The following is a 143,070-nucleotide window of genomic DNA, read 5'->3' on the forward strand; positions in this document are numbered from 1 at the left end:
CCTTTAACAGTTTTGCTGACCTAAGCAGTAGTGCTTCAGCACACTCTGCTGGTGATGGTTTTCACAGTTATAATCAGGCTTGTCTTTTTGAATTGCAGACTGTGGTAGCAGCTTTGCTTACACATCCCAAGCGTTTTTGCACCATCAATTGCTTAACCATTGACATAGTTACTTCACTCGGTTCATTGTAGGAAATCTGAGATATCAGTGATTGTTGTTTCTTCTGCTAATTTTCCCCTGTATGTGCCTATAAACTGGGAATGAAAAATTGAAGAGTGTGTTGATTTATACTAAATTAACTCCGTGTGTATGTGTGTGTGTGTGTGTGTGTGTGTGTGTGTGTGTGTGTGTGTGTTGTCTCCAGGGGATTTGTGTCCATAACCGGGGGCGTGTATAGTGGACAGCTTGCGGCTGGATTGATAGTGACGTCAGCGCTCCGCTACCTCTCCCCGAGGGCAGGATTAGTTGGGAGCAACAGAGACAGCGCTCCGGTAATCTCCCGGTAATAAATGGGGGAGACGGGCACGTTCGGATCTGCCGGTACCGAGTGACATCTGAGGTCCCCTGAGAATCCCAATAAAGACCCAGCGTTCGAAGCACGATGGGTCGCTTCGTAACGCCTCAACAAATCGACGCGCCCCGGACAGGTAAACGAAGCAGGTAAGCCGCGGAGACGAAGGGTGAACTCGTCTCAGGAGGATTTATCCTGGCAAGGTGTTCACAGGCTGCACTGGTCGTCTGTCTACAACTGCTTGTTTTATTTTTACCGCTCTTGTCCCGGTGTGGAAGATGCACTTGGGAGGTGCATGTCAACTTTTGCAAAATTAAGGAACAGACGCCAGGTTGCTGTAAATGATTATTAAATATTTTATATTCATGTTTCATTTTTTTTCTTGACTCTTTGAACTGTGTGTTGTGGCTTCATGCACACATGTAAAATGTAGAGGCAACTCTGCACTTCTAGGTGTCGGGATAGAGTGGAGGGTCATGAGCTCATACAAACTCATTTGTTTTTCGATCAAGTTGTTTGTGACAGATTAAAACATCATAGGTTCAGTCAATCAGTCATTACATCTATCTATCTAAATGTCTGTCTGTCTATCTATCTATCTATCTATCTATCTATCTATCTATCTATCTATCTATCTATCTATCTATCTATCTACATTGAATTGGTCACTAATTAAAGTGAAAATATAAATAAAATCAAGTATTATGTAGAGTGGTATGATGAGCTTTAACATTCCCATTGCTTTAACTATTTTGCTCCATGATGATCTTATTGCTGCCAGAAAACCCAACCAAGCCAAAGCCTTTTCTTGACTGCCATGGCTGTAAGGATTTCCAACATATGCCTCTGGGCATTTATGGTTTAGGTATCACCTACTTGGCACTTGCCTCTAAATAACCAAATAACAGCCATGCTAATTTGTGGTCACCATGTTACTTTTACCGCTACCGGTTTTATTCATGCAACTTCTCTTTATGGATCTGTGGAAATAACGGCCCATTAACCTGTAATAATCGGCGCGCTTCTTCCGATGTTGCTGTTCTAAGATCAGAGAAAAGCATCTTAAATTTGTTTAGGGCTGCAGAAGCATAGCGAATGAGGACAAAAGAAAAAGATAGTTTTGATTGTTCATCACTTGGATAGAAACGTGTAGGTATGTGGTGGTGTGTGTGCGCGCGCGGCGCGCGCGTGTGTGAGGGCGGTGCGCTGACATGGGCAGATAGAGATAGTAGGCCACCACTACCGGACACGGGAGAGAGAGGGAGAGACATCGGTGCTGGGTGGAAATATGCAAGACGGATGTTTCTTGTGTGAGCAGCAAAAACCCCGCCGTGCGTCTTTACGCTCAGACCACCCAGTCCCTGATCTCCTCACAGCCTCTCTCTCCTTTTTGTTCCACAGCAGCCTCACCTGCAAAACCACAGCAGAGGACAGCGGAGCTTCTCAGCGGACACTTTGCTGACTCCAAAGGACGAACACAGATGATACCTCAGTGTACTCACCCCATCAACGGGAGCCGGGCAGAGTAACTCACCGCAGTCCACTGCTGCTATCCACAACCAGACTGTCAGAGAAGACAGCAATCTTCACGATGATCCGATAAATTCCTGTCACCGTTTCTTCCTTCAGAAAAAGGACCATCTCCTGACAGCAAAGGAGTCGAACATAAAGGCCTTTATTTGTTTATTGTAGTCTTCAGATGGACCGAGTGTCCTCGGCACTGGCCGCTAAGATGCGCTGGATCACGCTGGTGCTTGCGGGCTTGACTTTTTGGAGCAAAGTTACTGTTTCCAACTGTTTCGACTACGAGGAGGCAGACTTTGATTATTATGAAGAGGAGAAAGTAGAGAGCATCGACTACAAAGACCCGTGCAAAGCTGGTGAGTCTTGTTTCAACTTCACTCTACAAATCGTTTCAGTATTACTGTTTTGCGTGTGTGGTCCCAGTGATCCTCTCCTGCATCTGCCTCTGATAAGGCACGTGTACGTGTGTATGAACGATGACAGCGCACATGTGTTTATGTGCGTGTGCACCAGGCCAGATTCCCCTTTCCCCCCACCCTCCATTAGGCTACCGATAAGTCAGTGTTCGTGGTGATCCCGCAGATGGATGCCACGTGCAGCCCGGGGACGGTTCCACTAAGCCGCGTTGCCCAGTCGAGATGCACTTTTTAGTGCACGCACGCACAGCGCGTGCATCACCTGAGTACAGTGTTGGGTTGATATGGCCAAGAACACCGAGTGTGAATGAGTGATTGCAGCTTTTAAATTAACCATCAATGAAGATGGAAAAACAGCTGGAATCATCTGAACCATCAAGGGCAGTGATGCTCTCTCTCTCTCTCTCTCTCTCTCTCTCATACACACACATATGAAATGATCAGGGGCGGATCTAGAAAAATGTTTATGGGTTAGCGAGAGAGGGGGGCATGAATTCTTCAGATCAGCATCCCAGGCTGCATTTATACAAAATAAGCAATTGAATAAGAACATACCAGTGCACCACAACAGCTTACTTATCATTAGTTTAATCATTTATTCAGAACAAGTTCATCCCTCTCTTTCCTCAGTAGTTTGAATAATTGAATGTATTTTTTAAAAGCAAAGGAATGTACACCACTTTTGCACACAGGCATGTATCAGGTTATCATTTTAGCAGCTTACCAATGAGAATAACTTACACTATTCACCAAATGTTAGAGGTATTAAACTTTCAGAAATGTAAAAAGCTGATTTTCCACTGATACACTTATGAGTGGAGCTTCTTTTATATTTTAAGTCGATCATATAATGGCTATTTCTCCATCTCAAACTATTTACTAAAACTAAATCTAACAACAGTGTTATATCACAACATAAAATGTCATTGTTTTAATGACTTGTCATGTGTTAGTGTTGTGTTGGTCTGATTGTGAAGAGGACTGTTTAGATACAAACTGTCATTGTACCAGAACATTTAGTGGTCCATTAATGGTTCCGGTACCCTTTTTCTTTTATTACATTTAGCAGTTAATCATCCCATTAGAGAACAGCATGTACAATAAATACTTAAACACTGAACAGTTGCACATTTATTCAGAAGTTTAGAAAAACGAAACTAAGTTCAGCTGTAAAAGTTGTAATGAATTTTAAGTTAATTCTGTCATCATATAAGAAGCAGAATATTCCTAACTTTTTGTGAGTAATGTACAGTCAGCGAGTACTCCAACCATGGATCAGATTTGTACCTCTTGCTGCAGAAGCTTCTCCTGGTTTCTCCTTGGACGGTCTCAAGGAAACTTTTCACTTGGATATGTTGAGAAGATGGAGAACAGGACAGATTTAAAATGAAAAAGAACTGAAATAGTCATACAATATAACAATTAGTAAAACTGAGGCTGTGTTAACACTCACAACACAACATAATTTAGCCTAGGATGGAATGTTTTGGCAAATTTGTTTAATTTTCGAATTGAACATGAGCAGTGGGTCTAAAACACATTGCACACAAAATACAAAAACTCTTCCCATCTCCTCTCACTAAAAAAATGCCCCAATTATTTATATTAAAGCAAAGATAATAATTAGGCTAAATAGAAATATATATTTTAAGAAGACTAAGCAATGTTCTTTTAAATGCACTATACAGAAAAATGATTATTTTTTATTTGTTGTTCTTATACAGATGTAACTTAGTATGTAATTCCTAAACCGTGTGGACCCGTTCGACCGTTCCAGATGGTAATGGATCAGACACTCTCCTTTCACTGTCAGAGCCCTGCATGTTGTCTTGTCTCTCATTTTCTCTTTCCTCATCTTGCAGATACTCCCACTGCTGTGGTCTCCTATAATAACAGAGTTGAAGCCACATTACAATCATGTTTGATGTAAAGCCACAAGAAACTTTTTTTTAGTGTGTGCAATTATTTTCTACAAAAGTTGGAACCTTTTAAAATCTGAAAAACTAAACAAAAAAATTTGAATCTATAGGCTGTTTGTTAATTCTTTGCGATGATTTTCTTTGTGAGGATATGCAAGAATAATCTAACAAAAGATTTTTTTCAATGCGTAGATTGAATTCCTTTATGTAATCTTTGACTTTAAAGATTGTTGATGCAAAATTGCAAAGAATGTTGATCTTTTAATGACCAATATAACCACATAGGGACTTGTACTCTAAAGTACTTTTTGGAAAACAACTTCCATTCAGTACAGTCCACCACCATATAGAGAAATTTAACTATAGCACAAGGAGGAAGCCGTATATTCTGTATGCAGAAATATTGCTAAGTTCCCTGTGCACAAATTCATCTTATTTACTGTATACAGAAAGAAAGTGATCATGTCTTTGGTGGTCAGATTAATCCAGATTTCAAATTGTTTTTAGTGTGCCAAAGTGCCAAAGTTATGAAGGTGATGTCTGGTCCCAGGAGTTTCATGATTATTGAAGTGGGAAAAAAGCCAGGCCTCATATGTGCAACTAGCATCTACACAGCTTCATTTAATGCAGTGCATATATGCATTTAATTGAAGTGAAGATTTATGGCACTTCACAAGGAGGAGAATTAAACATGATGAAGACGGACTGTTGAGCAGCCGAAACTTGTACTCAGCCAGAATGGACACAGATTCCTCTTATAAAACTGTAAATTTGCATCCTTACTTCCAAAATGATTAAAAAGTGTAATTTAAAAAAAAAGATGTCACAGTCCAGCTGGACTCTGATCCTCTGGAGACTCTTCTTCACCGCAACAGTCTTCCCAACACCATCAGTGTATTTTCCACTGTGATGGTCAGGGTAATCAGGGCTGCATTTGCATAGTCACAAGCTCAATAGCGTTAAAAGCTCAGCATAGGGCAGCCTAAGAAAACCATTGCTACAATGGAAGGTGATTTGGATTAAATAAATAAAAAAATCCTTGAATGCTCTGACAAGAGATATGTAAAAAATCTCAACTTAACAACAAACTGTGATGGACCTGGCTCGTGACGTTAAAGAGCTAAAGAGTTTTTTATGGCATGATACAATGAAGTATGTTTATTAAAGACACTGAAAATCATATCCTATATATATTTGATTGTTTATTAAAGGCTCAAATGGATTGATGAATAGCAGAATTAATTTTTTTAATCTCTTTTTAGAAAGTCGAACAACTTATCTGCAAATTGGGCATGTATGTAATATCAACAAAATCTGTTTTTTAATTCCTAGAATTGTTGTCACTCTGTAAAGAGGTTTTTACATGTTAAAGAAAGTAACGTTTTTCTAGTTGTATTGCAGTTCATTCATCGGCAGGTTTTTAAATATTCCACCCACAGCAGATCTCTTTTGGGAACACGGGACTAATTAAAGACTTTAGTCATTCTTCAAAAAAAAAAAAAAAAACAACGGGAGCCTCATTGGAGCCCTTTTTCTGCTTTGATGTAATTGTACCAAAGAAGTGTTACAAACTGTTTATTTGGAGATGCTAAATTTCTTATTTACTAATGAAGGTAATATCAAATTACTTCTTAAAATTAAGATAATGCATTTTGTTCCAAACTCTGGAATCATGGCATCACTGTGGATGTTTTTATTTATTATTATTATTATTATTTTATAAATAAAGCACAAAGAAAGAACCCAGTAACTTGCTGGAGTCACTTTTTGGGTTAGCAGCATAAAGATTAGGTCAAAAGCCCCAATAACATTAATCAAAATTTTACTCTTAAGATCCATCACAACTGAACATCTTCTCTCAGGGATAATAACATCTACATTATCCAGTTTAAGCATTTGTTTGAAAGGTTTTAAGGTAAAAATAAAGGACAGAGACACAATTCTTATTCACATCTTTCAATATTTATTGCCTATAAATGCCTCTTTTTCTTTGAAGTTGTATGGGTTTTATTAAATTATTACCAGGCTTTCAGTGTTGTTGTGATAGAAAATGATCAAGTCAGTTTGAATGTTGATCACAATTATTTGTTTAAGAATTAATCATCAACAAAGTTCCTGATTGTGACAGCTTTGCCTACAGTAAATTCTTGCCGGATGATGTGAACAGGAGTGTCTGCATAGTATTGTGCGGCTTTGATGTGTAACATTGTCTAAGATTACCATTTTTTTTGTCCAGACCAGCAAGCCCCAGTGTTTCACTCTCACTTGTTGGTTTTTCCTACTTCATATCAGTATGTTAGGAGGTTAGAAAAACCAATAATTATTTCTTAACACCTAGATTTTTGTTTGGATTACATCCCTTTTGACTTTGTGCTTAATTGCACAATATTATTGGTTTGTATTTGTGTTTAAGTGTTTTATAAGGTTGTCTGTGATGACACATCTGATTGATAAGAACTCCACCCAGAGGACTGACTGTCCACAAGCTGGCTGACATACATTCCTCACATACCAAATACACAAACCTGACAAACCTGACCTGTATGTGTGTGAGTGTGTGAAATGTATGTTTGTGCAAAATATACTGACTCTGTTTTATAAAGGTCATTTTATGTGGATACTTTACACTAGTAGATACTCTGTGGCTTTAGGTTCACTAAAAAGGAACTGTTTGTTTGTGTACATGTGTTTGGATGGAAGCCCAGCAGGTTACAAGGAGACAGTCAGTCTACATAAGTTTGACCATCTGAGTGAGTTTTGTAGGTTAAAATAGCTGAGTGAAAAAACATGGGCTGTGTTTTTATTTGCTGGAAATATGCATGCACATAAAGAATGCACTATGCTACCATGCTAGGACTTATTACAGCCTTTTGCACATGCACAAGTATCATATTTCACAGAGTTGAAAATCTGTTTGCGTTTTTGGTAACAGCAGATGCACATACATGCCTACATCGATTCATGATAGTGTTGCTATCACGAGATGAGTCATGAGTTTTTTTTTCTTTTGTTAACATCTGGGGAAAAAAAGGATTTCTTCAGATGAGAAAGATTTTTTTCTTGTGTTCCTTGGTTCATGTCGTCACAACTGATTTGAGCTTTAAAACCATTGTTTATGGTGATGATCCCAAACTGAACACAAAGGATGCAAAAATATGTGCGGCCTTGAAATTTTTCAAGCATATTACATTCCCTCTGGACTTCTTTAGAGATACCCTAACAAGAGTTGGTAATAACATGTGAATGTTTATAAATGATTAATGGCCAAATGGTTCAGGTGATCTTTTGGAGAATTTATGGAAAAATATTCTCTTCTGCTGACCTGTAGATTTTCCACTGACTCAGCAATATTATGTGGTTCCAACATAATCAACAAGGTGCCTCCTGCACTATTCTTGATGTGTGGCTAACAAATTACCCTGATTTCTGCAATATACTTGTAGTCATGTCTTACATTTTCTTCGTTCTTCAGTAACAGTCCCATAATAGATACTCTCTAATTGCACCACCGTCAGATTTCCTCTCTCATCTCCTTTTGTCCATATAGAGACGCAGCTTAGGCGAGGATGTATACATTCTGCACTTACCTTCATTCTCACAATGTGATAACTTCCATGTGTTGCTGCACAATGACAGGCTTCTCCTGCAATATATTACTATTTTATGTAAATGAAAGCACATGACAAACTGTTCATTTTTGTTACTTGTAAGATGGAGGTGATGTAGTAGATGGCACTCTACTGATTCACATACAAGGGATTGTTCCTTCTTCACCAAGTATTCCACTGAACATTCTCTCGTTTAGTACCCCTTCCATTTAAAGTATAAGGTTAGGATTAGTATGAAGGTTAAGATAATAACAAATATACAGTTAGGGTTTTGAAAGTACACATCGTTGTGGGTTATTTGATTCTCATTGGTTGCAGTTCTCATCAAGTGAAGCTGACACTTCCTTAATTAAAACCACAACCTAGTTACAAGATGGATTGCTCGGCTATGTCTAGATAAAAGCGAGTTTAGGTTTATATTCTAAAGTTTTAAGCGTTTGTACTTTTTGTCCTCATGCAACCAGCATGTGCATAATTCCATGAGATAACAATTTAGTTGGCAGTCAAAGGATTGGAATAAATATTCTTAATAAATGTACATTTTTATCATTTGTACACTCTTGTGGACTTAATAATGAAATAACTATGTTATAAAATGGTGCCTAATACTTCAGTTTTGTTACAGACTTGTGGTTGTGTTCCTGCTTTCCTTAAGTGATACCAGCTATTGTTAGTGAACCTTTCATTATGTGCTTCCTAAAAGTAAATCTGTGTGAAGGGAAATTATTAGATGCATTTGTTTATTTTATCATTTTAGTTTTAAAAAGATTATTTTTTATGATATGGTATTAGAGTTTTACATTTTGAGACACAAAGTGAGCACAGCAGCAATTTTGCTGCATGTGGGATTCAGAGGCCCACGATCCACAATCTTTTTCTGCTCTTAGAAGAAGACCGTGATCGCCTTTAAAATGATAACTGGCTGATACATTAACTGCCATTTCATCTCTGTTTAGGGTCTCTGCTAGACACTACTTTCTTCCACGAAGTTTCCATGCAGTTCTGTGAAGATTTTGTACATCATCTATAGTGAGGTTAAAACTTCACCAATTATACATATTATCAGTTAGCAGCTGCTCAGATACGTTCATAAAAATAATATAACAAAGGATACTTTTTCTTCTAAAACCTCGTTGTAATGTCTGACGATTCTGAATGTAGTGTGTGTAGGAATTAGTGACATCTAGTAGCAGAGTTGCAGACTGCTGCCAACACAATACCAAAATTCAGAAAACATGCAACAGTAAATGATTAGGCCTTTTTTTCTACTATGAAATATGGCAGACCTTGCGTCAAAGACCTTGTGTAAGCTCGCCTTAGATAAACTGTAAATAGTTTATTGTTAATAAAAAGACTTTACATGAGCAAAGGAAGAGACAATCACAGTTTTATGCAGATCCAGATTGTTTTAGAAGAAAATAAAAAAGTTAATTCAAATAGGTTTGGGTACTGATATGTGCATCATAGAAGAATTTAACTCTAGCATTGGAGGTCTGTGCTCTTCTCATTATTCTGCTCACATGGATCAAAAATTCATTTGTTTATGTGCTCCTGTGTACTACTTAACCCTCAGGATTCACAAAATACCTACCTCTTACATGTCCTTTGATGTTCTAACAACCTACACTACAGAGAAAAAAAAATAACAACAAAATCTCCATACTAATAACATTTATTGGAACACCTTTATCTTTAAATACAACATGCATTTGCAGGGACAGTGTTTTGATGAGTATGTGCAAGTCACAGCTTTCAGTGCTGTGGCCAAGATCCTTGTATTGATGATGGGGGAGTCGGACATGCATAAATTCTTTTCTAGCACAACCCAAAGTTTTTCAATGGAGTCAAGGTCTGTACTCTGTGGTGATCAATTCATGTGTGAAAACAATGTCTCATGCTCGCTGAACCTGGGTCACAGTTTGAGCCCAATGAATCCTGGCATTGTAATCTAGGAATATGCCTGTACCATCAAGGAGGGAAAAATCTGTGCATACATAATATTCAAATAAATTATCTAGCTGTTATTCTTCCCTTGTTGGTCAGTGTAGTTTTTATCTAACTGCCATTATATCTAGGTTGAATTAGGGAAAGGCTCCAGATTCCCCCTTTACCCTTAATTGGACAAAGCCGTACAGAAAATGAATAAATGAATGAATGAATATAAAAATATGAAGTCAGAAAATAGCAATCCCAACAGTAAGTAACAGCAAAATAAAAACAACAGTCTTCTGATATGAAGCAATTTAAAAAGTTGGTTTTAAATGACAAACACACATATTCTAATTGTCAAGGAGATTTTATTTCACAGTTGCAAAACTCTTAGTGTAAATGTTCTACTGCCCTCTGTCTTCGGGCTTGTCCTGAGGATGCAGGGCAAGAGCTGGTCTGCAGATCTGAGAGCATGATTGTAAGGGGCCAGCTCAGTTATTTAATAATAGAAAAAAGAGATTATAATATTAGCTCACAACACTGCCGGTAGCCAATCCATTGAAGCTGCGACAGGGAATATTTGTTGTTTTCATCATAGCACTTACTGCTGAATTTTGCATCAGTTTGAGGTCATTTTTAACCAAAGTTAATTCTCAAGCTGTGAAACATTGCTTAAACTATTTTTAAATAAACAAAAATTAATTAATAAAGAAAAAACATGAAACAAAAGCTAATATCACAGTGTCTCAGAAAACCTTTTTGGAATTTGCTATATACATTTACCTTTTTTTTGTAATGTATTTGGATTTTTTTATTACTATGTTGTTTTATATATTGATGCAGGTAGTCTGATTAAATGAATATGTGTGTGTAACATTTTCACAAATTAGCCGTTTTTTTTACCTTTTTATTTTCTTTATCAAACATTTAATCTCCATCTTTACAATCTGAATTCATAAATAGCCTAACTTGTATTTACAAGAAATACTATTTCTGCTTTATCTAACACCTACTTACTTGTACAGTACATGCCCAAATGCAAATTTGTGCTTATGAATTTGTGCAAAGATATGCACAGTCTGGCCCTGCAGAAAGACACACTACAAATTCCAACATGAATATAAGAATTTTCGATTTGGTGATTTCTTGATTTCACATATGAGTTGGATTTTCAGGACAAAATCAAGGATAGATGGATTTATCAACAATTTTGTTTTATTTTTTTGTTTGTGCGTGAAGAGCTGGTTGTTGTGCCTTTTTTTGTGCAGCTTGTAAGACCTGGAAGCACGACTCATTCCAGACCTGACCCTGTGGCATTGGTCTGAGTGGTTGGTATTCCGCCTCCTGTTTTTGCTGGGAAAACACACGGGGAATATTTGGCTGTCTGCTTATCTCCTTTGAGTCCCATACTGGCAGACAGGGGAACACACACTTCCAGGCCTTTGTGAAGTGATTTCCCCACACGAACACACAAATGTATGCCTACTCACACACTTCACACACACACATGCAAAGCTCCCTCCATTCACCCTCGCTTATCTCATCCTGGTTGTCTGCATCCTGCTGCTCAGCTGGAGATGACACACAGGCGTGCACACAAACACACACTTACACACATGCACATACTCTTACGTTCACTCAAGAGTCATTCATGCTTCCTTCCAAATCACTGTTCTCATAAAATTCTTACACACACGGAGTGAAAGCTAAACAAGTGTAAGTGTTTAAATGCTGTGAGTTATTTCTTCAGAAGAACAACTACCTTTCCTTTTTTTTTGTTTTTTCTTTAAAGAAAAAAAAAAAACAATGGCAGTGCATCACAGGGGTATGCAACGACAGAGCATGCAACCTAAAGGAGACATTATCTGCTGTTTGACAAGTTAAGAACCTCTACTGAGGTCTTGGTGATATAACTGTGACATGCTTTGGCACAAAACCACAGTATGACAGCACTCTCACACCCCCTGTCTTTAGAACCACCCCAGTAAACTCCACCTTCTCTTCTACAAGGTGTGCTTCTTTTGAGATCTGTGGCATACTTTGTGCTTTGATGTAGTTGTAAATTTGGACACACATTATTCATTTTATTTATTTATTTTATTTTTTTTTTTTTTTTAACTTGTCCTGTCCAGCATCATAGCAAGCAAAATGATAATCTGGTTGCTGTATCGTGCTGAACAAATTTGCTCTGCCAAGGGGAGGCCTATGGGTAAGGCTCCTCTTGATAATGTGATTAATTAATTAATTTATTTACTTTGAATCACGGAATCTATGTAATCTTGCTGGACCTGACCGGAGGGGACAGAAAAAGATGGAAAATAGCAAAAAAAAGAGCAAAAGGGAAAGAAGAAAGGAGACAAAAAGATCACAGACAGAAGGAAAACGACCCTATAATCCACACCATCACCAGACAACAAACTGTTACACCTGTACATGAACACACCAGAAAATTTCCTACAACTTTTACAAAAGCAGAAACACAGAAACACACACACAGAAAAAAAAAAAAAAACAGGGCTGCCAGTCATTAAGAGTTTTTAAGTAATAACCAAATCAAATCAAAAAGACATAACAGCAACCAGATACTAACTCACAGGAAAAATACAATTTTTTTTTTTTTTTTTCCTTTCTCCTCTTTTTCCTTTTTTAATAATTATCGCTTAATATTGAAAACCCACTAGACAACTCAGTGACTGTGTCAGCATGCAGAGCATGAGAAACAAGGAGTGATTAGTGATGAAGAGTGGTGAGTGAGATCATGCAAATGCGACCTCGCCTCCACAGAGGCCAGAGGCAGACCAGGGCCTGGGCCGGGCCCTCAGCAGCAGACCCGGAGCACCAACCCATGCCACCCCACGACAAAGACAACTCCAGCCCCACCCGAAGGGCAGCAGAGGAGAGCCCCAGCAAGAGCCCCCCACGGTCCCGGGGCACAGGCCCCAGTGGGCCAAGATCAGCAGCCGCCGGCCCCGCCAGGGACCGGCCCACCCAGGGCAGCCCAAGCGAAGGGCCCAGGACCCCGGGAGCCCAGAGGCGGCCGCCCCACCCCCCAAAGGCAGAGGGCCCGCAACATGCCCAGGAGGACCAGGCCCCCCCAGACAGCCACCCGGCGTAGGCCAGCACACACCCCAATGTTCCAGCCGCACACCCCGGGAACCAGGGTGCTATCGTGCCCCTCCCCCCACTCCCCATCTACTTCAACCTGCACCCCATATAACCCCACACTCACACCCTCCCCCGTGCCGCACCCACAATCGCTCACCACCACATAATCACGCCACACACAACCCTCCCACCATGCCCCGTGGGGGACACCCCAGGCGGACCAGCGGACAGCGGGCCCCAACCCCCATAGAGCCAGCAGCCCACCAGCGCAGCCATCCCGGGACCCGGCCCCGGGGCAACCCCCCCCCCCCGCCCGCCCCCAGCCACACAGGAGGAGCAGGGGCGCAAGAGGTCCCCAATACCCTCTCCCTCCCCGCTCCTGACTGTTTATGTAGTGTGTGTTGTGTGCAATTAAAATTGAGGGGCAGTGACTGCAATGAGCCGCGAGCCGGGCCACCTAAGTGGCCCTGCCCGCCATGCACCACATGCCATGCCCCCCAGGTGTTGTTGGACACACATTATTCAACATATGAGAAAGTACACAGCACCTATCCAGAGTACTAACATCAGTGCACATCAAACCAAGTCACACCACACAGCAAATTGATATAAAAATACTTGATTGGCAGTTTTGTTCTAAAATACTTAATTTTTCTCATCCTGTTTTACATCACAATTTGAACTGCTGTTACTGATCTTTCTTTTTGGCACAGTTTTGTTGTGAGTCATACTTTAAATTGGTCGATGTTTGTGAACCAATTTATTGTTTAATGAAAGACAAAGTATAAGTGAAGCATTGTTAGATCATTTACTTCTGAAGTTAAGCGAGCTATATAACTGATGTAAGTACTTGCTGTGTTTCTATTCTACAGTCATATAGCAGACGCTTTTTTCCAAAGCAACTTACATCTGAGAGTAAGAACAACACAAGCAAGAATTCAAACGAGATGGAATATCATAATTAAGTAGTAGTTAGACTGCTGTGAGTGCAGTTGGACCCAGGTGCTGTCATGTAGTGCTAGAGGCAGTGCATATATATATATATATATATATATATATATATATATATATATATATATATATAGTTGAGTGTCATCTGCATAGCAGTGGTAGGAGAATTTTCATGTACAGCAAAACGTAAGAGCAATGGAGCAATGGAGAACCTCCCACTTCAAAAAGTAAAAGCAGTATATAATTAGAGTGGGACTGCATTTAAAAAATCTAATTAAATAGAGGCTTTGTTATTAATTAATCTCTACTAACTGCATTTTAATCGCAAAACAATAGTTGCCCCAAAAAGCAACATTTTTTAATTTAAATAGGTTTTAGTGGATGACTGAATTAAATAATAGACACAGACATTAATATTGTAAACTCAAACTCTAGTAATGTCTGGAAAAATGCATTTAACTGCATTTCAATTCAAGACAGTTGAAAAAGAAATAGAAAATATCCCTGGCCAAAACTGAACAGACCTAAAATTAAAGTGCTATTTTAAGTACTTTAACTAACAGCTCTGGCTGGTATAAGTAAGACTCTACAACTTGTTACAGTACTTTTAACTTTTAAAATGTTTTTGTCCACACTAATAAGGATTAATATCTGATAGTAAGCCAGGGCAGGATCAGCTAGTGTCTGCATTGCGCGTTTCATTTTCAGTCTGGTCATGGAGCAGAGGTGAACGTCTCCTGCTCTGACTGCTTGGGGAGGAGACTGCTCATTGAGAAAAAGTAAACTATACATGCTTTCACGTCAGTAACTCCAATAACACCAAATAACGTTGCTAGATTTGTCACTGGTTGCTTTTTAAAAAAGAGTTGCTGAATGGGTCTAAAAACTTTTTATAATAACGCGCCAAAATAATTAAGTTGGCAACACTGATTTACAGGTGGATCAGTGTAATCGGTGTACCAGGAAATTGTGCACTGACTATCATTCCGAGTTGTTTGTAACACAAACTACGATCAAATGCATACATTTTTTGGTAAATATTTAATTGTAATTAAACTTTAAGTACACCCCCTACTTTTTGCCTAACTCCACCCACTACTAAATTTTGAAAAATACCTGTAACTGCAAGGGTTGGGGTTGGAGATGTCCGGTGATCAGGGGGCGGAGAGTGGGCGGGTCGGGATGCACAGGCAGAAATGATTGACAAACAGCAGCTCAGCGGCCATTAGCAAGAAGGAAAGTGAGATTCACAAAGCACTAACACCACAGAGCGGTCTTTGAGGTGGAAGATTATTCCCCTCCTGAATCTCCTTAGCTACACATGAAGAAGGTGGTCCTGAAGGTGGTCTGGTATTAATTTTACACCCCTCCAAAACACAAATCCGTCCCATTGCAGGAATATGATAGAATTTCTCATGATGTAGAGGAGCACCAATATGGCTCAAGTACGGCTCTACATCATGAAAAAAAAAACCTGGTTTCACCCTTAGGGGGCGTTATGAGCCATTTTTCCCACAAAATCCCGTTTTTTAAAGAAATGAAAAAAATACAAATTTTATCAACAGTATAGGTGTTTTTCCATCACAATTAAGTCATACTATGTTGATTATAGCTCACAAAACACATTTTAGGGTGCACTACCCCTTTAATGTGTTAAAGTCACAGTTACATAGTATAAAATTAAGTTGTTGGTTGGGGGATAAAGGTGGCTAGGCTCTGAGCTAGTGACCAAACAGCACTCAGCAAATCTGAATGCTGATTTAAATGCACAACATGTTAGCCTATAATTCCCTAAGTAAAAGGGAAAACTTTAACGGTCATCACATGACCTTTTGCAAACTTTTTAATAGACACAAATTTCTTAATGTTACAGCACATGACCTCCAGGTTTTGAGAATTTATTCTTATTTGCTGCATAAGTTAGATGAACTAGTTGTTTAAAAATGCATTTATAAATTGTAAGAAGTTTTTTGTTGTGTTCATCATATACATCTTACACAGTTTAAGAAGAATTAACAACTCATTTCTACAATATGCAAAGATCAAGAAAAAGCACTATAAATCAAGTTTGAGTTAAAGAACTGTTGAGCTGCATGAACAGCTAGATCACACTTTTTTATTGACTTAAGCTAGTCTATTAAATTTAAGCTTCCAAAGTAATCCTTAAAAAGGATTTCAGAAATGGTAGTAGCAAATCAAGCTTTGTCACACAATGAAATAAATCCACCAGAGAAATTACGGTTTGGGTAGTGAAGAAAAGAATTTGTGCAAGTTTAAGAGGATTTGCATTTGTGGAAAAAAGTGAAGTTACACAAAGGCATCAAGAAAATAGAAGTGGTTGCATGAACATCTGTTCCTAAATACAAAGCAGAAAACGTGCCTTCACAGAGTTTTCGCCATTTCTTCATACTTCATATGACTGACTGATGCAACTTATTTATCCAGCTGTTCAGAGGGCAGATAGTTTTGTAGCCTTTAACTACACTGCAGATCCTGGGAGTGATCTTCAAAAAATAGACTGGGACAGCGATATCAATGTCTCGAGTAAGGTAACTGAAAGCTATATGCACATTCAAGACATTATATTTGTTACCTTTGTTTCCACAATGTCATAAATTATAACATACCTGCATTAAAAGAATATTCATGTTTTTTTTTTTGCTTCAAAATATACTACTCACAGGACCGATATTGGAGTTGAAGACAACAATACCTTCTTTATATTAATTACATGGCTAATTATATGATATGTGAGTTACTGCTCAAGTTCAATGGGTATTTGTCTCCACATTTGCCAGACCTGGATGCTCAGTTACTAGTGCCAGCTTATCATCGATTGGATAGTAACTGCCATTGAAGAAGCCTTTAATGACTCATTATTTTAAACTAGGTGTTTTGAAACATACAGGGCAGTGATTGAGAAACTGGCTCCCAACCTGGCCTGACTAAAGAACATAGTGCATGGACATAATTGATTGGATGCACAATGAGGTCTACTAAGTTCTTAGGGATTCTCATCCTTAAGAAGGTTCCTACTAAAGCAATAAATGATCTGAGGCTTGGGGCCCTGAGCTCCTTGTGATGAAGACAATGAAGAGGATTGTCAAAGATTACATCAGTTTGTTGCGTCACTGATGGAGCCACTGCAGATCACATACATTGCCAGCATGGAACTGGATGACACACATTTGGAGACCCTGAACACCATTGCCAGGCTCTCTTCTGCCATAACCTACCACGCAGCGTCACACACTAAAAAAAATTAATTATCTCGCTTTAGTTTGGATCACCAACTCACTTTTTGGATTACTGACTTTTAACCAACTGCTCACAGACAGTTCTTGTTAATGGCTCCTACTCCGGCATCCTCCACACCTCCACCGGCTCCCTGCAGGGCTGTGTCCTGTTGCCCCTGCTTTACATCCTCTACACCAGGGGTCACCAACCTTTTTGAAACTGATAGCTACTTCAAGGACACTAAGCAGTGCAAAGGGCTTCTTGCTTGATCACACTTCTTGAATAAAGCAGGTTTCACCTGATAATATTTGATATTCACTTATTAAAAGCCCTGCTTGATCAGCTGTTAATGTAAACATTTCCTCAAAATAATTAATAAACTGATTTACAGTACTGGGAAACACGTATGTCAACATCAAATATTTTTGTAAATGATACAGTGATGAAAATGCATTTAAAATTAAAGGTTCAAATGAAATAAACTGTCAATTAACTTGTAGTTTATATCTAAATCTAAAACATTTTTCATTTTTTTTAACATCCTGTTTATTTACAAAACTTTTTTTCAAATGCTTTTTTTTTTGTTTTAACTTCCATGAGTGTTGGACGTTTGGCTGTTAGATGCTGCTCTAGTGTTGAAGGCTTCAGTGCTCCATACAGACCTCTCGGCTTTGCTTTATTTCCTCTTGTGATCCTCCACTTCCAGAATAAATGCCTCAACAACCATGATGAAAAAAAAAAAACAAAAAACAAAAGAGACACTGAGACACCCTGACCAATTAATGATGTAATGTTTACATGGTTCAGCGAGCGTCAATCTGCAGAGGGGCTTTTACTCTGAAAATTACCAGACTCTTTTACACTGCTACTGTGTCTGATTTCCTTTCTGTCCCTTTCTGAACTGCTGAATGTATACCGGGTGTGTGTGCACCACGTTCCGGCTGCGTCACGGCCTCTGCAGCTGTTCGTGGCCGTTTTAGTCAGTGGTTTGGTTCACACCGGACGCGCCTCAGTGTGTGTCAGAAGCGTCCCAGAAGCTCTCTGCTAAACATACGCACCAAGACTATTTTCGACAGAGCATGCATCCAGAACACGTCAAACTCCGCAGTTCAGATAGGGTAATCTGGTAATTTCACAACTGATGACACCATCTTGCTCTGCCTACTTTCTGCTCCCAACTTCCACCATAGTTCCTTTCTTAAGGACTTTGTCACCTGGTGTGTGGGCATCTGTCTTTGGTTGAATTCAGCTACGTTTACAGAGGTCTTTGATGGTGTTCTGAGGTTTTCCACAAACACAGAGAAGATCCTTAAGAACTGTCACCAGAGACTATTTCTTCTTCTAAAAAAAAGACATTCTCTTGACAGTTTATCATTTTATCACTACTATTTTTATCCTTTGGAGCCTATATATTTTTAAAAAGACTTCAAGATTTAATGGAGTTTATTACTTCCTTCATTCTTTTGTTTAGAAACGCCCAATAATTCAGCAAAGTTTCAAGCAAATTATTTTCCTTGTCATGAAGTTGAACTGACTTTAGACGCTTGTGCATTTTGTGGAATCGATTTATCTTCTTCTCCATGGATAATGTTATGTCCCTGTGTTATATTTTTGACATTAAAATCCCAGTTGAAAAGTTGTATTCATAATGAAGAAACCACAACCCTAAATTTTATTTCAAATTTGTAGTTTGAAAGTACTCTCTCAGGTGAAAAACACAATAACCATTTTAAATATGAGATTTTACTCACTTTTGTAGTCACAACTTTAGATGAATAAGCACACATTTACTTGTATCCACCCATCTTACTTTTCAGTTAGTTTAGCCCATAATTGCATGTCTGCATCATGGTTTTATATGGCATTCATAATCTCATTTATATTCTCATTTTCCTTTTTTCTTCAGTACTTCTTTAATTTAACTTTTAAAAGCTGCAGGTTTGAAATAATATAAAAATTTTCACTCATCTTCAACTCACCATAAAATTGACAAAATTCAGGCTAAAATTAAATTAAAACTTTTTTTTTACAGTGTACACAGTGTTCGGTTAAAATTTTTAAGCTGCAACATTGGATTGCAGCTACTACTCAACCCTTCCCCCATTCCTTAAGGAAACTAGAGCAATGTGTATGTGTGTGCTTGACACTGTGGCTAAGTTGTGTGTGTGTGTGTGTGTGTGTGTTAACGAGGGAGCAAGTAGGCTCATTCATATTATATTAAACAGGATTTTCCCGGGAAGAGTGGTCTTGCCACTGAGCTTCCAAAGTCTTCCTCAGGATTCCTGCCTCAGCTGGGTTGTGAGCCCACCGTTTGTTCTGGAGCGTCATTGTTCCTGACGTGCACAAGCCACAACTCAGCACATCCAGCCCTCCGCCCACCTGCCATGCATCGCTCAATTATTAAATATCCAGGTGCTTTTGTCATCTAGCATTTCCTGGAGGTATTTTTAGCAGCAACAATTCATTCACATAAACCCATTAAAGGCTGAGGAAGATCCACCTTCTCCCTGCAGTCAAACTCGTGGTTTTGAAGCTGCTCTGAGTGTTGAAGAAACACAACCCCATATTCTTTATGACACATGCAAGAAGAATGTTTTAGTCTGTAATGAGTAAGTATGTTAAGTGTACTACAGTTCTTGCCAGTCTTAAAAGTGTGTTTGGTTTTAATATCTTGCTGCATTAGGAATTCTTCTCCATGCAGATTTGAACCAGTAGGAGCAGCATATCTCTGAAGGATGGTTGATGGACTTTATTTGGTGCAGGTGTTTTGTTTTCCCTCTAGTAAAGAAGTTTAGAGATACTCCTCTCAGACCACTATAATCACACCATTTTTTGACACAATGATTAAAACTTGATATATGTTATTTGTAATGGTGTTACTTCTGACAAATATCTTCAACATAAACTAGATGTTGCATTACAAGTTATGCTATGCTAAGGTATAAATTCCCTTTTCTCAGTGTTGTTAACTTGTTTCTGTTGGACATAAGCTCATATAGATGTGCACTATAGCATTTTGTTAAAGAGCAAATATTGAAATTTACTTATATCTAGGTTATTTATTCCTTTTTTTTCATCATTTGCATTGTTTTCCATCTAATTATTGTTATGTATGGCATAATGAAGTTACATGTGTTAATGTGAGTGAAAGCAGCCCTTACTGACTTAAAAAAATTAATAATATTCAAAGAATGTCTAAAACATGTGTGACAAAAAACATCTTTTATGCATTCACAGGATTTATTCACTGTTATCTCCCTACTAATGTCATGATAACTGGACTAAGCTCTAAGTAAGATGTTTTTTTTGTTTTTTTTTTAAATTAGAATAAAATAAACAACCTAACAAAAATAACATTGTTCTCTGTTATATAACCCTCATGTGCCACATCATTTACAAAGAGGTCTGTTGGGTGTACACCTACGACACCCTGTTGGTAGACCGAGCTATCGCGTCTCATCATAATGTCAGCTCAAACCTATGACCTGCTGGAGAAAAATCTTAGCGTCACAGTAGACAGATAATAAGGCTACACCAGTTTGTCTCACAGGATATTAAGTTATTTTGCCTCATACCAAACATCTCTTTCCCTGTTATCTTTTCACTTTACTAGTTGCAGTGTTCCTTATGTGATTAGTTATTTTAAAGTCTCGAACTTTCCTTTTAGTTTGCACTAATATTAGAATATTTACACTTAAAGTCACTTACTGTAGTCCAGATGCTTCATTTATTTTTATGTTTTTGTTCATTTTTTAAAATCAGATATTTTTTTGTTGATCTTTTACATTGTAAGTCAAAATTGTGTCTGGTCTCTTTCACTCTCATGACCTAATAAAACCTGTGCTGCTTAATTCAGGATGAATAAATATGTGAAAAAAAATGAAAACGAAAGCTTCTTCTTGAGAACTGGTGAAAACCTGAGAGCACACCTGTGAAATGGATTTGTTTATGATCAGTCAAGGCTTTGTTTCTGGGTCATTTCAGATATCCAGTTGTGTGTCTGCAGTTCTACCATCTGTTTTTTTTTTTTTTTGTTTTGTTTTTTTTCATGCATGAAGAAACTGTGCCTATTTTAGTCTGTAGATGAACACACACCCATGCACACACACAAAGAAATACATTGTAGTATGTCAGTGGAGAGGTGTAAAGTGGACCTTTGTCAGTGTCTGGGACTACATTTTTAAGTCTATAAAAATAGACAGGATGTGTGTTTTGTGTGGGCCTGTAATATCAAAGTGTCTACTCTCAGCTTGTCTGTGTTTACTGTTTTTTGTAGTTATCATGGTTTCAGTTGAGTTTTCTACACAAAGACTCAGAAAACACGTGTGTAATCATATTTCATATCACAGATCAGTAGATTATTTCCTTGTCTCTCTGACTGCTTTTGCTCCTTACAAACATGCCAGCAGTGTGGGAGTGGGAACTTTTTTGCACTTAGACCAAAGCACATTTTTGACCAGTGACGATACAAACCCCACCATCTCTTCACATTCCAACATCTTACAAAGTGAAGTAGCTCATCGTTATTCCGTCCGAAGTAGTCACAAAGACAACTGAAAATGGCCATCTTAGTTTAAGTGCTGCCTGAAGTTTCAGTTTGCACCACAATGGACAAGGGAGAGGAGACAGTTTGGTTTAACAGTATTTCTTTTGGGTGAGAGTGAGAATAAAAGATCCAGTTTATTGTTCCAGCGTATTACAATGTGCTGTGTGAGACTTTCAGTTCTGTCCAGGCAGCTGCACATTACATCTAACTTTTATGTCAGAAAGTGAAAATAACACATGGTTACAGAACAGCAATAAACACTCAAGTTTTTATTGTGTATTTATTTCATTGTGTGTGAAAGGTTATGAACATTTTTTCATCCTTAGCCAAATATTGTAGTTGCCTAACTTTAGCCACATATACTAAAATGTGACTATGATTCTCCTTTTAACATGACAGTTGCAGGGGAGATATTTGTGAAATTTTACCATTCTTTTCCCATCAATGTTAATATATAATATACATTATATATATATATATATATATATATATATATATATAATGTTCTATCTACCTGCCCAGTATGTTTCAGATTTAGAGTTTTAGAAAGGCGATATAAATTATTTCCATCTGAATCTTCATGCACAATCTTTTGAGCATTGCTGCTGTATCCTTGCTCTTTCATTGGCCTGGTGCTGCAGTTTCCTGTTTAACAAAATGAGCCGACATCTGCTGCAAATTTAACTTCATACATGTATTAAATATAAAAAGATGTAAAGTAATAGCCAGCCAGGTGGGATGGTATTACCAAGGCTATGTCAAGGTTTTATTTTAAAAAAAAGAAAAAGGTTTGTTTTAACTGATAACTGAAGTGATATAGGATCAAGCAAATATTCAGCGTATCTTCATCAGGCTTGGCAAAGTGTGACAGAACATCACAAACATTAAATAAAGGAAACAAATATGTGACTGCTTGGACAAGACTGCTTCCACACCTGACATCGATACGTGTTGAGGAGATGGTATATTTAGCTAAACTGTGGGGAAAAAACAGTTTGTTTGAAGCACACTGCTCATGCAGGAGAGGCTTTAATGTCTGTTATGAATCCAAGTTAAACACAGCCTTTGTTCAGTGTAAACCGCACACTTTTTCCATTTGTTGGGTCTGAGCGTTTCATGGTGAAAAGATTCTTGGGTGGAGCTTTAACTTAATGGCCCATTCAGCTGGAAAGCATGCTATAATATACAGTTTCTGGGCCTACATTGTTGGAACCATGCCTCATCACTACTGTTTTCAACACTATCTGCAAGTGGTAAACTCTGACTGCAGCACATGATGTTGCTCCCAAAGAGTTAACGTGGGTCAGGCCAACACCACAGTGATTACTTTTTGGAGAAAATCCTCAAATAGAGCCAAAATATCTCATTTTGATAGTACAGTATGCTCAATGCCACCATTATATTGAAGGTGAGAATTTCACACAAGTGGAAGGGCACATGTACATGCACGTTTATGCACTTGCACACGCACATTAGCCCACCTACAATGTGACCTCATATTTGCTTAATGAGGAGCTTACTGAGGCATATGTGTGTATTCCCTGTGAGTATGTGTGTTTGTGTTAGATGCACCCCAGTGAGTACAGCATGAGTGTATAACCATCGATGCATAATTCTATACTGCATTGTACTGTAGTTTATAAAATGTCAAATGGAAGAGATAATGCCACTAGATTAAGATACAACAATGATATAGAAGAGAAAAAAACTGATTTGATGCTATATTGTTCTTGTAAAAATTAACATTCCAATATATTGTGTGTGTCAAGTGTGAGTCATTCAGTTTTTAAAGCTCTCATCAAGTTAACACACATCTCATCAAACTGGGCTGTCAGTTGACCTGTGTGACTCCAAGTTTTTGTTTAGTGCATTTCTTTGGACATGTACCTGGAGTGAGTGTGTGTGTGTGTTTGTTTGTGTGTCTGCTGCAGTGCCCCTGCTGAAGGTTGAACAATAAGGCCCTGGTCAGCATGATGTTGGTCTCATGGGGCATCTTGGGTGTTTTAGATCAATAGCTTTCCGCTGCAACTCCCTGCCTCACTGTCTTCACCCCTCCTCACACCTTGGCTTGACTTTAGGCTATTTATAATATCTCTATGGATAAAAAAAAAACATATCAGTGGGCAGAACTTACTATCACTCCCCCACCTCTCTTTGTTTTGCATATCTGCTTCTTGTTGTTGCTCATTTTTCTTGAAAAACTTTTAGGAAAATTTTTTTTCTGTCACCACTGTTTCACACAAATAGAAACAGAAGAAAGGGGACTCTTGTTTCCAGTAGAAGTACAAGATTATACAGTCTATGTTTATATGAGCACTCTCACAGTGATCACTTGTCCATGAGGTGGCTGCTTCTTTAGGTGTAAAAAACTCTGGCGTGCTTTTGTTTTTAGTTTCTTTTTGTTTTGGTCTCTTTCTTTGTGGCTTGTTATGGCATTATTCTGGGAGAGGACATATTAGAGGCAAGTGTCAGTAGATATTGTGTTGCTCACGTTGCAATTTGGTGTCAGAAATACCGTAATAGCTTAAACAGGCCTATTCAGACCACATCTTAAAATAAATGCTTGTGTAACAATGTTATTTCTGTTATTTAATAGTTCAGTCACACCCACATCACCCTTTTCAGAATCAAATAAACCTCTTTTATGTCAACTTTTATGATTGCTTGAACTTTTAGACAAACAAATGCCCAAATTACTCTGTTTTACATCTTTGAAGTAATAAAAGCACACAAGATATATGCTAATCATAACATCACCAAAGAAATCTGGTTTATTTTAGTCAAACCTACGTCTATGTCGTACCTGCTCATGTAATAACACAGAACCTGTTGGTGATTGTCAGGACATTTATTAGCACAAACCCATTTGAGCAAGTGTCAATAGATTTGGGCTAGCAATGTGTGGGAAAATTCAGTGGAATAATTATATTAACAACAATGTTGAAATTTGTGGCTCTGAGTTATAAAGTTTCAAGTCTTGCAGACTAAATGTTTTGAAAGGTTACTCTGTTAGCTGTAGAAAACAAGCTGCAGGAATGTCTCACTGTGATCTCTGGAAAAGAAATAGATTGCTTTTTCAGTTTCTTTTTTAAAAGAAGAGGCATAACATTTGGAAAGCCAGATGCTACCAGCTTAATTCAATTAGACTAGGTTTGAACAAGAATACCTGGGTTTATGTAAACATGACAAAATCTGCCCCTCAGCAACTCTAAAGTCCACTTTTTGCACATGGTTTATTTAATGTGCTTTAGAGTTAATACATGTTCCCATACAAATTTTTACTGTTCCCAGCTTTTTACATGTTTATGCTGAGCTCATCTTATCCCTTGCTGGCTGTTGACTCAGACTAAATGTTCATATTTATAAGTGGTATCACTTTTGTTTATTCTTATTTAGTTTAGCACCTAATCTTTAACATCTTCACAGTTGTATAACAAGCACATCACACACCGTCATACACAGCACACACTCCCATTATGAATCTGGTGTTATGTGTAAATCAGTGGTCACTGTGGTTTGCGCCTGTCTCCAACAATAGAATGGAGTTGAACACAATGGCCCCCTGACCCCCATTTCCTTTAGTGGCAATTCTGATTAGCTAAATGGCAAGCCTCTCTAGTGCCATTGTTAATGTATTAGTGTCTTAAATCCCTGCGGAGAGCAATAACTTTGCTCAGCTAATCATCTAGTGATGGTTATTGTTTAGTGGTTCATTGTTAGACGCTGAAGATATGCAACGCTGTAGATTCAGAGATGGATTAAAAAAAACAGCTGAGCGAATGAGGACAAGAGTGCTTTGTCTGATTAACGTGTGATAGAAACATGCTCGTTAGAAATGGTAGTTTTGTAATGTGTGAGTCACAAAATGAGGCATTTTTTGTTAAGTTCGATTACCAAATTAAGGAGGAGACGCATCTTTAACCGTAAGTCTAGCTCTTGTAGTATTCCACCAATGACATTTTGCAGCTTGCTCATAGACCTGACATTTAAATTGAGAAATTTGAAACACACGTTTCCCATACACAGCGAAAGCATTGTTTCCTTGTTGGCTTCTGGTCTGAGTGACCAAAACTCTTAATCAGCTGGTACTCACAGAAGTTTCACTTTGAGCACATGTGCAATTCCTGAAAAATGATGACAGACAAACAGATCTTTGGGCTGCTTTCTCAACTTTTGTAGAAATAAAAACAGAAACATTTAATGAGCATGAGTATTCCAACCCTGCACTTGGTATATGATCAAAGGAGGATTGTCAGCATAGGCTCCTTTAAGTGTTCTTGAAAATGATCATACAAGCTTGGCAAACATTTGTTTAGTTCTTGCGTGATTTGTTCAAGCTCAGCCGTTTGATGCACAGACCTTTTTAATATCTCTCAAGAGAAGCTGTACAGTTTTCAGGTACAAATTTGCACTGACTTCTTTTCTGAAACTGCTTTTATGTGTCCTGTGGACTATTTTTGGTTATTATGTTGTACTAAAGGAAACACTCACCCAAGCATGAGAGCCTTAACATTCAAGGATTTCACTCAAGGTTGCTCCAAAATCTAACTTGCTGGGTCAGCTTTAGCACAGAGGTGCTGCTTTTTAAAGCTGAATTGAGGCAGTAAAGGAAATTTATTTGTCTGATCAGGATGCATCTTGGGGAAGCTTGCCAAGCACAAGCAACTAAATAAAGATGCTAAAGGTAGACCCAGACCACACTGGATAGATTATATCTCTATAAACCCCTGACATCCTTTAGGAAGATTACTTTTAAAATGATTATTTTTACTCACACTGACTTCACTTTCTACCCATGATTGTTTCCAGTTTAATTGTAGGTTCAACACAAAGATCACAGGAGTTCTTTTTTCAAGAGTGCAAATAATTGAATTTGCTAATGTATATTACTTCATCTTGTTGCATAACGAGTTGCTGGTTTGTAGAAACATTGATGTTTGATGTTCAGGCAAATTTAGGCAGTATATGCAAAGCAACAAGGCTAAATTTCAGGCATACTCCAAAACACCAACAAGCTAACAGGTTAGCAAGCAGGCGTAGCAAGTCCTGCTTCAGACAAGCAAGATATTTTTTCAAATGCTTTGAAGAAGCATAGATAGAGCTGTCTAACAGTAAGACAAAGATCTAAAAATACTAAATAGCATACATATAAAGTGATATTTCTGTGTAGGACTTTTGCGTCTTCAAAATGGAATCATGTCAAGAACCAAGTCTCTTAGGTTGTCAATAATGCAGAACTGATTTATTCTCTTACTAATTTGTTGTCTGTGGTTACAAAGTGGATAATTAATGAAGTTAGATTAAAGATGCATCTCTAAACACAGAAAACAGCAGGGGCATTGTTCTGCTCTGGTGTGCACCATGTTTGTGTTTAGTCATGTACCCTTATCTGTGTGTGTGTGTGTGTGTGTGTGTGTGTGTGTGTGTGTGTGTGTGTGTGTGTGTGTGTGTGTGTGTGTGTGTGTGTGTGTGTGTGTGCGTGACACTCTCTGTAACTGATCATTTTCCCAGGAGTTTGTTTTGACTGGGCAGATTTGTAAGTTGATTTGATTCACTGTGCTGGAACATCATCCTCCAATCAGCTGTAGTTGTCTCTCAGTGCTTCCACATTTAAGTAATATTAAAATAGAGGTATATTACTATCTTTAATCAAGACTATAGATTTTTTTTCAGTTTCAGAGTATTAGACTTTTTTATATACTTTCAGATATAGTACCACTTTCCCTCAAAATCCTGTCAGGGACACTTAAAAGACCCTTTTTTATGCAGTTATGCTCTGTTGCATCTCAAAACTTTGTTTCTATGCTCATATTCACTGTTAAAAATGTTTTGCTTACCAGTATTAGTACATTTTCCATGCACTCAGGCTTCTTTTGTGTACTTGCAAAACCTCTGCTCTTGGATTTTCAGTTTTCAGTCTCAGATTATTGTGAAATAACCCAGTTGCAAAGATCCTAGTCACTTAGGTGCCAGACATGACACTGACATTAAGTCCTCTTTGTGGGTACACTCATTTTACCTCTCAGTGAAACATAAAAAACTAGAGATCCTGCTCTCAAATAATGTAAATAGACGCTTGTACTTCATCTTAATTTATTCTTAGCAAAAATAATTACTGGGTACTGGTCCTACATTTCTGAACTTGTAGTCTGGTTAAAAAGAGATCTTTTTACATCGAGGTTGACTAAATAACTATGAGCCCTGTTTAAATTTCCATTCTTATACAGAGAAGGGGAAATGTCAGAAGCTTGACCAGCCAGGGTTGTTTAAGAACTCTTAAAGGGGGAAAGAGGGGGCATCAGTGAGAGTGTTACTTTCAAAAACAGTCTTGCACACGGCATGATATCGGACCAAGAATGTGGGGGGCTGGTGGCTCTGTGTGTATGTGTGTCAGAGAGAAGCAGTGATTAATATCAAACAAAAGTTTATCTATGGCGCAATTTGACATCTTATTAGTAAATATGATGATCTTAAGGGGTATTTAATTTCTTTATGCAGACTTCCCGGCTGCAATGACAGTGTTGCTGTGAGTCAGCAAATTAACTACCAAAAGAATCAGTGAGGTTGTAATTTTTTAACTATATGATTTAGGCTATGTCCACACAGCACCGAAGATGTTTTAGATGTGAAAATGGTGGCAAAAAGTAGGAGAAAGGCTTTACCATCCCCATGAAACCACAGTAGTACATACTACAAGGCTGTGGGGAGCACTATGGTGATTAAAGAGGAAGGCAAGGCAAGGGAGATCATTACAGATATTTAGAAATAGTAAAAGGCATCAACACATAATCACAATAAAATAATACAATAAAATAATAAATTACATTAAAATGATTAAAAGCAAGATAAGTTAAAAAGTTTTCCACTTTCAACACTCCAGAGCTAGAACAAGACGTGGTGCCTGCACAGATAATGACAAGTCTGCTTGCTCCTGCTGTTGATGGTACAGTAGCGCATTACTGTGTTGTAAAATCAGTGCATTTTGGTGCTAAAGCTGTACACAAGCCAGGACTGTCTGGAGCAGCATCACAACACAGTTGGTCATGGACACCATTATTGTTGTTGTGTTTGGCGAATGTGACGTCATATCCTCCAGTTGTGCGGTTACGCTGTCCTCACAGGGCCACAGACGTTACAGGTTTCAAACCTATCCACCTTGGTACCTGGTTTCAAACTTGATTGGTTTCATGGAGGCTAATCAATGGTTTCGTGGGGATGAAAGGGTGGATTGTTAAAATCTTTTTGCAGTTTTACTGCAATTCGGCGCCATGGGGATGGCCCCTTAATTTAGCTACTTTCTGGTACTCTTGACACACTTAGTTTGTATGCTTCTCCCCACCAAACAAAAGTACATTACGCTTATCTAATCAGAAGAATCTTTGCACCAGATGTGTTAGTGGGTCAGTTTAGGTCAAAGCTCACATATCCAACCCTGAATGGCTTTTTTTGAGGAATCACCTGATAACACAGATAGAAACACAAATTCACACCTGGAGCACTCACATCCTAATTATCTGGGCTACTAAGTTGCTCCAGTTCAGTAGTTAGATGGTGAAAACCCCACTTAAGATAACAGTAAAAAGTAGATCAGTAAAAAAGACAAGTGCCACTTTTTGACTTATCCCACGTAGAGTCAACCTGCTGGTCAAATTAGTCTCTGTCTTGATATTTAGATGTGTTTTTTTTAACATATTTATATAATCATCATGGTTTACAAATCAATTGGGACATGAAAAGGACATTACATACAACAAATTGAGAAAACAGCCCTTGCATATTAATCAGCATGAACTGGCTAACATAGCTTGCTCCACTCGACTGCACTTCTTTTAAAATAAAAGATGCACCAAAGACATCTTTCCATTAGATCATATCAGCTGATTTCTTGAGTCATACTCATGTTAGAAAAAGTAATAAACACCAGACAGAAATACTTTATAGGGGGGATTTACAAATACATTGCAAAAAATGTGAGACAAGGAAATAAAATGGGAAGGGATCGTTGGCCCACAGCCCCTCCTTGTTTCTTGTTGTAAAAAAAAAAAGTTGTTAAAAAAGTTCAGTGAACTTAAAAAAAAGAAAGACAACTACCTGCAAAGCTTTTAAAAGTAAACTTAACAAAGGGTTTGGGTGCTGTGTGAACCTATGGGGGTAACTCAAAGTAAAATGCAACCAGGTTTAAAGAGTTTTTTTCAATAAACTAAAAAAATCTTTGGTGCCAACTTATTGTAAAGAGTGTAAATTTAAATCAAAATATTATGTTGGACAACCTTGAGAATTTTCCGATTTCCTCACTCATTAAGTTACAAGTTACCTTGATTTTTTTCATATAATTTCAACCTAACAGCATGAAATTTGTCAGCTCAAAGACAGATGTAGACCTGAATATCTATCCTAAATTTACGGTGGTCTGGAAGTGCAAAACAATATTTCATTGAGTGAAACACTTTTACATTGTTCTGATGAACAGTTACATCATAGAAACCATGTTTACATTTACAAACAAAAGTACAACACTGAAACACTTTTACCAAGGGCTTAACAACTTTACATTTCAGATAAAACAACTGTACAAAATGTGATACACTTTTTTAAGTTTAATATTTAAGACCACCCGAACCTCTTAGTTGACTTTACACAAAAAGCTTTGCAGCTGGATACTTCACTTTTTCAAGTTCTCTCTCTCTCTCTCTCTTTTTTTTTTTTTTTTTTTTTTTTTGACAGTGTTGACAGAATTTACTCAGTAACACTACATATGACATATGTACATGACAGGACATGACATATTTTTGAATCACCTTGTTGGATCTCAGCTACACAGCTGTGAAGCTTCATGACTGTATCTAGCATACTGGTGAATTTGTCTCCCTGTCATCAACTGCATGCAGAAAGACAGACACATAAACATCTGCCAGAGTGTTTCAAGCAGCCTTTGTCTCAACACAGGAGGTTTCACCAGGATCCATGCTTACCATATAGTGCAACACATATGAATACTTCTGAGATTTGTGAAATGAATTTCCAGTTTATGGCCAAAACACAAATGTTTGAATCAATCAATGAAAACTGCAGACAGATTTTAGGTGTATCAGATAGCAAAGGCAGCTCTTATTCATGGACTGAATCTTAAAAGTTTGAAGTCAACTAGTCTTTTCTTGGTTCTCAAGAATGTTTCACCCCTCGTCAACAAGGCTTCTTAAGTTCTAACTAGTCGGTGGGGAGTTCACTGACTGAATCTGCTTGTACTATTTTGTTTACTTGACTGGTTGAAGATAAGTTGCAATAGAAGGTAATAGAAAAATACACCATCTCCTCACCTTCCAAGCATTTTTTTTATATTACCTACCCTTTTCCAATCAAAACACTGAACCTCCTACTATAGATAGCTCTGTATAATAAACAGCCTGACACTTCAGGTTACCTGAAACCCAAAAATAAATAAATGGCTAAATACAAGAGTGTTTAAAGTTCTTATGTTTAACCTGAATGTAATGCAAGCAAATCACAATTTCTCCTGCTAAGCTTTTTTCCAGTCAGTTCCTTGACTGAATGCTATGTTTTTATTGTTGCAGTAATAATTATGTTGTTTCAAAGTATCTTGATTAGTCTCCACTGGGAGAAACTGGGAGAGGATATACTGTAGCTACATCAACAACATAAAGGCATACATACCCATATCACTGAACAATAAGCAATAAAAATTAATTAATGAATTAATTAATAATTAAGCTTTTTCCATTACATGGTTTCAAAGAAACATGTAATGACACAGCAGCTAAAAATGCTGTTGATTATTTTTATGATCATCTTTTTTTTCTCTTTTACTTCCAGCTGTATTTTGGGGTGACATTGCTTTAGATGAAGAGGACCTGAACATGTTCCAGATTGATAGAACAATAGATCTGAGACAACATGCACTTATGCATGCACACTCTCGGCAGGGTCACACATCAGGTGGGTGGACTCAACAAATCACTCACACTCTTTAAAAGTCAAGCTGTTTTTTTCTCAGCTGCAGTAAAACAGATTGAATAGGAAGGAAGTAGACAGAAAGCCCCTTGTGAGTACCAGAATTTATCATACATTGTTTGTGTTTTAATGTTTTGGCTCTATTTTATATCAGGTGGTGTGGGGGAACATGAAACTGTGAAGAGAGGATCGTTATACCTGCTGCTGGAAAGAATACGCAGATTTGGCTTTGGTAAGCAATCTAAAATGAACCACTTTTTAAATTTTGTTTAGAAAAAAAAATTGTACATTTTGTCAAAGACAGAAACTGCATGTATCTCCTTCATTACTGTAACTATACTGCATTGCAATGATTTGTGCATTGTGGGAAGATGGAGAACAAAACAGCTTTTCTAACATAATTTAGTTATAATTTATATAACTGAAATTACATGTTGACAGGAGAAAACATTCAGTCTTTAAACTTCTCAAACAGGATTTTTAATTAACTGATTTAAGTAACTCTTTACTTATGCAAGACATCTTTTATCTTTTAAGAATTTTATTATTTATTTGTTCACGTAATAGAAAATGATTATATTGCTTGTGTTTTTTTCAGATTTCTTTTTATAAAGACAAACAATTATTTAAAGGCAAATATATTCTATGTCGAAACGTTTATTGACCTTTAAAGGTGCATTTTTGTTTGTTTGTTTGTTTTAAACATTAAAACTACAACCAAGATTTTGTATATTGTGTGGAGTTTTGCTCCAGTCAATATTCTTTGCATAACATTCTGTGTTCGAAGTTCTGATGTCGTCGCCAGTCTGCCCTCAGTCTAAACATAATATTTATCAAAAGCAGTGTTTAAATATATATATTCAGTTAATTTAACACAATGCAACAAATGACTGTAGCTCTTGACAAGTGACCCTTGGAGAGGAAGATGGAGGTGAGGTGAGCTGGCCAACCAGTCCCATTCGTGAACTATTACTAATATGCTCCCTCACAAACCATCTTAAGCTTGCCTATAAAATCAGGTTTAGAAACAAACATTGCTTTGGAGAACTATTGACAGAAACTTTTACAACCCCTTACAGAAAAGTATAATGCTTTTATCATTTCTTTTTGTTTCATTTTGGGAATGTGTTTTAATAGTGACATACTCCTTTTCTCTTGGTGTTTGCAAAGTTATACCACCCACAACCCCTATTCTACTGAAGCACACTGATACTCACAAACCCTTTTCACCTTTCGTGTCATTCACAAATATGTTATTAACTTGTTTTAATTACATACTTGATTAAAATAAATAAATAAATAAAGTATACTGCACCATCACAGTGATTTCTGTTTGGACTTTATTAATCTACAACTTGAGAACAAAGTATAAAAGGTCGTATGTGATAGGATGTATTATTCATGTATGTTTTTTTTCACCACTCAGACTATAACCCAAAGAATGACAGTAAGGGTGCAACCAGTCCAAAAAGCCCAACTAGGAGAGGTGGGAATGCTGTTAAGACTGTAAAGAGTCGTATTCCTCGAGCAGCCACATCTCGAGCTGAGAGAATATGGCCTGGGGGAGTAATTCCTTATGTCATCGGAGGAAACTTCACTGGTAAGCAGCTCCACAGGACTGCTGCCCCTCACCCTGCAGCAGTGAAATACACACCAACGTGTGATTGTGTAAAAGTAGGATGTACACTGTGTTTGTTTCAGGTAGTCAGAGGGCCATGTTCAAGCAGGCCATGCGTCACTGGGAGAAACAAACATGTGTGACTTTCATTGAAAAGACAGATGAAGAGAGCTACATAGTCTTCACCTACAGACCCTGTGGGTGAGTGCAGCTGATTTCTTTGTATATCTTGAATTGTGTGCTTGATTGTGTGTGTACCTAGAGTTCACTAGTGACCTTGTCACAGTGAGAGACGATATGGTCTCTCAACAATGGCTCCACTTCCTTCCTGTCCTGCTCCTGTTTCCCCATCCCACCAATCACACTGCCTGGTTTAAGTGTTTGTATGTTCGTGCAGTTCTTTTGTTCATACTCTGCAGAAGCGCATTGTTCTGTCGAGTGGCAGCACGGTGGGGTCAGAGTGTGTTTGTACAGTGGTGACACTTAACTTACTGGATGTTCTAAGTTGTGAGGCTTTAGAGTGACTGGGATCAGGACGTTAGGGTTTATCGCTCTGAGACAATGTCATGCAGATGTGTGAAAGGATAAGATATCCAGCTGCGTGTGAGCGTGAGGTGTTAATGTTGCAGTTATAAGTTAGCCTAACAGAATAAACATGCAACAGAGAGTATATACTCTCCAGGTCCAGGTTTTGTTAGCATAAGTATTAAAAGTGAATTAGAATAATAACTCCAATAAGTTGCTGTATTTTTTGCTGCTCCACAAAACCAAACATTGAAGCTTTTCATCAGGACCTTGAAATGCTCCCATTTTCACAAAATTTAGACTTTATGTGTCCTGCATGTGTAATACAATGATAAAGCTTTAATTCAATCATATTTTATAAGATACTAGAGCATTGTTTGTCAATTTAGAAAAGGAAGATTTCACTCCATACTACTTAAACTGAATCACTGTAGTACATGCAGCACAACCAATACAGTACATATATGGCATCAAATGCAAACTTTTTCCAATTGTTTAGAGTCATATCTTTTACAAATAGTGTTGATGTGCTGAAAATATGTTTCAGACCTGGTGGAAAAAAAGCTACAGTAAATCTATGATAATTGGAGTCACCTGATGGTGATGGGGCTGTAACATGGTTAATTCAGCCTGGCTTATAGCTGGTAGCTAGCATTTATTGTTTGGATTAAAACTGCAGAGATGAAAAGGGCAGAAAGACAGTAGTCTAACTTTGTATCATCCAGGATTTTATCCGAACTTTTGAGACACTAAAAACCATTAAACTGTGAAACACTGAACAGTTATTTGAGCACTGGTGAAGTAATTAATGGGTGATGAAGAGTAATTTCACCAAGTTTTTCCTCATGCTTTTTTTTCCTCATTTGCTTTGTCTCTACTCGGTCATGTTCACTTCTATAAAGAGCTATGTGACAAGCAGTTTATATGCAATCACCACCTTCTTAAAGGGAAAAGATCAGCTTGTACTTATACATTTGTATGGACTAATTGTGTGGTAATTTTAAAATAGTTTGACATTTTTCAAAGCTAATATTACAAGCCATTTAGGTATTCAAAGATTTGCATGTTAACTAGTGATGTCATATGTCATGTGCTGTGATAGGTTGGCTGCATTACAGGTTTTTATTTATTTTTATTACTGCAATCTGATGAGTGGATATCCTGCACCTTGAACGTACACTGTTTCTTAAAGTAACAGACTGAATGAGACACAAAGTGAAGAAATGTGTATATAGAATATGTATGTGGGTGTGTGAAAGATGTAGAGCGAGGGAAGGAGAAAGAGAAGTTACTGATGCTGATGTAGCAAATTCTGCAAGAAAAGACTTCATCTCATTCAATGACTCTTGATCCTTTCCATGCAACCAGCTCTCTGGATAACTTTAATCAGATTTGTAAGCCTGGCACCGATGTCTCTGCTAACCAGAAAAGAGAATGAATGTGTGTGTGTGTGTGCGGTGTGATGTGAATTCTCACTGCTTATTCGTGCTGGGTTATGAAACCGCAGCATTATCATAGAGTTGTATGTAAATAAATCCAAGCTCTGTTCCTCTGGTGGATGTTGTACAGGGCAGGAAATCCTGGAAAAACTGTGTGTATGTGTGTATGTGTGTGTGTTAATTGGTTCTTCTATCACCTTCCTACTTTCCTCATTAGGTGCTGTTCCTATGTGGGTCGTCGTGGCAATGGACCCCAGGCCATCTCCATAGGAAAGAACTGTGACAAGTTTGGCATTGTGGTTCATGAACTGGGCCACGTCATAGGCTTCTGGCATGAACACACGCGACCTGACCGTGATGATCATGTGACCATAATCCGGGATAACATTCAGCCAGGTGAGACTCATTACTCAGGAGACACCTGGATACCTCTTAGAATCATTCAGGTTGCTTTCTATCTATAGACAGGTGATCACATTCGCACAGACTGTGTGCACACCTCCAATTTCTCACTCATGTCTGGGTTTGAGTAAGTGTGAATGGGATTTTTAATGACTGTGAAGTCACCTAAACGATTGTCTCTGCTGTATGTCGCTTCTCCTCAACACAGTTCTCTGCACCATGGTGCAGTTTGAATAGTGTTTCATCAAATTGCACTGCAGCATGTCAGAGATGAGCCATGTTTTTTTTAGAAGCAAATTAACCCTTTTAACCCTATTCAGCTTCTGCTACTTTGTCAATGCCCTTCAAATCCCAACTAAAAACTCACCATTTTTGCTCAGCTTTTATCACATAAACATTTTATTTAAACTTTGTTTGTGTTGATTACTTGGTGTGTCTTTTCTTTATCAAAGACACAATTTATTTGCTTCTTTTGTTCTCTTGTTTTATCTTGTTAACCATCTTTGAGTTCTTAAAAAGCACTATGTAAAAAAAAATGCATTACTATTATAATTGTCATTATTATTATCTGTAATGAAGCTAAATCCTAAAATACTGCTGTATCAGTTTAACTAAAAAAAATATGTGTGTGTTCATGCAATATCTGGTATCCAGGCCAGGAGTACAACTTCCTCAAGATGGAGCCAGGGGAGGTGAACTCACTTGGGGAGCCATATGATTTTGACAGCATCATGCACTACGCCAGGAACACCTTCTCACGGTAACCTGAGGCTACATCTTCTCTGCTGAACTTTCAAGGTCATCATGTGCTCAGAGGGATTTTTTTCAAACATAATTCTCTTCATCTGCTCTTCAGTGTTTGGAAACAGTGATGCTGAGTGTTCTATGCTGAAATTGTCATTTATCAGGTGTGGTTGGAACTGATGGCTATATCCATCTCTGACCGTCTTCATTCATTTTAACCTCCATGTTAAAACTCAATATTGCAATCTTCCTTTTTAAAGCAAATATTCTTATGTCAGGTGGATTCAGTTATGTTGAATATTGTTACTGAACTATGTTGTAAACACTCTTACAGTGTAACATGAGCTGTAGTGTTAAACAGAGTGGGTACTACTGCCAAGAGACAATGGGCCCTCACCCAGCAATAGAGAAATAAATCATGAATTATAACATCTTTAGACTTGGCAGATTGTGCATTTAATTTTTAGAGATATAAAATGCCTGACAACAGAATATAAGAAATGCTGAGCAGCTGTCACACTGAAGCAAGATTTGATAATGATGCTGTTGATATACATATATATATATATATATATATATACATTCATGCTTGCGATGCCTTATTGCCATTTATTGAGTCCTCCTCTAGACATAATTTTGGATCTAAACACAAAACAATACAAAACACAAGCTTAAGAAAGCAGGTATGGCATAGATTAAAACACTTTTTAAAATCTGAGCCATACCTGCTTTCTTAAGCTTGTGTTTTTGTACAGTTAGATCCAGTGGTGTTGGAGAAAACCAAATATTGATGAGGTGATTGGTATTTATAAAATGGTTCACTGTTTGAAATTCAGTCTTTTCTTTGAAAATAAGTTTTGTTGCACTTTTCTCCCTTAAGTGGGATGTTCCTCGATACCATCCTTCCATCCAGAGATGAAAACGGGGTCCGGCCTGCTATTGGCCAGCGCACTAGACTCAGCAAGGGAGACATTGCACAGGCAAGGAAGCTGTATAGATGTCCAGGTACTGAGATATTTACTATGGCGCCACTGTGTGTGGGTGTGTGTGTGTGTGGGTGTAAATGTGTGTGTGCTAGGAAACACCAAATGACCTCTGTTTATCTGCTTTCGCGTAATATTGGTCCATCCCTTCATTCTCTGAGGCACAGAGATGAAGTTAAGTCATTTGTTTTTCCATGTGTTGTTCCCTCTAAGTCTTTGAGTCGCACACACACAGACACGCTCCTACGTACAGCTCTTGTGCACACCCATGTTGATCTGGCGTTCCTCTGGTCCCGGGTGAGTTTTTCTGACGTGATCTGGATCTGCTCTCACTGAACTGTGCTGTAATGTCATAAAGGTTTATGACAGCAAATGGTGCTGACTCACAGACACACAATGTTACATCCCAAAGACGCTGAGACAGTATGACACAAACATATTAACCCTTTGATGCATGTGGACCACTACAGTGGACACATATTTAAAAGGATCATTTCTAGTCCATGCATGGGTGTGGATGATGCAAATTAGCCATTTCAGTGGACATTAGTGAGTCATCCGACTCTCTGAAGAAAAAATAGATTAATTATAGAATTTAATATTGTTCATACATTGTATTTACCAAGTTTGCCTCAGTGATAAACAAGACAAGTAAACTATAGTTATATTTTTATAGAATATTTATGTTATACAAATATGACAACATATTAAAATATTTTTTGTAGGAAAGATTAAAATAAACTGAATTAAAAGCCAGATGAGTTAAATAATAATAATATTAATCACTGTACATGTCTATAAAAGTAAAATATTGTAAGTAAACCATGTTTATAATTCATGTATCTGAGGGTTAAGTCACATGTAAGGAACAATACTAAGGCTATATTGAGGGTATATTTATTCTTTTTTGGCTAATATTGTTCTAGCAGAACATTGATGATAATTTTATTTGTTAATTTATCTGCTTGGCTTCTTGAAAATAATATTTTAAAATATCTATATATCCATATAGGTTTTGATTTTCTTAACTAAAACTACCTGAGAAAGATCAAGATTACAGTATTGAGCCCTGTCTAAAAATAGATACAATTTCAACTATATAAGGTCATATTGAAGCAATATCATATTCACTGACAGATGAACAGGACCCCCCAGGGCATTGTGGGGGGAAAACAGCATGCATGATGGGATAGAAGGGGCACGTTTGGCTAACCTCCTTTTGACAGAAAATAACAGCATTAAACTAATTAGAATAATAGGAGCAATATTATTTGATAATTTTCCATGAATACCCATTCAGCTGTTTTAATTTTGCCTGATGTTTTCAGAGTATGAATTAGAAGTCTGATACTTAAGTGTATTACTCTCCTACTTGGACAATCAGAAGTTACTACTCGGAAATGTTTGGTTCTGATAAATGGTGCGGTGGATATACTGGAAAATAAATTTGCATAATTGGTGTTGGTTTGTCTGCCTGTCTTTCTGTCTGTCTGCCTGTCTGATAGCAACATTATGAAAAAAAAGGAATGGGCAGATTTTGATTACATTTACAGGAAATTACAGAGATGGAATAAGAAACAAGTCATTAGATTTTGGAGGTGATCCGGATCACCGCCTGGATCCAGGATTTTTTTTTAAAGGCTTCTCTACTGTGGGGAGAAGCTAGAACTTCTAACTCAAAAATAATCCCCGCAATCGCTGGCAATAAATAAATAAATAAATTATGACTTGGCGGAGGTCTGCGCTCTCTTAGTGCTTCTAGCTACTTTCTGGATTAGTTTAACAGTTTCCATATGGAAACATCAAATAATACGAACATAAACTGTTCTTCAAAAAGAGAGTGTTTGAGGTTGTTGTTTTGATAAAGTAGAAAATGTTTAACCAAAACATTTTGTTTTGGTTAAATGGCTTTGTTTCAAAGTTAAAAATAATAATAGATATGAAATCCATGTGTTCATTACTAATGTGCCAGTTATGAATCATTGTACACAGCTGAAAGGACTGTAGACAAAAGCAGGACCTGCCACAAAATGTAACTCCATCTGTGTGTGTTTTTGTGTGTATTGCAGCGTGTGGAGAGACACTGCAAGAGTCGAATGGCAACTTTTCATCTCCTGGTTATCCCAATGGGTACCCTTCATATACTCACTGTGTCTGGAGAATATCGGTTACACCTGGAGAAAAGGTGCACACACACACACCCACACACAAACACACACACTCATCAGCCCTCTGCAGTGCAGTGAATGTGCATGTATAGGCAATAAAAATAACTGAGACTGCTGACAGAGTTACTGTATATTGACTAAGTCTTAACCCCACAGATACCACCCTCTTCCTCAACTCTGACTTCCCCTTGTGATGAACAAAAACCTGTGATAACTATATTGATTTTAAGTTTTTTGCTTTCTTTTTTTCTTTTTTTGCTTTTTTCAGATTGTTCTCAACTTCACTACTATGGACCTTTATAAAAGCAGTCTGTGCTGGTATGACTACATTGAGGTCCGGGATGGATACTGGAGGAAAGCGCCACTGCTTGGTAAATTTAGCACAACTTGAAGTGGCGTGACTGCAGTAAAAAGAACAGGCTGACCACTGTTTCTGCTCACCCATGCCTTCTGCTTGGTATTAGTCCCCTATTGTACTAATCTTAACTAAAACCTATGTGAAACATCACTTTTTCCCTGTTCTAAGCATGTTTTTAAATGAAAGAATAAGAATGATAATTCTCTCAATACATTAGCTAAACGCCTCCCTGCTAATTTGGATGTACGGAGCTTAAATATGACGGTGAAAAATAAAAATGACCTCCTTTTAAATTACTTTGAATTAGTGGAACAGCGATATATGTATGGCTTTGCTAAGATTTATGGTTGCACTATAAAGTATCTATATGAAGAAAGCACAATAAGCTGCACTGACACAATTCTGGTGCTACAAATGTCAGTGAGAAGATTAAGCTTAAGCCAGCAAATGCAGGTGAAGGCTGATGAGACGCCAAGATGCTCCACAGCTGTTTGTGCTCTGTCGAGGGAGGATTTTATATTTCTTGAAAATTGCTTCAGCTGAAGTATACTCAGCTCCTCTTGTCTCAGTGCTTCAATGATAAACAGTGAAATTATTACACAAAATTTAAGGTTTTCTACATAGAGCACGTTTGTGTTTATTTCAGTGGTGCTGCAAGTGTTGCCAGAAGACTTTGCCAGGGATCTTTTACGAAGATAACATTTTGGCCGTCTGCAGTACAGGAGTAAATTTATTAGACTCATGTGAAATATCAGTCTAAACTCGTAACTTGAAGTAGTATTGCCACATTTATGAAATGATGTTTCCACAACAATCACTGGACAGTTGGATGATGGGATTTATTGTGTTTCTTTTGGTGTGTGTATGTTTTACAGGCAGGTTTTGTGGAGACAAAATTCCTGATGTTTTGATTTCAACCGATAGCAGAATGTGGATCGAGTTCCGCAGCAGCAGCAACTGGGTGGGGAAAGGCTTCGCAGCTGTTTACGAAGGTAGTGCCTTCAATCAGTCCATCAGTCAAACAAATAGACCCTTTCAAGCAAAAATAAATAAATAAATAAACATGAATCCAGAAAATGTTGTCACTGTTTGATAAAAATAAGTCCAGACTCTGACTTTGAAGACCTTGTGACTTTTGTGCAAAGTTTTCATGGGACTTTCGTTATTCATAGTGTAGACAGAATGTGTTTCAGGTGTTTGTGGTCAGTGCATTTGATGCTAATTCATTCTGTCTGGTCTTTCACTTTATCTTATTTTGTGCAGCGATCTGTGGAGGGGAAATCACCAAGGACTCAGGCCAGATTCAATCTCCCAACTATCCTGACGACTACAGACCCTCCAAAGAGTGTGTGTGGAGGATCACTGTGTCTGAGGGTTACAACGTCGGACTCAGCTTCCAGGCCTTCGAGGTGACCTGTTCCTTCTTTCTGTGTGTGTGTGTGTGTGTGCATGCATCTCTCCCCCTCTGTGTGTGTGCCTAGGAATGTCTGGGTCAAATTTCACGCTTGTATAACTGCTTAGAAGTTAATAAAGGTAGTGGTGCGTGTTTATGTGTGTTTGTGGTTTGTGTAAGTGCACAGAGGCACAAAGCAGGCAGTTGAGGATTAATTCCATAGTTATAATGCTGTAAAATGTCAGATTGCTAAATAACCCAGGATGTCACACCTCTTGTATTAGTCAGGAACAGCATGCTTCCATCAGAACATGATGTAAGAAAAAACAGCATGCAACTGGACTTCCTTTGGTCAAATGATACAGGGTTTCTGTGTCTATGATGTTTGTGTCTGTGGAAAACTATAGTGTTGGTGCTATTTTTTTTTCTAACGCCCAAAAATCTCTGTTCATGTGTGGTGATAATTTATCAACTACAGCAACTAATGGCATTATAAATGTGTTTTTAACATCACAAGGTTACCTAAGGTTAGTTCCTTCTATTATTATTATAGCTAGATAAAACATAGACATACACAATAATGATTCAGTAATTTCAGGAATCATTGTGGCATTTGGTTTAGTCTAACTTTTAACAGAAAACTGAAAAGATTATAAACTTGACAAGAAATATATTATGGTTTTAATAAAAAGGCCAGACCTATTGTCAGTAAAATAGAAACATCTATTCATCTATGACGGAGTTTAGGACTCAGTTGGGGAACAACAAATTATGTAACTGTGTGTAAATGATCATACTGTAGGATTGTGATACTGTGTGTCTCGGTTCAATGCTTTGAGGTGTAGAAGTGTAGAAACTATAGCTACTTAAGAATCTGGGGACTAGGGAGCTCAAAACAAACGATACCTTTATGGGCTTCTTTTCACTTTCTTTCTAATTAGAAAATGGGCACACCCAATGTGGCTTTTGGTGTAATAATGAGATCAGTCTTAGCTTCACTCCTCCATTGCTCTGCACACGCTGACACCGTGAAAGAGATATCATGGGAAGGGAAAACACAGTAAAATTTTTAATTACCAATCCAGCTAACTGATTTTCCAAAAGCCACATGGCAGAGTGGACCAGTGCTGTATCTCCAACTGTGTGCAAGTTAAGCCTGATTTGTTTGAATTAATAGAGCAGAAAATGTAAAGGACACAAACATTGGTAAAAGGGTTATAAATCCTGTGTAACATCAAGTTATTTTGATTTATATATCTAAATACCATTTCAAAATACATCATTATTACAACAAAAGCTGAATTAGCCTTAAGAAAAAGTGATTATCTCAAGTCTGGGCAATGATGTGAACTGACACTCTCTGCGCTTACATAGTGTGTTGAAGACCTTTAAGTATTACACAGAGAAACCCAATAATTATCTTAGGACAGCACCTGGTGACCATGGGGAGGGAAAAATGACCCCAAAGCTGATCCAAACACAGGAAGAGTAGCCTGTTGGTTGAGCAGAGTTTCAGAAAGTTACAGAAAAGTTATAGAAATGCAGTAAGCCAGTTAGAGCTCCATGTAACTCTAAACATGTCACTACACTGAGACATTTGATGGGGAGAAGGATGATTTTGAAATTAATCAAAAATTTATGTATCTTAATGTACATTTTTTTGTGCTTACATAAATTATTATGTAGATCGAGAGGCATGACAGCTGTGCCTATGACTACCTTGAAGTCCGGGATGGACCACTTGAAACGAGCCCTCTCATTGGTCGATTCTGTGGCTATGACAAACCTGAGGATGTGCGCTCTACGTCACACACTCTTTGGATGAAGTTTGTGTCAGACGGGACGGTGAACAAGGCCGGCTTTGCTGCTAACTTTTTCAAAGGTGTGTTTGCTGATTCAGATTTGCTGTGTTTGTATGTTAGTGTGTGTGTGTGTGTGAGAGAGAGAGAGAGAGAGAGAAAGAGAGAGATTTTTAGCAAAGCATTTGTTATTTGTTTGGACTCTTGTGTTTTTCAGAGGAAGATGAGTGCGCCAAGCCAGACAATGGTGGATGTGAGCAGAGGTGTGTAAACACTCTCGGCAGCTTCAAGTGTGCCTGTGACCCAGGTTATGAACTGGCCCCTGACAAGAAAAGCTGTGAAGGTAACAGAGTGTGTACTTATGCATGTGTGGATATTTGTGTATGAATGGTATGTGGAATTCAAGCTCGTATGTGCATTGCTGAGTGTGGCAGTTTGTATTTCTGTAGGATGTGAGTCTGTCTCGCCATAAAAACAGATAAACAGATAAAAAAGAGAAACGGCCTTCATCAACAGGAAAAAAACACACAAAGCACAAAGCCACATGCCTTGTTGTTCCACAAAGGTCCTTTAATCCAACGAAATAGATTAACTACATCGAATGACCCACATACTAAAACAAATGAACAAACCACTTCTGAGGAAAAGAAAAAATAGAAACGCTGGTAAAGGGATTTTCTTTGGAAGACTGAAATTATACAAAATATATACAAGTCTACATAGAGCTACTCTTTGAAAGGGCAAGATTGTCATAGAAGCTTACATGTGGTAAAAGGGTTAAAGAAAGTCAAGCACAAAAAAGAAAAGCATGCATCTCTTTACCACCAAAATCCTATAAAAATAGGGTCATAAGAGGCTAAGAGAGAAACAGGTATTTTCTGAGTAATGTGCAATTATGTAAATAATATTTTTAATATGAGGGTATTTACATCTATGTTTGAAGGAGGTTAGCGTATATGGTTTTGATATCTAGAGGGCTCTTTTTTTAGCAGGCTCAAACATCAAATGCATACATTTTTACGTTGTCATGAGTTATTTACAGGAAATGACTGACTGAACCATGAAACCCATGATCATTACCAAAAAATGGTTTTTTTTGCAACATATTCAATTCTTTGCCTTAAAAAAATCCTTGGTGTGCTTTTGCAGCGTGTTAATGAGTGATTGGGAACTGTGCACTGCATGATAATAACGCAAAATGGGCTGTGGGAATGGTTTAACCCCTTGATGCCTGGTGTTGCAAATTTAGACAAACTACTTTTGGTCTTTATTCATTTTATTTCTTTTTGTCCAACTAATTTATTGTACATATTTATTTGCTTTTATTCACTCATATTTATTAATTTGTTAAAATATTATTGCTCTATTGATCCAGATTTCTGCCTGGATCTAGCTTCTAATTCAAAGCTCCCACAATAAATAGCAAAAAATAAATAAAAAATAAATAAATAAAAATAATGGCTTGGTAGAGTGCTTCTAGTTTCCATTTTTTTTATTTTGTTTTTATATAATTGCAAATAAATTCAGGCTTTAAGGGTTTAACAAGACACTTTAAAGTGGTTACTTTGTATGGTTAGTGTGCACCACCTACCATTTGTGTATGTATACTTTACAATTTTACTGCATTTGTCTGTTTCTGAGCAAACTGATTAATCCATTGAAGCTAAGAAGCTACCCACCTGTTTCTTTCTTCTGTCACATCCTCAGTAAACAGTCGTAAATACTAAATTGTGACCCATCAGAATTGGAGGCCATGTATGTCTGTGCCTCACTGCCTCCACACATGTTACAGATAATGTTGTATGCTTCAGATTGTGAGCTAATTAAAGCCTAATGCTTTTTTTTCCCCTCCCATAAGCCTGGTACTGAAACAAGAAATTATGTTCCAGAGCTGGTCTGTTTCTTTTTGATGGTTTTAGGCATAGTCTAATCTGACATCCAGACATTTTAATGCTGATCAGCAAACACCTGATGGTTCCTTCTGTGGGTTTGTTTTTGACCTGCTTCAATTGCATTGAGACCCTTTGACCATGTGGGTTTTTTCACAGTTTCCAAATGCAGCCGCCACACTTGTACTCAATTCCTGACTTATTTGTTTCAGTAATGACAAAACAATGAGGACGTAACCCTTCCTCATTACATTCAGTCTAGGTGTTTTTAGTTTGTTTCATTTGTCAAATATTTCTTGTTTTTGTGTCTGTGTCTGATTTAATTGTATCTGTGTGTTGGCAGCGGCATGTGGTGGACTCCTCTCAAAGTTAAATGGGACAATTAGTACTCCTGGCTGGCCAAAGGAATATCCACCCAACAAGAACTGCGTGTGGCAGGTGGTGGCTCCCAACCAGTACCGCATCTCCATGCAGTTTGAGGCCTTCGAGCTGGAGGGCAATGAGGTGAGTTGCAGATATGATATTCCATTCATGGTCCTGATTGCAGGTTAAAGAGCATAGTAATGCCCACCTTACATCAGCAATCAATGTTTTCACCAATCCAAAATCTTAAACATATTTATAACTTTTAAAGCCAGATCATTAACTTTATTGGTTTTTTCCACTTTAATAGTGTGTCTTCTTTTTGTTGCAGCCTTAATAAATAAATCAATAAACGAGAACATGCATGTCTTACAATTGTGAAGCCTAGAGCATTGTGGTAAAGCAGTAGTGTCTGTTTCAAGAAGCTATGAAATCTCTATGTACGTTGGCATGCCACACATATCTTATTTTCATTATTACTCTGGATATGACCTCATTCTGGTAATCAGAAAATTCTGTTCACATTGCAGTGTCTTATTCAGAGTAAGGTCTTAGTTCGGTTAATGTTAGAATATTGCTGTGCATGTAAATATAGGTCACCTGGTTGCATATCGTTTAACATAGCAGACACCTTCTGGATGAGGGTTGCAAGAGCCTTACAGTATTTGTGTGTTTAGGTTTGTAAATACGATTATGTTGAGGTGCGGAGCGGCCTCTCATCCGACTCAAAGCTGCATGGTAAATACTGCGGTACTGAAGTCCCTGAGGTCATCACCTCTCAATACAACAACATGAGGATCGAGTTCAAGTCAGACAACACTGTCTCCAAGAAAGGCTTCAAAGCTCACTTCTTCTCAGGTGAGATTCACGCATATGTGTGTTTTTGGCAGAGCTGTGTATTTAAGTGGTTTTTAACCAAAATTAGTGTTTAGAAAACCCAAAGTATACAGACAGACATGGGAGCAGTGAAATATGGTGCAGGAGTGGTTTGTGATGCTTGACACCACTGGAATCCACTGAAACTGCCAGACTTGGAAGCTGAGCTCAGCGTCTGTCCTCCTTAAGACATTGTAAATTTTGAAGCTGAGAGGTGTTTAAATGTTTTCAGCTATTAGGCACATTTTTCTAAGACTATCACTCTTAATACAAGATGCATTCATGATAAATAACAGCCCACCCAGTGCTTTTTCTGTCTAGGATGAACCAGTCAATAAATGTGTTTTTATTAGAATAGTTATTAATTATTTAGCAATTTCTTGTCATCTCACCACAAGAATTAGATTTGTGGTTTTCTGTAGTTCAGGCATCTTAGTCATACACTTTTATTGACTTCATCACTGTGACTTTCTGCATTTTTATTTGATATGAAAAATGGACAATAACGATGTTATTAAGAGACATAGTTGAATACATCTCTCAGCGATGCAAGCATTTCTTTACTTAGCAATTGTAAAAATAGAGTTTTTCAATACCAGAAAGGCTTAAGGAGGCATTACCATTCCTTCAAACCACCACCTGGTGATATCTGATCTCATGCCTCCTGTCCACCCCTACTCTATGCTTAGCTGTAGCTGCCTGGGAAGCTAAGTGCATATTCATGTATAAGTGTAGCTGTTTGTGTGTCTTCTTGTCATGCTATTTCCTGAGCCTCCACCTGAACTAAGGCCTCCTACATCCATCCATTGCATTTCCTTCTCACCCCTCAGACAGACTGGTACTGTGTCAGGAGCGTATGTTTGTGTTTGAGTCATGCCAGGACATAAAGCGCGACCGTAACCCAACTCGTGGTCGTGTCAACAACATGCTGGCAGCCTCATCAAAGGTCAGAGGTAACATGACCTCACAATCGGGATGTCCGATTGGCTCTGGTCCACTATCTGATATGAGGGAATGGATTGATCCTGTAGTAGTGATATGGATCACATTTAATGCATTCTCCTCCAGAGAGACACATGCTGTGGCCCATTTTCCTACTTTTACTACTAAACATCAGCCAAGCCTGGTCTACAACTCAAAAATCTTGTTTCACTGGAATCACATCATGATGCTATGATGTTACCATGGCGTCATTTCACACATTTATGTTGTTTAAATTAACGATTCCATCCAAACTTCAACTAAAAACTTATTCCATTTTCTTATTGTGTTGTGTTGTGAGACAAAAATGTCCCACAACACAAAACTCAAATACTAACATACAAATCTAATGTAGTGAACTCACTGACTAGTTAAGGTAAGTGTCAGTTATATTTACAGTCTATACTTTTCTTTTTAATACATCCCTGTTTAACTTCTCTGCCCTCTATTGACAAACTTTATCCAACAGATCAGTGAAATAATGTAATAATGATCATGTGTGTGCACTGCCTCAACCATGTGCATGTATGCATGCATGCACATGTCATTGCACAACTAGACTGTGTTCCAAATTATTGTACATAGGACGTTTGTCACCTAAATAACCAATGCAAATGACAGTTAACATGACTTCTTATTAATCAAAACTTACATTGGATTATGTAATAATTTGGATTTTACTGAACCAAAATACTAATGATGAAAACAGCTTTTTTTCCTTGCTTTGAAAAAATTCCTTGATGCCATGCGGTGATCCCCTAAATCCCCAAAATCTAATGTCTTTATTCCATTTCTGAAATTTCTTGAAAATTAATTAAAAAAATCCGTTCATAACCGTTTAAACTGTTGCTAACAGACAGACAATCAAATCAACGCCACTGAAAAGATGACCTATGCCTTGGCGGAGGTAATTATTATTAAATAAACTGGTAAAACAAATCACAAAATAATATTTATCATAAGAGACTAAGATACAAAAATGTAAAGATATAAATAAAAAGATATTCAAGCAAACGTTTTTCTAAAAAGCTGTCTTATAAAAAGAAACTAAATGCATAATAATTTGGAACACAAAGAAAAGAGAAAATTCTTTTATTTTGTTGCCTTTATTAGGTTAGTTTTTTATATTTCTAAGATTGCAAAGACACTTTAGGGGAAATTATGACAACTGAATGAGGTTGAGTCTAAATGTATAGTTAGAGTAACTCTCTTCTCCTTTGTAAGATGTAGACCTATTAATTGGATTAGATTGTCAAACCTCAGCTACCTGCAGCGCTCATGGAACTCCCAGCACAGCGGTGCATGGGTCAACAGAAATCACTCAGATGCTGATAATGTGCTCATTTTTGTGTGGTTAAAGTTGCTGTGTGGCTCAGCTGTTGACAGAAGCTTTCAGGGATAGCTTTTGATGGCAAAAAGCCAGCAGCTTTAGGGAGGTCCCTTCAGCTTCCCACATACTACTAATCCATGTGAGTGTGTGCATGCGCCTGTGAGTGCATGTGGACATTTTGTGCTTGACCTGAAGACAGCTACAATGAACGCTTTGCAGTATCGACTGTAAAGCTTCTTAGCCAGTGATAGGGTGAGACTGAGCCCACAATAGCACCATAATACCACATCAGACTCAGACACACAAACACACACACATAAATGAAGAGAGAGACGAGGATTTGGTGGTTTCATTAAAATCAGATCTAGCTGTGCTGAGGTGAGAGTCAGCGTCTGTGTCTAATCTCACACCTCTTTATAGGAATCTGTTTCTCGCTCCCAGGCACAAACACACAACACTCGGCTCTGTCTCTCACACTCTCCCCTTTGCATTATCTTCTTTGCGGTCATCGGTCCATCCCCACCTCTTCCGCCTCTCTCAATATCTCAACGTGGCAACGCCACATAGTGAGTCCTTCCTGCTCCTTCCACCTCCACCCTGTCATCTGCTCTGCTGGTGCAGTAACATCCAGCCTCGCTAAATGGCCTTGTTGTCAGCCAGCCACCCAGAGGTGAAGCCAAGTGGTTAAAGGAAAGTGAAAATTGAAGGATGAGGGAAAGAAAATTTCAGAGAAGAGGCAAGCAAACACTTTTGTCTTTAAACTCCTGTTTTAGAATCCAGTCTACTGCTGAATCAATCTAAAAGTTTTCAAAGACACCAAATATTCTAGAAAAATATGCATAAAATTATTAAAATATATTAACTTTTTAGATAATAGATGACTTGACTGCCCACTACATTTATTTTGCTTAATATAATTACTTCAATAAAGGAAACTGGGGGAACAAACACATCACTCTAAAAAACACTAATGAATCTGATATTTTAGGCAATTTGTTTTTTAAAAGGAGAAAGTTGTTGCTATGAGTGGGTTTGTTTTGCACATGACTTTCTGATGTCTTGTTTTCATGTGTGAAGAAGTTCTGATAAGAGGATTTTGTTATCTTTACAAAGCAAAGCTAACAGTGTTTCCCTGTTTTCAGCCTTTTTGCTCAACAAAGCTTACAGGCTTCTGGTTGTAAGGTCATATCCAGTGTACAGATGTGAATGTGGAATGTGAGCTTTATATCTAAATTTCAGCTAGAAAATTAAGCACTCTTGTGAATATTTAAATCATGTTTAGTAAACCAAGGAGGTAAATTTTTGAGCTGAAGCAGGTATTGGATATTCCATGTACTGCATCTTACAACATAAGAAGGAATACATGTTTTTGGTTTGGTTTATTTTTCTAAATCTGAGACCGGGGGAGTAAAGGGATGAAAGTCTAGTTTCATCATGTTTCAGAACTGGCTGATCCCGTGTCTCTGGCTGATACAACAGTGATAGTCTGACCTGAGGAGAGCACAGCGGATCTGAACGGGGCTGTTATGGTGTCAGGGATGGAGATGTTTCAGTGCCAGGGTTAAGTGTGGCAACACAGCTGCTATGACTTTGACCATAAACAGCCAACATCACCAGTTTTACACAGACTAACAAGCTATTTACGCTGATTCTAAAATCTTTATAACATTTCTTTTAGAAATATTTAGATGTTTCTTTGGTAAAAGTTTGGACTGCAGGCAGTGTTGTCTATTTTTTTGACCATCTCCTTCAGCTTTAACTCAGCCTTATAATTAAATAACCTGACAGTTGAATGATGTTTTTGTTTGAGCATGTTAATGTCTTCACTTCACTTCACTTTCCCTTATTTCACTGACCTGCCTAGTTTCATTTTCTCCTCATCTTGTCCCCCCCCCACCCCACTTTTTTTGGCCTCATCCCACTGTCTGTCGTCTTTCCCTCCACCTCATCTCCGTTGTTTCCACATGAGTGATGTGTCGCATGTGTATCTCTCACAGACAAAGATGAGTGCAGCAAGGACAACGGTGGCTGCCAGCACGAGTGCATCAACACAGTGGGCTCTTACGTTTGTCAGTGTCGCCATGGCTTTGTCCTGCATGAGAACAAACATGACTGTAAGGAAGGTGGGTTCCACGTGCACTCAATCCCACAATCACTTTGAAAAACACACCAGAGAGCACACGCATGTTGTGAACACATTCACACAAGCATGTACTAAATCACAAAACAGTTCTTGGCTACTATACAGTCCATACCCATCTACTCATATCAAAATAACAGACTGGTGGATTACATTTAAAGGAAGCTTTCTTTTTTCATGTATTTCTTCATTTCAATGTTGCAATCATACCTGTTGACTGAAGTTAAGTTTATGTTTTCTATTTTTTTTATTTTATTCTGTATGAAGACTGAAGCAACCACACCAGTATAAACAGGAAAATTCTGTGAATTGTGCTTATGCTCATGCAGTGATTGATATATCAAGTACTATCAGTCCTTAGGACTCCCAGTCCCAGTTTTCTACCCTCTTTTAGCCACTGCCCCTTCAATGCAAGAGCTTAAAACTATTATTTCTTTAGACTTGTGAGATGACTTTCGACATGATCTGTGTTTTTTTAAATGACTGGTTAAAAAAGGTAAGTAGTTGGATTAACTTGCCCTTTTGTACTCAGATGTGTCTGAGAGTCTTCTAAGTACGCACAAAGATGGGAATTGTTCAAACAGTTTTTTTCCTATTTAGTCCTCCCAAAAGCTCATATCCACACAGCTGCATTTACAAAGAAAATAAAGACTACATGAAAAGACATACTGTGAATGCAACTTTTTTGACAGGATATGCAGATGATCTCAAAACAGTTCCTTGGCCTTCAAAGTACATGCGAAGCAGTCAACTGCAACAGTGATGTCCTGACAAACCACATTAATGCTGTTCCATCAATTTGAAATCCAGCTGCTTCTGGTCCAAAACCAGCAGTAATGGCATAGAAATTTGTGTTGTTGGAGAATTTTTCAGTGTGCTCTATAAAACATTCTGATGCCTCCGTTATTTAATATAATCAACTTGTAACTGTAAATTTATGTGTAAAGGTCTTTAATGTCCTGTTAGCAGTGCCTGTTTTCAGTCTGCTATTGCCATAAAAGCAAAATCTGACATTGTAAGTTAAAACCTCCTGCTTTCCACACTTGGTCTACCCTGGAAATGCTTGGTTTCTGTACCCAAAAACTGTTTGCATTTTCTTTTCCTGACTTAAATAATTATCTAATTTAAAGAAGCAAAAAGCAGCATAGAGAGGCTGCACCAGGTTTAGGTTAATTATAGCAGAAATATCCATTTGGATTTTAACATTAACTCCAAAGCACACTGGTTTCATGGTAGTAGTACTGTTGGATTTACTATAATTTCCAAACAACTGCAGATTGTTGTTGGACTTGACGTTGTCTTAAATAAGTAGAAGCTCTACTTAAACCCGTCTCAAAACACTTATCACAGCCTGGAGGTCACTAAAACTCTGCTTACTATGATGTGTGGGCATGTTACGAACAGACGCACACAGAGTTGAAAAGGTTTCAGGTTGACAGAAAACATTATTCATTTAAAACAACACATCCATTCCCATGCACAAACACATATACACAATTTTTTAATTAACATGGTATACTAAGCTCTTTGAAGTTGAACTTCTTTAACAAACACATATAGAAATCCTACATCAATGCTCACATGCACACTTCCCTATAGGCTCCCTGTGTTGCTCATAAAAAGACTCATGTTTCAAACATCTGGGAGCTTAAAAGCTTTGCATGTAGTGCTGTCTTCCTGTGTGTATGTATGTGTGTTTATATGTGCATGAGACTGGCTTGACCCACTAACCCTGCAGAGTTATGCAAATTCATATTCCCAGGACAAGGCCTGTGTCTGTGTTGTTGTGTACACATATACAGAACGTGTGTGAGAGTTTTGACACGTCATGTTTAGCTGTCCATTAATCATGCGATTTTGGTATAGGGTAGTGTGTAATATCATAAGACACCCACAGTGGAAAAGAAAAGGAGGTAAATCAGTACCTTTTCTGCTTTCTGAAGTCATTTAATAACTCTTCTTTACATCCGTGCATGCTCTTTTTCAATTTTATTCTGTGCATGGTTTTGATATGTTAGAAAAATGACACTCTCACACACATGGCCCTTTGCCTTGAGTAAACCTTCAGCTACGCACCACCTTCACAAAGCTATGGCATTCATTTAACTCGCACCATATGTGCCCAAGTGCCACATGTGACCACCATAGGTGCTTTTTAGCTGCCTTTTCACTGAAGCAAGCTTTCAAAGCAACTGATGAGACTCCACCGTCAACCAGAGAAAAAGATCCCGTATTCTGATTGCCCAGAAGTTCCCTCTAAAAGAAGTTCTCTGTTGAGGGGAGTGGTAGCCCAGTGGTTGCAGAGGTGAGCTTAGCTTGGAGAAACTCATTTTGAATCCCTAGCATATCAACAGAAGTGAACAACTGTGGGCCCACTAGCACAGCAGTTCCCAACCTATTTTCCTTGGGGATCCCCCTCATGCCAATACTAAAAAGCCATAGATCCCATGCTCCACCTTGTGCTGAAACCATGCTTGGTTTTATGCTTTCAAAAGATTCTAAAGAGATTCTCACCATAAATAATGTATTCTGGTTGAGTCCTGTCCTTTGATAAAGCCAGAGTTAAATAAACAACATGTCACGTTACTTTTTTTTCATAAAATAGGGTCAGTGTGTGGACATTGGTGGTTTCGGTTCCCAGGTTGGGAACCACTGCTCTAGCACACCTAGAGATGGGTTAATTAATGGAGTATAATTCATTAATATATAGTAGAATAGTATAGATAACTACTTAGTATAGTACTACTACTACTACTTGTAGTACAGTAGAATAATGCATTATTGCAAAAAATACCCATTCAACATTGAACTGAGCTGACTGGCAAACATTTTGGCCCTTGCCACGACAAAGGCCTTTTTGGTTGACACACATTGGCATGCTTTTATTAGACCAGCCATGTTATAATGAAGGCTTTTTAATCTTCACCCTCTTTAGTGCCTTTAGATTTCTTTTTATAAGTAATGCATTATTCTAATAATATAATGGATAATAAAATGGCATTTAGCATCCCCTGGCATGCCCAGAAACATTGTTGTGACAAAGAAATAATTGACCAAACACAAATTTCCTTGCGTTTTTTCTTTAGTTTCAGTTTTGTCAGCCAGTCACATGATGACATGTTCCTATCCAAATGTGACTGCTGTCAGTGGAAATCTACAGTAGACAAAGCATTACATATCTATATTTTATTTACAATTAATATTTGCGAAGGATAAATAATTTAGGATAGCCACTTTTCATTTTATGAGCTGTTTAGGAAATATGTGTTAATCATACATTTGTAATTTCTCAAAAAAATGTATTTTCATACTTACTTGAGCACTGAATAATTAATTTGTGATACCTTCAAAGTATTCAGGACAGTCCTACAGGTAATTCCTTTTAAACACTGTTTTCAGATAAATTATGTATATTTTTGTGCCGTGAAAAAAACAAAAACAAAACAAACAAACAAACAAAAAAACAAACAGTAAACTTAAGTTTTTGTATTTATTTATTTATTCTTCCAAATTCATAAATGTACAATATGATATTAGAACTGTAGAACAGGAATGTAGTGTACAAATGTCCTCTTGCAGCAGGGTGGTTGTGCAGCAAATGCGTACATGCTTTCATGTGAAATTAACACTGAACTTGTGACCAGGAGGCCTTTCTTTGAAATCATTTCTCTCTCCTTTGGTTCTCTTGTTTTCTCTTCTTCCTGTTCCCTTTCCATTTCCTCTGACCTTTTCCTGTACAGCCACGATATTAACTTCCTTCCTGTGTGTGTGCTTTTTTGACTCTGTGTGTGTGTCCAGCTGAGTGTGAGCATAAGATCCACAGCCCTAGTGGAACCCTGAGCAGCCCTAACTGGCCGGACAAGTATCCCAGCCGTAAGGAGTGCACCTGGGACATCACTGCCACGCCGGGACACAGAGTCAAGATTGTAAGTGCGCAATGAAATGAAGCATGAAGCCCCCCCCCCCCCCCCCCCCCCGTAACAATAAAGTGTTCTGTCTGCAGGGCTAGACATCATGTAACAGCCTCAGGCAGCTCTTCCACCTCTTTATAAGATGATCTCTCTTTTCATGTTCCACTTATAAACTCAAATTTGAATGGGGGAGAAAGTGCATGTTGGGATTTTCGGGTTAACTGCAAGCATGTGCTCATGCGTTAGTAAGAGGCCTTGGGCAGTGACCATCTGTGTCCTCCATGCACAAACACATAAATAGTTGTCTCTGCATTTTCTAAGCTGAAGATCATGTAGGAACTGATTAGTAAATTGTATTATTGAAAACAGCCAGGATTGAGGTTCTTAAACATTTTAGTTTTCAGTTTTGCTTCTGCTGTGAATAAATTAACATGTGTATGATGTAGAGAGTAATGTGAGAGCAAATTAGCCCAGACAGATGGTGTTTGGCCAAGAGTTAGCTTTGATAAAAAAAAAAAGGAGGTAGATTCTCCTGTGTGTTCACAGGAAATGATTAGTGCAGTTTTCACACTCAAGTTTTCAGGTGATGGAGTGATCCAGACATAAACACATCTGTAACATGGGAGGAACACTATGAGAATATGTTCCTTATGTCTAACCTAAATCATCTTAACCTTATTAAACCTTTACTACTCCACCAAAGCTGGAGGTAAGGCGGATGACTGAGATGACAAGCACTGCTTTCTGTTCTTCTTTCTGTCTGCAAGATTACATGGAAACTACTAAGTTGAATTTAATGAAATCTGGGGAAGAAAATGTTGAAAAACAGACAAACATAAATATGATCATGTATAAGCTTAGAGTAAGAAGCAGTAGTGATCTTGAACTTAAGCTGCATATTAACCAAAAGTACCCAATACTTTTAGCCTTTATGCCATTTTCAGGAACGCAATTACGGGAGTTTAATGAAATACAAAAATTAGGCAAATAAGTTCTCGATAGAAACTCAATTATCTTTTCTTCATTTTAGGACTGTTCTTAACAAGCATAGAGCTCAAATTGGCTCTCACAAAGATAGAAGTAAAAAAAAATGAGCATGGGTGTCACATTCACTTCAGATAATTCTGCTAAAGTCCAATCATACTTCAGTGCGGGTACTGTAACACATACACACAGCATAAACACACATTCCTAGTCTATACACACACATACTGAGTGTACTGAGTCCTCACCTCACTTCCACTCTGCAGCAACATACTAGGCTTACTGCATGTTATCAAAATTAACATCAACTGTCATTTAGTTTTTTTTTATCTCCTGCCACTGGTTATGTAACTGGGCACACATTACGTCATCAGCTATGATCGCATTTTTGCAAGTTTTTGCACCTGTTCTGGACTGTGTGATGATGTACCCACCAATTTACGAATTACAAATTAATTAGGTGTGCTTAGTGTTTCTTTTTGTTAATTGCACTTGATGTGTGTTTGTCTATGCAAAGTTTTAGTTTTTTGTGTGAAGGCATTTTTGCAAAGGGAAGATAGACCCCAAAAGTTAAATTTGACTCATAAAGACAAGGTAATCAGTAATGATGGTGCTCTGGAATACATTGTGTCAAAAAGAGTCCTCACAAATATAGGAATATGATTGTGTGTATGAGATAAGTAGGGGCAGTAATGACATTACAGCAGGATAAATTTAATACCAGAAATCTGAACACAGATGTGAAGGTCATTCTCGTATTGCTGATTACCTCGCGCACACACACACCCACACACACACACGCACGCACACTTCTTTTTGAATGTAGTAAACAGAAACACCAACTAAAAAGTGCCTCACCAGAGCTTTTGAAACACCTGGAAACCATCACAACCCCCATGATCAAAAACTAAAGCTCTCTGTAATGACATGCCCACATCAGCCCATCTTCATCCTGAATTCTCCCACAACCCGCCTGCCCTGTAAAATGATCATTGGATTGCGGTGGCTGTGTTGATGTTACAGTCAGAGAGCTATGTGAGAGAAGGAGGCCTGCAAGGTGTTCTGACTCATCTTCTTTTCACTAGATTGGATTGTGAATAGTGGGACTTCGCAAATAAATGTAAGCATTTAAGCAATGTGGTGGCAGAGAAGAGGTAGTACAGCTGATTTTAAAGTCCACAACATTTTCAAAGAATTGTTTTTTTTAACACAAAAGTATACTACTAAAAACAGAAACAACAAAAAAGAAGTACTTGATTTATATAAAAGCTTATTAAATTAATTAAGAAATGTGTCACCAAAGCTACCAAAAACAGCATATCAAAGTAAAATCCATAGCAGGCAGATATATAACACATAACACAAGGGAACTCTTTCAGAGGACAATGGGGATGGAGACTCAGTAACTGCGATGCAGACATGCCCCTTAACCAGAATAAAATCATCTGTTGTTAACAAGTGCTCTAATCCCTCCTCCTTTACTCTTGCCGCTCACTCTGCAGTCTCACTCTGCCTGTATCATCTGACAACTGTATTGAGAAGTTTGCAGACTGGGAACATGTTTTTGCAGCAATGAGTTGCATAGGCAACTTCATTCGTACACTCAAAAACATCAGTAGTTACTATAAAAAGTGATTATTTATTTATTATTATTATTTTTAAATAATGCCTGATTAGTGGAAATATTTGAAACTGCACAATATCCAAATCAGAAAGGAAATACTAATTCATATGAATTCTTCTTTTTCTTTTTCTTCAACACAGATTTTTTTTTTAAGTTGCCACACTTTTTTACTATTTGCCTAACTTCAGAGATGGAAAGAGAAAAAGACTGAAAAGGTTGATGTGAGATTCTCAGGGTTTCTATCCTTTAATTACAACTAGTAGGACTACTGGTGGTAGAATTTAGAAATTTCAGCTTAATTTTGCAATTTAATACAGTAACATTTGATAAATTATTCCTCTAAATAATTCTCAACTCTTTAGTCTGTGACTCAGCTTTATTTGTTGTAATTTTGAATTATCAGATGCCAAGTCAGTGATGTTTTATGAAGAAAATTATTTAGAGGAGATAATATAGTGAAGAATATATACAATCTGGCTTCTCTGTTACCTCTGCTTTACCATGAGCATGTCAGCTTTGAGTTGTTTTGTGGTTTGCATGTATCTTAGATCATACTTAATATAATCATCTCTGGCTTTTTTCACTCGCTGTGAAAATATTTTGTGTACAAGCTTGATGGTGTGTACTGCACTGATTTTACATCATGCCCAGACTTGCCTTGCAATACAAAACTGGATTTGTTGATAAAGCAAAAATGCAGGTGTTGGATTAAGGAGTGAGATGAAAAATCTTCTTAAAGGACTCTTTTTTTCCCAACAAACTGAGCCCAGGATGCAAAGTTTGGAGACTCAGAGTTTGTTTCCAGAATTATTGGTTTCTGCTAAAATGTAAAATGTATTTTCTTGTAATCATCTTCATCATTCCAAAATAAGTATATTTCTTTTGACAGACTCTACATTCTTAATGCATTCTTGTCTTACATAGTTTTAGAAGGAGTGGCTGGAAATGTGAGGGAGCCAGTTTAAATTCTCTAGAAATATTTTCTGCTTAAAAAATTAGATTCACAAAATAAAGCTGAGAGTAGACTAAAAGTTCAACAATAACAAAAAATAATTTAGACATCATTAAAAGTGTTTCTGTTGGCATCTAATCACTTTACTGAAGAAAAAAAAACATGTTTTAATTATGTTATTTAGACATGTAACAATTTTTATAGTACTGCACCTGTAGTGCAGTTGCTTCACCTGCACCCGCTGGATCCACTCATAGGTGTTTATGCCTAGAACAAATTTGGCCACTATGGCCACCATCTTTTCACAACTGTGTTTGGTATTTGAAGTCATTTCTATGGGTATTTTTATACTTAGATGTCAATAATTCTGTGCTGTATCTTTAATGTGGTAAACTTTTAGTGATGATCTTTAAGTGACATTGGGGTAGTGGAGGTGGTAAATGTATCAGGTTCACATGAAAACTAGTTTTATTACTGAACAGTCTGTCTCCGTCAGTCTGTATTAGACAGAATTTGTCTCTTGTGTCATGTATTGTATGGTTCTCTTGCTGTGTAAGCATTTCTTGTTTCTGTTTTATTTAATTTGAATGGACCATTATGTATTTCATGCTGAGTTTTCTTTTACTTCAAGGCTGATCTGGTACACTGCAGATTAGCTAAGACTATAAATGCTACAATGTGATGTTGGTTAATGATAAAGACTCTTACCTGTTTAAAATAATGAATGAATCAAAGGAGTAAAAAAATAAATCTGCTTTCACTTCTGCAGACTTTCAGTGAGTTTGAGATAGAGCAGCATCAGGAATGTGCTTACGACCACCTAGAAGCTTTTGACGGGGACAGTGATACAGCAGCCATCTTAAGCCGACTGTGTGGCAGTAAGACACCGGAGCCGCTCGTCTCCACCAGTAACAAGATGTATCTCCGCTTCATTTCTGATGCCTCAGTACAAAGGAAGGGGTTTCAGGCCACACACTCGACAGGTGTGTTTTTAAGTCTACATGAGCAGTTCTGTATTAGTTTGTGTGTTTACAATGAGCATCATTCACAGTCACAGTCAAGTTCAGACGTGAATAATTTTAGAAGTAATACCCCCCTCTAGTGGTTCATCACAGCAAGCGCATAATGCAAATCATTGTTTCAATTATTCCAGCTCATCGGGAAATCAAATTTCCACATCACAATATCTTTTCTCTCATCTGTATGCTTTACAGAGTGTGGGGGTCGTCTGAAAGCTGAAGCACGTCAAAAGAACCTCTACTCCCATGCCCAATTTGGTGACAACAATTACCCGGGCCACACCGACTGCGAGTGGCTGCTGACAGCTGAGCAGGGCTATGGCATAGAGCTCAGCTTCATAACATTTGAGGTGGAGGAGGAAGCTGACTGTGGTTATGATTACATTGAGCTGTATAATGGATATGATGCCAATGCACATCGGTTGGGTCGCTTCTGTGGTTCTGGGGTAAGCCTTCATGGGCTCATTTCCATCTTTGAATATGTGAACTTAATGGAATTCTACAAGAAGGACAGTGTGTTGTTTGGTTTAAATTTGAACAGCTTTTGTTTTTGATATGTGTAATGCTTCTTCCAACCATTAATTTCTATTAAATTTGTTTCCACTTTCTCAGAGATATGGATTATACTGTAAAATATGTCTCTTAAACATCTTAAACAGGTATTCCAATAATAACAGTGACTAAAACTTCCTCATTATCCTTTGAGGAGCTTGAATAGGCCTCAAGATCTAAACAGACTCTAAACAAGACCAAAGAAAAACTTTAATTAGTCATCAAGGATCACCAAGGGTGCATTCACACCAGGATAGTCCGCTAGTCTCGGTCCGATTGGAGGGGTGCGTGCAGTAAAATTACTGAGAAGACGAGACACACAAAGAAGAAAAGTTGTTCAACTATTGGTTAATGAAGAACAACTTCAGTTTCTAGTGCATAACATCTAAATGTGAAGCTGCATCAGATCCCAACAATGCACTTTGTTTTGTAGTCCGCTTCCTGTGTTTGGTCCGCTTTGTTTGCACATTCACAATACCCCAAAAGAAGCTGTCTTTCTGAGCAAACAGACTCGGATTCAAATCAAAAATGCCAGTTTGATCTTAATGAGGATCTCGAGGATCAAAAGAATCCAGGAGTCAGGAGTTCCCCCCAAACTTAAAAACACGTAGTGTTATTTTGTGTTTTATTTGTGCATTCAATTAAACATTTCAAACAGCCAACATCCTTAAAATGTCTCTGTCTCTCTTCCTGTCCTCAGCCCAGAGAGGGGATTTACTCGCCTGGAGACGCTATGCTGATCCGTTTCCATAGTGATGACACAATCAGCAAGAAGGGCTTCCACATCCGCTATACAAGCACCAAGTTCCAGGAGAACCTTCATGCCAGGAAGTGACTTTAGACCCAACCTGTGACCTTTGTCCTCTGTGCAGCCTCAACCATTGTGCGTCACCATGGTAATAAGAAAAGTACAGACCGTCCCCTCATCTTTGATCCACAGAGAGATGTGAACATGAGCCAGGCAGCAGAGAAGGAAGATTCTGACATGAATATTTGTCTCCCTCTGTGGCTCCACATGGGTCATTGCACTCTGAGATGAGACAGTTAAGACGATGAGAAGTGTGGGGAAATTTAACAGAACAATGCATGAGCCATGTTCACACAGGAGACTGTTTTATGACTGCATATCAAGTGTCAGTACGGCAAGAAGGTCGTGGAAGATCCAATTCAGTTTATGGAGATACTCATGGTTGCACAAATTCTTAAAAAGATGACAAGCATACACCTACACTAAAATAATATTCATACTTATAAACTATGGATGCTAAAAAGAAAACAACTGAAAAACTAAAGAATGCACCTAAAAAGGGAGTTCAGAGCCTTTTGTGACTCCTTGATCCTTGAACTGTGCAACTTACTGTTATCACATGACTGCTTAAACCACAATAACTCAAAAGAAACTGCTGACGGACGTTTTTATTGCCTTTGATGCCTGGGAACTGGCTTCTTCAGTCCAGCTCAGAATGGCTGCAGATTATTTTATTTGTTTGTATTGTAAAAAAAAAAAAAAAAAAAAAAAAACCCGCTGTGTTTACTGTATGTATGTGTATGCGTGTGTGCGTGCGCGCAGAGAAAAGAACAAACAAAAGGCTCAAGCCTGTCCTTTGCCCTTTTTTGCTTAAAGCTTATGTGGAACAGAAAGAACAAATGAAAAACTGAGAATCTCTAAATGATCTGTGATGTTGATGTTAAGCCTTGCATCATGTTGTGTGTTTTAGTTTGCATCGTCCTGTAACAAAAATGTTTCTTTGATGTTTCAAGTTCCCTCTCCTTCACAGTATTTTTTTTTAAGTGGATGTCAGAAGGGAATATTTTTCACAGCTGTTTCTTTGGAGGTAAGTGATTGAAGGAGAGACTCTCATGGTGCTAAAATAAAACTCAATGAAGGTTTTCAAATGGAGAGAAAACCAGTGTGCAAACAGTACATTCTGGTAAACAGTTCTAGTCCTGTGGAACTACAATATTGCCTTAGAACCAAATGGATGCTATCACAAGTTGCTCCTTTGCTTTTGCACAGGTGACTTCTTGTATCAGTGGGTGTTTTCAAGGTTTTCTGGCTGCATATGTCCTTTGTTTTTTTTTTTTGTTTGTTTTTTTTTTGAAGATACAGAATGGTTTTATTGTAAAAAATACTTGGGAATTGTAGTCTGTGTGTGAGATAGTGTCTACAGTGCATGAGTGTTTGTCTCAATTTTTGTAGCTGCTTCCAGAGATAAATGCACACACACCTACACAGCCTCTTAGTGTTTTTGTGTATTTACCAAACCACATCTGAACGTTTCCTCTCTGTATATTTGGAGCATGAAGAGGAAGAAATGGAGAAATTTAAGGACTATCAGCTGCATTTTTTTTAGCTAAATATAGAGAATAATGTGTGTATGTCTGTAAGTTGTGTTTAAGTTGAATCTTTTATTCCTGTATGTGCCAAGCTCCAGCTGACTCTGATCCACTCTAGTTTTTTGTTTTATCGCTCCACCTCTGTGTCTGTAGTTCAGAAACAGACAATACGTCCTCTGCATCACTTATTAAAATACACACAGGTTCAAACCTCTCGTGTGCTCACTGTTTATTTGGATGGGACAGTGCATACTAATGAACGTACAATGTTTTGTTGTAAATATGCAAGATGTTAATTTTTTATAGTAATGTTTTTTTATTTTTTTATTTTCCTCTTAACACTTTTACATCACAATGGATTTCAGGCAAGTATAAGGCAAGTTAGACCATTAACTATTTAAAAATTATTTAGAAAACAATCTGAAACTCAAATCTTCAAAGTAATTGGACAACTTGATTCTTCTACATATATATATATATATATATATATATATATATATATATATATATATATATATATATATATATATATTCTAATTAGTGAAATACTTGTGGGGTTTAAGTGAGGTCATTCACTGCCATTAAAGAGGCGGTCATTAGTTTGTCTTATGAGACTCTTCCCTTAACAGACACTTTCTATTGTACTGCCCCATTTAATTTCTCAGGATTTTAATTAAATCTGAGCTGCTCTTTAAATTCTTGAAAATTCATCTACCTACAGTAGATAGTATGTCAGCTATCATGTTACCCAGTTTCATTGGCAGCCATAATCATGAATTCCATCACATTGTTTCTATTGTGTTTGCAAGATGATGCAGTGGGCTTTTGATATCAATAATTTCCTTTTTTAATTTTACATACTCTTCCCTCTCTAATTGTTGCACAATATTCTCTTGGTTTAATCTGTCCAGAGAAGGTGCTAAGCCAAGGAGGGGCCAGGTGTGGCCATAACCACCACCCACTTAAGCCTGCACTTCTCTGGTTACCCCACACAACCAATACTGAAGTCCATCAGAGGACTACTTGTGTACTCGTAGAATGTTTTTAGAAATCAAAATCAAACTGACTATTTGTATAGCCGTGTGTCAGAAAAACAATAATGAGACATAATTTTCTGTGCCATCCAAACGGAAGTGATGGTCTCAGCTTGACCATTGCTACATAAATTTCCAGCTCTGCCACTGGTTTAAAGACTCCTGTTTCAGTACTTATCTGGTTTTATTCTTTATTTTTGTCTAGCAAAACTAATCTGGACTCTGGTAAAAATTTAGTCATACAGGTACATCTTAATAGTAGACTTAGCCAGTGATAGACATATGTGACAGGTTCTTCTTGAAGAAAATAATGATTTTCTATAATTACAAGAATATTTTGCAGTTTGTTGATTTAAGTACTCATATAGTTTCTACTCCCTGACAGGTCTTTTCTGTGTTTTTCTTCAGATTCATCAACACTTTGTACTTTATAGTGAGACCTCCCAAATACAACTTCCAAGTGAAAACTCAGCACATGAAAGCAACTGTAAACCTTAAAACAAGCATGGTAAAAAGCCACAGATTACCATCATACTGCTTTATCAGCAGGGGCCCTCTTGTTACTGCCTCTGATCCTTGGAGGGGGCGTGCTTGTATTTGCATGATCACTCAACAGTAAGAGTTCACTTCTTACTGTTATGTCTGACACCTCAAACAGCACTACATTATGAACCATCGTTCCACATGGACGACTTCCTGCATGAAACTTTTGCCGTGCACTACCTTACAGAGTTACATTAACAAATACCTCTTAAAACTTTGCTGTGCGAACAAGAAGCCTTATGTTAACCTTGTCCAGATGTGGCATCAACTTCCCTGATCTTGGACCCATCTGGAATGGACTATCCCACAATAGAAAAATATATTATGGTCAGACCTAGCAGTCCAAAATCCCTGCTTTGGAAAAAGAAATTGACATTGTATGTTCTGGATCAAAGTTAAAAAAAAAAAAAAAGTCTCCTATCAGTAACCAGGCCCAAAGGTCCATGCTCTGTTATGGTGTACTGTTGTATCAGTGCCCTATGCAAAACTAAATTTCACTTTTGTGATGGCTGCATCATTTTTCAAACGTTAATGGAGATCTTTTTCATTGACATCCATGTATTTTCCAACAATCCCATTCTGCATTACAAAGGCATGGTTTGGCCTGCCAGCAGTCCTGGATGTACCCAACAGAGAATGTGTGCAAGATTTTAGCACCAAAAGATGTGACAGAGCCGAGTCTATACAATCACGCACACGCTGGCAGTAAAAAAATAAAGTTACAAAGTGGTAAAACCTTTTAGATTCCAACTTTTTTTTAGGGGGGGTAAATTTGAATTAATTAAATGACTTGCAAATGATTTGAATAGCATAATCAAAATAAAGACAATATATTAAAATTAGGAAATGGTATTGTTTTGTTTGTTTTTAAAGATGATGAAAAAATTCCACTTTAAAAAGCTACATGTCATTTAATACTATTTTTCAACATAAGATTTTAACTGAGGTACATAACTTCATTAAAAGATTCAGAGAACTCACAAGAAACTACTCATGGAACAGACAGAAAACTAATACTGTCTTCAGATCCCCATGTGGCACTACATTAAAAACTAGCCAGATCCTGTAGTGGAAATGGCTGCATGGGCTCAGCAACATTTCTAAAAAAAAAAAACCCCATCAGTCAACACAATTAATCCTTTCATTAAGAAAAGATTTAAGTTCCTTAACTTCCATACAAAGAAAAAAGATCCAGGATTGCTGCTGCCTTTGCTGCTTATTTTAGAAGAATGGAGGAAGTGGGAAACTATACTGTGCTCCGGTGGTCTGACTCTGAACAGCATGATGCCACATTCTTGGCAGTTGGAAACCAGAATCTACTTGACATCTCTCAGTGCTGTTAGTTTATTTTTCTACTTAGATTTTTTTTTTATTTGTGATCTGTTACCATTTCTCATCATTGTTTAGTGCCTAGCTCTAACATTACATTTCAGCTCTCAATTCAAGAATAGTTTGTTGCAATTTGGGTCACAGTGTAATATCCGGTCACCACACATAAATCCTGCCACAGATCTGTCCACCATGGAACGGCTGTCCAATCAGATCTGTTGTTGTTCCACTGCCATTCCCAATGTAAACTTACATAATTTATGTATAACTCCTTTAGAAAAACACACTGCTTTCTTATGATGAGTGCTAAATGTGGCAATGAATGTTTTATATGGCCAATTTTTAAATGGGTCAAAAAAACCACTTACCTTTATAGGGTCAGTTTGTTGAGCTGCACTTGTTACTGTGCTGGTTGTTGTTGCTGTTATACCTTCTACAAACCACAAGAGGGCGAAAGGTCTGAGCAGATCAGTTCTCTGAAATGAAGATTTTTCCATTTAAGAAGTCTTTTATTTAATGAATGAATAAATGAATGAATGACTAGATGCAATAATTAATTAGAAGAATACTGATTAAATGTTGCATGTACAGAACTCCAATATGTGTTCAAAGGTAAAATGATCCTGTTAATGTAGGCTTTGTAATAAGGACAAAGCTTTGTGATGTTGTGTTGTGTAAGATGTTTTTCACTCTCACGAGGAACTTAAACCATACAGTGTAAGGCTGGGTCAAATCGTAGTGCCCTGGCATGGTGATTTCACAATGTTGCAACGTTGTTGCAGCAGCGTCTTAAAACTCAACTAGTTCACTGTTTGTCTCCACCTACCGTTCACCCAAAGAACTGCAGTCCGGCTGGCGCTCACGTTGTTAAAGGGACAGCTCAACTTACCAACCACTAAACATTAAAAATGACATCTGAAAAAATGTGTTTATCTGTACATACCAGAAAAATGTAGAATTTATAATCAAAAAGCACTTTTAACACAGAGAAAAGACCCCCACTTTTGTTATTTATATGTTGCATAAAGGAAGCTTGTCACAAATTTCTCTCTTACATTTACGCATATTTGGATTTTGTTGGAAGATTTCAACCATTAAAGGGCAACAGCCCCAACAGCACATTTTGTCTTAAACAGTGTTTGATTTGCTGAAACCAAGAGTTTATAAATCTACACATGACTTTTAACAAAGGAGCTTGATTACATGTTTAGGATACAAGCTGACGTTTTTGAACGTTCTTCCTCCATCTACTGGGGAATATTTGAAAGCTGCAAAACTGCTACTAAAGTCATGAAAGGGATTAGCTCATTTCTGTTACCACATCAGCAACAAACTCTAAACATCATCTTTTTATCCTACACGGAGATGAAGTTTCCTAAAGCATCCCAGATTGAGAGAAATTATTGTGATATGGCCAAAAGCTTCCGATCAGAAAATATACAGATCCTGCGCTCTGTAATGTGTCCATGCAGGTAGTGAGGTGCAGCTCATTTCACCCAAACATCATTTTGGTCACATAGCATCTTTAATACCACCATTATAATAATTAGGATATCAAAAGTATCGAGTATACATACATAATTTGCATTGCGGTACACAAATCTGAGCTGATTTATGTTTTATATCTTTCATTCATTGTTCACAGGATCAATTTTTATTATCTTGACATTGTGCTGATACATTTAACCGTCCTGAAGAACTCAACGCTATTTCAGGAAGGAGAACATTTAATTGGACATGTATTGTTAAGCAATATAAAAAGTTTTTTTGATATTTCCAAATGTAACTTGAATCCTATAGTCTACTACTTTCCAATACCAGTAATCAAGAATCTTGATATAAGCCAAACTAGAGTCCATGTCACCAAAATCAAAGTACTTCACGTAGGTTTCTGCACCTACGGTGGCCTTGATATTCTTCTTTCTGTTCTTCTCTTTTTTGCAGTGAAGTTCTTGATGCTGTAGGAACAGTCTCTTGAAGCCATGCCTGTTTTTATAACAGTCCCAGTAAATGGATCCTCAGGAGTCTGAAGATGAGTGAGTGTCTGTGTGTGTGTGTGTGAGAGAGAGAGAGAGAGAAAGAGAATAGGTATGTGTTGGGTGAGGAAAGCAAAGGACAAAAATTGGTGAGACACTTCGCTTCCTCTCTCCTCCACCACCTTCACCATCTCAGTCTGCGCTGCCTGTCAGACGCTGGTGATGGAGGCCAGGCAGTTTGATGACTTCTGGAGTTTCTCAGGCTGTGTGGTGGGCGGCTCCGGGATAGCGCGAAAGCTGAATGGCAGTCCAATACTGCTAGTGCCAATGTGGCCTGGGCTCAGCGCCGGATTCTGCCGTCTATTGCTTTCCACAATGCTGGATGTGTTGGATGCAAGGCTTTCACGTGTTCTGCACAACACAGAAAACAAGTTGTTAGTTTAAAAATGCACCATGCAACCCTGTCTGTAACATTTTATAGTTAGAGAAGAATCCTACTAAAATACAATTAACAAAATATTTAAAATGACCACTTTTGTTTTCTATCAAAAAAGTAAAAAAAAAAAAACAAACAAAAAAACAAAGTAAATAAAATAAAATGCAAATTAATAAAGACAATTGCTTTTTTCTTTAAAGTTTACACATCAGTGCAGCAATACTAAGAAGCCTATACTTTGTATATTATATATACAATATACAATCTGTTATACTCGACAACTGTATGATGTAACATGCACTGGATTCTGACAAAAGTAATTAAAAAAATTTAAAGTTAAAAAAAGTCTATATCCATAAACCACATTATAACCTAAAAATGCATGAAAAACTTCCATAAATAAAATACAAAACTTTCTACGTCAAAGTTAAAAGTCTAATATTCAAAAATCAATGGCATATGTCGAGTTTATATCAAATACCTCTATTTATTCCTTATAACTAAATAATCTTTAACTTAAGTATCTATTTCCACAGGGTAAAATGACACTTTCTCAGGAGCCAACACATGCATCATTTCAAGAATATTTATTTCAAGCTAATACATGAAAATCAGACTGTAAAAACAGATATAAAAGTAAATTACAAGAGCTTTAGGAGGCTGTTACTGCAGTACATTATAGAATGTACAGGACAAAGCCTTTTATGGAGTTTGACCCATATTTGGCCATACAAGTTAAGATAAATCAGTCAGTGCTGCTTTGCTGTTGACTTTCATTGTTTTGTTTTTGTTTTATTTTTGTTTTGTTTTCATTTCTAACAAGCCACAACTTTCTGAGGATAAAGGTTAAATTAAATTAAATTAAATTAAATTAAATTAAATTAAATTAAATTAAATTAGATTAAATGAGAAGAAATGGTCTTTCTGTTGACTCAATACTAAACTGAATAGATAAATGTTTCACTCAAGTAGAGGAAACACTGTTCTACATAATCAGAGGTTTGGAATCTTTACAGTACAGTCAAAGCTATTTATCATGTACTGTATGAGCAGGGGAGACTGGAAGATGTTGAGGACTTTCTACATTTTCTTACATATATACAGACTACTTCATGAAAAGAGGAAAATTTAAACCCCTGAGAATAATATTAATTCCATTCTAACATTATATTATAATATCACAAATAAAAGCACTCTTGCAACCAGACATATTACTGCTGATAATGCAAGGCACACATTATTCTAAAACGGTATGTTTATTAATAAGCCGCTATTCTTGAACAAATATCTCTTTTATTCCATATTTTTTAATTATAATTAAATTTAGGGAAATATTGAGGTTTTTTTAGGTTGGTGGTACAGTGGTAAGCAGTGTCACCTGACAGCAGTGAGGGGTCCTGGCATGAACACAATCTTTGGCCTTTCCATGCTTAAAAAGCGCATAGTTGACAAGATAAGCTACAATAATCTACAGATACAATGGATTTAAGTTTAAGCTTGCAGGTTACTGCACTTTGAGTACTTTATAACCACTTTCTGTCATTCTCTCTTTTTTAATGTCTGCTATTTTGTCTCTTTTTCAGAGGCAGAGAAAACCTAACAGAGCTCATGCAGAGCTGGTGTCATCACCCCAGCTTGTTCTCAACCGGATTAGTTGCCTTAAAGTTGCATCTGGTATCATGCGTTTTACAAGAATTGAAAAATAACTTCTCAAAATCATTGCATTAATGAGACCTAAGATAAAAAAGTCATATCTTGAGGTTAAATAATGCATTTGAATGATAAAATATAGCAACCGCATTGTGTCAGAGAGCAAGATGATGTACTTGGGAGTGCATTATGAAAACCTTTGCCAAATTTGTCTAAAAAACAGTTTGCATGCAGACATGTTGTTTTGCATAAAAATATTCTAACAGTGAACTGAACAATTCATTTGTTGCAATCCATCTTTCAAAGACAAGATTCAACGATTCAGTTCCACAAACAATAAAAGCAAAACCTACAAACCTCCACCCTTCACTGTTGTCAAACTTGAGGACCTGACTTCTCAGCAACTAGATGTATACATAAAACATTTTGCTTTCACAACTAATGCTATATTACTTTCAACATGGATGGAAAACAATGTCCAGGAATAGATGGGGCATTATAACATGAAACATGTATAGTATGAACAATCTTCTTTTGTCACTGTTGGAAAAGTCATCACACTTTGGGAGCATCACCATCAACAGCTAAGAAAAGGCAGGTAAATAAAATAAACTAAATGTTAGGAACTTTTAAAAACTACTATAGGGTTTTCATAGTTAGGTTTATTACTTTCATGTAGTTTTGGGTGCAAATAGGATTAGTTCATTTCACTTAACTTTGAGTTGCTTTGCATGTGCTTCACAATAAAATCAAAACCTGCTACATCAGCATCCAAGTCACACTCTCAGTTAGCAGTTTGTTGTTTACAGCTCATTTTAGCTCTTACCTGGGGGAGTTGAACCCGCTGTCCACTGTGACACTACTGCTGTCCATGCTGTCCAAACGGGCAGAGTGGGCTGACTTCTGGCTGCTGCTGTTCTCCGTCTCCTTGGGGCTGAGTAAGGTCAGATTGGTCTCCAGTTTACGCTGCAGATCGTGCTCCTTCTCCCGTTCAAGGAGCCACTGCATGGTTCCCTCCCCACCACCACCACTGCCTCCACCGTTACCACCCCCGTCCCCGTGGTCTTTGTTGTCCTCTGCCGTTGCCAACTCTTTGTGCGAGTCCTCCTCTGCCTCTTCCTCCTCCTCATCGTCTGATACATTATAATAGTCAAAGGAGGCAGAGGGGACTGTTGGCTCTAAGCAGCTCTGTAAAACTGCAGGTGACGCTGAGGAAGTGGCTGAATTGGAAGGCTGCTGGGGCTCAGGATTGTCTAGGGCCTCTGTTGATTTGGCATGTGAGGCTTTCCGCAATGTGCCGGACTTGGTGTAGCTGCTGTCCACGTAGCCAGTGGACAAGGCATTATGTGGAGGTTTGAACAAAGTGTCTTTGCTGAAGATCTCTTTCCTCTTAATCGCTATACTGCCTCCTCCCCCTCCAGGATCTACATTGTGTTGATGTGGCGTCAAACGGGCATTTTGTGCCGGCTCTGGCGTCTGGCTTGGCGTCAGACGCGCTGAGCCGCTCTGTCCCTTTGCTGCCGACAAGTCCTCTTTGTATTCCATCGTATGAGGAGAGGTGAGGTGAGGCGTTTGCCGGTCAGCTGGAGAGCCCTTTCGGAGTCCCCCTGATGAGGTTAATGTGTCATATTCTGATTTTGCCTGAGGCGAAGGGGCAGTAAGGATTGTTTCATTTGATGTATTGCACTGGAAGTACTCATCTGTTGAGGGCTTAGGAGAAAGTCCCATCAGCTCATTGTATGTTGGCAAGCTGTCTCTGCTTTTGTTCCTCTCCATCGTACTCCGGATCCTTGACTCGTCCAAACTCCCCTTCCCCAAATCAGGCACATTAAAATCAGAGTGGAACTTAGCAGCAGAGAACATGATCCTTGAGTAATGGGAGGACTTCTGTGTGGCACGCAGGGTGCCATCATCAGTGTAGTAATGACTACGCTCGTCCAAACTGGGTTCAAAGTCTTCTGGCGCACCCAGTGATGGACCTTTGAGAGAGTTGTCCATGGACCGAGATCGTTCCTTAGCTTGATCTGACCTTTCATGACGTGACTTCCTGTCCTGATTGTGACTGTGACTTCTTTGCACTCTGGACTGGCATGTTCCACGTGAAGGCTCAGGAAAGGGCATCTCCGTCCCTCTTTTGGCTAGCCCCCCAGACACATCCCACTCAGGGGTAACAGGGCAGTACGATTCAGTAATATTGGGGTTGCTGTGGACCAGGTACGTTGCTCCTCCACTTCGTCTGCGCTCCAGTGTGTACATAGCTTCCCGAGGTGAGCGAACTAACGAGTGGCTAAAGAAGCGGTAATCCCTTTCCATAAACACAAGATCCCAATTTGAACCTTCAGATGGGTCTCCTCTGGATGTCCGGGGTTTGCTATGAGAACGGGACTTACCATGTGGAGCTCTCCTGTGGCCCCTGCCCCTCCTGCTGCGTGCACTGTGCTGGGCAGACCCTGCTTTGTTCTTCTGTGTCCGCTCTTCCTCTAGTCTCTTCATCACAGCTGTATGCCTAGCAACATTCTCCACTGTTAAGTCAGGGTTAATTCTGCGAATGATCTCCATCTCTACCTCACGAGGAATGAGCGTGGTTGGCACATCCTCATCCCGGAGGGGCCATTCCTCTGGGGGGAACTGGGCTGAGAAGGTGGCCAGCTGCCTCATTTTGTCCTTCTTAAAACTCAGTCTGAAAAGCCTGAGTCCAAACCTTTTAGATTGCTTCTCGCCACTCCCACCACCACTACTTCCTTCTTTCTTTTTGGTCAGAGTGTCAGTTTTATAAGGAAAGGAAGTGATACTTTTGCTCTTATCAGCTGGATCTTGAGACAACGATTGCTGGATAGGAGGGGAAGTGGGAGCTGGGGGATAGGGATATGATGGGGGTTCACCTCGATGCTCCTTGGCTGACGTGCTTGGTAGGGGTTCACCACCATTGTGATCCTTGGTTGGCTTACTTTGATGGGAATCTCCCTTGTGCTCCTTTGGTGACTTACTTTGGAGCACAGGAGCATGCTGTCTGGTGGGGTCTTCACGATAGGAATTGTATGAGTCATTGGGATTCTTGCGAGGAGGCCTTTCCCTCAGACACCCAGGTGTGGATGGAGTGACATTGCCAGACTGAGGTGAAGTGCAATGTTGAAGCTGCTGCTGTTGCTGCTGCTGACGCTCTGGTGGCCGATCCTCCAGGTGATACCACTTATTGTTTGTTCTGATGAGGGAGGGAGTGATAAAATAGGTCTGGGGAGTGACGATGAAGTAGCCCTCTGGAGTTGGGTATATCTTCCTCTCTCGCACCAGCATGTTCAAGGTGTGTCGCAGAACCTCTGAGCTGGGTGTAGGCACGCCTGCAGGAAACACATATCAGAAGCAATTTTATATACTTGCTTTAAACAAATTATCTATTTAGATGCAGGCCACTACCACAAAATATTTGTTAATAATAATAAAAAAACCAATGCATTTTCTTTAATAACATAAAATGATGGGAATGACAGAGTTTTTTTTGTTTTGTGTTAATGTCAGATGTGTTACAGCATATTGGTATTGATGATGGTATGTTTCACCAATATTATCACTAACTATTTTGACCATAATCATGTGGTGACAATCTAAAAATGTTAAAACTCTAATTCTAATTATTTCTATTAAATAAATCAATCCATCCAGATCCATGATATAAAACACTATCTAATCAGCACAAAGACAACAGTGGTTGCTGAAAATATTCAATATTTTTGACAATTATTTTAGTCTCAAAAACTAATTGGATTGATAATTGAGCTTTCAAACCTAAAATGAGTTAATGTGTTAGAGTATTTAAGGCTTATTTCACAGTAGGACTCTAGAGCAACACTGATTCAAATGCAGGTTTTACATGTAAACATTTAATTACTGAGCGTTTTGTTTAAAATCAGTGTCAATTTTAAGAAAGAGAAAAAAAAACATAAAAAGGATCTGATCAGATATTTTTGTCCAATTCTTTCTGACACAGCAACTACATTAAAAAACTGAAGTTTTGTGTTCAAAATGTTATGTTCTTAGAGGATAGAGATTAGGTAGAGTGATGTTTATATGTGTGTTCAGTCTTTAGAATATTTTGTTTCTGCATAAAGTAAAAAAAAAAAATACCAACAAATATCCACACAATCTAAAGTGAATAAAGAGAACCAAAGTAAAACATCAAGTTTAAAAGATTATTTATCCAATAAAACATTTCTGTGAGTGGCAGAAGTACACTAGATTTTCTTTGCAGTTTTTAGTCTGAACACAATTTGCAGCAAAAAGCTGAAAATATTTCAGTCCTACACATCAGTTTGGGGGAATTTCAGTCCACTCTTTAATACACAACAGCTTGGGATCTACATATCCTAACATAATCTGCTCACCTGACATTGATGTGATCAATTTAATATTTAGCTATCAAATCATCTTTAACCATTCTTGGGTGAAATAACTTGTGTGCTTTAATTGTCTTGCAGCTGGATCAATTTCCTCTGAAATTCTAACTCCCCTTTAATATAAACGATAACCTGTACTAAACCAGATACAGTGTAACAAGCCCAAACTATGACACTGCCACCACCATATTCTTCAGACTGGATATGCAGTATTTTTCTCTGCCAACATTTAATGCTTCTGACAAGAAAGCTTTGTTTTGGCCTACTTGTCCATAAAATGTTTTTCTAACAGTCTTCTGGCCTGTCCACCTGATCATTCGCACACACAAAAAAAATAGGAATGTTCTTTTTGGCAAGCAAAGACTTTCTCCTTGCAGTCATGCCATGAACACCACTTCTTTAACGGCTCCTCTGATGATGGACTTGTGAACATGCCAGAAAGTCCTTTAGCTGCTTAATCTTCAAAAGCTTGTGTTACAGTCTGCTGCCAATATTGCAACAGCTCTAAAATATTTAATAACTTTTGAACTACAAATACTATCAAGATGCTTCAAAAATTCAGACAAAGCTGAGTTTCTTGGGTTTTATGTGTCACATTCAATTGGACATTCAGAGGTTGCGTGCTGAGAGCTGAAGCTTTATCCATTTCTTTGGCATAAATTGTTGATTTGCTGAGCCAAATGACAACGGTTGTTGATACTTAGTTCCACTTTTGTGACCTGATTGGTTTGAAATCAAAATGCTTGAGCTTTATCCACAAGATCAATAACTTTGCCAGTCAACATAGGTTTTCATCGTTTGACCCACTTATGGAGGGAAAGATGTGGAATAATATGGAAGTACAACTTTCTGAATAACAGTTTATACATTCACCTATATTTAGATCAATTCTAAAAAATGAAATTGAGACATTAAATAAGTTAGACTGAAACGTGAGATTATCCTGCTAATAATAATATATGACACCAGATACTCACTGTCAGGAGTGGTTTAAAAACAATGCTAATCTAAGAGAGTTCAGAATCTAAAAGTTTGGACTTTAAGGGTTAAAAAGTTGCAGTGGATTACTTTGCGACCATTTTTTGAAATACATTTTCTCGATGGAACGCGCTTCTTGCCCTGAGTCTCATGCATTTGCACACGGACTATCTGACAGTGGAATTTTTGTCTTGTTGTGTTTGTTTTCTTTTTTACATTTTTAGCTAAATACATCAACTACTGCTAGTCCTAGAGGTTCCTTTGCTTTTTCAAAAATATGTATCTAACATTGAATGTTTCCCTTAATAAATAAATGACAGACTATAATGTTATTGCCTAATTTGTTTAATTGAAAATCTTATGTTGGTTTAAATTATTTTTGTGCAGAAATATACTTTTTCAGCTATTTTTGCAGTAATTTTGCAGCATAGTCCCTTTTTGTCATTCGGACATCACATACTACATTCAATTTTCAAATATTTCCTTGTGCAAACATTTCTACACGGTTTTACTACAGTCCCATTTTAGGAAATGGGTGAGAGGACATACCTGGGAAGCTGGCAGTGAGATGCTCCACCAACGCCTCCTGGTTGACAGGCTTGTGGGCAGAGTTCATAGCAGATATGGCCAAGCACAAGATCTCCCCCAGCGGGATGAATTGCGACTGGCTGATAGGTGACATACTGATCGGAGACACATCACCTGCAGGAGGAAGAGGAGGAGGTACAAGCACAACTGTGAGATCATGAATGAACAGCAGGCGCAGTGTGTGAAGCTATGATGTAATGGTCAAACAGCAGCAGTGTGCATGCTGCCTAGAACGGCTCCTCCCCTCCTCTCTGTGCTTCCTTAGCCTCTCGCTGCTGCCGTTTCTCGTGTGTTAGCAAAGCAAGGCAGCAGCTGCAGCAGCCATAACCAGAGTATGAGATCACCTGAATCTTTGCAACCTGCTCATCTGATTCATGTTATGGATAGAAGGGAATTAAAACAGTCCACCAAGAGCAAAATATTCTAAAATTCAGCTAAATATAAATTACTTGAGTGCCCGATTGAGAGCTAGTACACAGAAATTCACAGTTGCCATAAGCTGGCTTTGCTGTCAGCAATAGTGAGTGATGAAATCATCCTACAACCATAAGGATGTGCTTCAAGCTCCTCTGAGAGCAAACATCTGTCCTGCTGGAAGGTTGTAAAGCAACACACTGAATGCACCGCTGCAGCATCTGGGCTGTAGTGACCCTGTCCTCTGACCTACATCTGAGAACCACACAAGACCATGCAGAAACTGTATTATCACAGCCAATACTTTTAATTCTAACTTGACATCGACCTCCTTCATCTTCACAGCTATAAAACATCCTCAGTCTTATTGATCAGCCTAGAGTTTTATTAGAATTTGACATTAGTGCTTATTTTGCTTTAGCTAAAATGTGTGCGTGGCTTTGCCTCTACAGCACACTCAGCTGAATGGTCAGTTTAGCAGCACGATGACGTTATCTCTGCTTAGTATCACAGCCCCCTAAGCTTTATGTGGCTGTTCAGGGCTTTATTTGGTTTATATTAAACACAAGAAAAGCCGGATCTATTTGGTAAATCAGTACAGAAAATAAAAAAAGGCCATCTTGTCTTTGGCTTTTTCAATAGTATCTCATAGTGTTGACACAAGTCTAAAAGCGGGTAGCAGGAAAAAGAATTACAATAAAAAGTACTGGATGAATTTATTTTGGCTTGCTTAGTGATGACGTTAACTTCCTGATTTAATGAACGGGACCTTATATAACATGAACAAACACAAAACATGAGTTAGTTACAATATCTGGCCCACAGGCAATACAATCCTATTGCATTGCCTAATATACCATTTAATATTCAGACATATCTTAAAGATCAGAAGAAGACAAATGATGAACGCAAATTTTTTCATAATGTTCTACAACTAGTTTTAACTGCATTTTAAAATTTGGGTCAGTGAAAATAAATTAAATAGTAAAATATGACAGAAAGTAAAGAAGATGTAGATATTTGAACGGAATAGGATCGAATGCAACGGTTTTACAAGTGAGTGTCCTAAAATGAGTTTTACAGCAAATCTTTTTCAATCTGCTCCATTTCTGTTCAGCCTAATCCCACACATTGGGGATGTCAGGAAAAAGGAATTGCTATCAATATTTTGTCCAAATCAGACCAGGTCTTTCCTTACTCTGAGCAACCTTGCGTAAAGAGGGTGGAGCTTCTGACAGGGGGGAGTGTCAGACTTACCTGGCGCACGATAACTTGGCGGGGATGGAGAGAAATGCGGAGGAGGAGGAGGAAGGTGCTGCTTCTGCACACGGATGTCTTTCTCACTACGGGACAGACTGTGCTCCAACGGGCGTTCAGGAAGCTCCGAGCTGGGCCAGGCCCGCCGCAGATTGCTGCTGCGGTTCTTCTTCATCATGACCTCTTTACTAGGTGGCCTTCACTCCCCGGGGGCCTCTGGGATAAGGTGATGGGGTTTGGGGAAGGGGAAGGGGGGGGATTGGTGGAATGGGGAGGAGGGGGAAGGAAAGAGGGAGGTGGGGAAGGGGGAGGTCGACCAACCTCAGGCTCAGTGCCTCCCCCGCATCAGTGAGAACGTCCCGCTAGAGCAATCACACACCAGACATGGCAGGAACCAGTGTGCATCTTCACACACATTCAGACGTCTCATTTACATCCACGAGCAAGCTACAAACGACTGTCTTCGCACTGTGGGTGGTTGTCATCGGCTGCTGGGCTCTCCCAGGCTGATCTGGAGCGGTGGCAGTGGCGGCAGAGGTGCAGGTGATTGCGCGAGGCATCACCCTTTCATCGACATCAGTCCCAGCCACCATTTGTAGCATCCCCATTTGCATGCGTAGGGAGGCACATTACGTAGCCACTCTGATGTGGGAGGAGGGAGCGGGAGAGAGGCGGGGGGGGCAGGGGTAGAGATGAGGGAAATGGGGCATTGGAAGCAAGGAGGACGGTGAGAAAAGATTTCTGTTGAGCTTTTGGGATCTTCTTGTTCCTTTTCAATAGAATGTAACGGGGGAGGAAAGGAGGAGATGGATGGTTGGCCACAGATTCAAAGCTTTAGAGGCCCAGTCTTCGACAATAGCTCAATTCACTACAGGAGTGATCGGCCGAGCCCCGTAAAACAAAAGAGCCCGCTTAAAAAAGAAACAGAAATAAAAGCTCCATTCACCCTGAGGGGCAGTGAAACCTCAATAGTATGCCAAGCACTGGGGATGCTACGTTCACCTCCATCTTTATCCGATCAAGCACAAGACCCCATCGTCCTTTCGACAACACCACACCAGCAGAGGGTGGGGAGAAAAAAATGGAGAGCATAGAAATAAATAAATAAATTCAAGAATAGATATCCACCGTTTCCCTCAATCCAACAGAAGAAGCTCCCAAGCTGATCGCCATAGCATCCATTCATTAAAGAAGGGGGGGTGGGGGGGGGATGCAAACTCCAGTCAACGGCAAATCTCTTTCAACGCTAATGCTGCAGCTGCTCCCAGCACCTCCAGGAAGGGTGTGTGAGTATGTGTGTGTATGTGTGTGTGTATGTGTATCTGTGTGAGAGGGAGAGAGGGAGAGAGTGTGTATGTGTGCATCCGCCTGCTGCGCGCGATTCTGCGTGAGCATGCATGCGTCTGTGTCTGGGTGATTGAGGCTGAGGGGAGGGGAGGAGAGGCTGCAAGGGAGAGAGATCGAGGACATACATAAGGCAGAGAGCAAATATCAACAGATCGAAACACACACACACACACACCCAAGAAGAAAAAAAAAAAAAAAAAAAAAAAATCAGACCTCAGATGATGTCCAGAGGAAAGGCAAGAACTTTGGATCTTTGGCTAAATCTCCGTCCTCAATCTTCTTCGTCTTCTTGTTACCTCACCTTCTCTGTACCACTGGCTGTATTCCTGAAGATTGAGGGCCCCTTAAACCATCATCCTTCCTCTTTTTGTGCCTCACCTGACTGTAAGACAAAACCCACAACCAAGAGGAATCATTTTAAGGCTGCTGGTTTGAGTCTTTGTCATCAGTGACTTCCACCGGTTGATTCAGTAACTAAACTATGTGGAGCTGCAAGTCAAAATGAAAAAGCCAAAGCTTCCAACGGACTCCTGCTGACTCGCATGTGTGGAGTGTGAATGGACGGTTGGAGGGACAGAATAAGGGGCAAAGTGAGGGGGCAGGATGGGGCATGGGTGGAGGGAGGGCAGTGTCACAACCAATCTGCTCCAGTTCACTGATACCAAAAAGAAAGAGGCGAGGAAGGGAAGGGGAGAAAGAGGCGGAGGGAGAGTGACACCACGCCAGCCATTTTATTTCTCAGTAGTGCTGCAACAGCCTTTGTTGCCATGACGACGCAAGCCGATGATCTCATAGCTGTTACCTTTAAGTGCTGTTCCCTTAAAGAGCCAGTTACTCAAAATAGAAAGCTGCCAGAGAAGCACATAGACAAGGAATGAGTATCTATAACTTAGAAAGAAATTACTAAAACATTAGGATCCTTTAGAACGTAAAACTGTTTGTTCAATTATAGTCAAATTTAGGACAGAGCGCCTTGAAAATTAAGTTACACTTCAAAAGTATTAGTTGATTATGTGTTTCCCAAACTGGTACTAGTACTTCAAATGTCAAAATGTGGTGCTTTTCTTTTGTGACTAAATACCTTTAGATTGTTTTTTTTTTTTTAGCTGGCATTTCATATGAAATTCTTATTAAACAACAATAGAGTTTCTGAAAATTATTTAATGACATTTTGTATATAAACCTGTTTACTGATTAATCATCATTAAACACACTGTGAAACTGCATTCATCCACATGCAGCATGCTACACTTTGTGCTCATTAAATGAGCACAACAGCATTATTGCTAATGCTAAAGTTAACATACTAATTAGGGCTGGGCGATGTGAACCAAATCTTATATCTCGATATTTTTTACCTGAATCACGATATACAATATATATCTCGATATATTTTTCTTTGTCAAGTAACCAAAGAGACAGTTCTAATTTACAGCCTTCAGTGCTAAATACACTTTTATTAAGAATTTTCAGCACATGTGCATTAAAACAGTTGACTGAAATTAAAGTAGCTTTACATTAAATTAAATGCTGCAAAAACAAAATGAATGAAAAATAATTTTAAATGACCACAACAAAAATACAGCTGTGCAAAATGCAAAAGAAAAGATGTTTCTAACTCAAAACAAGCTATCTCGATATAAACGATATTTCCTTCTTCTATACTGCGTCTGATTAAGTCTCGATATATTGCCCAGCCCTAATACTAATGTTCACATCATTCTGGGAACACAATGTCAGTGGTGTAATGACGACCCGCCACTGACTGACCAAAAATGGATGTAGCCTCATGACATTACCCAATGGTTTTCTGAGCTTTTAAGCTTTGAGTTCAGCATTCAGAATCTCTGTCTCACTCCACTCAGCCAGCAGCAGCTAGAAGCAGCAACAGCACTACTAAGCTGCTTGCACATGTGCTGTAGTTATTCTGTTATATGTTATGGCAAATTATTGGTAGCATTAAGCTATCCATGTGTCAAGCAAAACCTATGCAGAATCAAGAATCTTGGTTATACAGCCAACACAACAGAATTTGTGTACAAATCTCCATAGGTTTAGGTTGACTGAAAATTAGCTTGAACTACAAAGGGGACAACCACAACAGATTTCATTGTAAAAAGTGTGACAAAAATGTGACAAGAAGTAAACAAGGCATGGGTCACTCCTCCACAAACCACTACAAGTCTTTATCCATTGCAACTTTGGTCTTCTCTGCATTACTGCAAAGTTAAAGGTATCTGCAGCCAAAAATGTGTTTTTGAGCTGTTAATAATACAGTATTACTTGTGATTAAAACTACATATACTGTTTATAAAATTTGTATTGTTTTAATTTATTTTAAAACTGAGATTTTGTAGGTAAAATATGGCTCGAAACGCCCTCTACAGGGTAAAACCAGGTTATGGTTTTTTTGTGACATAGAGAGGTTATCTACGTCATGAGAAAATTTAAAAAGCCCCACAGCCCCTCCCTCCAGATGCACATAGATGGATTCTCGCCTAGCAGGCATAGAAAACCACGTCCACCATAAAGGGATGAGAACTCACATGGTGTAGATTTGATAGTTTCAGACTTCTATTCTTTCACAGAGTTTCTGATGAAATATTCCTGCAATGGGACGGATTTGTGCTTTTGAGGGGTGTAAAAGTAACACCGGACTTTATTCTTTACCTGCCGATCCTCATCTGGCGACAGACAGCAGCTCAAATCGTAGCAACAGCAACTTACAGCGGCACTTCCTGCAGCTGCCACAATCTGCCCCAAGTCTCCATAGCTGCTGGAGCTGTTGACAGGCAAGTGTAATAGCCTGCCACAACAGCTTCAGATCAGAGGCTAAATCTGCTTTGAAACCTTCACTTAGGAAAACTGTAAAACTAAGCAAATATACATAAAGTATAAGTACTGTATCTAATTGGAAATACGTTTATTGTCTCAGGGAAATCAGTAAGATTACACATGAAAATGTGTAACCGATAAGTTAGCTGAAAGCTAACTTCTATGGAAAATACCACTGTCAAGCTAGTGGCTACCATGCGCAAACGGACTAAAACTATTTAAACAACTTTATCTATCAACAAATGTTTACCTCAACAATATTCTCTGTGTTGAATTACAAATTGACTAGAATTACGGCAAATGTTGAGAAGATGAAAACATGAACTCCCTGTTTATAAATAAACGGGGAGCTAATAATTCTCTGGCTGCTTGTATGTATCGAGTAATGTGCAGTGATGAAGAAAACTGAGGATGCAACACAGTGATGCATCGATTCGCTGAATCGAATCGTAGAGAAGATAATCTTAATATCAAATCAAATCATGAGATCAATGAGGCTGCACAGCCCTAAAATATACCCTATTTACTGTACTATAAGCTATAAGTCTGACCTTTATATAAAATGATATATATATATATTTAATTTGACATGTTTTTAAATGTTTATTCATACCGACTGACATGAATCAAGCATTGAACATTACCGACTACAGCAGCGAGATGGCACTCTAACCTGATAATAACCACGGTATTTGCTGTTTCTGTAACATTGAAAAAAATAGCTAAAAAATTAACTTAAAGACAACTGAGAAAATCCTATTCTCCAGAATACAAACTGCAGGTAGAAAAAAACAGCCAAAATGGTAATCAAGTAGTAGTTGGCGTAGTTGTTCATAAACGACACTGAGGATGAAGATTTCAGTGGGCTCAGTGAAGTGGAATGAGATCGGAAGCTTAGTGAACTTGGTGAACTTTATTTTTTCAGATGTTACAAACGTAAATTATATTGTATGAATGGAACCATATGAACATAAAGTCTCTCTCTGCGCACATTTACAGACCATATTAAGAATATGAAATTGTACACAGGAAACAACTGCGGGGTGGGAATAACTGCGGGGGGGGGTGCCTGCGTTTTTATGTACAACGAACAGCTGAGCTGATTATTTCGTATTTAATGTGAAACTTTGTTGGCAGGGTGGGGTTGTGCACGCGGCAGTGTAGGTTTTAATACCTAATGTGATACATGTTTGTACTTTCTCAGCGCCTCAATCAGCTGTTCATTGAGTGTAATAAAGAGACTAGTTCTCCCTCACAGTTTAAAAAGATCCTTGAAGAAATGGTGTTAACATAACACACGCATATTTGGCCTGTTGTTCCTAATGCTATTGTGCAGTTGAATAACTTGCCTTTTCTGAATAAATGTTTGGTCTTGGACATGGATTTTGTGAAGTAAATTTCTAAATAAATGCGACTTACAGTCCTATGCGACTTAAAGTCCGGAAAATATGGCAATCAATGCAAAACAGGAGTACTAAAGTGATCAAAAAACTAACTGAACCCAACTAAAAAGTCCATTGGACAGCGAGGGTTCTCACATTCTCAGCACCATTGAAGACAAAGAAAAAAGTAATAATAAAATAAAATAAAAATCACTACTATCAAAATGTGACTTCCCAGGGACATGACCACCCATGCCACATATTCAAAATGAAAAGCCAACAACATAATAAACCAAACATCTCTCGGCTTAGCAGCAGAGTTAAAAGTATCAGCATAATCATACAAACATAAGATAAAATATATGAAAAAACTTCTACTGTATTTAAATTGTGAATTCAATATCAATTCCAATTAATTTTTAATTTCTTTATTTGTCCTCTAGGGGCAATCAATCAATTGATCGATCGATCGATCGATTGATCAATCAATAAATAAATAAATGCCTCTTCTGTGAAGCAGTGAGTCTGGTCTAAGATGGTTTTCAGTGTTAACTTATGATCATTTTGTGATTTCTAGGACTAAAAGTTCTCCTTTGCAGACCAGGAATATACTAAACAACAAGGTGTTTAGTTCAATGGTCCAACATGGAACCTTACTAAGAAATGTACCAACAGACCAACAAACTGACACTGTCATCTCTAGAAAAACTTCACACTCCAATAGCTAAACCTTTTTGAAGATAAAAACTGCCACATCATAAAGTGCACTGTGTTATATTTCTATAAAATGCTGTCATGCTTGTGAATCACACATATTACTGAGAACTGAGTATGTTTCTATTAAATGCAATGAAATGGGAAAATTTCAAATGTGATTTAAAAAAAATAACTCCACATTAAACAAATACAGTACAAGTAACAATGGGTCGTATGAGTTATCAGGCCAGTGAACTGGCCTCCAGTGGCACATTTACTCCAGCACCATGCTGAAAAGAAACTCGCTTTCTAGTAAATTAAGAGGTTAACTGATATTTGTCCCAAAATATCTGTCAAGCCATGGTGTGTTGTGACGCCAAAAAACATCACAACACATCCTGATCTGACACCAAGATAGATGACCACCAACTCTGCTGTGTCAAACGTTTCCCCCCATTCTCTGTGGAGACCCTCCCTTTCCTTTCCAGTTGAGGCCTGTGCTTTAGCGGGGAAATACAGTTGGACAGAGTTTTCCTGAACAAAAGTAGCACTTTTCCTTCCTAAGGTGCACACACTCCGCCCTGGTCATTGTTTAGCCTTCACTAATCAGATTGAATTGTCTATTAAAAACTACTGCTACCACACAGCTAAAAACCCGCCACTTTTGTCTGGATGTGTTAATCCAGCTGCTATTTGGCAAATATTTGAAGTCAAACATTCTCAGACAGTTTGGAGGATTATCTGGACCATGAGAAACTGTGGCATTAGTTTAAATACGCTGACTATTTATTTTATTGAACTTCAATTACTGGACAAAGGTTTGACACCATCTCTGTTTTCCAGCAGCTTCAACAAAAGATTTATTTATTTAATCAAAATTGATTTAATAAAAGACTATCATTGTTCTCAACACATGCACATTATGTATAGCCCATTTTTGCACAAGTAGTTAATGATTACCTCTAGAAAAAAATATTTAAACTTTGTTTGAATGTGTCTAACACAATAACATCTTGACACTTGCTAAAGAAATGAGTCACACTGGCTTTCCTGTGTGCTCTTGGTAACATTTATATCACAACTAAATGGCTATAATCCTCTAATGAGGATACAAAGATCATATAAATCTTGAAGCTTTAGTCTATCATGTCTGAGTTGTTTCTGGGAATTTGAAAGCAGCACAATGGTTGAAATTTAACTATTTGTTAAACTCACTTAGGCTCGCAATTAAATGAGAGATTGATTAGGAAGTCCATAAATGAGCACAAATCAAGTACATCCTGAAAGATAATCAAATGACCTATCTTATCCTGGCTCCAGTGTTGAGTTGATTTCCATCTGCTCTTAAATTGTGATTTAGTTATCAAAATCTGCATTGCATGAAAACTTTATACCTCATTTTTTACATAAAGTCTGTTGGCTTAGACATTATAGAGTTTAGTGAGTTATTAGCTATAAGGCAAACATTCCACAGCTTATCAGTGAAGCTTTGAGACCTCCTCTAACACTCGGATGGGAAAGCAAACTAGCAACACAGACAGAATCTATCTATAGACTGTCACTGAAGTAGTAAGTGCTGCATGATTGATGATTAGCAGTTCACTACAGATATCTGATCACGTGCACAGTGTCACTGAAAGAAAGAAAAACATTACATGCTTTAAAATTTAGTTTTAGTCTATAAAAATGAAGTGTCTCGTTGGTACTGTGTGTATACAGAATAAACAGTGCTCAGTAATTTGCGAGCTTAGGATGCACTACAGAGATTCACCAGTTTATTCCAACACCCTGGAATAAACTTAATTTACACGTGTGCTGGTATGGACCAACATACATTTTTGCATGGTGTAATTTAAATGTACATCCATACATTTTCATTACCACCTGTGCCTGTGTGTGTCTTAATTTTAAAGATCACACAAGCTCTGTACAGTCAAAGCCTGAGGGGAATCAAGGACCCCAGGTTTGGAACCACTGATCTAAGTACTTGCTGAACAATTCCTGATTGCTCCAGAGATGGGTAACATCTGAGGATAGATCACTCTGACTCAGTTATCTCAGTGCAAATGTAAAAGAATATTGAGTGTTGCAACTTTAGATAAAAACATTTGTTATTTTCCTAGATTTGTTCATTAGTGTGTTTTTTCTGTTTGTAATCATCTTAGCGGCTTTCTTTCACCACAAAACACCATAAGTTAATCCACTATGACTTTCATCTCCAGACCTTGAAACTGTGGGAAATTTCCAGCCTCTAACTCTAATGAAAACATTATGTTATGCTACAGTTTGATGTTGCTCACAGACAATGCATCCAAACTAATGCAAAATTCTGAAACTCAACTATAGCCTATAACAGGATCTCTGAAGTGCCACGTGAAGGTGGTATTTTAGGTACAGTGGTTAGACTTGCCAACGAAACCTTGAGTTGCCCCAACCTGTCTCAGTATGAGTTATGGTCATGATGACACAGGATGAGAAGCATAATTGTGGGATTGTTGAGCTGGAGTACAACTGGGCTCCATTCCCGAGCTTCTCTATCTGAATGAGTAAGCCTACATGACATGAAGCAGCTGAGGTTACAAGGTGAAATGACGCCTAAACTCCCTTTTTGCTCAGACTAGATGCGACTGGTTTCGTGCAACCCACCGGCATCCTTGCTTGACTCACAGACTCACAATATCATATAAAACCTCAACAGTCTTTTAACTCACACCAGCAAACGAGATAGAGGTTTTTGTCTTGAAACTAATCAGTAATGACATTTGTCAGGTATCAGTGGTGTAGAAGACTATTCATCCATCTCCCCAAAGACATTATTAGTAGGGAACCTAATCAAGTTATTTCTTACTTTATGCAATACTTACCTTTAACTCAATTTTACTGGTTATTTTAGCATTTCTTCCTTTAGTCAAATTTTACACCTGAACGAAAAGAGAAATAAAATATTTCCTGCTAACATAGACTCAAACTTCTTGCTTCAGTAACCCAAGCACCGTCATAAAACGTTCACGTGGAGTTAAAGTATGTGTCAACCTATCTGTGTGACTTTGAAGATATAATCTGGAGCAGTTAACCTACCTATGCATTTGATGTCGAAGTCCTGTGGAGGTCTCAGCGTCCTTCTTGTCCATGCGTTCCTGAGCACCTGAAGGTGCACCTCGCTCCCCTGGATCAGCAGCACATGCTCATCTATCCACCCGAGAAAGAAAATCTCAGAGAGAGCGTGCGTCAGCGCCTTGTTCCAGAAATGTTGCATGTTCACGGCTTTGAAACTAGCGAAGACCTCGTAACCGGTGCGATGCTCTAACTTTTTTTTGGACAGCACGGTCGGTGATGATGGTGGACGTTCCTCATCTTCTCTGCAAACCTGCGACAACACCAGAGCCAGAGAGTGCGGAGTTATGTGGAGAAACTTCTCCATCCTAGCTGCAGTCACTCAGAGAAAACTGTTGCCTCATCTGTAGCACTTATCTGAGTCCACACAGCTTCCTTATTCAGTCTAAAAACTTGCAGTTGATGTTAACTATTTGTTTTCTTCTGATCCCGAATTAACAGCTTGATGTTATGAATGTGAACACAGGTGCTGTATGCAAAACGGGGAAATCAGCAACCTGATACACCGTCCATAGCAACCACCTCTCCCCAATGGAACTGTCAAAGAGCATGAAGATCTATTTTCAACGACAAAAGAGGCGAGGACTTGTGCTGCGTTCAAGTGCACCTCGCAAAAGTACAAACTTCCACTTCGAAAGGCTAAAAATCTGCATTTTTCTGAGGTTAATCAAACAGATGTTGATGGCATTATCAACGATGCTGAAGTTCGTTAAACAGCAGCAGATGTTCGAACTCATCACTGACATGAACAACATAGATGGCAACAACAGGAACACCTGCATGTTGCAATGCAGATTTTAAAGGGGGCTGATTTAAAGAAAATTCTCCCAGCTTAACCTAAATGTAGTACAAAAAAGTACAACTCCACAAAGTTGGAACACTGTGTAAAGTGTTAAAAAAATAGAATTTAATGGAAAATATTAGATTATCTTGATTTTGATGACAACAATACATCACAAAACAGGGTGATGTTTCAATTGTGTAGCATCCCTTCTCTACTTTCTGTATTCTGGGAAGTGAGGAGACCTTTTTCTGGAGTTATGTTTGAGGAATTCTTTGTAGCTGCTCAACAGTCTGTATTGCTGGATTGCTTGGATCGTTCATTTCACGTCTTGCTGAAATCTGCAAGGCCTTCCCTGAAAGAGACTTTGTCAGGAAAGCCCTAGATGTTGTACTAAAATCTCTATGCACTTTTCAGTAGTGATGGTGTCTTCACAGATGTGTTAGCTGCCCATACTATAGGCCCTGTAACCCCACACCATCAGATTTTGAACAAAAAAATGGATATTCCCTCTCCTTTTTATTCCAAAGGACACAACATCAGTGGCTTCCAAAAACAATTTCAATTTTTAGTTAATCTGACCACAGAATAGTTTTCCACTTTGCCTCTGAGCCAAATGAGCTTTGGCCCAGAGATATTTCCGGATCATATTCACATATGAGTTCTTCAATGCATAATAGAGATTGATCCTGCATTTGTGGATTGCATGGTGAACTGTGTTCACAGATAGTGATTTCTGAAAGTGTTCCTCAGCCAATGTGTAAACCTTTATTAAACCAGATGAGAATGAGGCCATGTGGTGAATCATGCTTGTTTTTAATACCATGCTGCTGAGGACCTGGAGATCATCAGCATCCAGTTTTGGGCTTCGGCCTCATCCCCTGTGCACAGAGATTCCTTTTGTTTCTTTTAATCTTTTGATTATATTATACACTATAGATGGTGGGATTCTAAAAGTCTTTGCAATGTTTTGTTGAAGAACATTTTTCTAAAATTCTGTAACAAATTTAGATGCAGTTTGTCGCAGATTGGTGAACCTCTACCTTTTTCTGCATCTGAGACTACCTTTCTTGTTTTAAACCCAGTCATGTTGCTGACCTGTTGTAACCTAATTAGTTGTGAAATGCTGCTTCAGTTGATTTTGATTTGTGCCATGTACTTTGCTAGCCTTTTGTTGCCCTGATTGCAACTTTTGTTGTAATGTGTTATCATCACATTTAAAAATATTTTCTATGAAATGGTGAAATACCTCAGTTTCAATATATGTTTTTTATGTGCCATTAGGAGGGCAATATGGGTTTCTAAGATTTGCAAATCCTTACATTATGATTTTCTTTTTTTATTTTATACAGCATCCCAACTTTTTTGGAAATGGGGTTGTAATACATATCCATGAAACCTGGTGTTTATCAGCCCATGATCATCATCTCACTCAAAACAATGGTTGAAACAAGGATCGTATTACTCAACTGTATTAGTTAGACAAGCCTTTGTCTAGGTGATGATACTGATATTTAAAATATGTATATTTTGTTTTGTGCATTGTGTTTTGATTAATAAGCCACCTGTTTATAAGTATCTGTTAACTAGCATCAGACTTAAGACAAGATTTGATATATTAGGTGGTATTTAATAAAGGATTGTTGAGTTTTTTTATGTGCCAGTTTCTTGCACTGTATGTACTGATTCTTTTTAGGCAGAATCCATGGTATAAAATAGGCTTGAGAATCATGAGATTCTCCAGGAACCTTTAATGCATTGCTCTATTTTGATGTTTTTCTTTTTATCTCTTTCTGACCTCTGATACCGTCATGCTTTGCTTTTATACCAGTGGTGTTAAGGGTGGATGTCGAGATGTAGCATTTCAATCAAACATTTCTGCTTTTAGAGCATACTCCATCTGGGCTGTTGCGGGTGAAGGCAGGTTTAGGTGAAGTGCATCCATGCTGGTAGTGAAAAAATCAGAGGCTTGGTTTTATTAGGCTGAGCCTCAGGATCTGGTGGACCAGTTCTTGAGACCTTAGGCCATGCCAAATCTGCAGTAATCCTGCCTGTTTACACTCAAGAATGTGCATATAAATAGATCCCTCACTGCCAAACATGTTTGCTTCTCTAGGAGATGCCTACAAGTTCAGAGATTTTCCCAAGGTGCAACCAAAAACTTTGTTTGATGCTGTCGTAAGTTACCAATAAAAGAAAAAAAGAGGCAGAGATGCTTCGTAGCACACAAGTGAAAGCTGTCTTTATTAATTTAAAGAAAAAAAAAAAAAAAAAAAAAAAAAAAACATTCTACCAAGCTCACAATGTAGCTGCTCACAACATACTACAAAAATTCCCAAACGTTGTTCACATCAAACTGTTGTGTTTTCTCAGCTAATGAACATGATTGTCCTACACTGATGTAAACATGCTAAAAACACAGCTAAAGGATACAGATTGTTTCCTGTAAATATTGCGAGTGTTCCATTTATAGAAATGACCACAACCAAGATCGGTGCGTAATCAAACGGACATGTCAAAATACAAAAGTTTAACTCCACAGATTCTTCATCTGTTTTTGTTTGTTTGTGCTTTTCTCCCTTTTAAATAGTTATTGTCATATTATTAAGATAGGACAGTTATTCAAACCAAAAAGTGGTGCATTGCTGCAACTAAAATCTTTTTTCATCCGTTTCAATTTTATAGTAAAAAATTCTTCATGTGACCAAACGCTTCTTAAAAAAAAGGCACATTATAGTAAAACTTGTTGTTTTACAAGACTAACAGCAGCTCAAAAAACAAACAAACAAACAAAAAATCAGGGTATATTTGAAAAAATTGTGAGTTATTGTTTTATGAATTTTTGCTTAAATAAACTAAACCAGAAAAAAAGGTACAGTTGAGATCAACCAGCAATTTATTTTCTACCAGCTTGTCATTTCAGCTATACTTGAATAATGTAATATCAATCGTATGCTATGTTTACTAGCCTTCATTTCTCCCATATGAAGTCAACCTGACAATCTAATTATTAGAAGTTTTATTATTAGAATAATTATTAAAAATTAGAAGTTCAGTTCAGGTACGACAGAATCTCCAGTCAACAGTCAGGCTTTAGCTGTGCACGATGTGAAATTTGTTTCTGTTCAAGATATTCACAGCGATCAACTTAAAGAAGAAATCTACATCAATAAAAATCAAAAGACTAGGAAACTAATTTAATTTTGAGCTTTATAACCAACTCATCACAAGACAGCTCACAGGATGCTTCTGACTTTACTACACATGAATTTTCCAACTGAGTTCACATGTTGTGTTTCTTTAGGCCTCACATAACTCACCAAGTGCTAGTTTAGTTTATGGCTGATTATATTTTGGTTACACAACTTTCATTATCAAATGTAAGGACACAAACAGCAGTGGAGAGACATCGAAGATATGAAAAAATGACATTCCAGAAAAAAGAATAGAAGGGCAACCATGATTATACAATTACAAAAAAGTCCCAGTTATTTACGAAAGTGGCTCCAATATTATTTCCCTGTAATCTGAATAATGTAAACAGCAATGATGTAACCACACTGAGAGCTTGGACTCACATAGTCACAGCTGGCAGATTGTGAAAGCAGAAATTGCTTTAAAATGAACCTTTTAAAGGTTTACGTGTGGGAAAAAATAAAACACAAACATCTAAAAATGAGAAAAAAAAAACACACACACACACACAACCCACAGTGAAAACCCGATAATGCCAGACCAGTAAAATGACACTGCAACATTACATGACATGTGGTTTACAGAACTTCTCCAAGCCCTTCCTCTGCCAGGCTCAACTTTTCTCATGTAAAGCCAACATTAAGAGAAAAAATACATCTCTTTGGTCAGCATTGACACAATGCAGGGGATTTGTTTCTTTGCATGAAAATCTGGTGAATTAGAGACAGACTCAAACTCTACTGCCACCTTGTGGTTGACTCGCGTCATGATGTGCTGGAGCTCCAATTCTTTTCCATATTTACTGATCATGTCACATAGCGACTGGATGAACCACGATCCAGTCATAGTATTCCTCCATGAGTAATATCCTGTGCATGCATGAGTAATAGAAAATAGGCTTGATTAATTCAAGGTTCAAAAAGAAACGAGTATAGTAAAGAACAGTGTTTGAGTAGTAACCTGGAGCTGTGGAAAAGGCGTAGAGGAAGTCAGCTTCCACGGGGATCTTAGTTGTACCATCGTCTGCGCTGTCTGTTTCAATGCCTGCATCCAGATCAGTGCCTCTGCAAGCCTACTCGCACACAGACAAAATGTAGTTATATGTCACATAATTGAGCAACATTGGTGCAGGTAAACAAATAGAAAAGACGGTGCAATACCTGGATGAAGAAGAGCTTGGGCTTTCCCACCAGTGATTTACAGCGATCACCTCGAAAAAGTGAGGTTAGGTACCTGAGCTCTATTGAGCCATCAGTGCCGAAGAACACGCCCTCATCTCCGTGACTCAGGAGAACGCAGACAAATGAGGCTGAGCGACTGTGATCTTCCTTTGACACTAAAAAACAAGAGATGTATCAATAAAGAAAACTACTTAACCCTGTTTGAAAATAGGTACTGTATGTCCATGTTTCAGAATTAATTTGTGTTTTAGAGTAATGTGAGTTTTTCCATCGTACTTACCAGCAGTTAAAACCTTTTTCATCTGATCCACCGACTGGTCGTTATAAACCTGCACTTTATAGCCCAACTTTGAAAACACTTTCCCTGCATTGCCTGCATCGACGTCTGTGCCGTTTCGTTGGTTCATGCCTTAAAAAAACAAAACAAAAATACTAGTTAATACGGTATGCAATGTCATAAAAGTGTAGTTTCATGTGCAGGATTAAAACTTCATGCAAACCTTCTCCAACCTGCACAAACAGGCCTTGTGCTGCTTTGCATGATTTCTTTGGACTAATGTAAACTTCACCCATTCTCAGCTTAGAAAGAAATCTAATTTAAACAACTATAGGGGTGGAAATAATTAAATTAGTGAATGCTGAATTTCTTTAACCATCACACTGCCATGACTTATTGGGACACTTGACTGGAGACAGGTATCTGTTAATGTTCTGGTACACCCTGTGCTTTTCCCATAATGATAACTATGCTCATTTACGCCATTTAAAAAAACCAATATAACCTGCATTCACCTCAGTTTTTTTAACACTGCTGTAATGACTCGAAAAGTCAACAAATTCAAAGTTCCAATATACCAGACACCAGGGGTTGATACCAGAGAAAGACTGTCAAAATCCAGATAAAATCTAGATGCCATGGACGTCACTAGTCTGTTGTTTACGGTAATATGCTGGAGTCTAACAGAAATAAGTGCTATGCTGAAAAAGCATCTCATTGTACAGTACAATTTCAAATAAACTAGCCAAAAAAGGATTAACCATGGTTGACATATGATTCTCTTTCAACATAAGCACATGTGACTTCTTAATCAAGAGGTCATGTGTACAATTTAAGTCTTGCTAGACAGGTTTTTTAAAAAGCTGACATGTCAATATAAATATTAAAAGTGACTATGAGGGGTCATGAGTCAGATGAGCTACTGACGCTGCAATGATCTGGCAGTTACTGACTTTGTTTCTCACCAAAAACAAGGATGAATACTTCTTATTCTCCCAACTTCCAACATAGTGACTACAACAGAGCTAGTCTCTGAACAATAAACTGAAATGGGAGCCATTTAAATGGTAGCCACAGCAATATCAGCAAAGTGGGCCCCAGGGAACACCTTTACCTCACGGAAGAGTAGATGTGAGATGACTAACCTGCCGTCTTATGTTACACTGAAATAAGAGTCAAGGGCAACTAATGACTGTAATAGTCAAGTGTCTGCCCTAGCTATATACGGTTCATTCAGTTTGTTGTATGTTACAGTAAAATAATAAACAGCAAAGTGGCAAATACAGCAGCAAACAGCTATTCTGCCCTAAAACACAATAAAGTTTAGCTCGAACTAGACTAACAGACTAAATTTATGGTATGTTGTTGATGATTTTGACCTTTTTTTTTTCACGAGAGAAAATTAACATTTTAAAAAATCTGGTAATTATAATGCTGCTCAAACCTGTCAACTCAAATACACATAGAAAAAATGAATATGGGTGTGACACACACAACTGATAAAGAAGCATGACTGCAAGGAGACAAAGAACCCGAGAGGGTTAAGATGTTAACCAACACTTCCTGTCAGAAGTTTTAGAATAAATTAGACTGGAATCAGTAAGCAGATATTTTGTTGAAGTAAAAAAAAAAAAAGTTGGAGTTTCCTCTTGACTTGATGTGACAGGGTATATGCATAGCCACGAGGCTGATCACACAATTTCAACCAAATCTGAGGGAATTAGATCAGTTTACCCAGCCGACTGTCATACAATCTTTTGGTCTGAACCTACCACTAATTACAGACACTATCCCAGTTCATTTCCAAAGAAATTTTTACATCCAACTGAGAGTCAAATGCACCAAAACTGAGGGGCAAAGCAAAAGCCTGCATGCACCAACTTGAAACTAGTACAGAAATACCACATGTATGTCTTGTTTTAGATATAAAGCAATTGCCCACGGATCTTCAGCCCACTTCCTCTTTACTCTGTATAAAAACATTTTAGAAAAGGAACTAGTTTAAAACATAGTTCAAAACAAGTTTTAGAGTAATGTACACAAAGATATTTACCAAGAATCTGTTAATTTAAAAATGTGTTGCTCTTGTAGGTGTTCTTGATTTGATAGAGTAAAAGTTTTTACAACTGAGCAACAGAAACTCTTAGCAAGTTAGTTACGGTTTCATTTACACATAGAAAGACATATCTACTAGTTTTGGTTTCCCACAGAAATTTCTAAAACTTCAGCAGTGCAATATGACTAAACCACATATTCTTTGTAACCACATACATGTTGGACCAGCAATATTTTTTTTTAAAAATATGCAAGAATTGTTTAAACATTACTACAAATGTCAAATATCTGCATGCATGATGAAGCAGTTTTAACTAGGTTAGCATAATGGATAAGAAGGGAGTTTCCTGACGTGTCATTTCAGTTTGCTTCTTGTTGAAAGCAATCTATCTGTGGAAAGAGCAGATGTTTCTGACTAACTTTGTCTTCCATTTCTTCTTCCTATCTTTTGTAAATTTTCAAACCATGGTGTAAACAAAACATCACTTTGTCCAAACTCTGAGTAACTATCAATTTGATTAGTTTTTACTTACTGTTATTAGCACTACAGGCTTGGTTTACAGGGTACACAAAACCCAACAAAAATTATTAATTCTAATAATTTCTGACTGCTGGTGAAAACAAATAAATATTATTAAAAAAATCACCTGTGCTTCTATCAAAGTTCTTGTTGTTAATGATGATGCACTGGCCGATGGAGGGGAAATTGAGACTGTATCTGAAGCTGTGAGAAGAGGGCTTGGCATCAACGTCCATGGGACAAGGGGCAGACAAAGACCCCGCTAACCTGAAAGACAACACACCAAAGCATGGTTCACACCATCAGCAAGCAATGCACAGCAGAGGGTTAAATGACCAAAACAGGGAAAAGCGCTCAAAGGCAAAGATAACCGCTTACAACTCAATGTATATAATAAATAAATAAAGGAAACAGTATGCAGAGTAAAGCACATTTCATTTCACTTGATAAATGGGTAGTCGAAGGATGAATGGTTTTCTCTTGAGGACTTGAAACATGACAAAGCAACAATAATCTGCTTTCTTGGAGTAAAGATCGCTAACTGGCTAAATTAACTCACGGTCGTGTATCGTCCCGCCTCGCATCTGTAGAGTCTCCTCCGGGTCCGTCTGCGGACATGTTTTTTAAACAGATACCTAAATTCTATACGAACAATAAAATTACGGTCTGAGTGATGAACAGTAGCCTGGAAAAAACACGATACACCCAACTGCCGCGTAGCATTAGCTGCTGCGCCCGGTTTATAAACAAAGGTGCTGATGTCATGCGTAGTGGCGTTAGTTTTCTTTGCCTGGGCGTCCCGAGGTGGCGGTAGAGTCGTTAAAGGCTTTAGTATTGCTCAGTTTCAACTCCATACCAATGGGTTTAATAGAATTAATGAAAGATCATAAATTTCAAAATCAGAACTGTAAACCAACTAAATCTTTATAATTAAAAATATATTATAAACAAAACGCATGCCGTGTAAATTATATCTGAAACTCCTATTTTAGTTATATTAATGAGAGCAAAGCTTGACTTATCCCTTTTTAAATTTTGCATTAATAACAGTCAGGTTTCCGTTGAATGTAAGTAATATAAAAATAATACAAAACATATAGCCCACCAATTTATTCATCTCAAAATTTAAGCCTGTTGATACCAAATGCATCTTTTGTAAATATGAACAAGAAAGCATATTTGATCTGATTGCTCATTTAGTTTTAGCTTTTGGAAGAACTTGTAGAACCATGTACAACTTAAAACTGCAGAAGTGTCGAACAATGAGGAAAAATCTGTTACTTTATTTTTATTACAAAAATAAGAATCTATACCCTTATAAAACTATATCTTGTGTTTCACATCCATTAAGTCAAATGCTCTCAACCAATGCTTTTGTTCAAGTCATTCTTTCGTCCATTAAAGGCCGCGGGGAAGCTTTGTCCTAACCCAGCATTTAGCAGGTGAGAGGCAGGGTACACCCTGAACAGTATTTGTATGATTAAAATAGCATTCACCATTCTAAGGTCTTTTGTGTTGGAGAAAATGAATGACACCACACAGAAAAACTTAATATCCATTCATACTTTACTACCTTTATCACCTAGCACAATCCTGACAAAAATAATTGCATTAAAAAGGACAGAAAATGGTTAAATATATGTTCAGATCATGTTTACAGTTACTCAACACAATTAGGGGGCTTTCCAAAAAAACAACCTATCCAAATGACAAAATTAATCGTAAGCCAACATTAAAAGTTGACATACTTTTTTAGACATATGAGATCTTAAATCACTACTGTACTCAAGTGCAACACCTTAAGTTTTTTTTTTTTAAACAAATTTAGAGAAGTTTAAATTTAAAGAAGTTGTTGCGTTGTGTAAAGGGAGTTTCTGCAGTGCAGGGAAACATCACAGGTTGGAACAAAGGGAAGGAAAAACTTTACATAAAACAGTGTCTGAATGATGGAGCCACACAATTAAAACCAAAGACTAAAACAAAAATAAATAAAGATGAATAAATCTTTGAAGACAGACCAGTCAGAAACCATTTGGAAAGAGATGCAGAGACATCTGTCAAATGCTGCATAAAGCAACAGGTGAATGGAACAAGGAACATTGTATGTGGACTGATTAATGCTATTTAAAGGTAGAAAGCTGTCTTAGTTAGTGAAGAGAAATCTCATACAAGGAAACTTAAAGTAAACCACATAGTCAAATAAGAAACTTGAAAGTGCTTATCTGCCTTCTAATTCAATTACATCTCTAATATATTTACACAGAAATAATTATAGCATTATACTTTGTCGTCTTAATATTCAGTGCTCTGCTTTAAGTACACTTAAAGGAAAAATTTACCTTTGGATCTCTGTCAACCATCTAGTCCTTCCTCTCATAACAAATAGTGACAAACACAACGACAAAACTCCATTTCTGCAACATCCTCACATTTCTTTTTTTTTTGCCAGGCACTCTGATTGCTGTCTGGTAAGAATCTATACTTGCAGCACAAAAAGAACATCCTTAAACAAAATTAAAGCTGTAAGAAAACCACAAAGACAAAATACTCTTGAATCATATTTGTCTTCCATGCCAAAAATCATCAAAAATCTGCATACAGCCAATAACCTGGAGCCCATCTCACCCACTTTAAATTTTATGTAAGCCGTTCATGTGAATAGCCTGAATATGTTACTTGAAATATTTGATATTACACAAAAACAAGCACACTTAGACTTTGAGAGTCAGTGTATTTGAGAGAATCAGTGTATTTGTTCACACATTTTGTTGTTAAAAAGGATAAGATTGAGTTTCCTATATTGCATCAATCAGTGTAATTTAATCCAATAAAACTCCTGGACTTAAGATGAGCCAAACCTTAACAGCCAAACTCTTATATGGGAAATCCTGAAGAAAATATCTAAATGACATGGTTGACAATATTTTACTACCCATGGCTGGCAATAGTGCTATTGGTATTTTTCACTGGTTATAAAATAAATTTATTTTTAACCCTCTTTCAGAACTTTAGATTGAATGATAATAAATATATTAACTTAATGAACAAAGAAAATACATTGAAATCAACGTGCTGCACACATAACGCAATTTTAACAGAAAAAAATTTAAATAAAGTTATTCGCAAACTATTAAAAAAAACAAAACAACCCCCCAAAAAAACAAAAACACAACATCAATATTGAATAAAATATGCAGCAGACATTTAAAACTCATACTTTTAAAGATGACATAACCAGACATTACAAAAACAAACCATGATAAACTATTTGCTATCTCTCATGATCAACACATTATTTTTTATTATGGGCTTTGATGAGTTTAGGAAGAGGAAGATTTAAAAATTGATTAGATAAATGCAAACATTTCTAGAAAAAAAAGGCTAATATGTAGATAGAGTACATTTTCAGCGTAAGAATGGATAAGCACCACAAATCACCAGAAATTCAAAGGCAAACTGAATCAAATGTGTTTGTGTCTTTCAGAAATAAATAAGAAAAAAAATTCAAACCTCGAGTATGATTAAACTTTGAGTTGTGGTGGTGCAGTACCCTTAATTCACAGTAAAGAAAATGCATAATGAAAATTTCCAGAATATCCATTTCTAACTCAGAAGTTGGACTACAGAACCCTGAAGCTAGCAGGTGACAAATTTCAGTGTTTGAGAGGCAGTGAGAAAGAGCTCTGAACACCAATCAGAAGCAACGTCTCTACAACGCTACATGAGCATGTAGTCTACTTTGAGAGTGAAGTCCAGATGTTCCTGATCAGGAGAGGGTGATCAGAGCTACAGACACTGAAGCTAGACTGATGTCAGGGCTGAATTCCTTTGACAAAGGGGAGAGCCCTGCTTACCATCTTCTCATTTGCACACGACAATCTGAAACTAATTCTGTTGGGATCAGAAGATGTCAGGGCACACATCCCAGCTCCCTTGTTCCTTCGCCTCCCAGTAGCCCCCTTTGTAGACGTGCAACGTCTCTCCAGATACAGAGTCGTCTACCTTCTCGAACCACAGTGCTTGGTAGCTGTCTGGATGGACACCTGAAAGAGAAGACATCCATTCTTTAGTCAAGAGAAAGCTTTAGAGGGTTAAGTAAGGGTTAAGAGATCATTGACCAATGACAGCATATCATGCTTAAATTAAGCGGATACGCTCTAAAGAAAGCTGACAGAGAGATAAACATGTTAATTGTTACCAGTCGCCTCGTCTGCAGATGCACCTTAAACAAAATGCAGCTTATTCATCAAGTCACCAAAGACATGATGTAATAAACATGATGAAAGTCAGGCTCACAACTACAGCACTGCACTGCTAAAGTAGGCTAGTAATCTACAGATAGTCTCCTATAAATGCATCTAAAAGACACAGGGGACAATGGGCAGCGGGACAAATGTTACTTGCTTTTGGCTGTGGCTCCATAAGGACCTTCCTTGCCTTCCACTATGAGAGAGCAAGTTGTAAAGGATGTAAGGATAGAAATTGGCTGAATTGATAAAAGTTTTTTTTTTCTTGTCTAATCTAGATTTCACTAAATTACTAGAAAATGTGGCATAACTTCTTTGTACTTGTTAAATTATCAGAATACTTGCTTAAGAGTGGGAAGAGTGATGGTCCATAAGGGGCTGGAAAAAGAAAAAGAATGAAGGATGATGTACTGGAAATTAAAACATTATAGAATTATGCAAATATGGCCATTACAAAGAACAGTGACTGAAAATGTAAGGGGCTACTTGCATGCAACAGGTGTGTGAGGGGGAGAGTCCTCTGTGTCAGCTGAGGAAAGCCCAACACCGGAAAAAAAACAAAAACAAAAAAAAAAAAAACCCAAGCAAAATAAAACAAACAAACAAAATATTAAATCCACACCTCATTTCACACACCTTTGCTGTTTACGTTTTAAAAGTGCCATGTGTTGGATCAAACATATTTTCATGTTGGAAGTTCTTCTCAATGCTGATCTACATCAGTCTTTATATAAAAGAGGTTAAATACTTTCTGTTGTCAGCTGAGACATCAACAGTTAAAAGCTGATAAATTTACAAAGAGGGAATCATGAGCGCTGAGTTTAAAAACAGCACAAATCAGCACATGTGAGGTGCTATGAAGCTTATCTGCACCTCATGGATGCACCAAGTCATTTCTTGTTCTTTCCCCAGTAAAAGATGCAACACAATGCACTTTTAAGAGTATTCTTTAAAGGTTTAACCGATCTGATACTTGCTTTCATCGGAAACCTCACTTGCTGTGGTTCCAGTTTCTTGTGCATGAGCTAAATGGAACAAAGATGGATGAAGAGACATTAAAATGTAAGGTTTTAATCAAGAAGATCTAGGGGTGTCAAACTCCGGTCCTCGAGGGCCGGTATCCTGTAGGTTTTCATTGTTTCCCTGATCTAACACACCTGAATAAAATCAAATGGCTCTATCAGCTTCTTGTCAACTTCTTCACAATAACCCATTAATTTCAGTCAGGTGTGTTAGATCAGGGAAACAATGAAAACCTGCAGGATGCCGGCCCTCGAGGACCGGAGTTTGACACCCCTCTAGAAGATATTAAACACAAACATGAAATAGGTCAGTTTTGTTAATAGTCAATACAAAATGTAGATGAAGAGACTACTAGAAGAGTACTTGCTTTTCAAAGGTGAATCATTAATTGAATCCTCTGTGATAGCTTGGGTTTAAGACAGAGACAAACAGATAGAAAAGTGGACAAAAACATGACAAAAACACTGGACAGACACGAGATGAAAAAAAAACAAACTCCTGAATAAAATGTTTCCTACCTTCTTCAGGTGAGCTGGCTGCTTTCACTGCTTCCCTTTCCCTTTCTCGACGGGCGGTACGCTGTTTTTCTTCAAGTCTCTGTTTCTCCGCGTTGGCTTCATCCCACCGACCTTCCTCCATTAGCCGCTGGTCAGGGCGCCGCCGACTGTCTGTAGGCGCCACTCCTTCTTCATGTTCATTAAGTGTCAAGGCAAGTGAGGAGAAGTAGTACATATTCTCTGCTCCCTCTCTGCAAAGTCATCACCATAAAAGATGACAAGCTGAACACTATACTGCATACGAACTGCACTTTCAACTTTATTAATATAATCAATCTTCTGTAAAACAAACACTTACGGTAAAGGGTTCTTTCTCCAGATTTCTTTGGCTTTGAGCGTCTGATAAACAGTCCTCTGTTTGCCTTCAGTGCCATTCTCACCTTTACTGCTCTGCATTATTCTGGAAAATTCCATCTTCTCATCCCATGTTCCTGACAGCACATAATGGGCCTTTCCATCCTTATCTGTCACAACACCTGTTACCTGAGAGAAAAACAAAGCTTTCATTTATGAATTAAATCAAACACAAGATTGTCTCATGGAAGAAAAACTGCAAAAGCAATTTGCAAAGCAATTTTAAAACTACATAAATTTGTACATTGATGCAACTTATTTTTTATTCACTTTAGTTTATTTATGTATATAGTGCTAAGCCACTACAAAAGTCATTGCTGGGCACTTAGAAAAGTTAACAAAGTTGTATTTTGTACTCCACTTTTATTGTCCCTTCATCTTTCAGAGTTTTCTCCTCATGTGCCACTTTTATCTAGCATGCATAGGGCATTCCCTGGATATTCTAAACTGGTCTAAGTGTAGTGACAATGCATGGTTGTCTGTTTCCCTAAATAAACTATATGACCTATTCATGTACCTTACTTCTCACCCTGACTCAGGCTCCAGTTATTACAACTCTGAACAGAATAATTTGCTGAGACGCCACAAATGTTTAGTCTACTAAGCAGATTAGGCTCCTGTGCAAATGTGGAAAAAAATTAATACCACCATTTAGTTTTAATGTTCAAAAACTCACTGAACTCCTTAATTACTTATGATCTTATTGTCCAGAAAGACATATTAAGCTCAGTTCAGCAGGGAATGATTAAACTTTGGCAGATAGCATAGCTCAAGAGTCAACAGGTGGATTTTGAAGTACGGGTCGGGGCAGTGATAGCAGCAATCATGACAAACAAAAAGTGGCACTGAGTATTACGTAGCTGAAGTTTCAGAAAATCAGGCAATACAGATGTATTTTAAACTTTTACTTTAAACTTGAAGTTAATATGAACAATAAACACATGCCGTTCTCTGTCGACATCGTAAACTCACACAATTTTCTTTTTCTCCTGTCATTAAAACAGTTACTTCTTGTTATAACAAAACAAAGCTAAACTGTAAATGGTCTTAGTAACTAAACGATTCATATGCATGTGAGAATTATAATAGCAACTAATCATGAAATAAAGGCAAATCGTATTCTCAGCAAAACACACATATTAAACATTCCTGTTCATTAAGCTATTCACAACATAGAGAATAATGGCAGCAGCCAAGCTACACAAGAATGAGCAAAACACAGATTACTTAAACACAAGGGACTTAAGCCAGGCTTCTTAACATGCATTTCATCATTTCTGTGACTTGAAACTGATATTTTAAAAAGTGAGCCTGTACCAATACATCTTGAACTCAGCAGACATTGCGTAAAAAGCATGAGAAAACAAGGTAACATTTAATTTCATTAAAATACACGGAAAGAGCTCACCTTTCTTGGTACATCTCTGGAGAAGTAACTATAGGGAGCAAACTTGAGATGGCAACGATCTCCTGTTTTGTGGTTCACCACATCTATCTCACCTGACTGACACAGGATAACATAATAAGAAAGTGTTAAAAAACCATAACTGCAGCTGTTTTAAAAGTACCCTGATGCCATCTTAAGTCTTTTCTGTTATTTATTGTGAGACAATAAATAACATTTATTGACATTTCTTACACTTTTTCCCAATAAGTATCAGCTTTACATTTACCTGATCAATCCATAATTTCCCAACAATAATGTTGTGTACGGTTGTGGTAACTTTTTTCCAGGAGTAGTGATTGTTGCTCTTATCAAATAAACACTGGATAGAACCTGATGACAGAGAGGACAAAGGTGTTGTTGACAGGTTTATCCTGCTCAAACAAAACTCATCCCAAATATTCTACAAAGTGAAGTTAAAAATGAGATGGTGTACCGAGAGAGTGTCTGGCTGAAAAACAGGTTTGCAAGCAACAATCACTCATAAATTAGCAGGGAGGACGTGATTATTCTATCAACATGTAGTTATTCAAAGACACAAACACCTACCCAAAGGCATGATAGAGAGATATTTTCCTCTAAACTTGCTGGCTAGTGCAATCTCCTGTCTGAGGGTCCAGCCCTTTTCAGAGAAGGCATGGTGTGCAGCAGCAGGTGGGTGGTGGCTCACCTGAGAAGAGATGAGGGCAGTGAAGAGTTGTAGAACTTAAACTAGGTGAGGCTAAATAGAAACAACCACAGTCTGCAAAAAGTTGTACTGAATGGCTCATGTAGGCTCTTAAATTGTCTGCATACCTGTTCGCAAAGAGATCGGTAACCACACTCTCTGACTCGATCAAGTTCAAAAGTTTCTCCCAGCAGAGGATTAAAGGGTTTTCCTGTGCGGTGGACTGTGGTGGAGTAGGAAGATACAGTAAAAGCTGCCACGTAACACATTTGCTCTAAAGAGTTATGACATTTAGCGGCCTTATCCAGAATTTCATAGTACTCCAGATCTTCAGACAGACGTTGCAGCATCGACAAGGGCTCATTGAAATTTACCTAGAAAACACAAAAGTAAAGAGAAGTTTCAATTACTTAATTAAAATAAATAAAAAAAGATGTCAACAAAGAAGCAGATTTCTTACAGGCATTGGTATCTTTGACAGCTCTTTTCCAATACAGTTCTTCATGATGCTCCACAAATTGAGGTAATAGTTGGGTTTGTCAGGGATACGAGTTCGTCTTTGTCTGACTGGCTCTAGCTCAAGAGGCTGTGGGGACTCCGGATTGGATGCCAAAGACAGTTCATCAAACTAATGAAACAAAACAAGAACATCCAAAATGTTCATGTGGTTTTGGCAGGCTGATATGATCGATGCAACTCAGACTTAATAAATTAACTAATTGTTTACCGATTGATCATCCGTTCCAGTCTCGCTGCTGATTCCGCTGATGTTGCTGCCAGATCTTCTGAAATACGAAGAAATGAAGAAACATGTGAAACAAAACTGAAGAAGGCAAAGTAAAAGAAAAGTTAAATATGAACTCATATATATATATATATATATATATATATATATATATACATACACACACATAAAAGTTAATGACCTGTGATACTTGGGGTCAGCAGGGACAGTAATAAATTCTGCTGGGTCTTCCATTGCATCAAAAAACTCATTGTCATCATCCTCATCACTGGCATCACCTTTTCCTGGAGCACCGCCTAAAATAATAATGATCTGTTGAATAATGAATGACTACAGGGAACGGCTAACTCAGCAGTTCACTGACTGAGGTATGTGTTGTAACATCAGCATCACCAGTAATACCAGCATCCAAACACAGATGTTTAGCCAAGAATAAGAGTCCTACCTTTACTACCTAAAGCAGGATTGCTGAATGAAGGAGGAAGAACTGTAGCTCCTCTGAAAGCTCTCTCCAAGTGGTTGTGCTGTTTAGCTAACTGTTCAAGAGTCTCCTCCAGACGTATCCTCTGCTCTCTTTCAGTCTGTAAGGCCTTCTGCCAACGCTTACTGTGGCTCTGGGCCAGAGAGAGGAAGTCCCTGCATGCCTTTAGGGAACACAAGAGCAACATGTCAGCAAAAACACATTAGAAGTGCTGCTTGCTCTTCTTCGAGAATCCCTACATTGATCATGGCGTTAGAGGTGATTCGGAATAGTGTGGCTCTCTCTGTGACTTGTCTAATCTTCTCCCCCATGTCCCCTCCAACACGCAGGCCCTCCAATTCGGATAAAGACCTGAGTTTGTAGAATTGAAAGAAAAATAAAAAGAAAACAATAAATAAAAAAAAGCAAAACCAACAACTTTCTTTCTTGTGGATAATTTTGTTCAGATAGATATTCAATACCTTTGGAGGGCAGATCCATGTTTGACAATGAGATCATTGCAGGTGGTAAGGTCCTCAACTTTGCTGCTCAGGGTGCGTAATGTGGACTGGATTTCGGAGTTGCGGCAGCCTCCGCCCTGCCCAGGGGCAGGGGAAACTCCAGGACAATCATCACCAGAGTCATCTACAGAGGAGACAGAGAGGATATAAGTAACCACAATCAGACAAACACATATTTGTTTCTGGATATTTCATAAGCGGCAACACCTCTGTGAACTTCAATAATAAGCCCTCTTTAATTTCCAAATCACTTTTGCCTCCCCCTCACCAGATCCAGCCTGCATGTCGACAGCCTTTGCTTTAGCAAGCTCCAGAGCAGTGATCCATCGCTGTCGCTCTACTTCAGAGCTGGCCTTCAAGTGATACGTCTGTGCTCCTCCGTTGGAAATGACAAAATTGCACGAGTCCTCCACAACAATGTTGGCTGTAGCCAAGTTGATGGTACCTCTGCATGTGTGCCCCATCTCTGCCTGGGTCCTGAAGACAGAGTGAAGCATATACTTCAGAATCTTCTCAGATGTATAGTATGTGAAAATTAAAAAAAGAGCAAGGAGAGGTTTAATTTAAATTACCTTTTATTTTGGTATATATATATGTATCTACTTTCATTATTTTGGTTTGAAGGTTGTATAATTACTGTGGACATTTTCCTCTTCAAGGACAGTAAAAACATACTTATCTTTGAGGCTCTTTATAAACATGGGAACAGTTGCATGAGAACTTATGCATCAACACATGCAACAAGTTTAAGAAACAATCTTGTTATGTGTCCTGTGTGTGGTATGGCATTGTTGACCAAGTATGTACATGCCATTAACATCAATGCAACTTGAAATGAGGTACAAGTGCCTTACCTGTAGTAAGACAGCAGTCCATTGCTGAGAACAAACCAGCGCCTCTGGTAACCTTTTATGTAATTAGTCCATTTGAAGAGCCAACCCTTGTATGTGTCACCAGGGGTTGGGGTTGGGGTAGGGGGTTTGAGCTCCGACATTACAACAGCCTGTGGTTTCACTGAGTGAAGTTAGAGCCTGTGGCGTTTATAGAAAATAATTTAGATATATTAACAACTGTAGAATACCTGTTTACCCATAGCAGAATAAAAATGTGCACGTTAACAAATAACCGCAGGGTAAAAGTCGTTAAGCTACTGATATTCCATTTTAAGTGACATTACATTCTCACATAAGTACTAGAAGTAACTGTTTAAATGTGGAGGACGTTAACCAGATTTCGGCTACACTGCCTTGGGAATTAATATTCACCAACTTCTTCCCATGACAACTGTTATTGTTAGAATGTCTACAAGCATAAAGCTATTGCAGAACGACACTCTAATTGGCTCATATAAAGTATAATCTCGATGACAGCCCCCCAGCTTGGATAAGAGTTTAATACAATATCCTTGAATTACGATAAAGTAACTGAGAAGCTTCGACATGACTCAAAATAATCTCTTAAAGTGTCGCTTACTGCCTTTTCCCGACTACTCTTGGAGAAAACACAGCACACTATCAATAACAGTCAGCCACGATTATCTGCTAGGATGGCTTACAAGTGTCAAGTAAACATCACCTAGACATTGGAAGGTAAGTTACGCAGTGGAACGAAACGCCAGCTCCACGTATCAAAGCTACTTAAAACTCTGTCCGCCTTTAAGCTTATTGCTAGCTAAACAACAGGAAGCTTTTTTTTTTTTTTTTTTAAGAAAGCTTACGCGTTATCGTAAGCAATGTAAACTCTTTGAATTGCGCTTTACTGTTTGTTTTATTCATCAGAGGCATTTATTAAAACTCAGCGTTGCGTACTACCGTGCATCACTTACCTGTCAGTGTGCATGTCCTCTAGAAAGAAGCAACGTTAGATTGCTAGTGTTAGCTTTGCTAACTACTTTGCTACAGGTTGTGTACCGGAATAAGGCTCGGGCAATCTCTTAATCGCTCACTTTAGTTCCGTTGACGTCCAGCGACTCATATGAACCATGAGTCCTCAGAAATGTTACTGAACATAAATTACTGGGAATCTTTAGAATTAACATAAGTTTTAGTTTTCTAATCTAATCAAATCTGAATAATTCTAGATTACATGCATATTAAATACCAGTTTTATTTGTTTTGCTCTTTATGTTGAATTCTTCTCTGTTGCTTGTTTTAATCAATTCTCACATTAAAGAAGTTTGCATTTAAAACCCTGGAGCTGCACCTAGTAAAAAATGTTTAAACTTCCAAGTTAAAGAGGATTAAAATAATAATAATAAAATCATTATTCATAGATTGAAATAAGGAAGTGAATAGCTAAATCACTACCAACCACATTGCTACTTTGACATTTAGTTTTTAAAATTGATCAGTGACTATTAGTAGTTACTTTCCCAAAAATATGCTAACATTTAATGTAATTCTATTTTGTTTTTTTTATTTCAAACATGGAATTGATTTCTAGTTGGCAATGTAATAAATTCATATATTTTAAAATCTAATTAAATCGTCACTAAATATGTGATCTCTCACTAATCTTCTGAGCAAAGAGAAAGAATCACCCAGTAAACAGAACATCTCATTTGTAACTTGGGTCACACAGTAACGATTATTTGCAAAGGGTATAATGTTAAGATAATGTTCCTATTACATACAAAAGAATTAAAAAAAAATTACCTACAAAACCCATTGTAGCCCAGTTCCATTGTTGGCATTAATTTGACATTAAATATTTTGTTGATTTGCTGTGTTCACTTTCGAATATCAGAATTATGCCATTTGTAAAGCCATTAGTCAAGTTTTATAAATAAAAAATGAAGTACAATTGGACTTAGTTTTCAACATTATAAAAGTATAAAAAAATGAAACCATTTTTACACCTACACTGATTTTATTGAACAATTCTTTAACACAATGAAACTTGTATCAACTAAGACAGGAAATTTAAGCAATCATCTTAAAATGGGTTTAGACAACTTTATATCTATGCATGTGTTTGTTTCTATATTACACACAGTAATCACTTCCTCGGTACTTATTTAGTGATGGTGTTTGCATTCATACTTTTCCCGCTCCCACTAAGCACAATGTATGGTGTTTTCTGGGATTTCTGTTTCTCTTGAAGCAACGCCACAGTCCCAAGAGGAGTATCGCTGCTGCTCATCTTCTTCAGCAGTGCCTCTTCTTCCAGCTTTTTCATTCTCCTCTCTGTCTTCATCTTTCCAGACCCCTTCCCGTGGAATCGATGTGAAAGCTGTCGAAAAGCTTCTTTTGGAGTGAGTCTCCGCCCAGACTCATCTACATACTCAATCTTGACATCCGGCTTGTATCCATCCTTTTCTTTGAAATCCTGTGTGAAGCCTCTATATTCTTCTCTGCGGCTGTACTTGTCATCAAAGCCCATCTTGTCCTCAATGCAGTAGTTGTCATTGGGCAGAGAACCCTTAGGTGCTTTGACACGAGCTACTTTCTGCATCTGAGTGTCCAGCAGACCTTTATTTTTGCACAGCAGTAGTGCAGCTGCAAGGCCAGAGTTAACAATGGGTTCTTCATCCAAAATGGTGGCAGAAGCGGTGGAAAAATCTGGCTGTTTTTGCTCCTCATCCAGGTTAACTGTGCTCCAGCCAATATTCTCATCCATTTCGGAGTCTGCATCTCCAGCATCATCCTTCTCTTCCTCCTGCTCAAAGTCCATAATATCTTCTTGATCCTCTCTGTTTCCTGACAGTCCATAAGTTGGAATATCGCCCAGAGTTCTGCAAAACTCTGAGGTTGCATTGAAAACAATGTTGTTTTTCTTCTCAGGGTCATTGTCATCATCACCTTTAACCATCCCTTTCACCTGCTCTGCCACCTTCTCCCCAGAGTCTTTGAGAAGCTGCTTTTGCCTCAGTTTTCTCTGCTTCTCCAGCTGTTTTTGGAGCTCCTGCTCTGCCTCATCCTCTTCAATCACAGCTGGATCAAGAGGTGCAAAGTCCTCATCATCACTCATTTCCATTTCTGCCATCCTAATGTCATCAGACATTTGGGGGACTTCATGTGGCCATTTGCCTTCCTCCTCCTCCTGTACTTCTCCATCATCATCACCAGCCTGTTTGCGGCCTCGACCACGTGATCTGGAGCCAAAATCAGAGCTACGCGTGTCATCAACAAGTTCATCCACAATTGTCTGCTTCTCCTTCTTCCTGATTTTCTTCACACGACGTTTTGTCTTTTTAAAGCCCACCATTTCCTGGGGTGTGTAATACTCAGAGGCAATGGCGAGAGCAGGCATTTCCAATGTCTGGGCCTGATTTCGCAGCATTTCTCTCATAGCCTGGAGTTCCTTTTCTCGTTCCCCATCAGCAAATCCCCCTGTGCTCAAACAGAAGCTTTTCTTCTTTTCGCCTTCAATTTCCTCATCATACTTTGACAGAACAGAACGAGGCTTAAACGTAACCATGTCATCCACGCTCTCCTCCTCTTCGTAGGGCTTGTAATCAGGCTTTTTCTTTTTCAACTCCACATTCTTTTCTGCTTTTTCCTTGTCCACAAGTCCTACATTTACAAGCACATCTTCCTCCTCTTCAAGCACACCTTTGTCTTGTAGGGTCAGGATAACAGTTGAGCCCTCACTGAAAGATTCCACTTTGTGCTGCACTTTGAGACCCTTTAGGTCCCGGGATGTATATGAATCCTGTTTACTTTGAGCAAACTCCTCCTCCACAAGACTGCTGACACCAAATTCTTGGTCCATCTCCTCCAAAAGTTTGGCTCTCTTCTCTGCCATTTCTTTTTCTTTTGACAGCTTTCTGCTTTTTTCAACCCAAGCAGCTGTGTCATCAAGCCAGTCATCGTCAGCTAGAGTTTTGATTTTTCCTAGTTTTTGGTTGAGAAGGCGCTTTTCTTTCGCAGCTGCAAGTTTCTCTCTCACATCTTTCTGCTGCTGGATGAGAACAGGATTGATAGTCTCGGCCACCATTGGGTCCTCTTTGGTCCCAAGCTCCTTCTTGTTCTCATTTAATTCCAGGGGCTTCAGACCCAGCTTAGCCCTAAGTTTGTTTGTTTCCTCGATGCTGAGAGATGCATCTCCGCTTGAACTCTGAGGTTGACCTTCTGTAATGCTTTCCTCGTATCCAGTATCTACTTTCTCCTTCTTCACTCGTGGCTCGTCGCTGCTTCTTTCGCCTTTGCCGCGGCTCTCCCGTCTAGTTTTTTCCCTGGACCTGGAGCGTTTTCGCTTATCTTTATCCCGTGTCGCATCTCGATCTGAAGCATCGCGGTCCTTGTGGCGATGTTTCTTATGTTCGCGACGGCGCTCCTCGGTGTCCTTGTCGCGACTCTTTTCCTTATGTTTCTTGGAAGAGCCCATTTTCTTTCTGATTCTTCTTTTACTGTTTTGTTTACAACAATGTTAATTTAAAGAAAAAGCAGAGGAAAAAAATCCAAACGGCGTACTTGCTGACACAGTCTCTATGAGCTAATGGAGAATTGTAGTTAGCTTTTCTCTTGCTAACTAGCTAATTAGCTTTGGATGCTAAGTTGTTGCCAACGACATAACTCACTCATTTCGAAAAAAAATCTGTTCTTCCCATCGAAATCAAGCATCAGTTGAGGACAAGTACAATCTTGAAAGTACTACGTCGATGTTCTTTTTCCCACTTTACAATTATAACCCCACGTTCTTCGAAGCTCGACAGTCCAACGAACGAAGAGTGAACGACAAATACTTCATTTCCTGAAAATACACTTCCGGTGGTCAAACAATAGCTGGTACCTCATGTGTACTGCCATCTGATGTGTGGATGTGTAAATGTCAGGCTAATATCACTTTCCATGGTTCCTGGGTTTTGGGAGCGAAAGCACGCGGTTCGAAGTAAAATGTCTTTTATCGGACGCAGAAAGACATTGTAAAACATATACATAAACGCAAGAGATTCTCTACGGCGACGTTTGTCTGGGGTTCTGAGTGGTAACGTCAACGTTCCCTTTCTTAAATCGTAAGCTAGCTATCTTAGCAAGAGCAGTTAAATATTATGAATAAAGCCACCATAAAACTGGCTGCGTTTGTTTCTAACTTGGCTTAGTATTGTAGGTATGCAAACATTAACTAAACAATGTAACTAGCTTAATTTCAGCTTGAAGTTATGCTTTGCAAACGTCATAGGAGATGCTTGTGTTTCAACTTTTGCTGAGACATTTTAAGTTGACTCAATTGAGACGCTGGTAGCAAGCTAGGTGGTATTAGCCTACTAAAATCGGAAGACTCGACAACTTTAATGACTCGTTAGCGTCACGATTTATTTCATTAGAAGGGAACGGTTAATGTTTGACAGCGGGCTAGGTGATATTAAGCGGTTGGGTTATTTTGTGTTGTCATGGCGATTGCAGGGCGGAAATAGGTCACAAATGTTTTGCTAACAAACTTCACTAAGAAACAAGCCTTGTGCATTGGCATTAACCTTTGTAAGAGCCAACAATTAGTAAGATAATAGTCGTCTCTTGTTCAGCAACAGCAGACACTGTTGTGCTGTATTCTTTTCGTTTGTTTGCTTGTTTTTGCCAAGAGCTCGCGCAAAGTTTATACTCTGTGGAAGAAACATTTTACATCTTTCCCCGGGAATCCAAGCGGGCCACACAAAACCCACACAGTAGCTAAGGCTAACGGACAGGTAACAGAAAAAAACAACAAAAACAAACAAAAGTGCGGGTACACGATGGGTCAAATTTGCCGATGCGTTCAGACTAGTCGTTAATGGGACAGTTTGTCATTTGAGGTTAATAAAAATAACCTTTTAACGTTGGCTGTTAACGGAAAAAACGCAACCGTTAACCAACGGCAACCTATATGTTCTTATTGAAAGCTAATTTGTCTTGCCTATTAGCCAATTTCACGAGATTAATTAAATGTCAAATTTACTTTTTTTGCCATAACTTTAGGTTAATGCTGCTTGAAAACCCACATTTCCTTGAAATGTTTTTTGATCAATGTAAGCCTTCCTTCGTTGTAATGGACATTAGTTGGAACATTTTGAGTGGCCATTACATTTTGGTTATACTTGACATGTACAAATGGGTTTTTCACCCCGTTTTTTGTGTTTGATAACCTGCATGCTTTGTTATTATGAATTCCAGAAAGCTGTGCTAAGACATGGCAACTGGAGGCACTCCGTTTGATGACGGTGCAGAGGAGCTGCACAACTGGGCTGCAACCAATGGTAGTTTGGAAGATAGGCTCAACAACATGGTAAGAGTCTAGCTTAGGCATGTGATTCTTAGTTTAATTTACACAGATTGCTACACCAAATAGGTCATGCATCTTTTCCATTTTATATACAGCCAATATCCCCAGAATTTAAAGCTAGCATGCACACATTGCTCAATCACAATTTATTGCTGCCATCACATCTCTCTGACATGTACTTTCTGTTCCCACAGAATAAATGTCCTTAACAGTTAATTGTGCTAATGTTTCTGTTTCGGATTAAGAACTGGGGGGTACAGCAAAAGAAAGCAAACCGGTCTTCAGAGAAGAACAAGAAAAAGCTGTCTGCTGCGGTGGTGGACAGTCGTTTGATGAATGACATTTCGCCAGAGTCCACCCCTGGGGCTGGCCGCAGAAGAGCTCGAACTCCTCATTCCTACCCTCACATCAAATACACCACCCAAATGTCTGTCCCAGACCAGGCTGAGCTAGACAAACTCCGTCAGAGAATACATTTTACAGACCTGGATGAGGTAAATTGGTGTTTTTTGATTTTTCTTTTTTTTTTTTTAAATTTTGGTCATGGTCTTGTTAAGCGGTGTCTTAGGAATACTCAAACAGATAAGTTGGGATTTTTGACTAGCTCTGTATTTAGATTTTTATTTCTCCCCAAGAAACTGTTGTGTTAGTACAGTGCTCTGTTAAAGATCCGACTGAAAAGTTTCTAACCAGTTTCTGTTCTTAATGGATGTTAAATATAGTTTTAAAGGCACTGCCACCACTGCTATCAATCAGTCTTCGTGCTAATGAATGGCTCTCCTGCTTATTGAACTTGGTTTAAAACAAATCCCTTCTCAGATATTACTGGTGCAAGGATCAACTGAGAAATTGCATGAAAGTACAGACATGCCAAACACTTGTCGTCAGATGACTTCATAAGTCTTAACTTGTCCATATGAGTGATTCAACTTAAACAATAGGCACTTCTTGGTTAGAGCACTCACACTGACTAGGTTGTTTACAGTAGTAAATGAAGCAGCAGTGACAACATGAAGCTGACAACTGAATTAACATGTTGCAGACAAGCACTTCTGTCATTTTTTATTTTTCTAAAACAAGCAACACTTCACATCAATGTAGCCATGTGCAGTGAAGAAACTTGGGACTAACAGATGATCATGACTTAAGAGATCATTCTATGTTATATTAATGAACACTAAGAACACTTTTTGTTTTAATCTACATGGTCTTCCTCATTCCCTCACTTCATTACATTCTGTTGCCCCCTTCTGTGCTGGTGAGCCATGTCTTGTTCAGGCACAGGTTGTGTGTCCTGTCGGAAGTCTTCTCTGCAGTGTTGTTCAGATGCTGTTGATGCGAGGACACTCAATAGGGGACCTTCCTGTTGACACTGGTTCTTGATATACCCATCAGTGTGTAATTTTTATGCATGATGGTTTTAACAGTATAATGAAAACACCATGTTAAATAAGGAGAAGAAAATTTCCTTTAGCGAGAAGACCTTGTTACACAGGAATAATGCTGTTGAGAGGATTTTATATCAGTAGCTGTTGTCACAAAGCAGTAAAAGTAATTTATGTAGACTAAACAGAGGCAGCTTTGTGCCACATGCTCTACTCTGTGGTTACCTCATTTGCTGGCTTACAGGCACATCAACATCCCCCATTCTATGTCTGTACTAAAATGCAGGACACTGATGCACAAGGAAGGGGTGTCAGTCACGCAGGCTGTGTCATGAGGATGCAATTGCAAACTAACTCACAACTGCATACCTGTAACAGTTATCCAGATGAGATTATCTGTATTTGCCGTGTCTTGGGCACAAGAATTTAATGAAGTGTGTGTGTTTTTTTTTTTTTTTGTTTTTTTTTAAACATCCACCTTTTCATATGATTAAGTAAACTGCAGATGACAGAAAAAACTGGACAAGCATAAATCTGAACATGCATGCTACTAACAGTTAAAAAAACTGCCAAAAGTTAAATGATGATTGGTTTGAACTTTTTTATATCTTCTTTTTCAGAGGAGCATTGGCAGTGACTCCCAGGGACGTGTCACAGCTGCCAACAACCAGCGCCAGTTAGCTGGAGAAAACAAGAAGCCCTACAACTTTGTGCCTCTGCATGTAAATACTAACAAGAGCAAGGAGCTGCTCCAGCCCTCTGCATCTGCCCCAACAACCCCAGCAATCTCCAAGGAACTTAAGAAGCAGAGTCCAGGACTCAGGGAAATGGTAACCTCTGTGGTCGCTGCAAAAGAATCTCCAAGGCTTGGTCGTGGTGAAACTGAGAGAGGGCTCCTAACAGAGAAAGAATGTGGACAAGGAGAGCCCACATTAGACAGCAGCCAGGTGATGTTTTATGCTTATCAAGATCATAGCCAGCTGTTTAATTACCACTTGTTCTTTTGGGGATTACAGTGACAAATTATAAGGTGGTGAGGATATTTGTCAACACTAAATGGTGCTAATGTATTAAATACAGAAGATACTTTTTTTGTTAAAGATTTGACTATTTTGTGATGTTATAGCAAAGGTCCTGATTATCAGGTTAATTATGGCATATTTGATTGATACAGGCTGATAAATATGAAGCCTCTATTCATAGCTGCTGTACATGTGGCATTATCTGTGCATCATCACACTCCAGAATACTTGAAAACCAAAACTAGGATGAAAGTGAGGGAGAGTCGGTGCAGCTGAAACTAGGCTGTATTTAGGGCAATTTATAAATATGCCACCCTTGGTGCCCAGTGAATTCTGAGCCCAACCCCGTTTCTGCCCTTGTGTAGCCTAGTCTGAGCCATCAGTACAGATGCTCACTTACCTTTTGTTATGTCTTCCCCTGTCTTCTCTTTATGTTTCTACTCAAACTCAAACCCACACCCATACACCACCCCCCTTTCTTTGTTCGGTCTCAGGTGGTGAGCAAACTGGTACAAATTCGGGACTACATCAGTAAGGCCAGCTCCATGAGGGATGATCTGGTGGAAAAGAATGATGTGCCTGCCAACGTGGAGCGTCTTTCTCATCTTATTGAACACCTCAAGGAGCAGGAGAAGTCCTATTTACGGTTCTTGCAGAAAATGCTTGTAAGTGTGTTTCTTTTTCTCTTAGTTTTGTCAGGTTAAAGCTATATCATTTCAAGAAGATGTGTCCTGTATGAATGATGTGTCTTGGTTCATTTATAGATGAAACAGAACTTGTCTAAGTCGTTTTCTGACAGCCTGCCATGCATGCATTAAAAATGCATTACATTGCTATTTTGCTCTGTGACCTGAAACACGGCATCATTTACATGTAGGTCTGAATGATACGGGGGAAAAAAATCTAATTGCAATTTTTTTGTCCAATATTGCAATTGCGATTTAGATTTGTGATTTAATCTTTAAATTTCAGCTTCTGCTCATTGTCCAAGCAGCAATATATTTTCTATGTAAGATGGAGGATTATCACACAACATTAAAATATGAACTGCTCTGAATTCTAACAAGGACGCAAAGTTGATAAATGAACGGCTTACCAACTGCAAGATGCAACTTGTGGCCAAAACACTGAAGTCTGAAGATCACGTTTTCTTTAGAACGGGTTTATACTTTATCCTTGTAGTAAAAACAAAACAGTCTGATGTTATTTATGTTATTTACATCACATTTCTTATGATATCTGTGCTGCACACAACAGTGTTTCACCTTGATGCCACACAGACACGAGCCTGAACACTCAAGATTCAAGATTCAAACAACTTTATTTATCCCTGTATGGATAATGTCAATTCAGTTTACAGTCTACCAGACAGGTAACATAAAGAACAATCACAAACTTAAACATTCAGGCACTTTGTAAATGGCAATCAACATTCATATAAGGCCAAAAAAAGAAGCAAATGCACAGGTCGCCATGGAGAATGCATTTCGGACAATATATGACTTCAACCACCTGAAAAACAGACAGAAATCCATTTTTTAAACTCTCCCAGGGAGGTGAAGATGGAAACAACTGTGTTATGCTGAGAACTTCATGTCCATCATGGAAGTGAGCAAGCTGAATCAACCGTCAGTGTGATCATTTCTGAGTCCTATTACATTTTCTGTCCTCTGTTTTTTTGTCAGCAATTCAGTCATTAATGAAAAATTAGTCTGTGATGAGGTTTGAAGGCATGACTTCCCAGCTAAGTACAACATGGCGTTTAATTTAAACATGTAACCTACCTCATCTTAAGATGTTAAACCCCCTCATCGGGAAAAGTTTGATGAAGCCCATCCGTGAACATGAGGAAGAAGAGTAACTCACTCTTTCTCTGCAGTTTTGCACAGTCTGTCCTCTCTTTGCTGCGGCTGCTTCCTCTCCCCCTACCTCTCACCGGCTCTGAGAGGGAGGAATAATCGAATGTGGGGAAAGAAACACAAAGCAAATCTGATGTGAACATATTTAAGGCTCAGATAGAGCAGAATCACAGCCGAACACATTTTTTAACTGTCAACAAAGGACCCTGCTATCGCACTAAAAAGACAACAGTAAATAGGTCTGGAGCGAGAGGATTTGTAAAACCAGGGATGTTCCAGGTGTGAAACTTGGCTCAGGCGTCATTTAACATGAAACTTAATTGTGCAAGTTGCTAATCACAATTTCTTTTTTGCAATTTCGATTGAAACACTAATAAATGTTCAGCTCTATGTACATGTTATCAATTCCAGACATGACACACCATTTTTCTACATTGTGCAACAGTTTCTTGTGACACAATGCAGTTTCCCCAATTTTATTTAAGCATTTTATATATTTATAATATATAATGTATATTTACTCTTCTAATTCTTACATATTTTAGCAGGTGATGCATTCAGAGGTCTTCACCTCTTTCTTTAGATAAACAGTTGATGGGGAACAGATTGTTAGTTGTACGCTGTGGTTCTCATCTTTTTTTGTGTGATTGGCTGTTCTTTCAACAATTTCACAGGCACGGGAGAGTGATGAGGCTGATGTGGGGACCCTGGACTCTGCAGTTGGCTCAGGTTCACTGGCAGAGAGCACTTCTCTCAACGTTGAGCTGCAGTCTTCAGATGTTTCAAATGCAGCAGTGAGTGTCTTTGTTGCAGCCTGTTTGCATGAAACATGCCACTTTCCCTAATGCTTTAATATGCTAAACATGTGCACTGGGTGGGCAGTGTTTAACTAATAGCATGTGGAAATGCAACAAAGATACCAACCAAGATGTCCCTTTGTTGTAGTAGTGGTAGTCTTGCTTTCTATTAGTACTGATCAAGCGTTTCTGCCTGCAACAGTGATTTAATGCTGACACAGATGTTGACTGAATCAGTGTTTGTACTGATAATATGGGTGTGAATTTTGTAGGGTGAAAGACCAGAAGTTGCGCGTGCTGACCAGAGGGAAGAATTGGAGAATCTGCGCAAGCAGCATGAGCTGCTGAAGAAGATGCTAGAGCAGCAGGAGCAGCTCAGGGCCCTGCAAGGTCGACAGGAAGCTCTAATGGCCATGCAGCACAGTGCAGAGCAGGCACTCGCTGTGATTGAAGACACTGGTAAGATAAACTTCCTAAATTCTGAAGGCACGGCAGCTTTTAATTTGCTGTGGCGGTGTGCCACGATCATTTACATGTGTGGAAACCCTGGACTAGCGTTGAGGAAAGCCACTGAAATTACTGAGTCGAACTATTCATTACTTTTCTTTTAGACAGAGACTCAGCAATGCCAGCTATTTAACATTAAATTGACTGACCTTTGCAAAATTATATTAATGTGTTAGCATTTTCAGTCAAACATGTTCAGTTTCCACCATATTAAGTTAAATATTATGATTAACACAAGCAAATGTTTTAACTTTTGTTGTCATGTTCAGTTGTCACAGAAACCACCGGCAGTGTTTCTGGCCTGAGCATCACATCTGAACTAAATGATGAGTTAAATGAATTGATTCAGCGGTTCCACAACCAGCTACGTGACTCTCAGGTACAGTAGAAACAACATGTGGGCTGCCATATTCTCCATGGTTCAAAAGATTATATCATCTAGACAATTTTAAAATTGTAATCCACAGTGCTGGTATGAACAGCCTTAATCTGTCACTCATTTGTTAAGATATGTCAACTCTTAAAAAAATCTCACCAACAGACTAAAGCAGTGCCAGATAACCGGCGCCAGGCACAGAGTCTTTCCCTCTCCAGAGAGGTGTGTTGGTCAAGGCCTCCCCAGGCTGTTGGACCACCTCAACACAGGCCACTTCTTCACTCTGCCTCTGGACCCCACACTGGTCTAGACACTGGAGGGACAGCTGCAAGTGCCAAACTCACCAAACTACAAGAACTCCAAGACAAAAAACAAACCATGGACAAGATCCTACAAGAGTTGCATTCGCTCAGAGACCAGACACTAAACAATAACTCATGTGAGGGTATTTTCAACCTCCCTTTTTTAACCATTTTTTGGGCTTTTATCCTCACAAAGTGTAACTGAATTTACACTAATAGCATGTAAATCCCTTCAGGTCGTGGCTTGTCAGCACAGTGCAGTCCAAGAATGGAAGGATCTTTAGATTGTCCATCTGCTCTCTGCTCTAATGGGGCCTTGGCTTCCACCTCCTTTCAGCCTTCACTCGTACAACAACAGGACAGCTCCAACTCTGCTGACAAGCTGCGGTAAATGCAAAAACACACATTTAGCTCAAAGCAGTAGGCTAGTCAAATATCAACAGCAGGTTGTTGTATAGTGAGGGTGGTGTAGTATTACCAAACAAAGAAAGCTTCTAAAAGGCCTCCTACTGACATGTTTTAGCCTCTGTGTACTCGAACAAGACTCTCAGCCTCCATAGTTATAAGGGGTGTTTTTCTGTATGACTGTATACTGACTCTTTTTTTTTTTTTTACAAGAGCAAACTGAGAAGATGCTGTTCTATCTTGTGCCTCAACCTTTTAAATAAGTGAAACCCACATAGATTGTTTTTTCACATAATCCTACAGGAAGCTAAAGGAGGTCCACAAGCGCCTGAATGAGTTGCGGGAATTGGTTCAGTACTATGAGCAGACTTCTGATATGATGGTGGATGCAGTCAATGAAAATGTAAAAGAGGGAGATGATGATGAGGAGGAAGATGAGACAGAGGATGGATCTATGTTTGAGACCATGTTTGACTCTGAGCAGGAGAATCGCCAGCCTGTTACTAACATCAGGTAAATGAATTGCTTAAATCAAGAAAAAAATATTGAAAGAATATCTGGGTAAAAATGGGTAAATGAACACTAAAATACAATTAGTTTGTTCTTGACAGTGACTTTAATTTAATTTATGGCTGTAAACATAAGGCATCTTTTATTTAATTAATTCTTAAGTTCTGTTCTGTAATTCCATTGCTTGCATGGATCTCTTTAGAAACCCACAGAGGTTAGGGAACTGGGCGGACTTGAACAGCCTGACAAACAGATGCAGTGTCAGAAGCAGTACAACCAACAACCGGGATGGGAGACTCAACACTGAGTGTGAGATCAACAACCGGGCGGCAGCTAACCTCTGCAGTTTCAACATCACCACAGCCATAGGTTCGCTCATGTGCAAATTTACACTGACTACCATTAATCTTGGCGTTAATATTACTCCTGTGTATTTGTAGTGTAGCATTATTATACTTTATTTTAAGACAATTTTAATACAATAAAAATTGACCAACATGAAATAGATTCATAAAAGTTTGAAAGTTCCATAATATAGGAAACTAATAGCACTACGTGGCCTTGATGCTTTTTTCAGTGTTCTTCAATTAGCTATGTTGTTTCACACTTTAGAATGCCACGTTGTATCATGATTGAAAACCTTCTTAGCCTCATAATTTCTACTGATGGAAAAGTGCTTTGATTTCAGGAGGAAGGAACTAATGATTTAACATACAGTCTGATGACATTCTAACTTTTCTCTCATGTAGAATGCCAGTACAACAGGGATATCCCATATAATCAGGTGAAGGATGAAGATGAGGATGAAGATTGTATGGATAATGACGAAGGGGCACAGGCTGTGGCCCAGGAGAGTGCATCAGAGTCTAGTCGGAGGAGCAGCCTTGGGAATGATGCAGGTTATGCACCGAAGGTTCGTCGCCAGACAGCAAAGCAAAAACTCTGGCAGCTTCAGGAACTGGTGGCCATGGTACAGGTGGGCAGACAACAGGATGCAGCAGTTCTTAAAAGTCCTTCTACCATTAAAGTCAACGTTTCAGCTTTGGTAAAATGTCCATACGTTGTTTTTGTTTTTCTCTTCTTTTTTTGTCTGTAAAATTGTCAAACAATTTTACACACATTTTTTTTTATTTACTTTTTAAATCTATAGAGCACTACCGACAGTATCAGAAAGATTAGGTCAAACAGCCTGTGAAGTTCTACATGGAAGATTGGAGTAACTAATACTGACTACATTCAGGAACTCATTTTTTCTTTGTAGAACTTAGAGTCTCTCTGGCCTTGCCTTTCTCAGACTCCAGGTGACATTCTGCAGAATCAAACCAAGTATCCCCAGCCACAGAACTGATGGTTCATTTTATATTTTTTTCTCATGTCTTGTAAAATGATAAATGGACTGTACTTATATAGCACATTTCCAGTCATGTTGCTTACTCAAAGTGCTTTACACCAGGGGTTCCCAACCTATCTTCCTTGGGGGCTCCCTTCATGCAAATACTAAAAAGCCATGGACCCCCTGCCCCACCTGGCAACGTGGGGTTCAGTGTCTTCCCCAAGGACAATTCGGCATAGAGTCAGGGGAAGCCTGACTCCGACTATCCAGTTGGTGGACAACTGCTCTTCCTTCTGAACTACAGCCGCCGACATTTACTACACAGATTGTAGTACATGAAAAACATTTTATAGACGTGAACAAAATTGCAAACTTTTTTTATTTTTTTTTTTATTGGAAGGGAATTTTAGTAAATGTAGAATCCAGAAGGTGTCTGTCTCTTTACATTAATTGACACATTATTCTGGCAAAGAAACCCTAACACAGTCTGTCTGTATCCAGAGTGATGACACAGATGTAACAACAGCAAATGAGGATGATGCATTACACCAACAGCCAAATAATACCAGAGGTCCTCTGCCTGGAACGTTGGGGACTGGATCTAAACAGAGTCCTAGAGACCTTGCACTCTCCAGCAAGGCCAGGTGTGGTATACTAAAACATCTTTTAAAAATTGGTTTTGTACTCTGTTTTTCCATCCTAATTTGTTCTCATGTGTCTGTATTCTGATTTAATTTGCACTACATCAAAGCTGCTCTGCTCTTTTAACAGAGAGAAACTTTATGAGGAGAAGCTGCGCCAGCAGAAGCAGGAGCTGAAGCAACTTCATGAAGAACGCCAGAGACTCATTGAAATCCAAGGCAAGATCCAGGACCTGCAGTGGGCTTGCCCTGACCTACAGGTAATGCAGAGTCCTGCATTCCCTTCATACATTTACATCAGTAAATTTTTGGTGACCAACAAAACATTTGTTGTTTTATCTGTTTAACAAATGATAGTAATTTTATAGTTGTATAATAAATATGGACTGGCCTTGCAAACACTCAGCTTCATGGGTTTAACTTTAAATTGAAAAGTTTTAGGATAAAATTTTCCTGAGGCTTTTATTTATTCTAAATTGGATTCTTAGGGTAGTTTATTGGGCTCATATATTAAAGGGGGTAAATTGACATAGTTACAGTTTTTATGCTTTGAAGAATTTATTCACCCAAATGGAGGACTTGGGACAGAACAAATTTTGAACTGCCTTAAAATGAATTTTAAACAGTACAGGGAGATTATTGGTATTTGTGTGAAGTCATAACTGTTTATTTTTGAGTAAAGTATTATAGGTCTGTTTTTAAATTAATTTTTTCCTCTGGTGTCCAAGCAGTCATCTGTATCCAGCACAGCAAGTCAACAAGGTTTGCTGAGGAAGGTTCCAGTCGCAGCTTCCACACCTGCTACTCTCCAGGCTTCTTCACCCTCTGGACCCAAAACCAATTTAGCTGTGCTCAAACCTACTGCTCCAGAGGCAGCCATTTCTTCAGTCACTGACAATGAGGTAACAGATTCCAACTTTCTCGTCAGTACACCCTCTAATGCTGAAATCATCTTTTGTCACAAACAAGCACTACACTTTACTAACAGACCAGGAGCGTTTACCATGCCCTCTCTTCTTGTGCTGCCAACAGCTTTGGTCAGAAATGCGTCGCCGACAGATTTTGCGGGAAGATCTACGACAGCGCAGAAAGCATCTAGAGTCGTTGATGGCTGAACACCAGAGGCGTAGTGGCCTCAGTGACTCGCCCTGCCAGATTGAAGATGAAGAAGACAATGTTACACCTTCACAGCCTGTCAGTAGGGATGAAAGGTAGAAGACATGTTGCTCAATGGGTCTGTGATCAAAGTCCAACTGGGGAATCTTTAGAATTTGTAGCTGCTTCACATGATATACTGCTCCTCTGTTTTCATATTTGGGTGACATTACAGTATTATTTCTACATTAATAATGAACTATTGTTCCAATGGCAAATTATTTTTCTACTGATATTTTAATTTTTAATTAGAACAATGGCTACTTGGGGTTCCAGTCCCTGCCACCTTGATGACAATGATGATAATGATGAAGAAGAGGAGGATGAGTACCACTCAGAGATAGCTGCAGAGGAGGAAGACGAGCCAGAACAATGTACGGAAAGCAGCTCTGATGAAGACATCCATCTCTATTCAACAAGCATGAACCAGCGCTCCTTCAGTAACAGGAAGAATCAAGGAAGGTCAGACCACATGACGTAGGAGAGGTTGTTACCTTAGAGCTCTGTATCTGTTGTCCGTTAATTCATATATTTATCTTTTTTTTTTTTTTTTTTTTTGCTTGTGTTTTTATCTCCAGCAATCTGAAGCCTCCCACAGCCTTTTCAGGTGAGAGTGATGGGCATCTTCATAATAAAACTAAGGCAAAGCAGCCTTTCAGAAGTTTGAACCAGTCTGGAAGCCAGCGTGGAGGTATACGTCGACAGGAGAACCTGCGCTGGGCCTCTGAACTCTCCTTGACTGAGGGTTCATGTCACTGGCAGGAACAAGTCAGCCACCTGCAGAGGCAGCTGGACTTCAGTACAAGCATGTGTCAGACACTTCTTCAAGACCAGCAGGTTAGCACACTTAGCAAATGCTTGCACAGACACTGTTCAGACCTGGTGTTAACAAGTTTTCTTGATGATACAGTTGCAGTTGGACTGTGCTAAATACAGGTGCACGGAAGATCCATTTAAATTTGATCACTCAGGCCACACTCAGGTGGTCAGACAGACTTGTGATTACATTTTCATAACAGTGCAAACACTGGGCCGTATTGAAGGACCAACTACCAGTCTGATGTGACTCCAAGCAACCAGCAGATTTTCAAGTGGGATGTATTCTCACTCCTCAGGTTTTTGTACAGACCAGTTCACTTGCAATCAGATGATAGGACACTTGATGGCACTGGATTTGAACAGGATCTGCTTGACCTTCACAGTAGCCCTCTATCTAGTTTTGGTTTTGTCCTTTTTTGTCTGATCAGTAAGGATATATTTTGTGTTTATTTTCACAGACACTATCATACATGCTGCAAACTCTGCTGACGGGTCAGTTCAGCTTGTTACCAAACAACCTGTCATCACCACAGGTCCATCTTGTCATGCATCAGCTAAACCAGTGCTATACCCAGCTGGCTTGGCAGCAAAACAATGTACAAAGGTGAAAGCAGTAGCTTAAATATTAGAATTAAGTTGAAGCAGATGTTGCACGTTTTTAAAATTTGCAATCTTGCAATTCAACGCTTTTTCTTTCAGACTAAAACAGGTCCTGAATGACCTCATTCGCCAGCAGCAGCAGCAGCAGCAGCAGCAGCAGCCTTCCTCTTCAGCTGCAGGATGGCAGACACAGAAGCAGGGCTCAGCACAGGAATCCAGCTCCGGCCCCTCAGCTTCCCCTGGAGTCTTCCCTTTCTCCTCTACCATGCATCCTCCAGCTAACAACATGCCTTCTTCTGCCTTGTCCCCATTCCCTCCCAGTATGATATGTATTCTTTGTAGCTCTTTGATTTACATTACTGTTTTTATTAGTTTGTTACTCAAACTTCAAATGCACAGAGATAACTTAACTGTGCAGAAGTGAATTGTCTTCAGACTTCCATTACGTGATTGCTTTTTATTGAGCATTAACTCAATACCTGAAGCAATTTTTTTCTTTCTTTTTCCTCTCTTAAGGCTTTAACTTATATCCAACCTTCCCTGCTTCCTCGGTTGACTTTCATCAAGGTGATGTAGGTCCAGCTACTCCTGAACACCAGAAGCTGCAGTTGGACCCCAACACTTCCATTAAAACAGAATATATGAATTTCCCTCCACCACTGCAGCGTTCTCCTCTTAACACTACTACAGAAAGGGGGTATGTCATTTTTGACTGAGAATATATTTGTATTGTTTGTTGAACAATGTTATTTATGCCGTTATTTTCCACTTTACTCCATTAGACTGACTGGCCGACTGAACACTTCCTACACAAACAATATAACACGGCATAACATATCTAAATCAGAGCTGCAGGAATCTCCTCCTTCTTCTCCCACTTTTGCCAAATGCCACTCACAACAGCAAGACTTTGACAAGGAATCACAGGAAAGCTTCAGCAGTATGCCCGATCCTGTTGATCCCACCACAGTCACAAAGACTTTTAAGGCTGGACGCAAGGCCTCTGCACAAGCCAACCTGGCCTCTCGGAGCAAAACTCCCAAGAACCGCCGCAGAAGAAACAAAGGCCAAAGCAAGAATTCTGAAAGTATGACAACTCAGTCAACTCCAGGCTGACAGTTCATTTTAGAATTTCAGTTCAGTAGTTATTTCATTGGGTTTTCGTTGTGTTACTTTTGGTGTCTTTATGCATGTTATCAAACTTGTAATTAACAGAAATTGTACTGCTGATTATCCTCTCATTTTTCTTCTCAGGCCATGAGAGTGACAGCGTTGGTAGCACTCGCCCATCTCATCATAGGGATCAGAATCAAAGCCTGTTGGACAAGCTGACTCAAGAAAAACTAGACAGCAAGGCTAAGCTTGGAAACAAACGAAATGATCTCTTCTCTGGTATGGCTTAAACTACCTGTAACCAAAGTTATATAAACATAGTTTCCATTCCTCATTTTGTATGTTGTTTGTTTTGTTTTTTACTTTGTACACATTTACAGTCAACATTTCATGTCTCCTGTTCATTATCCTCATGATTTTACATTTTGTTCTTTACCCCATCCTTATCTTTTTTGATAATTTGCTTTTCTTTGCACATTTACCATGACCATTGGTTCATTTTTAATTTTTACTCACAGCTTATGCTTGGAGAACACCTTTCCTCTCTAACAGAATTGCATGCACAGAAGCACCAGGTAAAGTCACATGCACATTTTAACATTGTTTTGTTCTTACCTCACCTAACCATCATGCATGACCTTTAACTAACTAAACCCAAACCAAGACTTCCAAATGTGTGTGCACCTGGAGTTTGGATCTGAAAATGTATATTTTACATTGAGGGGAAAAAGTGAACCTTAATATCATTTTGTAAAATCTTGACATTGTAGATGCAAGCAGTGACTTCTCACTATTCGAAGCTCTGAGGGAGACCATTTACTCTGAGGTGGCTACTTTAATATCTCAGAATGAGTCACGACCCCACTTCCTCATTGAGCTTTTCCATGAACTGCAACTACTCAACACAGACTACTTACGCCAACGGGCACTCTATTCTCTGCAGGTAAGCTTACACAGAAACTCTAGTGATGGACTTAAATTTGAATCTAACTCAAATGTATTTTAATCATGGTTGAAATTATAAGCTGGGATAATTTCTTGATTTTCATTGTCCCTAAAGAGAGTGGTGGGTAAGTCCGGGTTGAAATACAGGCAGTGATTCAGACATTAATACAGTTGTTTTGACCATTTTAAAACTTTACATTTAATAAGTCCTATTTGAGTTGATTATTTAGTTTAAATCACGTTTGATTTTAGATTTGGAATTCATTGCATCATTTGGTGCAGATGGTTGTAATTGATCTGCTTTTCTAGAGAAGTCTATTGTGCATCTTTAATGGTGTCAAAATCAAAATTATTTGGCTCTGAAAATCAGCGGAGAGAATTTCCTTGTATACTTCAGACCACAGTTTATAAAACGTTCATCCTGTGATTCTTACAGGACATAGTGACCAGCCACCTGACGGCGAGGAACTCTGCTGAGGACCAGCTGCCCTCTCTTGGTCCTGTAGTGTGGGCTGGAGGCTCTCAGTCTGAGTTCACTCCCAGCCAGAGTCTGACTACCAGCGATGAAGTAAGCTTTCTACCCTGCTTGCCATTTTCCCAATTTTCTTAACTGATTTTCTTTTTTCTTGATTTGTGTCTCCTTAATCTGTTCTAAAATCTTATTCCCATGGCTTTGATGCCCTTTCTTTTCTACAAATTAAATACATCTTTGAACTGAGTTTCTTTTGACCTTGCCTCTTGTCATCTCTCCTTGTACTGTCATCCTTCCACTTTTCTTTATTTTCTGATTTTAATTTTCACTGCCCTTCTTCGTTGCCTTTAAATTTAATTTGACAGCAAAGCTTCAAAAGCCTTTTCTATAAAGAATGACCCTCATCTGTCCATGTCTCTCTTGCTAGATTAGACATGTGTTCTTTGTTCTACTCCAAGGTCCCCAGAGTTGCACTAATTGGGAACCAGGTCTTTTGTCTGTCTAAATATTGCCTTTGTTGAAGAATGACGAGTGAAATGTCTAATTTTTCAGGTTAGAAAAATGGCTGTAGAAGACATTTTTGCATTGTTTAATATATGTGTTACATCCCTTGCTCTCTGGATAATTGTGGTAGTTTTATTAGTGATTGAAAAGTGGATCTGTGTTGAATAATCTATTCTCTAACAATTAGGTAATCAGGGGTTAACATAAGGCATAAATTGCATGTGTTTAGACTTGTAAAATGATTTCTTTTTCAGGAGGTGGTAGAGAAGAATTTGAGACATGCACAGGACACATCAAAGAGGAGGCATGATGCAGAATCTGTGGATAATGACAGCAACATGTCAACTTCTTCCAACCTGGAACCTTTTGCTAATGATGACTTGGGTATAGTTATGCATGTGTTCATCTTTTGACTCTAAAAAGAAATCTGTTTGTCTACACCCTTGTGTGCAGCTGAAATGCTTTGCTTACGGCCTTGAACTGCAGAAAATTATATACCTTCTTCCATCTTTTCTCAGCAAGGCTTCTCAAGTTGTATTTTAGTTAACCAAGTAGTTTACACCTTACATGGCCAAAATAAAGCTTACTACTGTTGAATAGTAAACCTAAATGTGATGGATTAAGAGTGAGGCTGGTTTCCTTTCTTTGGTCTTGTGGTGTAAACCTGGTTGCAAATACATACATATCTCATAAACTTATAACATTCTCTCGCTTTATTGATTTCAAACTTCTGATATTCTTTGTGTGTCTCTTCTTGTTTTCCTTTCTATGCGACCCTGACAGGAAACACAGTGATTCATTTAGACAAAGCTTTGGCAAGGATTAGGGAGTATGAACGCATGAAGCTTAAAGCTGAATTTAACCCCTGCAACACCAACGCTGCAGATGCAGGCAGTTCTGAAGGATCACATGCTGAACGTACTTCTGCTAACCCTGCTGAGCCGGTGGAAGGTACCAATCACATGAGGCTGTCTGTGTGCAGATGTGTAACAGCGCAGTTGTGATTTTTTTATTATTTTAGATGTTGTAAATTGGTGAGTTCATTTCTTATTAGATTGTTGTTTGTGTGTTTGTAGCAGGTGCAACTGGTGATGTGCACTGCCCTCAGATTGACACCCAGCAGCTTGATCGTCAAATCAAAGCTATTATGACGGAAGTAATTCCCTTCCTTAAGGTAGGATAACTAACAGAGAGCTGTAGACTTAACTTTGCACCATCAGAGGTTCTGTTCGAATTAAAGTATTGATTTTATGTGCCTGTCTTGACCTGATAAAAAATAGTATGCAAAGTGATTTTATCCCGTAGGTTTAATTTACTGTGAATGCAGTGGTTCGCAATCAAATGTCAAAGTGTAGTTTTCTTGTTTTGTTTTGTTTGTTTTGATGGACTGACAGTACTTTGTTGATCCCAAACTGGGACATCAATCAAATTAGATCCAGTACTTAAATAAAGTTACTGAAGAATTATTTGGTGCCATTACTGGTCATTATCAGAAATATGCCTCTGAGTGGAATCACCTTGTTCATCTTTGTTTTTAACAGGAGAACATGGATGAGGTTTGTTCCCATCAGTTGCTGACGTCTGTGCGGCGCATGGTTCTTAATCTCACCCAACAAAATGATGAGAGTAAGGAGTTTGTCCGCTTTTTCCACAGACAGCTGGGAGGCATACTGCAGGTAGGATCAGTGCTAAGCACCTCAAATGCAGCCCATACAAGACAAATAAGATTGATTTAAAAAGGTCCATCTGACTTTCCATCTTTTTATTTTTTGGTCCAGGACACTCTTAGTAAATTTGTTGGCCGTACTCTAAAGGACTGTGGTGAGGATCTCTTGGTTGAGATTTCAGAGATCCTTTTCAATGAACTGGCCTTCTTTAAGCTCATGCAGGATTTGGACAACTGCAGCAGCACTGCTTTGGCAGCTAAGCACAAAAATAAGAAAAAGGCTGAAGAACCCAGTAAAGTCAAAAACACTGTTCATGTAAGTTATTTTCTGAATTTTTCTTCTTTTTTTACATATTAGATTGTAGTAGACTAATCTGACCTTTGTTTTAATCTTTTCTTCTCTTTATAAGAACGCAGTAGGTGGTACAGAAAAATCTGTTTCTCCAGCATATGTTGATGAAGACAAAGTAGGTCACTTAAATACTGACGTAGAAATGATTCACACTACTTAAAACACCAATGATGTGTGCCATGGTAATGTATCTTATTTTATCCAGGACCAAGATGAGGCAGAGCAAGAAAAAATGTCTTCTGTCTCGGAGCTTTACCTACACACAGAGATGAAGAACAACAGAAGCCGCGAAGCTTCAGAGGATGAGGATGAGGATGAAGGAAATGGGCTTGTAGTTCCAATGTCTATCAGTAAGTGTGATGGGGTGCTGTTTTGCACAAATTATGTTGAATAATGATTTTTTTTGGGGGGGGGGATGTTCCCATTGTACAAAGTTTGAAAAATGGAGTAAAGAAAAATTATAATTAAAATTTTTCAAAAGTTTTTACTTTCCAGTATCTTCCCTACAAACCTTGAGTCTAGACAGGATGTATAAAAACCCTTTTCTGCTCAGAATATAAATTTGACTTCTGAATCTTTCACCAAGTCCTCAGTTTGCTGCTGTCAAAATGCTACACAGGTAAATAATCATCTGGAACTTGAGCCTCAACTTACAAGGGTGAACGATATCTGCAAGTTAAGATCAAATTCAGTCTGAATAGTGCAAAAGAAAAAGGCAAAACGTGCTTAAATTGTCACAGCTTCTTCAGTTATTAAATGCTCATAGATTATGGTAATTTACACAAATATTATGGCACTTTGACCCTTATCTACATCTTTCTTGTTCATTACTTTTCAGGTCTTTCCAAAGCAGAGACTCAGGCCCTGACGAACTATGGCAGTGGAGAGGATGAAAATGATGAAGAGGAAATGGAGGAGTTTGAAGCTGGACCAGTAGATGTTCAAACATCTTTGCAGGCTTCTAGTGATGTGCAAGTGGAGCAGGTCAGTGCTACAGTCAGCTATGGAACTATATATCAGCGATTTCCTTTCAACGATTTCTTTGTTGTCTGATCCATATGGTTGTGCTGCATTTTAGGGAACACCCAGCAATGAAATCCAGGAGATAAAACCTGAACAGAAGAGTTCAGAGAGTGATAATGGTGAGGCCAACTTGATGCATTTAGTTTTAACCTAAATGCATAAAAGAATTTGAAAACTTCTTTATATTCTCAGTTATTAATCTTTGTTTTTCAGAAATAAGTAAATCTGTTGGGACTGGGGATTCCACAGTGGAGGAAGATACTGTGGTAGAGTGCCAGAGCCCAGAGAGAGAGAGTAAAGCTGGGGCAGCTGCTGTCACTGAGGGAGACTCTGCAATCTGCCAGGGTCAGGATGTCCCCAAGGAGTCAACAACCAGTAGTAGTCCTAACACAGACTCACCTGTCCTCATCAGTGTTGATGTGAGTCAGCTGCAGATGGTAGCTTCGCAGGACATTGTCAGGATGTTGGTGCTCATTCATTCTTTGATGTGTGATCGGTCTCAAACCTTGTTATTGCTGCTGTTCTTATTTTCTGAATGCAGGAGATGGGCTCGGGTAACACAAGCCAAAAGTCAGATGAGGAAGACTTTGTCAAGGTGGATGACTTACCACTGCAGCTTTCAGTCATGTGTGAGGTGTGTGAAGAGTTAAAAATTAATTCTTCTTTTTCTAATGAATTACTGCTTTGCCAGAAGGAAAAAGCTCAAACTCATTGCAGATATTCAGAAGAAGACCAGTTATAACATGTTGGCAAAAAGGTGTGTTTCACTGAATGTTCTGTAATATTAGGAGGAACTTCAGAAAAGAATAGTAGAGGAGCAGCAGAATAACAACCTCTCTGAGGAGATCCTCAATGGAAACACTGAACTGCTGACTGGACTGGTGGGAAATGCTCAAGCACTGAAGGAACCAGGTACCGATGACCATCTTTGTTACCGTTTTTATTGCCGCCTTAAATCTATACAGCCTGAGTATCTAGTTTATCTGTATGTAAAGAGTGAAACCAGAGTAAATTTTAATTTTCTTCTTCCTTCTTTTTCAGAAACCATTGGTGCTCAGAATGTGTAAAAGACTTACACAGATGTCTCATTGCGGTTTTAGTAACACAGTACTTAAACATTATATCTGACCTGGATGATTGTTGATTCCTTATCTGATACTTTAAAGGAGCAAAGTTACATATTGGTAGCTGTGACAGTGAGATACACATAAATCAAACTCCTACAACACTTAGTTTTATTTCTGAATGTTTAATGTGATTTTTTATCTTTAGGGATGGGGGCGCTTTTGCTGCTGATTAACAGTTTGAATTTTTGTTGTGCTAAAATCCCTGTTTAGACCTGCCTTAGTCTTTTTCTTGGTTCTGGGATCAGTTTGACATGTTTCTCTATGTTTTTTGTCTCTGCCGGGCCTTACAGCTGTGCAGCTCGTCTTTTCTGCACTTGATTCCTTAAAAGTTTAGTCATAGCTGCTCATTGTTTTTCCATCTAAGTTCAGAAACTTTTATCCCTTAAAACACAAATTTCTACTGTTCTGTTTTTAATGGTTATCCCTGTATGAGTTGAATTTAAATAAAATCTTGATTACTGTAATCAGCTTTAATTCATTACTTTATTACTGCTAGTGTTTTTTGTGATAACAAAAGAAAAACACGCACATTCCCACCTAGTTTGATTTAATGCTTGTGTCTTTTATATGTTTATGCCAGAATCCGAACTGGAAGATAATCAAAATGGTATTTTGACAGACCAGAATGGCCAGAGGTGACTATGCCTGGCTAATGAGCTTGACCAATCAGAGCACAAGTTAAAACATCAAATTTGGGAATACTTTTATTAATCATTAAAAAAGGAAATGGTCAGTATCAATTCATTCGTTAGTATCAGTAAGTAAAAATGGACAGAAAGCCTTAATCTGCATATTAACTTTGATAAAACATCAATATCTTACATTTACTGAACTATCGCTTAACAAGTGTTGGATTTTCTTGCAAATATAATTACAGTAAATAAACAGTAGAAACATTTACAGGTTTGATTCACTTTGGTGTTAATTTCCCTCATAACAAAGTAATTTGGTGTTCTCAAAGTGTTTGCAGTCTGAACAACCAATGACAGTGTTTTAATCAGTGAAGCTTTTCTCTGTGCACATAAACATATTCAAACTAATCAAGACTCAGTGTTAGGAGGATCACCAGGGCATGCACGGGTTCGGGCAGTCCCGGATGTACGATTCCAATTTGCCTTTGGACACTTGCATCAGAGTTGTATATGTGGTCAGCTGGAGAGACATTAAAAATATTTACAACAACATAATGAATCTAACTTTCTTCTATTGGAGAAGTGCAATCTGTAACGAAGTGGCTCACCTTGTTTAAAACTGGTTTGGTCGAGAGCATATCGTACAGTGTGCTGAGTGAAATGTTCTGAAAAAGAAGGGACAAATAAAGTTGTGGTTCTTTGATAAAATGGGAAATTCACTTGTCAGATTTGGACTTCAAAACTAAAACGTCAAGACTTGCAGAACAGAGTTTTATTCAGAGAACTAGGCCAGTTCAGGTCTGGACTGTCATCACTACTCACACTCTGTGCAGTCTGATTCATGCACTTCATGGCAGGAGTCCTGCGATCATCCAGGAAAAAAGGCTCCTTCCAGTGGTCGTAGTTTGTCTCCAGGACATACCACCGGCCTTGCTTCAGGTCAATTCTGAAATTCAAGGTCAATGAAAATCTCTATGTGATCTTTGGTCACACAAAGCAACATATTGTGAAACAGTTAAAATCAGGTGATCTGAAACGGAAGATGTCAGCTGCTGGTTGAGCAAGTATGTCACGACATGAAACACGTCATTAGAGACTTGTGATCAACTTTTTTTTTTTTAGTATCACTTTCATTTGGATGGTGATGAATCGTACAGACTTAAAGGCAAAGTTCACAGAACTCCTGCATCCTTGTTCAAGAATTCAAAATTTCTGGATTGTTGACAATATTACATCACAAAGCTAAGCTTTAGTACTTACTCCAAGATATCAATACTGAGCACCCTGGACCTGGTGATGATGCAGCCCTGCCCAGTTTGGTTTCCTCCAAGAATGAAGTAGGCTGGGGCAAGTAGCTTGGTCTGAGCCAGCTGACTTTTGGCTTCCTCATAGCTAGCAAAAAAAAAAGATCTCACTGTTAGCATTTAGTTTCTATTCACCTTTTTAATTCAATCTCAATGGTTAACACTTCACAAAATAAAAGTCTTGTTTCCCCTAAATCCTGAAGGACTTACAAACATTAAACGTGTTTTTTTACACAATAAGAAATCAGCCTTTTCATGCATTTAATTTCTTGAAAAGTGGTTAAATGCAATATACAGGATAAGATGGAATTTACTACATGTGTCGCTGTTCTGGATAAAAAGATGTTTGGTCTTGCTCCTGTGCTGTTTCTCATCAGCAAGTTATTTTTAATTATTAAGGAAGGGTACCTGTTTGCATGTTCTAGGACAGATCGAGTGAGAAAGCTCATCCACATCGCATCTCTTTGTCCCAAAATCCACTCCAGGATTCCTGCATGCAAACAGATTAGAACAGTGGCATGGATTCACAAACACAAATCATCTATATTTTAACTGAAAGCTGAGAAAGAAAATGTTAACTCACCAATGTATCCTCCATCAAGGCTGAAGCGCTCGTTCATAGTCAGAGTGAAGATGTTCTTTAAGAGAGAATAAAATAATTTAAGTCTTTATTAAATCCAAAAGGTAGTAAGCTCACAACTCCACAATTTTGTCCTCCTTCAATGGTTTTTCATGTTGAGTATGATAATAAATGCCTTACAGGTTTGATGCCTGTGAGCATGCCAACATATCCAGCAAAGTTTGTAGACTTAAAGACCGTCTGATTGTTTCTCTTGAAGTCGAGGTTGACCACTAGAGGCTTCAGCTTCTCACTGATGGTCCATGACTTGTTTTTCACATCCCAGCTGCAAAGAAACACAAGTTTTTATAACCATTTGTGTTGAGGCTTTGCTTAAAAATGTTTTAAATCATAGAAACATTCTTACCCCATAAATAATCCAAAATCTAAATTTCTGCCATGAAAGAGGTTACCTGGAAGGGAACAAAGCCCCAAAGCATTTCAGTATTTCTAACAGGTTTTATTTTAATGTCAGTGGTTCTTGACAAAAATGGATCCCATCAACTTACCTTTGTCATCTTCTGCAACAACTGACGTGCAAACAGTGAACACCTCGTAGAAGATGTTAAACAGGACAACTTCACCTAAATTATAAGAAAGGGAAAAAATGGACAGAAGTCAGTGAGGCGTTTTTTTTCAACTGGAGAAATATTATTATTATTATTATTATTATTATTATTATTATTTACCTAGAGGAACCCCTGAATCAGCTGCAATTCCTTTTATTTCATCACCAAACGGACTTGGTAGTGAGTCAACCATTAAAGGCTACAGAACATAAAACACATTGCAATCTTAAAACCTTTTGTGACACTACAAATATAGCCTTTAAAATCACTGGAGAAACAGCTGACACTCACCAGTGTGATGTCCACCAGCTCTATCAGCTTACCACTGGGAACAAATGCATCTGCCAAGTCTCTGATCGCTTGAATCATGCTGACCAGCTGAAAACAAGAAGAACATAACAGAAATTTAAGACGGACTTGAAAGATGTGATTTTTAATTATTTCTCAACGCACTTACATAACTTTTTTTGTCAGCGATCACAGGCGTCCATCTCTTGATGGGTGGTAAGTCCAGATCCACTGTGTACCAACTGACAGGACCTTTGAACCTGTTTCAAAACAACAAGCTGTAAAAACAATACTGATGTTTGCTGATGTGAAAGATGACATCCCATTCATAACATTATCATTTGTTGGAATGAACTGACTTGAGTTCTTAAATATTAACTAAGCTAATTTAATTTGACTAGTAAATCATTTTGATGTAGAAATAATATGTCAACTGGTAGGTGAGTGGGAAATAATGTGTTTGAAAAGATTAAAATTTTAGAATAAATTATTAATAGGTAAATAAAACAAATATAAATAAAAAATCCACAATAAAAAAGCCATTTATTTTGAACTTATAAAACTGACTGAAACGTTACTATTAAGACAGCACATGCTTATAAGTATCACTTATAAGTATCATAAGTCACCAAATTCTCCACACTGCGTCTTCAGTGGAAAATGCAGATAAAGCAAGATATGAGGCCAAAGGTAAAGATAAATAGATCCTAAACTTTCCCAAACCTTTGAAACTCTGTGCGCCAAGTATGAGAGTATGAAATGTTGGCTGTTGTGTTGAGAGCCAACAGGCTAGAGGAAGTTATTAGCATGATTAACTAATTTTTAAAATCTTTTAAAGTTTACTCCAATACAAAATCATTCATATCCCCAAAATATATAGCCTACATCTTCAGATTGCACTGTCTGCGAGCAGATAAAGGCTAATTAGCATCAACTTCTTAAGAGAAATTTAAGAGATATTTTGCATTACTGGTTAACAAATAACTTAACTGATTAACTTAACACGGTCTACTCAGTTTTAACACTGAAGACAATAGAAGACAATAATTAGATAACAGAAGGCATTCAGCTGGCTTGCAGAATATTAACGATCACTCATTGAGAAACGTCTGCGTATTTTCTTTCTTCTCCTTTCATTTATATATTTCAGCTACAGCACAGGAAAAACACTTAACAGCCCCTGTCGATGGAAGTAATAGAAACATAATTCACGACCAAGTAACTGCATGTATTGAAGTTAGAAACTGACATTTACGAGAAGCACTTGAAGGCGGCAGAATACGGTTATGAAGCAAATGTGTTACAAAACATGAGTGACTCAGGTGACTGGACGCGCAGGCTATGTAGGATTTTAAAATGATTTCTGACACTTACGTTGGTCCATTTGGTGGATACATGCCTGTCCGACATTCTTCTGTGTACTGTAAATAAATAAAAAAAATAGAGCTTTAAATAACAGCGTATGACACTTCTGGTTAAAACATCAATAACAAAAACCATCCGTTCAACTCGGTACCGTGAGGTGACAGTTTAGCCCAAACAGTGTTTTGATGTGAGTGAGGAGAAATGTTGCTCACCGGTGGTACAAACTGTGTCGATGTGACGGTCAGCAAAGCAGCTAAAATGAGACAATCTAGGTACCCCATTTTGGAAGACTGCACTCAAACCACTGCTGGACAGGCTTGGTCAGTTTATTTTCATATTAACTAAATTACGGAAGTTGCTTCTGTTTACCTCGTGACGCTGAGCTGACCTACTTTGCACGAGGGGAAATAGCAGGCTTTAAAACGCATTTAGCAGCAATATAAATATATATAAAGTTACATGCTGCTTTGATTACATAAAAACACGTAGTCTAATTTCTACTTTTTGCCTCCAAAGCCACGCTGTTAGCAAAAGAGAAAATAAAGAAAGAAAAAGACTCAGTCATATCAACCACCCCTCAAAGACACACTAGTGGTTTGCTCCATACGGAACCAAAAGTAAACGTCGAAACCACTCGTGGTTGATAGCGTTTTGTTATACTTGCTTTTTGTATTTAAACTGTTCCTGAATATATTTGTTAACCACAATTTTTTACTCAATGGTTATCTTTACACGTGGTGTTATATCAGGTAAACGGTACTCTGTACACTTTCTGGTCACTGCATTGGCAGATTATTAAATTAACACAAACAGACCCCCTTCAATCCCTTCAGCAGAGCATGACTGCAAGGCAAAAAAAGACACTATCCCTTTCACACTGAGCATTGTAGTTTTTACCTCTGAAATATTTACTGATTAGTAAAATTAACTGAATTTTAATGACTCTGCTGTAGTTGTATTTATTAATTCGAGATTGAATTGGCAATGATGTAAAATGTAAACACCACAGGTCACAATTTATTATGCATTTTGTCCTTGCAGTTATTCTGCATTGTTTTATACTTGTTTGCATGTCTGTATAGCAAATTACTATATTAGTGTTTTTTTTTTTATTCTTGTGATCTTTAAGATATCCTTCTGGTTGCTCATAAATTCCCATTAGTGCTTGAATATATACAAAATGTACTTACCAATAGTAGTATTTTTTTAGTAGCATTAAGTGAATGAGAAACATTAAGTTAGATAAAAAAGTGTGGACATGGTTAAAACCTCACAGCATACATATGGATAATTTAACATGATAAATGACGCAATTGATGCTCTCTCGATTTAAAAATCAACTACGTGTGTAAAACCACTATCTTGGGGAGTCATCCATCGATGATTCACTTGTATATTTAAATGTATCCAGACCCCTCTGGTAAACTCAGTCAAAACCTGTTTCACTGTGTTAAAAGCAAATACTTTGGTTTTTGTCTTATTTCTCCCCCAAAAAGATTAAATACAACACTTTAATATGTGAAATGTGTTGCATAAATAGACTTGCGGTGTCTTCCTGGGACATGTTTTAGGAAAAGTCATTGTCCAACCAACAGTGAATAATTTATCTATTTGCCAAAGGGGGTAATAAGACCTAATGGAGGGTAAACCTTGCTTTGTTTCAGCTTCCCACACTTGTGTAGGTGAATTAACCCCATGTGTCTGACAACCCAGTTCGTCATGTAAATCAGTGCAAAACAGTTTAAAGTCAAACATATTTAATCACAGTGAAAACAAATCATACACACTGAACTCTCACCACAGAGTAGTTACAGGTTAGTCTGTAGCCGACTGTTCTGTGAACACCACCCACTCAGCTAGAATGTATTTAACATCTTAGCTCAGTTAACACACTTCACAATGTTAGAGGTATTCCAAACACAAATCCTGCAACTCAGATGTTTCCAATTATTTCAGAGTTAATTATTTATACTAAAAAGGTCACTGGGTCATCTCCTGACAACAACACATGCACACAAGGGTGTGTGCTGTCAAAAAAACAAAGCCACAAAACTGATTTAACCACAGCTGGTTTATTAAAAAGATCAAAATTATAATAGAAAAAAAAAACTTATCAAATACCACATCAAATGGCTCCATCTACAAGACATTTACAAGACATGGCATCCATCCAGTCTTCATTTGCAGTACCTGTCTGCTTTCATTTTGCTTCTCCTGGAGAAAAAAAAGACATTTAGTCAGCAATACAGACAGAAAAATACTGATACTTTATTTCCCTTCACATATACATGAATCATGTCCATATAAATCATGTCAACATATCAAAACAGGTCATTTGGATTTTCTAGATTTAAAATATCACTAGGAAAAAAAAGTAAAAAGCGCTCTCAGTGTAGTGTGAATGCTTAATTACACCTGAACATAAAATAAAACATGAATTTGTTTTTGGAAACTTTTTCATTCTATAAGCTTTTTTGAGCAAAAGGAAATTAAGTTAGTAGAAAGCAAAACAATGACTTTAAAAGAAGTCGTCTGGTTGGTGGATTAGTTTTCAGTCACTGACTTTTGCATTTGGTCTTGTTTCCATTTCAGAACGACCCTAGTGTTTTAGATTTTACTGAGAACATCAGCTAGTGGCCACATCACTTACTTTTTCACTCAGGGATCATTATTAAAATAATAATGAAAAAGTTATATTTTAAACTGCAAACATGCATAATTTCTGGTGTAAAGTAGGAAATTCGAACAGATTCTATAGGAATAGATTTTTTTAGGATCTGGTCTAACTACATTTTTAGGCACTTGTTTGCTGGGTTTATGTTTCAGAATTGGAGGTTAACTGTGTAAAGTGACCATACTATTCACAATGCCACCATTTTACTGGCTTTATATCATAAAGAATGTGGCAAAATCTCTCTAAAGGCTTTTTTAAATTTAGAAAATCTACAATGAATGTTTGACAGTGAGCACGTAATACATTTATTCCTTCTAAGACGAGCTGAGGTGGATACAGTGAATATGATCTTTGGTGTTTGTCTACTTGCTAGCATAATTACACAAAAACTAACAAGTTGAAGCAAGACTATAGGAAGAACCCATAAAAGTTTTTGTTTTTATACCTGTCAAGCAAAGCTTCATGAAATTTTCCATCCATTCTGGCTTTCTTTAGGGTAGAACTGTCTCCCTCATTAACTCTGAGGCGCCGATCCTGAAAACTCTGAAATTTCTTCCTGTAAAATAGACATTAACATTAATAAGACCTAAACAAAAATGAGTAGGCAAAAGACTATCTGACTCACATACACTCAAAATATAGAGAAACGTATAATTTCTGAGAATTACACTCACTGGCCACTTTATTAGGTACATTTTCAATTGTACTGACTTAATTCATTTAGGCATGTAGACATAGCAGATGACTTGGTAAAGCTCATACCGAGCATCAGAATGGGCAAGAGAAGTCATTTAAGTTGCTCTGAATATGGTTGTTGGTCTGAGTATTTCAGAAACTGCTGATTCAGTGGGATTTTCATGTGCAACCACCTCTAGGATTTATAGAGAATGGTCAGAGAAAAGAAAAATATCCAGTGAGCGGCAGTTGTCTAGACAAAAATGCATTGTCAGAGGAGAATGGGCTGACTGGTTTCAAATGATAGAAAGGCAACAGTAAATCAAATAACCACTGGTTCCAACCAAGGTATGCAGAATAGCATCTCTGAGCACACAACACATAAAACCTTGTAGCAGGTGGGCTGCAGCAGCTGAAGACCACACCAGTTTAAACTGGACAATAGAAAATGGAAGAACGTTCCCTGATCTGATGAGTCTCAATTTCAGCTGCAACATTAAGATGGTCAGAATTTGCTGGAAACAACATGAAAGCATGGATCCATCCCGCCTTGTATCATCAGTTCAGGCTGGTGATGTAATGCTGTGGGGGATATTTTCATGGCACACTTAGTACCAACTGAGCATAGTTTAAACACCACCCTATAATGCACCACATCACAAAGCTTAAACAATCCCAAACTGGTTTTCTGAACAAGATGGTGAGTTCACTGTATTTGGATAACCTCCTTATGCACAAGCTCTCTATCCAATAGAGCATCTTTGAGTTGTAGCTGACAAATCTGCAGCAACTGTATGATGCAATCACATCAATATGGAACAAAATCTATGAGGAATATTTCCAACTTCTTGTAGAATCTTGCCAATCAATGTAGTTCTAAAGACAAAAGGAGGTCCAATCTGGTATTAGGTGGACCTAATAAAGTGGCAAAAAAAATCTTCTGAAGCTATCTTAGGAATACATGTAAGCATCTTCCACAAAAGTGCAACAAACAAGTGGGCTGTCAGAAACTTTTGATATTTAGTTTCCCTTTACTCAGCCGGTGTTTTATGATTCCCAGAATGCACTCTATCCTGAAAGGCATTTCAGAAGCTAAACACTACATCAACACACAGGCTCAAGGGCAGCTATTATCAACATGTCAGTATGATGAGTCCATTTCCCCAGTATTCATTTAAAACAAATAATAGAGTGGGAAAACAAGTCAAAGCATGGCAAGCAAAACACTGTTTCAGACATACTGCCTGGAACTTAATAGGCCACAGACAGGCTGTATATAAAACACTTGCAGCATAGGAGGATGAAATGTGATGTAGCCTGCTTTCTCATCACACTCTAACAACAGATCATCAATTGCACCTTTGAGGCGTGGGATTGATGAGGCAGATGCTTAAAGTGCGTGATCTTGTTCAAGCATGCGATTTTGCTGTCAAAACCTCGCCGCTGCAGACTGACAGTACAAGAATAATGGGAAGGAAATCACTTTTTGTCCCCCCTCAATCTGAATAAAACGCTTTAGCTTTCATTTTAAAAGGAGGCTGCAAGGAGTCAAAGTGCAGTGAAACACAGGCATCATTATTGATGGAATCTGAGGGAAGCTTTTAAGATATAACATTATCATTTTGCTACATTCCTGAGAAGGCAGAGGGACATCCTGATGCAGACAAATCCTATTTGAAAGCACATCAATTACATTTTGTGGGGAAAATATTTTTTTGGGCAAAGAACAACTTAATCTGAGCAAACAAAAATACATTTCCGTGTTTGCTCCCATCTGTGTAGATCAGGGGTGTCCAGCTCTTGGCCTTAAGGCCGCAGTCCTGCAAGTTTTAGATGTCTTCCCGATCCAACACACCTGATTCAAATAAATGGCTCTTCTCAACAGCTTGTTGCCCAATCATGTTGACCCGTTAATCTGACTCAGATGTGCTACAGCAGGAAACTTTTAAGACCTGCAGGACAGTGGCCCTCAAGGACCGACTTTGGACACCAAAAAAAGTCCAAAATGATTTTGGACTTTATTTATTTATTTTAAAGTTTTAAACTCTTGAAATGAGGCAGAGCGCTTGTGACGTCTCTCCAATTGCAGGTCTCACTCTGTACAGCAACTGTGTGCTAAGTACTCGCATCATATAAAAAAAGACACTTCATCTTGTAAAGTCTTGTCTTTAGAGCTTTTATTATTTACTTATTTTCATTAGAAAGAGAACCTGTAAATATGGTTTAGGTATCTATAACAAGTCATAGAAGTATCACAGATTATGTTGTATAAATATTGTATGATGATTTGCCGCAAACCTGTGTAGAGGTGTTTATGTGATACCTGAGAAGGTAATTAAAATTAAACCTAATGGGAAAGTGTGTCCAAACTTTTAACTGGTACTGTATTTGTATGAAAAACCTCCACATGCAAAATAGCAGGTCTCTGTAAAAATACAGCAGAGTAAAAGCTTTTTTTAATTTCCCTTTGAAGTTCCTTTCATTTTCAGAAGTGAAACAAAATAAAGGAAAAAGATTAGCATTTTTATTATATTCTGCCCTGTAACAATTCTGCAACCTCCCATTATCTATCTAATGACATCTTTTTAATATTTCAGGTCAACATGGACGTTTCAGGGGGATATGCTTCTGATGTTGTAGTTACATTTAAATACAGTTGTCATTGTATTCAACATGTATGTCAATAAATTATAACTGCAACTCCTCTGTAGACTGATTCAATTAAAATGTTTCCTTAAAAAGAATCTACTGGCTCTTAATCTTAATAAATGCAACACAAAAACTCTTGTGAACTTAGTAGACAAAAGACAGTCAAAGCACAATATAATGTTATATCCAGAAAGGACATTAACAAAAATTTGGGCTTCCTGTTTGTTACTTACACATAATTGACCTCACAGGATTTCACGTTTCCTCTGTCTTCTTCAGCAATGTCATCTTTATGTTTGACCTCTCGCTCCATGTTTGCCCGGATCTGTTCACCATTTAGGGGAGATAAATGCACAAAGAAACAGAAGTTGCACATTAAATAACACCTCGAACTCCCTTGTTACAAACACGTGTGGTCACAAACATTCTCGCCACTTCCTTAAAAACCAGTCAACTTCCTACAGAAACTGAATGCTTAAAATCAAAGAATTAATATACAACTTTGGAGAGGAAGACAATTTACACATCACCTTCAGCATCTCTTCATCCCCCGCTGTCTTGCTCTTGGCCACAATGTCCCCATTGTCACTATAGGAGATGAAACAGCTATTTCCTGCCAAGAGAGCCATTTTTCCCTGAGGCAGGACAGAAACAAAAACACAAAAGGCAGCAAATAAAACCAAACTGCAACAGAATAGGTTTTTGTGACAGACATAAAAGTTTGCCTGAAACTTTTATAAAAGAGCCTCCACTTTGCAAATGAATAGTCCGAAGAAAACATGAAGGCAAGGCGTGCTTACAAGTGTTAAGTTGGACACCTTCTGCCATGAAGAAAAAGTCTGAATGTAATTCAAGCATATTACCATGACGACCATTCCCCTAGACCATAATGCCATACTGGTAAATAAGGTCTTCTCTGCTCAGACTTTAGCAAGTTATTTTCTTATTTTATATTCAGTTTATTATTATTTTTTTTACCATCTGTGACTCTATCAACAACCACGATTTTACGATTATCATGATTATTTTGCGTTACCTAAATTCCCAACATTATAAACGTGGAAAATCACATGAACACTCCTTATAGGTCTTTAAGATTTAATTGGGACAGTCAAGATTAATGTGTTAATGCAAAGATTAATCTGTGAGATCAATGCATTATTTATTTTTTCCTCTTTTTCACATTGCTTATGCCATAGTAAAAATCTGAATTTGGCATTATCATGACAAGAGAAGGTACCTTCTCAGACTGGTAAACAGAATCCACCAAAAACCACCTAATCCTCCTTATTTATGAAGATCCTGACAGGTTTCCAGCCTTACATTTAGAGGAGGATGAGCCATTTGCTATATCAATTAACTTTGTTTTTATTCTGTGCTGTGATCTGCCATTATGGTTCAGACATGATCTTTTATGGAAAGTGATGATACATTTACTTAAAGACACGATTAATTGGGAAATGATGTAATCGTGATATCGCTACATGCAGTAAGATTTTACTTGTATCTAGATACTGTATATGGCATCAAGCTTTATTAAAAAATGTTTTAGAAAAATAACATTCCTGCAAATAATTATTGAGCTGGTGGTCTACATAGATAAAGAACAGAAAGACTTAAAGATCTACTCACATCCTGGAAGACTGGCTCCCATTGTTCCCTTGAACCAATGGCATCAGAGCGTCCCACCACCAAACCCTCAGAGTTGATCCCCAAGTACTTCCCATATCCAGATTTCAAAGCGATCCTACAACAACAACAACAAAAAACTACTAAATTAATTTCTATTTGCTTTCCAATGAGAACGTTTGTCTTGATAAAGGTTCAGTAACTTGTAGGGGTGATTCTGGGACCAATCGCTGTAACTACAGCATGATAAATAGCTCTGGAACAGGCAGCACATCTTCAAGGACTGATTATTAGTTGGTCAAATATTTTTGTTGATCTACAGAATAAAAACACATTCTTTATATAAATTCAGAAACATGGTAATAAATCTACTGGTGATAGAAATAAAATATACAGTTGATAAATGTGTGTGCTCACCGTGTGTCTGAGACCTTGACGGCAGTAAACTGCTCTG

At 38.3% G+C, this 143,070-nt stretch overlaps 8 protein-coding genes across 31 annotated transcripts in view; 2 read left to right on the forward strand and 6 right to left on the reverse strand.

Annotated features, from left to right (window-relative positions):
• The first annotated feature begins 562 nt into the window (after positions 1-562).
• On the forward strand, positions 563-62,312 carry tll1 (tolloid-like 1). 3 transcript variants are annotated; one of them, XM_041984244.1, is made up of 22 exons: positions 563-660; positions 1,913-2,391; positions 31,578-31,700; positions 31,870-31,947; positions 33,142-33,315; positions 33,417-33,534; positions 35,515-35,693; positions 36,354-36,459; positions 37,324-37,448; positions 39,496-39,611; positions 39,863-39,965; positions 40,828-40,944; positions 41,216-41,361; positions 43,032-43,227; positions 43,362-43,487; positions 45,377-45,537; positions 46,074-46,254; positions 50,581-50,706; positions 54,522-54,649; positions 58,964-59,177; positions 59,409-59,659; positions 60,466-62,312. In XM_041984244.1, exons 2-22 carry the CDS (start codon positions 2,211-2,213, stop codon positions 60,598-60,600), a joined length of 3,084 nt encoding a protein of 1,027 aa, XP_041840178.1. In that variant the 5' UTR covers positions 563-660; positions 1,913-2,210; the 3' UTR covers positions 60,601-62,312. The 3 variants fall into 3 exon arrangements, with proteins under 3 accessions (XP_041840178.1, XP_041840179.1, XP_041840177.1); XM_041984245.1 differs by lacking the exon at positions 563-660 and adding an exon at positions 1,257-1,334; XM_041984243.1 differs by lacking the exon at positions 563-660 and having other exon boundaries at positions 1,859-2,391.
• Positions 62,313-66,520: 4,208 nt separating this feature from the next.
• On the reverse strand, positions 66,521-86,594 carry stox2a (storkhead box 2a). Of its 3 annotated transcripts, XM_041982010.1 has the most exons (6): positions 86,037-86,117; positions 78,259-78,427; positions 76,699-78,142; positions 74,989-75,141; positions 69,897-72,408; positions 66,521-67,395 (listed from the first exon to the last, which is right to left on the reverse strand). In XM_041982010.1, exons 3-6 carry the CDS (start codon positions 76,874-76,876, stop codon positions 67,194-67,196), a joined length of 3,045 nt encoding a protein of 1,014 aa, XP_041837944.1. In that variant the 5' UTR covers positions 76,877-78,142; positions 78,259-78,427; positions 86,037-86,117; the 3' UTR covers positions 66,521-67,193. The 3 variants fall into 3 exon arrangements, with proteins under 3 accessions (XP_041837944.1, XP_041837943.1, XP_041837942.1); XM_041982009.1 differs by having other exon boundaries at positions 76,699-78,427; XM_041982008.1 differs by lacking the exons at positions 76,699-78,142; positions 78,259-78,427 and having other exon boundaries at positions 86,037-86,594.
• On the reverse strand, positions 79,416-94,816 carry casp3a (caspase 3, apoptosis-related cysteine peptidase a). 2 transcript variants are annotated; one of them, XR_006009943.1, is made up of 7 exons: positions 94,641-94,816; positions 94,209-94,348; positions 91,510-91,638; positions 91,209-91,384; positions 91,009-91,120; positions 90,553-90,917; positions 79,416-79,428 (listed from the first exon to the last, which is right to left on the reverse strand). XR_006009943.1 is itself a non-coding variant. In XM_041982027.1 (6 exons), exons 1-6 carry the CDS (start codon positions 94,697-94,699, stop codon positions 90,688-90,690), a joined length of 846 nt encoding a protein of 281 aa, XP_041837961.1. In that variant the 5' UTR covers positions 94,700-94,816; the 3' UTR covers positions 90,549-90,687. The 2 variants fall into 2 exon arrangements, 1 of the variants encoding a protein (XP_041837961.1); XM_041982027.1 differs by lacking the exon at positions 79,416-79,428 and having other exon boundaries at positions 90,549-90,917.
• Positions 94,817-95,629: 813 nt separating this feature from the next.
• On the reverse strand, positions 95,630-106,083 carry LOC121637758 (oxysterol-binding protein 1-like). 14 transcript variants are annotated; one of them, XM_041982011.1, is made up of 20 exons: positions 105,925-106,083; positions 104,954-105,130; positions 104,368-104,576; positions 104,061-104,223; positions 103,839-103,950; positions 103,564-103,762; positions 103,300-103,414; positions 103,101-103,158; positions 102,834-103,001; positions 102,502-102,747; positions 102,256-102,376; positions 101,936-102,039; positions 101,671-101,766; positions 100,207-100,391; positions 99,870-100,099; positions 99,719-99,757; positions 99,306-99,353; positions 98,819-98,857; positions 98,674-98,706; positions 95,630-98,124 (listed from the first exon to the last, which is right to left on the reverse strand). In XM_041982011.1, exons 2-20 carry the CDS (start codon positions 105,091-105,093, stop codon positions 97,982-97,984), a joined length of 2,448 nt encoding a protein of 815 aa, XP_041837945.1. In that variant the 5' UTR covers positions 105,094-105,130; positions 105,925-106,083; the 3' UTR covers positions 95,630-97,981. The 14 variants fall into 14 exon arrangements, with proteins under 14 accessions (XP_041837945.1, XP_041837949.1, XP_041837946.1 ...); XM_041982015.1 differs by having other exon boundaries at positions 99,324-99,353; positions 105,925-106,081; XM_041982012.1 differs by lacking the exon at positions 105,925-106,083 and adding an exon at positions 105,675-105,874.
• Positions 106,084-106,932: 849 nt separating this feature from the next.
• Positions 106,933-109,773, reverse strand: sart1 (spliceosome associated factor 1, recruiter of U4/U6.U5 tri-snRNP). The gene has a single exon (XM_041984233.1). The coding sequence runs from the start codon at positions 109,425-109,427 to the stop codon at positions 107,112-107,114; it is 2,316 nt and encodes a 771-aa protein (XP_041840167.1). The 5' UTR covers positions 109,428-109,773; the 3' UTR covers positions 106,933-107,111.
• Positions 109,774-109,877: 104 nt separating this feature from the next.
• Positions 109,878-130,680, forward strand: pcm1 (pericentriolar material 1). 6 transcript variants are annotated; one of them, XM_041984227.1, is made up of 40 exons: positions 109,878-110,027; positions 111,191-111,302; positions 111,545-111,793; positions 113,305-113,631; positions 114,201-114,371; positions 116,240-116,359; positions 116,635-116,821; positions 117,139-117,248; positions 117,411-117,684; positions 117,784-117,934; positions 118,256-118,465; positions 118,665-118,831; positions 119,212-119,438; positions 120,297-120,439; positions 120,567-120,696; positions 121,168-121,338; positions 121,469-121,647; positions 121,844-122,053; positions 122,170-122,428; positions 122,869-123,014; positions 123,110-123,330; positions 123,527-123,707; positions 123,793-124,097; positions 124,265-124,402; positions 124,642-124,698; positions 124,894-125,066; positions 125,505-125,636; positions 126,299-126,428; positions 126,828-126,995; positions 127,121-127,218; positions 127,586-127,720; positions 127,823-128,026; positions 128,121-128,177; positions 128,268-128,412; positions 128,901-129,046; positions 129,141-129,204; positions 129,299-129,504; positions 129,627-129,719; positions 129,874-129,997; positions 130,127-130,680. In XM_041984227.1, exons 2-40 carry the CDS (start codon positions 111,207-111,209, stop codon positions 130,150-130,152), a joined length of 6,330 nt encoding a protein of 2,109 aa, XP_041840161.1. In that variant the 5' UTR covers positions 109,878-110,027; positions 111,191-111,206; the 3' UTR covers positions 130,153-130,680. The 6 variants fall into 6 exon arrangements, with proteins under 6 accessions (XP_041840161.1, XP_041840164.1, XP_041840166.1 ...); XM_041984230.1 differs by having other exon boundaries at positions 127,823-128,020; XM_041984228.1 differs by lacking the exon at positions 109,878-110,027 and adding an exon at positions 110,173-110,727.
• Positions 130,681-130,900: 220 nt separating this feature from the next.
• On the reverse strand, positions 130,901-135,361 carry asah1b (N-acylsphingosine amidohydrolase (acid ceramidase) 1b). The gene is made up of 14 exons (XM_041984234.1): positions 135,202-135,361; positions 134,999-135,045; positions 133,794-133,884; positions 133,628-133,714; positions 133,457-133,535; positions 133,277-133,351; positions 133,135-133,180; positions 132,909-133,053; positions 132,732-132,786; positions 132,557-132,638; positions 132,105-132,236; positions 131,667-131,790; positions 131,453-131,509; positions 130,901-131,364 (listed from the first exon to the last, which is right to left on the reverse strand). The coding sequence occupies exons 1-14, from the start codon at positions 135,268-135,270 to the stop codon at positions 131,275-131,277; spliced, it is 1,179 nt and encodes a 392-aa protein (XP_041840168.1). The 5' UTR covers positions 135,271-135,361; the 3' UTR covers positions 130,901-131,274.
• A 1,681-nt stretch (positions 135,362-137,042) lies between these two features.
• Positions 137,043-143,070, reverse strand: part of frg1 (FSHD region gene 1) — a 9,365-nt gene continuing 3,337 nt past the window's right edge. Inside the window, exons 4-9 of the mRNA XM_041984094.1 lie at positions 143,034-143,070; positions 142,620-142,734; positions 141,518-141,622; positions 141,221-141,312; positions 138,109-138,219; positions 137,043-137,203 (exon numbers count right to left, since the gene is read on the reverse strand). The exon at positions 143,034-143,070 is cut by the window's right edge and continues 21 nt beyond it. Of these exons, the coding sequence (XP_041840028.1) occupies positions 137,167-137,203; positions 138,109-138,219; positions 141,221-141,312; positions 141,518-141,622; positions 142,620-142,734; positions 143,034-143,070 (497 nt within the window). The 3' untranslated portion in view covers positions 137,043-137,166. The remainder of the gene's footprint in view (positions 137,204-138,108; positions 138,220-141,220; positions 141,313-141,517; positions 141,623-142,619; positions 142,735-143,033) is intronic.

The sequence above is a fragment of the Melanotaenia boesemani genome, chromosome 4 (genome assembly GCF_017639745.1).
Source record: "Melanotaenia boesemani isolate fMelBoe1 chromosome 4, fMelBoe1.pri, whole genome shotgun sequence".
Lineage (NCBI taxonomy): Eukaryota > Metazoa > Chordata > Actinopteri > Atheriniformes > Melanotaeniidae > Melanotaenia > Melanotaenia boesemani.

Excerpts from the sequence above, each read along its gene's own strand:
- sart1 (XM_041984233.1), bottom strand. The coding sequence starts at position 109,427 with ATGGGCTCTTCCAAGAAACATAAGGAAAAGAGTCGCGACAAGGACACC.
- LOC121637758 (XM_041982011.1), bottom strand. The coding sequence starts at position 105,093 with ATGTCGGAGCTCAAACCCCCTACCCCAACCCCAACCCCTGGTGACACA. Across the intron at positions 103,415-103,563 it reads TCCTGCTTTAGGTAGTAAAG|GCGGTGCTCCAGGAAAAGGT; the intron begins GTAGGACTCTTA and ends TTATTATTTTAG. Across the intron at positions 103,002-103,100 it reads CTGGAACGGATGATCAATCG|TTTGATGAACTGTCTTTGGC; the intron begins GTAAACAATTAG and ends TTGTTTCATTAG.
- tll1 (XM_041984244.1), top strand. The coding sequence starts at position 2,211 with ATGGACCGAGTGTCCTCGGCACTGGCCGCTAAGATGCGCTGGATCACG. Across the intron at positions 37,449-39,495 it reads GAAGCTGTATAGATGTCCAG|CGTGTGGAGAGACACTGCAA; the intron begins GTACTGAGATAT and ends TGTGTATTGCAG. Across the intron at positions 43,488-45,376 it reads TGACAAGAAAAGCTGTGAAG|CGGCATGTGGTGGACTCCTC; the intron begins GTAACAGAGTGT and ends GTGTGTTGGCAG.
- asah1b (XM_041984234.1), bottom strand. The coding sequence starts at position 135,270 with ATGGGGTACCTAGATTGTCTCATTTTAGCTGCTTTGCTGACCGTCACA. Across the intron at positions 133,054-133,134 it reads GATTTTGGATTATTTATGGG|CTGGGATGTGAAAAACAAGT; the intron begins GTAAGAATGTTT and ends GTTTCTTTGCAG. Across the intron at positions 131,365-131,452 it reads CCAAACCAGTTTTAAACAAG|CTGACCACATATACAACTCT; the intron begins GTGAGCCACTTC and ends ATGTCTCTCCAG.
- pcm1 (XM_041984227.1), top strand. The coding sequence starts at position 111,207 with ATGGCAACTGGAGGCACTCCGTTTGATGACGGTGCAGAGGAGCTGCAC. Across the intron at positions 113,632-114,200 it reads CCACATTAGACAGCAGCCAG|GTGGTGAGCAAACTGGTACA; the intron begins GTGATGTTTTAT and ends GTTCGGTCTCAG. Across the intron at positions 127,219-127,585 it reads AAGTAATTCCCTTCCTTAAG|GAGAACATGGATGAGGTTTG; the intron begins GTAGGATAACTA and ends TGTTTTTAACAG.
- casp3a (XM_041982027.1), bottom strand. The coding sequence starts at position 94,699 with ATGTCCGCAGACGGACCCGGAGGAGACTCTACAGATGCGAGGCGGGAC. Across the intron at positions 91,639-94,208 it reads GAACTTTGATAGAAGCACAG|GCATGAACCAACGAAACGGC; the intron begins GTGATTTTTTTA and ends TGTTTTTTTAAG. Across the intron at positions 91,385-91,509 it reads GAAAAAGGTTTTAACTGCTG|TGTCAAAGGAAGATCACAGT; the intron begins GTAAGTACGATG and ends CTTGTTTTTTAG.
- stox2a (XM_041982008.1), bottom strand. The coding sequence starts at position 86,379 with ATGGAGAAGTTTCTCCACATAACTCCGCACTCTCTGGCTCTGGTGTTG. Across the intron at positions 75,142-86,036 it reads CTTCGACATCAAATGCATAG|GTGATGTGTCTCCGATCAGT; the intron begins GTAGGTTAACTG and ends TTCCTCCTGCAG. Across the intron at positions 72,409-74,988 it reads TCTCACTGCCAGCTTCCCAG|GCGTGCCTACACCCAGCTCA; the intron begins GTATGTCCTCTC and ends TGTTTCCTGCAG.